Source organism: Ammospiza caudacuta, chromosome Z (genome assembly GCF_027887145.1).
Source record: "Ammospiza caudacuta isolate bAmmCau1 chromosome Z, bAmmCau1.pri, whole genome shotgun sequence".
Classification (NCBI taxonomy): Eukaryota; Metazoa; Chordata; class Aves; order Passeriformes; family Passerellidae; genus Ammospiza; species Ammospiza caudacuta.
Genome location: NC_080632.1, coordinates 8,547,172 through 8,691,350, shown reverse-complemented (window position 1 = coordinate 8,691,350; position 144,179 = coordinate 8,547,172). Strand labels below are relative to the sequence as shown.

Genomic DNA, 144,179 nt, shown 5'->3' with positions numbered 1-144,179 from the left:
ACACAGATGGCTCAGTTGAATCCTTACTAAGAAGGTTCTCTTTTGCTTTAATGACTTTGTCTCCATTTAAATGTATCTAGGGGTTTGGTTATTTCTAACACCTCTCTCCCAGCAGCTCAGAGCTGCATTGCACAGCGCTTGCTGTGGGCCAGAGAGCACAAAGCAGGCTGGCCTGGTGGGCCTGAATATTCCTGCCAAACACTCTGCATCTCACACCTTTGCTCTGGCTCAGTGCAGAACTGCAGGATTGCGGGCGCTTCCTCCCAGAGCTGCGTGAGGCGCTGGCTCCTGCAGATGTGCCCTGCCAAGCTGTCCCTGCCTCACGCTGGCCTCGCTTCCCCTGGCACAAGAGCCGGGCCTGAAGGAGGCTGCCCTGTGCCCCAGCCTGCCAGCAGCCCGGCTCCCTGCCCCAGTGCCCAGAGTGCTGCACACACTGCTGACCTTTGCCAGGAGTTGCAGGGCAGCCGGCAGAAGAGGAGGAGTCCTCAGGCAGCCCAGCAACCCTCGGCTGCCCTGGGCCTTTCTCTGCTCCTGGGCACACTCCAGACGGCCAATGCCTCCAGGCTGGGCTGTGCCCAGCACGGCTGCGCTTCTCCTCGGCAGCAGCCAGCTGCCACCTGGGCTCTGAGAGCGGAGGATTCGCCCACTGCCGGGAACAGGCACCCAGGGCCCGGCTGCTGCCTCTTGCAGCTTCAAGGGTCTCCTTCCAGCCTGCCTCTGCCAGGGCTCAGCCTGCTCCGGCCTCTGCTGGCCAAGGCCGGGCCCGCTCTCTCCTCACAGGCGCTGACAGCTCTGCACCGCAGGAGACCTTCCCGAGCACCCTCTCTGACCTTTCTGCTTTCTCCCTGGAGCAAGGCTCTCCTCCAGCCAAAGAGATTGCATTTCGGGATACAAATCCTTGAAAATGCCATTGTCTCAAGTAGAGCACCTAGCACCTACCACCTACCCAAAACGGGCCAGTGGGCCGTATTCCAAAGGCAGTGTGGTCTGGAGAGGATGAATGAAGAAGAACCTTCTCCACTTGCAAACCATACCAAGGAAGCCATAAACATATCTTAGCACCAATAAAAAACCACTGGCAATTTAGAAGAAAATGCTGAACTTTCTGAAGGGGTCAGAAGGAGGGGAATCTTCCAAATGAGTTGATGTTTCAGATACTTTATTTAATAACAATCCTACTCTATAAACCTATACTACGAAACTACTCAACAATCCTACTCTAGAGTCCTACTTTACAATCCTTCTCCAATGTACTTAGGGAAATAACATCTTGATTTTTACATTCTTGTCTCCTTCTTCTTCTTCTTCATTAGAGAGTTGATGAGTGGTGCCAATGTGGATGCTGGCTTGGCTGAACGTACAAATGGATGCTGTCCACAGGAAAAAAAAGGTCACAAAGAACAGTGAACCATCACTTTTCAAGCTCAGTGCTTTACAGACTCAATCAGGATTCCTCTAGTTCCAGAAAGACCCAGAAAGAGGAGCAATGGGATCACATCCTCCCCCAATAGTCATGTGCAGGACCTTGCCATCGCAGGCAAACCTGGCGCAGAATCCCATTCATCCATTGATTCTGGTTTATTTATCTTGTTGGGATTTTTGCCCTGCCAGTGCTCTAGAAATGGTGCTTTCTGTCCCTGGGAATTCTTCCTTTCAGGAAACTCCAATGACTCACATAGGTGCCTGCCTATGCAAGACAGGCACTGTGTTGATTTCCACAGGGAGACAGAGCAGTGTCTACCTTTCCATGCCCTGCCCCTCGTGTGCTGGATGGCACCTTCCTTCCCAGCAGGGCCAGCCCAGTGGCACTGGGCCCTGCAGTTCCCTCTCTGCCACACAACCTGGCAGTAACCCTGGCACAGTTCCCATCTGCTTGAGCGTGCCAGGCAGCAGATGGGGCTGGGACAAGTCCCTCCCAGCTGTCCCTGTTTGCGTGGCAGAAACCTCTAAGGGTGGGCTGGGGGGCAACAACCAGGGCCCCTCAGAGGCTCACAGTGAGCACCCCACGACCCCTCCTGCCCACAGCCAAATCTCTGACCCCTAGGCTGGGACTGGCTTCCTTGGGTCCCTGCACCACCATTTCATGTCTCTGTACCCTGCATTGCTCTACTTCAATTCTTTTGCCATTAGATAAAACTGAGCACCCCACCAAATGACAAAAGAGGGTGACAGAAACAGTCAGAGGAGCTCTCTGACTCAGGAAATGCGGAGAGAGGTAGAGTTATTCAGTTTTATGAAGAACAGGTCCCAGGGAGACTTTATTGCCACTTTCCAAGACATCAGAGTGGCTTTGAAGAAAGTAGGGGACATCTTTTTTTACAGGGCCAGTTACAATAGGATGTGGGTGAATATTTTTAAAAATGGGGATCTAATCAGCTTCTTTATGTTTTTGCAACATTTTGCATCTCTGCCTTGCACTAAAGACAGCGCCCCCCACAAAGGGCACTTACTCTCTTGGGAAGATGAGCAGGCTTTGGTGTGACCATGACTGGATGCTTGCGGTGGTCATCTGGCTCATTTTCCTCCTCTCTGTCTTCTTCTGGAATAGGAGAAAGAGCCAGGGGAAAAATGGCTCTTGCTCTTGTCACCTGTGCGAAGACAGAATGATAGGGACAGGCCGTTACCTAGTGCTTAGAACCTTATTTCTCCTCACATCCACAGACACATCTTCAAAGGAGAACTCATGAACTTTGTGTAGCAATGGCATTTGAAGTCACTCCAACCAGACTGAAATGGGCACATTCAACAGAACAGTATAAGGCTATGAATTTGATATTCCTCCTTGTCTGCTCTTTGCAGGCAAGGTTGTCTCTGCAAAAGGCAGCTTTTAGATCTTGTAAACTCTGAAATGGAAAAGTAGGAAAGAGCCAGCAAGGCCTTTGCTACTGCTGCTGAAGACATGGAAAACCAGAAAGGGTTCAGAATCCCTTTCAGTGATTAAAGGAGCAGAAAAGGTTGTGCAGAAGCCTCCTTGCTTGCTGGAAAAAGAGAAAAGGAACAGGCTTTCTCCTCCTTGGAAACCCATAAAGCACAAGACGGAAGTGACAGTGACTCCAGTGTCTGAAGACCTTGGATGTAGTGAGGTGATGTTTCAGAGAGGAAAGGCCCTTGTGCTGAGCACAGTTATGCGGGGATTGATGGAAGCCTCGTGAAGGTCCCTCAAGAGCCTCCCATTGTCCAGGCTAAAGCTGCCTTGGCACCTCCTCCCTGGCCTTGTGCTGCACCCCCTTACCCTGCTGCCCTGTCCTTCTGTGCACACGCTGCAGCCCCTCCATGATTTTCTACTCCCCAGGGCCCACAAGTGCACACAGAACTCCAGCTGTGGCCACAGTACTGCCCAGCACAGGGCCACGCTCACTGCCCTGCTCCTGCTGCCCCACTGCTGCTGGCACAGCCACCATGCCCTTGGCCTTCTTGGTCCCCTGGCCACACGCTGCCTCATCCTCAGCTGCTCAAGGCCGCCAGCACCCCTGACTCCGTTTGGTCCATGCAGCTCCTCAGCCACAAAGGTGCCCATTTCACTCCTGATAAAGCAGGCCCCATTGCAAGATGGCCTTCCTCTTCCGAGCAACACAACACAGCAGTCAAGCACTTGGAGATTCACCCCCACTCCAAGCTCCAAGGAACTTGCCAAAGCTGCAGACTGCACCAAAATATGCATCAGAAGAAACTGGCCGCTTCTGATTTTTGCCTCGGAAGAAGGCTTTGCAACTCCGCACTTTGTTTATTTGGCCACATGGGACAGGAATGGCCCCAACAGCTGCATGGACCACACAATCCTCCCCTTGCAGCTTATCAAAAGCCAAAAGACAGCTGGTCCAAAAGAGACTGTACAAGTGAAGAACCACTCAAGGAAAGTGCAGACCGCTTTCCCAAGCCAAACATACCTTTCCAAAAAAGGAAAACCAACAAAACAAGGCCTGGCACCTCCAGCATTACCGCCTTTGCCCTTGGCCATAGCACTGCAGAAGCCAAGAGATAGAGCTTCCCTGAGCCAAGCAGCCAGATGCTCTCCCAGAGGCACCAGCCCTTTGCTGCCCCAACATGACAGCTCAAGGGCCAGGATCTGTGGTTGCTGGCTGGAGGAAATCCCAAGCTCCTGGCAGGACTCCAGCACCCAGCATCCTCAGCCTGCAACAGCAAAGTGCTGGCTGCTCCAAATCTTGCAGCTCAGCCTTGCACTAAAGACAGCACCACACACAACTGGCACTTACAGCTTCAGAATATCCCGGCCCTGGTGTGAGCACTGATGGAGGCTGGCGCTCATCCACCTCAATTTGCTCCACTTTGGCTTCTTCTCCAGGAGCAGCGGGAGCCAGGGGAGAGACGGCTCTTGGTTCTGTCATCTGTGAGAAGAGAGGAGCGTGAGGGAGAGGCCATTTCCTATCATGTAGAACCTCATTTCTTTACACATCTACCACCACATTTCGAAGGAGAAATCGAAATATTTCATAGTGACAGAGGGGTTCTAAGTCACAGCCACCAAATTAAAATGGGCCAATTCAACAGCACTCTAGATGGATATGAAGCTGATTTTCCTCCCTGGCTGCTATCAGCAAGCAAGGTTGTTTTGGCAAAACCGAATTTTAGTGCTTGAAAGCACTGAAATGGAAAAGTAGGAAAGCGACAGCAATGCCATTGCTACTGCTGCTGCAGACGTAGAAAACTCAAACTGGATCACAATCCCATCCAGGGCTGCAAAATGGCAGAAAACGTTGTGCAGAAGCATCTTTGCTTGCTGGAAAAAGAGGAAAATGAACAGGCCTTCTCTTCCTAACAAAACAACAAGCCAACAAGCCACAAGATGGAAGAATCAGCCACTCCACTGTGTAAAGGCTTTGGATGCAGTGAGGGCATGTTTGGTGGTGAAACAACCCTTGTGCTGAGCACTGTCACGCAGGGATTGATGAAAGTCTGCCGCAACGTCCCCCAAGAGCCTCCCACTGTCGAGGCTAAAGCTCCCTCGGCATCTCCTCCCTGGCCTTGTGCTGCACCCCCTTACCCAGCTGCCCTGTCCTTCTGTGCACACGCTGCAGCCCCTCCATGACTTTCTGCTCCCCAGGGCCCACAAGTGCACACAGCACCCCAGCTGTGGCCGCAGCGCTGCCCAGCACAGGGCCACGCTCACTGCCCTGCTCCTGCTGCCCCACTGCTGCTGGCACAGCCACCAAGCCCTTGGCCTTCTTGGCCCCCTGGCCACACGCTGCCGCATCTTCAGCTGCTCAAGGCCGCCAGCCTGCCATCCTTCTTGCCCACACAGCTTCACAGCCACAAAGGTGCCTATTTCACTTCAGATACAGCAGGCACCATTGCAAGATGGCCTTCCTGTTCTACCACCTCATGTTCCAAGTAGATATCAGCCACTGCCCCTTCTCACCAGCGAGGGCTCCTTGCTGAGCTCCACGTGGCCTCTGAGCTCTGGGTGCAGCCTGTCCCCGCACTCGCTCAGCAGGTGCCTGGACACAACCGACAGGGCACTGGCACTGTGCTTGCTCAAGTGCAGACCCTGCAGGGCCATGACAGCCTCTGGCCTGCCCTCAGCCACTGCCCTGACCGAGTCTGCTGCACACTCCGGGGAGGCTGAGGTGACATCAGCCTCTGCCTGCAGCTCAGCCGTGCCCTCGGTTGTTGCGTCGCTGGTGTTTCTGCGCCCAAGGCCCAGGAACCTCCGCAGTATCTGGAACAGAAGGAATGGCAGGAAGAGAGGGACGTTCCATGGCCTGCTCCAAGAGCGGCGCTGGGCCGAGCAGTGCCAGCAGGCCCAGCCCAGGTGTGGATGGCCGAAGGTACCTGCACTGGTCTGTGGAAGCAGCCGTGAGTGGGGTCCTGCTCCAGTGTCCCATCCTTGCCCGCATCTGGCAAAGAGCGAGTGCAGCCAGAGCTGAGGGGCTGCGGGAAAGGCCGGAGAACACGGCCCAGCCCTGCACGGCCCAGGCAGGGACAGCCCCCGGGTGCCCAGGGGACGGAGCATAGCCAGCAAGGGCAGCCCCATCCCTCTTACGTCCTGTCTGTGGGCACATCCATAGGGGTGGGGATGGGATGGGGCCAGGCCGGCCGCAGGCACCAGTCCTGCGGCCCTGCTCTGCCACTCACCGTCCTGCACTGGCTGCAACTTCTCCGGCTCTGCAGGCTGCTGCTCTGGGGAGGCTGCAGGCCCTTTCTTTTTCCTCCCCCGAAGCAGGCTGAAGAGCATGAGCACTCTGCCTGCCATCCTGCTTTCTGGCCTCTAGGACACCTTTGAGACAGATGCCTGGGAAAAGCTCGGACGTACCAAGTCCCGCAGTCTGGCTGCAAGGCCAGCTGCTGGAAAAACGCCTTGGAATCGCTGTGGGTCAGTGACGAAAGAGCCGGCTGTGTGGGGCTCCTCACAGCACAGCTCTGGCACGTCCTGTCCTGTCACGTGCACCGAGCACTGTGGCGTTACTTCGTCACCGCCAGCAGCCACTTCACCACGTGTCACAAAGGGCCCTGTTCCATTCCGTTCCATGGTAACCATGCTGCGTCGTGTCAGCAAGGGCCCTTGGACACGCTGCCAAGTGGGCTGCACCAACCCTGCCCCAAATGCCTCTGATTGGAACAAATCCATTGCCCCAAGTGTGTAAGACATCCTGGGACACACCAAGCCCAGCCAAGTGCTCAGGGGAGGACTCTCCACAGTGCCAGGCCAGCACAGCCCAGCTCCCTGGTGGCTCTGGAGCAGAGCAGCTTCCAGCAAGCACGGGGCAAACACATCTTGCCAAGAGTTAAAACTCACCAGATAGGGGAGGTGGCATGAATGTGTGCATCAAGGCCTTTGAATTCACAGCTCCCCAAGAGAGCTTTGGGGCACTCGGCTGGACAAACAGGATCCGGCTCAGACCTGTGCTCAAAGGTGGGCAACAAACCCTGCCACAGGTGCTTGGCTTGGTCTCTGCAGGCCCAGGCAGATGCTAAAGCTGCTCTTCACATCCTTCGCCTGCCCCTCAGCCAAGTGCAAGGACTGAAGGAAACACAGGAAGTCAAATGGAGACACTTCCACCTGTCTCTTTAGGGGCTCCTGGGGAAGCAGTTTCCTTGGCAATCAAGCCCCTCTCTTCCAAAGGCACTTCCCCAAATGTGTACATTTTCTGGGCAACACCAACCCACCCTTAAGTGCGGGGTGCGGAGGTTCATGGGCATCACACCATAACCAATATGATCCAGTGAAGCAAAATTTATTATTCCTAAAAAGACTATCTATAATAAATCTCTACTGTCCACACGTCTCTAGCTAATACATGATTGGTTAATCCTAGCTGTTCACACATCTAAAATAGAATGCTGCTTGGATTATCTAAGTTTTCACGCATCTTGCTGGGTTTGTATGGCCCACCCATGGCTCACTTTGTCAAGCTTGCTGACAAACTTGCTGAGTCCTGATGACTCTTTTTCTTGCATCTTCTTCAAGGATATACCGACCCCACTGAACATGTTCAGTGTCCATTATTACAAGCAGCCTGGACTGTGCATCGGCTGAATACGGCTGTTGTCTTGCAAAAACTCCTCCACCTGCAAAATATCTTCAACAGTTCTCCGCTTTTGTTTTTGCAAAAGCCAGACTAATTTAAAAGCACGGTCAATTTCTTTTTGCACACAGCGTAGTGAGCAAGGCACTATTAGCAGAACTGATAAAAGAATGAAATACAAAGCCAATAATATATAAAATTATTTATTCATTACATAGCCAAGAATACCTAATACCAAAGCATACTAAGTCCTTGAGCCAGCCTCTTATTCCCCAGGATTTTATCCCCTCATCAAAAGAATTCTAAACAACTGTCAGCTTTATCATGTTCTCCTTAAGCAATGACACTTGCTTGTCCATAGATTCAGAGTGCTCAGAGAGATTCATGCAACACATCCCTTCAAAATCTTCACACCCATCTCTCTGTGCTAGCAACAAAAACACTATTGCAGCCCTATCCTGTAATACAGCATGGTGTATGCTACCTACATCAGTGGTAAGCTCATTCAGTATGGCAGATGTAATGTTAATTTGTTTGTTTGTCCAACAAGCCAATCGTTTGAATTGTGTAAGGGCCTGTGATGAAGCTACTCCTGGTGTAAAAAGTGATGCCAGTAGAACCAAAGGCATATTCTACAATTCTACATTATCCTTACAGTCTGAGCCTAATAGATGCACACTACGTTTTGGACATTGGAATTTGTGCCTGATGTCAAGCATCTGTTGCATGCTAGGGGCAAACAGTGTCAGTTTCCCAAAATAGCACAGTCCTCCTCATGCTTTCTCAGGAGTCTCAGGCTAAGCTTTATCTCCACAAATGAGAAAAACTCCAGGAGGTGACATCCTTGCAGATTTTGGTTTTAGAGATACAACCATGTCCAATTGGCACAGTATGCCATGGTATGGTAATACCAGGAAGAAACAGGAAATATCCAAGTGCCGTCATCGCCGAGTTTTTCTGATTTCTCCCTAATCAGCTCTTTAACCCGGTGGTACTCATAGAACAAACAGTAATTTCCTGGCACTGATCCCAAAATATCCAATTCCTGTGGTCACTGACTTGTAGTATTTAAACCTTGAACGATTGTAAATGCCTGAATTCCTAACGGATTTCTAGAGATGCTTTGTTTTTCACACCAAATTTTTGTGATCATCCCATTTTGATTAGTGCACCAATTTGAACAGGCCTTACTTAAGTTGCCATAAATTTGAGCTCTGGTCCAATTTCCCAATTCTTCCATTGAGTCTGAAGGAATGCCAATTAAACAGGTGCCAAATGGATCCGAAGGTGGAGCTAGTGATAGGCAGAGAGATTCTTGCCTTGTTCTGTTAGCCTATGTAACCCTCATGTTAGCTCGCTGCTCTATCTTGTATACCCCCTGCATTTCATTAATCACTCCACTAAGCAACATGGTTAATATTTTCCAGACTGGTGCCATTGTCGCCCTTGTGGTCCATCACGCCTGCGCTTTGCCCAAACTGCTTTAGATGTGTTTGTGGTATTGCTATTCTTACTCTACATTCTGTAGCTATTATCTTGCTCTCTAGCACAATTTGATTTACTACAGCAATTAAAGCAAGTCTAAACTGCAATTGCAGTAACAATCTTTGCTTATATATTTCTATCAAAGATACATCTTAGAGAAAACTCTGATATCTTCTTGAGTTATGCCTTAAAATTTAGCTAATGCCATTCTCGGGGTACTAGTGTTAAGTGTGTAAGAGCAGTTATTGCATATTAGGTTGATAGGCTGAAATTTTTACTTTTCCCTCGGACCACTGCTCAATTATGTTCTTGACAAACTCGTCGCCAAGTTTTTTAGTTACACTTGATACAATGAACTTTAAGGCATGGCTTACATGCACAACTATGCAGATATCAAGCATTTTCTATCTGATTTACAACTTGTGAGGGAAGTGAAGGTCCACGTGGCTGGAATCCAACGAACGCCTTTATCTGTAAGTAAACCCATAGAACTTCTTCCTCTTCATTTGACTGTAGCTGGTCCTTGCCACACCCCTGTTCCTGGACTTGTGAACATGACCTGAATGCCGTCAGGCAATTCCTCCCTTGGATTATCTGTGAGGGCATGATGCACAAGAATAGGTGCATCTTCCCTATCTCCTGTTGTTCTGAGCTAATTAGGCACAAAATTGGCTTTAGCTGTTTTTTCCTCAGGGGATAACTCTGAAGTTCCCCCTTTTTGTTTTTGCAGCATGTCCTTGAACATCTGATGGGCACGCTCAATAATTGCCTGTCCAGTAGGATTGTGAGAAATACCAGTGTCACGTCAAATACCCCATAAATTACAGAAAATTGAATGTTAAGGAACATGAAGCAGGACTATTGTCAGTCTTAATTGCTAAGGGGATACCTAATATAGGAAAGCAATTGTACAAATGTTTCTCAACATGACGTCTCACCGGTTAAGAGAGTACCCTATAAAACACAAGCATAGGTATCAATGCAAACATGTACAAATTTTTCCTGACCAAATTCTTCTACATGAGTTACATCCATTTGCCATAACCGCAAGGGCTGAGTACCCGTAGGGCTAACACCATGCCTAAACCAATGCCATCTCGTTGACCGGGCAGGACAGGATCACGCAATACTAGAAGCATCAGTAAAGGGAATAGCAAATTGTTTACCCAACATTTCTGCAGATTGATGAAGAAATGCATGGGAAGTTTTGGTCTGTCAGCCTGTGCCACTTCCCTGTCACCTCAGTGCCACCATGGCCCTCGGCTGCCCCACAGCCCTCAGCCCCAGCAGCAGCTCAGGGTCAGCGTCCCTTCGGCGCCACCGCCCCCTCAGCCCCCTCAGCCCCCTCTGTCTCACCGTCCTTCAGCAGCTCCTCAGGGGACAGTGCCTGGGGCCAGCGGCAGCTCCCACCGCTCCAGGGACAGCCGGGGCTGGAAGTGCTGCTCCGCCCGCACCGGCCGCCAGCTCGGACCCAGCACAGGGACAGGGGACACAGGGGGCACAGGGGCAAAAGCAAGAGGTGAAAAAGCAGCCGAGGGGGGAAAGAGGTAAAAATGCAGCCTAGGCTTACACAGCTCAATCTATGCATCTAAACTTCCACATACCTCTAACTAAATAACTCAGCATATTTCTAGATCTATATCTAAGCATCTAAATTTAAGCATCTAAATGTAGGTGTCTAAATGTAGGCATCTAAATGTAACTCTATTAATTGTATAAATGTAGATCACAAAATCTAGAAATGTAACTAATTCAATCCCATCTAGAACAATAGAGATCAATTTAACTATATAGATGTATATATATGCACATATAAACACACCTCTGTAAATCTATAAATGCAACTATATGGATATAGAAAGAGAATTGTAGAAATCTATAAATCTATGTGTACACTAAGGGATTCCACCCGTCTGATGCTCACAGGCTCTGCCTCTGGTCCTTCTTCCCATGCAGGGCAGCCCTCCTGGCAAGGCAGATTAGCTGGAAATCTGGGAAGCAAAGGGAACACTGGGTCAATATTGGCCTCTCTGCATCATTTGTCCTCTTGGAAGTAACTGTCCTTCTATCAAAGTCTGTAAAAGATGAGCCGAAAGGCAAAATCTCACTGGCAATTTGAAGCCTGCTCTTCAAAGAGCCAGACTCCTTCCAAGAGTTTATAACTTCTGAAGTTTTGAAGTATCCCAATACACTGAAAGCCCTCAGTGCACTGGGATACTTTCACAGGGCCAAGGCCCCCATGAGAGCTTGAAACACAGACAGACCCAGCTGCCACAAAGAAGCCCAGCCTGGTTCTTTCTCTGTGCTGACAGAGAGACCTCAGTCCTCACTGAAATGGCTGAAGCTGAAGGTGCTGGGAGCTGAGTTATCAACTAGCACCATTCCCTGCCATCTACAGCCTGCCCTCTGCAGTGAGCCACAGCTCCTCCAAAACAACCGCCAGCTCTGGGATGAACAGCTCCGTGACAAATGACCAGGTAATTTTGGCTTAGGCATTTATGTATTAGCTTATGGGCATTGTTAGTGATTATAAGTATTTAGAAATAGCATCAGTTAGAACTCTTGTAGCTGCTTGTAATATAATAGAATCTATCAGCACTGTGTTGCTCATAGAAACAGTAGCATAATGAATATAATATCTATGCATCACTTATGGAAACAATTGTGTGATGAATGTATTGTGTTATAGACCCTAGCAAAACTTAACGGGAAAAAAGGCTTGTGTGTAACTAAAATCAGTGTAAGGCTGTCCACTGACCAACCTGTCCAAGTGATAAAATAACCGTGACACAAACCATAGCACCAGAGGACAATTAGAGAATACCATGTGAAATTTAGGGAGAACCTACTAAAGCCTTATCAGAGGGTGTGAAACATCAGGAGACACAAGCAGAAATAATACATGTTGACCTGGTGCAAAGGATGTCATGCAGTAAAACTGAGTGCGAAGCAATCAAACTAAGGAGTTCCCAAAACATCAGAAAATTCCCAAGAATGCTTGAAAAATTCATGAAACACATGAATATACTTGCCTCTCAGCAATGTAACACCATAAAGCTAACACTGTCACTTAGCACCAGGTGTTGTTTGGGTGTTAGCCCTGAGCACCACAGTGCTGCAAATATTGTCTTTTTTTATCCTATTAGTATTATACATTTTATAATTCTAAGCAGTGAATTCTGTTTCTCACAGCTGTGAAGGAAAGAGCTCCCTAACAGGACTGCAGGCAGCACCAGCTTTGCTCAAGGATGCAGACCCAAAGTGCTCTCTCTCTCCTTTAGTTCTCACTAATTTTAAGGGGTGATTTCAGATTTTCCTTGAGCTCCTGGATCTGTGACTAATGATTTCCTTGGCCTCAGAGCTTCTGCTGCTTGTATTTTTAATGTATCTCACTACAGCTATCGGCAGACTGGCCACTACATGGATTTAATGCTTGGAGACAAAAAGCTCAGACTTCTACACTGACCTTTTGCTGCGCTTTTCCTCTCTTGCTTCAAGAGTCACTCAGGGTTGCCTCCAGAGCACTGACATCCTGCAGCAAACTTATCCACGGACATCAGCACAAAACTGGGACACCTGGCTTGGTGACACAACTGCCACAAGGTCAGGTTTATTCCCTGCTCTCTTGCCCCAGCAGAGGACTCAGTGTCAGAGCCTCTGGAGAAGCGTGGAGGGCAGGGCTCAGGCAGGTTGTGCCCGTGCAGGATTTGAACTCAAGGCACCAGGAAGCACCAAGCCTGCAGACAGGAACTCAACCCTTCTCATCTCCCTCACTGCCAGAGGCAGGCTCAGAGCAGCCATCTCACCCCTCTCTAAACCAGTGGGGGCTCTGTCCCTACCAAGCTCCTCGGGCTCCTGGGAATTGTTCCTGCGGCTCTCGGTGCCAGGCAAAGCTCCCTCTGCTGCAGCTCTGCCCACAGGCTCCCCTCCTGAAGACTCAGGGGCAACAATAATATTGCCCTTGAAAGAGAAACAGAAAGGAAGAAACCCTTCTCACCACTTACACAAAACACCTGGTCCAACAACTCCATGGCTCACACACTTAATCCCTTCTTCCTAACAACAACTCTGGGACCCAAAGCCCTTCAACAGTCAGAAAAATTGACTTCTCAAACACAGTCCAAAAGCTGTCAGAGCTGACAGTGTTGAACATGGGGGTGACACTGAACACATGGAATGGCTGCTAAGCAGGAGTCCTGCCAGCTCCTGGCAAAGGGATGTGCTCCTTCCTCCACAGCCCTGAGCACAGAAGTCTCATCCAGGCTGCAGCACACATCTCTTCCCACAGAGATGCCCAAGAGCAAGGGGAAAGAGCTCTGCAACATGGACAGCAAGACTGGCCAGTTTGCCCAGCTGAGGATTCCGCAGATGGAAACTGGACTGCAGGCAGCAGCTTACTGAGAGGACAAGAAAGCTGCAGCTGCAGCCCAGCCCCTGCCATGGCTCTGGGAACACCCACACGCACGGCAGGGCTCACACAGCAGCAGCAGCAGCCCAGCCCTTGCTTTGCCTTGGCCTTCCCACCCAAAAGAGGCACAGCCCACATCTGCTGCTGCAACAGAGGCACCTCTGGCATGCCCCTCCCTGCACGGGACACTGGGCCTTCAGTGCCACTTCTCCAAACACTCTTCTCTTCTTTCCCATCAAACAAAGCCTCTTAGAACCTACAAAGCTTCCACTTCCTCACCACAAATGCTCCTGCATCAGGGGTTCTTCCCAGGAAAAGGAGCACCCAAACTTGGCCAACACAGGCTCACACCTTTCCATCCTTACTCATGGATGACATATTCATTCCCTCTTCTTTAGGAAGTCATGCTTTACCAGGCAAATACTTCCTTGTACATTCACAGCTGAACTCAAGAAGCTTTTCCTTCTCAGCCATGCAACAACATTCACAAGTTCTCAGTCCAGCCCCTTTCTTCCCTGCCCAATGCAGTTGCCCAAGCAGAGGGAGAAAACATCTCCTCCAGTGTCTCAAACACCATGTCCAGATCCAGCGGTGGCAATTCCTCTTTCCCAGGAGTATTCCACAGCCAGCTGTGGCTGTCCATGCTGCAGAATCTACACTGGTGGCTTGAGTGCTGGGGGCTGAAGTGTCTGGCCTGGCTGCAAGAATCCAAACACATTGGTCAGGCTCCAAAATGTGTCTCTGGGACGCAGAGCTCTAGTCCTGCCTTGGATCAAACATCACAGGAAGCACACAGCAACCTCCGTTCCAGAAATGTATTCAGACTTCCCAGGGGATTGAAGGAGTGATTTCTTCCTCTTAAAAATATTTATCCAAATTGACATGTACATAGATTAAAGCATGAACTGGAAATCTGATATAGACACACACAGAGACACACACACACACAAACACCCTAGAATCACAGCATTGTGTTTCTTCCCAGCAGCTTTGGGATTTGGCTACATTTGGTTTCTCATCACAAAAGACCACAGAAAATGGATTCACCCAGGAAGAGCCCAGATCTGTAGACATGCATGCTAAACTTGTACTGTGAGTTTATTCTATAAACAGCCTTGAGGGTGAGGCCATATTCTTCAGCTGCAGCTGTTGTTGGGCACACAGAGCTCATTTCAATGGCACGGCTTGATTTGCAGGGCAGACAGTCTTAAACATCTGCAATGTCCTATCAGAGTCCCAGTTTGGCTTCATTCAAAGAAAGAGGAGAGTGCACCTAACACTGACCACTTGTTAGGCAATATCTTTCACCATGCCCTTGTACCCCTAAAGAGAGTCTGTCTAAAAAATATCCAGAACATCCTCCAAATCTGCAGTGAGGACAGGAAAATGAGGCAGAGAATCTGTCTGTTTTCAAGGTCCCCCTTCCTAGGCGACTTGACACTTTCTGCCTGCTTCTCACTTGAGATCTACCCATGATAGAGCACTGCAGGAAAACACTTGAAAGGGTCATTTAGCAGGAGCTGCTTGGAAAGCAAGGGCAGAAGCTCTTTCCCTCCCTGATGGGCTGCGGGCTGGCAAGTGCTGCTCTGAAGATGTGCAGCTGCTCCTCTCTGGAGAGGCCATGGAAGGGTTGTGATGGTCTATGGGTACCAGAGGAACAATGAGCTCAGGTTGGCATTTAAGCTCCATGGGAACAAGCAGAATGAAGAGCTCACAGTGGAGATGAAATTTGCCTGTTCCTGGCTCCTCTGATGAAACGCCAAGAAGTCCAGATGAAGCAAACACCTTCTCCCAAGAAGCTAGGAAAACCTCAGAATCATGAGCACCTGCACTTCACCTGGAATGGCGTGGAGGCAGCTCTAAATGCTCGGGTGAGGCAGCACTGAGGTCGTGGTATGAGAGCACTGTGTAGCAGTGAGGGAAGGAAAAGGGAAGCAAAGGGAAGGCTGGGTCACTACTGGTCTTTGGGTGTGCTTCCCTTGGCAGCAACTGTGCTTCTGTCAGGGAAAACAAAAGCTCCCTGAATTGTTAAAACTGAAAATCATGGACAAAGGCTCTCTAACTAGTCAAAGTTAGAAAGTGCTATGTTCATTACGCTGACGGCCAGCAGAGTGGAGGGTCATTCCTGAAATACGCGACCGCTGGCCAGGCTCGGCTCGGCACGGCACAGCACAGCACAGCAGGTTCCAGCAGGACAGGGAAGGGCAAGGCAGGCAGGGAAGGGCAGGGCAGGGCACTGGGAGCAGTGACAGGCTCTGTCCACATGCTGCATCCCATGCCTGGGTAACCATCGGGGACAGAGAGGAAGGACATTGCTCTGGCTTGGCTGCAGAAAGGGTGAAAAGAGGGTGTTTTAAAACATTAATTAGGACTCCTTTTTGCAGACTAGCTGGTTTCATCTCAGCATGTCCTCCTGTCTTTGGCAGAGTTGGCACATTTCTCGTGATTTGGAGTCAGCTGCAGCAGCAGGAAGGGGCAGCAATTTTGTCAGCATGGATATCAAAGCCAAAGTGCTGCCCCATGGATGGATGTTGCTTTCTCCAAAGCATTTCTGGCCTAGAGTTGTAGCAAACTCACACTGGTGTCTTCCCAAACAGCGTTGCCCTTTTCTTTCCTCATGAATCACCTTTTCCTTTTCTTCCCCCCATCTGGGGAGAGCTCCAATGCAAATGCCTCCTGCAGCCAACTCCTGTCACTGTAGACTGACAAAGGAGATCTTGCAATGGAGAGAGATTCCCTAGAGCTGCTGTAGGGAGCTGAAGGGGGAAGCTTTGTCCCTTAGTCTTGTTGGGGAGCTGCTTATGCTCTGGGGGACAGACACTGATAGTGAAGCCCTGGAAAATGTAAAAGATTGAATCTGAAAATTTTAGGCTTTGTGTTTTCCCAGATCAACTGCACCTGCATAAGCAGTAAGAAAAATTATATAATTGTTAGATGTGATGATTGTTTAGTAATTAAATATAATTATTATATAGTCATGGGAAGAATCATGAAAAATTATATTGGAAATTTAGGGAGGGCTATGCTTGGCTGAAGTCTATGTATACAATAGAACAATAGAAGTGTAATAATTAACATGGAAGTTATGTAACGATAGAACATAAAAGCATGATCATCTCAAATATATGGTTGGAGTCAGATTTGAATTGAATACTCCTGAAACCCAGAGGTCTTAATAAAAGCACCTGCAGATAATTGCTTATGGGATTATGTGTTTCTTAAGGCTAACAACACCAATGATGTTTATCCAAGCCTTGCAGTTCATTCCTGAGCTTCTTGACACACCACAGAGACTTTGGGGTTGTCGTACTGGCAAATAAATTTCAGTCTGGGCACTTTGAAATGCTTCAATTATCCTTTTTTCCGCTTTTCTGCAGAAATATTGTCATCATCTATTCCTTCCAGAGGATCTTTTCCTGCTTTTTGGAGAGCTCCTTTATTTGCCCTCCCAGATCAGGCTAATTCCCAGGGCTCCTTCCCAAAGTGAGGTGTAGCCCATGGCCTCCACTCTCCAGCTGGAACAGAAGGAAGCACAGAGTTTACTGTTGTGGGAGAGGAGCTTCTCATTCCTGCCTGCTTTCCCATTGGGACAGGTTGGTGTGTTCTCAATTGATAAAGGCAGGTTTAAACTCTGAAGCAGTTGTGTTTCAATCTGCTCCCTTCTCCAGCTCTTCTGTGGGTATCCTTGGACAAAAGGCCTCTTGGTGGGAGCTCCCTGTGGCAGCTTAAGGAAGGAGGTTGATATTTCAGGGTTGTGACTGCTGAAAGCAGCTGGTTTTTGGAGGTGTGCAGAATTGGGAGTGGCTCCTTTTCTCACTTGCCTGCAGAAAAGGAAGTTGCAAAGTGGGAATTTCATTTGTGGAGATGGCCGCCAGGGGTGTTTGCCAAGAGATGGGCTGGCAGAGAGGCAGGTCTCGTGCTAAACTGGCTGTGTGTTTGTTTTGATATTGGGGAGGGTCAGAGATGCAGACACAGACACCATCTGAAGGAACAGTGTAATTTTCTGTAATGCAAAAGAGCAAAAAAGAGTCAGGAAAGAATAAGCTAAGCAAAGCACCTCAGCATTATTACAAAAGGGTGCCTCTGGTTATTAAGGAAGATACATCACCAGGTACCACAATGCTTTCCCCTTCATCCAGAGCTGCACATCAGCTGGGGGAAGCTGTCCCAGCCAAGCCCTGCAGAGCCACGGCCGGGAACGGGGAAATGCTGCGGTGCCTCCACCTTTGCCGGCCACGAGGCTCCCGAGTGCGCTGTGAGAGTAGCCCGGCTCTGACAGTGCTGGACGAGCAATGTGCCAGAGCTTCTGCTGGGGCACAGCTGATTTCATTCTCCTCTTGGTTTTCTCCTTGAGCCTGCCCAGGGCTCAATGAAGAACCAAGACCAGGTGTGGCCTTGTCCATTTTCCTCATGCAGAAAGATGCAGACATGCTTCACCAGTGAATGGAGGCAACAATATATTTGACAGTAATACTTGGTTAAGGAGGAGATACATAGAACATTGGGTTGGAAAGATCATCTAGAGAGCAGCTTTGGCTCAGGTCCTGTTGTGGAGGCTTCAGTCAGGGTCTGTTGTTCAGGCCTTAGTCCTTTGGTATTTTGCAGTGCACATCAATGCTGTGAAGAGCTGGAAACAAACAAGTCTGTCTGTAGCACATTTGAGACAGGGAACAGGATTAGCCCTGCAAGGCCAGGCTAGGGCCAAGAGCAGAAGGCCAGCACCCTGCTTTTGCCCACAGGCAGCCCTGCAGGGCAAGCAGCCACTCCTGCCCAGGGGCTGAGGTGCCCGAAGCTGCCTCCCCGCTGTGCAGCTCTGCAGAGCCCGCGGGGCGCAGGGTCCTGGGCAGCCAGGGCAGCCCGGCTGCCTTGGAGCGCAAGGAGGGGCCCAGAGAGAAGCTGCTGCCCTTTGCTTTGGAACTGTTCCTCAGAGTCTTGTCATTAATCCACAGTATCTGATGTGTTTTCTTTTCCTCTCCCAAATTTAACAGAGCTTTTTGAGAAAATTGACTGAAGTAGCTTCTGCTGCTGGTGGTGGTGCTTTTGTCTGCAGGTGAGGGCAGGTGATTTGAACCAAGGACGGAGTCCATTGTTAACACCCCAGCTTTGCCAAGTCAAGAAAACCATTCACAATTGGGCAGCCAGTGCTGAGCAATTTTCCTAGTTTTTGGAAAGCTCCCACCTTAAGAAATTCAAGAGATTATCCTTCATGAGGATACCAGCAGTACCATGATGCCAGTGTTTTCCACCCCGTTTTCTGTGTCTTTGGCACTTTTAAGATGTCCTCAGTGCCCAGCAGGAATGAAATGACCTGTGATCATGTGATTTGAGAGCTCTGTGTTGTTCGTTGCCACATGAGTGTTCATGACAAGCTGGACACACCAGCCGTGGCTCTGTTGAGTTAAATTCATCCCAATTTTGTGCAAACAGCAGCCCTGAGATGCTGAGAAGAGCAAGCGCAGTGGGTAGGTGTGCATGCACACGCCCGGGGGCTGACTGCTGTGTGGGCAGAAGGTTTTGCACTGTTGTAATTCTTCGCTCTCCCAAGCTGGAGGAAGAAATCAAATCTTTATTAAATTAAAATATATAAATCTATATGAAATTCAAAAGTATCAAAATGAATGAAACAATACCTATTAATTTATCATGGATGTAATTTAACATCTATACACTATTGCCAGCCGGGGGTCCCTGTACAAATCACGAACGGGACGGGACTGCTGAGGAACGCGCCTCGAGCTGTTTGTTTTCCAGCATCAGTCTCATTACTTGGGTCTGACTATGGGAAGATGCCAGCGGCTCACATCTGTGGCAGCAGGCAAAGAACTTAATGGCACAGCTTACTTGAAAAATTTTTTGACCAATCACACAAAGCAGAAGCATACTGACAGTAGTTCTATCCAACCACTATAAGCACACGTACCTTTTGTTAAAACAGTGCTTGCTTCTTTTGAATACTATACCTGCTTGTAAGCCTTAAAACACAATGCACTGAGCTCCATTATTAAGCTGAGAAGTTCCTAATATCTTGCTAGAGATACTTTTTTGAAGGCTAACGAGTTATTCTAGGCAAGCACTAACACACAGGCCATTTTGCTATTTCTCCTTACTTTTCTACTTCTATAACTCTTGTGCTGACAAATCCTATGGCTGCTGCTTAGCTCCAACCGCTTTCTCTGAGCTCTGCCTTTTGTAGCTTTCCCAAAACCCCCTGATTTGAAGGATTCCCACAATTCCCCCTCTCAGTACAACTAAAAAGAAACCTTTGTATCCATGTCGTTTATTAACTACCTTGCATTTCATAGCTTTACTGTAGTATACCTGCTTATTACTTGCTTAAATCATCCTTTTTGCTCGCATTAAGCATTGCTACATTCCAACACAGCAATTTTAATGCTGTGAAAGTCCAGTCAGTTCAAAGGGCAAAAGTCATGTCTGATAGCAATTACAAGTCATTGTTCCAAAAAAGTCTCGCCTGTTCCAAGGTCTTAATTCAAAACCTCCCTCCATGTCCATACCTTCATCCACCATCTGAGTGAGATTTCAAGAACTCTCTGTGAAACCATTCCCTACCTCTCTCTCTTGTGTGATAAAAACTTCTTTGATCATTTTGTCCATCATTTGTCACACACACCAATGTATGCAAGGTATTACTACTAGTACCACTACCAAAACACCCAATCCATAGAGACCTGTTCTACAAAGTTCCCCTTAGCCAAGGTTCAAAGCTCCATCCTTGGAACAAATCATCTAACCATGACCCACTGTCTTCCTTTTTTGGAGCTGTCAAATCTTTCAGCTTTTGTATGCTTTTCTGCATGGATTCAGAGTGATCAGACAGGTTCATGCAACACAATCCTTCAAATTCCTCACAACCATGTCCATGTGCCAGTAAAAGAAAATCAATTGCTGCTCTGTTCTGTAAGGTTGCATGTCTGACAACACTAACATCAGTCATCACGTCACTAATTGCAACGCAAGTAGCACTGTCTTCTTTCTCCAGCCAACACCCCAATTGCTATAATGGTCTCAATGCCTCACCCGAGGCAAGTGGATGCAGAAATAAATTTGATGTAACTCATTTAGCAGGGCCCTAGGTCTGAAATTGCTATTACACTTTTCTTTATAATGATGGGCAAATCTTTTTTCTCTGTGTTTTCTCTTGATGGCTTTTTTAACGATAGGTGCTATCCCAGTGAGTTGTCTGATGCTAGATGGGCCACCTTTAATTTTTGAGGAATTCCCTGTCAGGCTTCATCTCCACCAATGAGCCAATATTCTGTTACTAATTGTCGTGGGGATTCATCTAGGTCATCTGCTTGTCAGCAGTTTCACCCTTAGGGGACACTGGGGTAGTACAATTGCACCACAAACTTGAGTATCTGTCCACAGGATGATGGGGAGTAACATTTAACTGTGGATCTCCCTGGTACTGAAAGGCAGCACAAATTTCCATTAGAAATGAACAGAGAATTCCAATTCTTGAGGTTCAGAAGGTGCTCTAAGCAGATCAGGGGCCCAATGATGCCAGCTGGTTATGGGATTGGTCTCGTTGGCAGCCTCACACCAATATTTGTCACGATTGGCTATTGGCCATTCCTTGGCTGGCACTGGCACACTGACCAAACAGGTCACCAAGGGTTTGTCTGGGCTCAAATTGGTCATCAGTTGGGAGGTCAGCAATCCCATATGTGTTTCCAAGGGCTTGGGCAGGATTGTCTGGGAAACAGGGGCTCAGACCTGCAGTGATTTCCTGTGCCAAGCTTTGGTTCTGTGTTGCTGTTGTGCTATGGGCAAGAAAAAGCATCTCAAGTGAAAGGCCTGCCAGTGCCCCTGCACTCCCTGTACTCGGTGCCAGTACTCTTCTCTCCTGCTGTTGTATTCTCGCTCTGGCTCATGTATTTGTATTTGCTGTTCTCCACCTTGCCTCTCTAAATGTTTGCCTGGAGTCTGTCTTCACTGCATTCCTTGCCTGTGAAAGCAAAGGTGCTGGTGGCAGGATTGGAAATGATCAGCAAAGAAAAAAGAGAGAGACTCGTTTCTCTCAGGCCTCAGCATACAAGGACAGGAGTGCAGCCAAAAGGCTCTTTGCTTCTGAGCGCATGCACTGCAGCAGCAGTCATCTTGGCTGGTTTGCAGGGCACAGTTTATAACAGCAGGTGCTGTTGCTCTTTCAGAAGCTGACATGCCTTTCCTCAGAAAGGTCCTGCTCTTCAAGTGCTGGAGCAGCAAGCTCTTCCTCTCAGTGGCACTGTGTTCTGCCATTACTGCCCATTCCCCTGCAGAGGGAATCTTTTAGATTCTTTGTTGCCTTTCTTGTGGGATGAAATCACATCACTCATTTTTGCCCTCCTCTTTCTGTTTTCTCTCTCAGTGCCTGGAAGGACTGCATTTTCTTCACTCAAACCATGTGATCCATCGAGATGTGAAGAGTGACAACATCCTTCTGAGAACCGACGGTTCTGTCAAGCTGGGTCAGTGTATTCTTGGTCAGGAGCAGCATTCCAGGGATGTGGGTGTGGGGCTGCTTGGAGTGACAGCCAGCTCCCCTAAATGGGGCTGGTGGCAGCTCAGGGACACCCGCTGTGAGCTGAGGGCACAGTTGCAACGTGCACAGAGGTAGGACAAGGAACAAGCAGTCAAGAGTGGCCTTGCTCTGTGTGTGTCCCTTCCAGAGGGAGGGAGTTACAAGTCTAAAGCTTCCAAAGAACAAAAGACACTACTGGCGACAGTGTAAAAAATGGGGGGAGTTTAAAAGTCGCCAATGCCAGGAGATTCAACAGCACATTTTCCAACTTCTACTGGGCAATTCTTTGGCTTGCTTTCCTAATTGCACAGAATTCAAATAGAAACAGAGTTTTGCTTTCTCCTCAGGTGATTTTGGCCTCTCTACTCAGCTCAGCCCTGAGCAGAGCAGACGGTGCTCGGTAGTCGGGACTCCTTGGTGGCTGGCGCCAGAAGTGCTGACAAGTCAACCATATGGTCCCAAAGTGGACATATGGTGTTTTGGAATCGTGGGGATTGAAATGATCGAACAAGAACCTCCCTACTGGAACCAAAGTCCCATCACGGTAAGGAGCAAATACTCACTGATCCCACTGTCTTTCTCACCTGTCCCTTGTCCTGCGTGCCATTGGACAAAAGCCCATTGCCATCTGCCTGAACTACTTCCACCAAGGTCCCCTCCTAAAAATGTGCCTGCAACACATCAGCATCTGCTGTAGTTTTGGTTTCAGCAGTGGGGGAACTCAAGCCTTACCACATGCAAACAAACTCCAAACAAACTCTCTTCTCAGGCAACACTTTCCTTTGGCTTTTAAGTGGTTCCAGTCCTTTGGCTGTGGAGATGGCCTTAATAGCAGAAAAGAAGCATCTGACAACTGCTGTTATCTTTCCAGAAATGAAGGAAGGCAACACAAACCCAACAAAGTTTCTAAAACTGTGGTCTTTAGAGATGAACCTAACTCCCTGTACAGTTTCTTCTCACTGGGAAACATGCCTGAAACCTGGGCATGAGAGTGTAAAGGCCACTGAGTCTCTTCTGCTTCCTGTACAGTGCTGCTGAAACACTCAGTCACTGTGTTTCTCTCCTAGCCAAAGGCACATTCTCTGTGTCACCAAGCCAGAGCCTGGTGATGCGGAGAGCCTGCCAAAACCTCCTATTTCTTTCCAGGCCCTTTCTGGCATGGGCCTATCATTAATGCATTGACTTGAGTAGCCAAGTGAGCAGAGGGTGGCCATAGGGATGGCACCTCTCCTTCTTCTGACAATGACAATTTTTCTTTTGCTGCAAAATGGGAAGCTGCAATTTTCAGACTGCCGAGAGACAGAGCTGCAGGTGGCTCCTTTGTGCCCAAGCAGCAATTTTCATCCCAATACATTTGTGCAGGCATCTAAATGTGTCTCTGTTGAAGATGAGATTGCAAATGTTTATTTCCTTACCTGGGGATTAATTGATGGATTCCCTTTCTTTCCTTCCAATTACCATTGTTTTCAAAAAAAGCACAAAAGGTATGATGAGTTTTGTTCTTGGGCACGTGCGCTTAAAGGACCAACAAGCACTGCAGACATGCCTTTCATGTAGTAACCCTTGAAATTAGTTTGTATAGCACAGTCCCTCTTCCAAAAAGCCTCTCAAGCTGGTGTGAATCCTTATGGAAGCAAATGTGCGTTTTCTGATGTAGTTCCCATTAACTAGCACAGTCAATGAAATCAGCTGCCAAGGCAAGATCTGTGGGATGGTGGAAAAGCTGTGGCTGCATCGGGTTTGGGTTTTCTGGTTGGTAAAGGAAAATGATCTCTGGGTCTCTGCCAGGGCAGAAACTGCCACTGAAGAACAGAGGTTAAACAAAGGGAGGTGGGAGAGCACTTAGAGATGTGAAAGCAGCAAGTGGAGCCTGGTGTCTCCTTTTTCTCCAGGCTACACAACTGATAGCCACAGTAGGGACCCCACGGCTGCAGCAGCCCAACCGATTCTCGCCTTGCCTGCGTGACTTCCTGAGCTGCTGCCTGCAGAGAGACGAGGAGCAGCGCTGGTCTGCCAGGGAGCTCCTGCAGGTAAAATGGGAAGGGGCTGCAGGTGAAACAGGTTCTGAGGCATGGGCTCCTCCTCCACTCAAGTCCAAGGCATCAGATGAGCCCCCTTCCTCCTCACCTCCATTCTTGGTGCTCTTCAAATGAAAATGATGAGGAATCCTAGACTGGGCTGGGCTGCCAGGGCCCTGTAAAGGTCCTCTGGTGAAAGTATCCTGCAATGAGCAGGGACATCTTCAAAGAGATCAGGCTTCTCAGAGCCCTTTCCCACTGGAGCCGGAATGGTTGCAGGGATGGGGCACCTGTAAGCTCTTGCGGGCAACCAGTGCCAGAGTCACACCATGCTCCGAGTAAACAAGTTCTGATTAGATCCTGTTTGTGTTTAAAAATATTCACCCACATCCTATTGTAACTGGCCCTGTTAAAAAATATGTCCCTCATTTTCTTCAAAGCCACTCTGAAGTCTTGGAAAGTGGCAATAAAGTCTCCCTGGGGCCTGTTCTTCACAAAACTGAGTAACTCCACCTCTCTCTGCATTTCCTGAGTCAGAGAGCTCCTCTGGCTGTTTTGGTCGCCCTCTTTTGTCATTTGGTGGTGTGCTCAGTTTTATCTAATGGCAAAAGAATTGAAGTAGAGCAATGCAGGCTGCAGAGACGTGAAATGGTGGTGCAGGAACCCAAGGAAGCCAGTCCCAGCCCAGGGGTCAGAGATTTGGCTGTTGGCAGGAGGGGTCCTGGGGTGCTCACTGTGAGCCTCCCGGGGGCCCTGGTTTGTGCCCCCCAGCCCACCCTTAGAGGTTTCTGCCACGCAAACAGGGACAGCTGGGAGGGACTTGTACCAGCCCCATCTGCTGCCTGGCACGCTCAAGCAGACAGGAACTGTGCCAGGGTTACTGCCAGGTTGTGTGGCAGAGAGGGAACTGCAGGGCCCAGTGCCACTGGGCTGGCCCTGCTGGGAAGGAAGGTGCCATCCAGCACATGAGGGGCAGGGCATGGAAAGGTAGACACTGCTCTGTCTCCCTGTGGGAATCAGCACAGTGCCTGTCTTTCAAAGAGAGGGACCAGTGTGAGGCTTTAGAGATACCTGAAAAGAAGAAACTCCAAGGACAGAAAGCACCATTTCTAGAGCACTGGCAGGGCAAAAATCCTAGCAAGATGAAGACACCTGGATAAATGGATGAGTGGGATTCTGGGCCACATTTGCCTGTGATGGCTAAGTCCGGCGCATAAAGATGGAGGTCTAGATGGTCCCATTGGTCCTCTTCCTGCATCCTTCTATAAGACAGAGGAATCCTATGAAGCACTGAGCTTGGAAAGTCATGGTCCATTATTTTTTTATTTGTTTTTTTTCCCTTTGGGCAGCATCCATTTGTAACATTTGCTGAGCCTGCGTCCAGCCTGGTGCCGCTGATTGTTTCAGTGAAGAAGAGGAGGGAGACAAGAATGTGACAATCACATCAGGACCATTTATTTGTCAACCACTTTAGAGTAGGATTGTAGGTTAGGATTAGGATTAGGATTAGGATTAGGATTAGGATTAGGATTAGGATTAGGATTAGGATTAGGATTAATATTAGGGTTAGGGTTAGAGTAGGATTGTCTAATAGGAGTGCAGAGTAGGATTGGAAATGAATACAGTTTCTGAAACCACAAGTCACCTTGAAGATTCCCTTCCTTCTCACTCTGCGAATACGCTCAAGAATTTCTTCTGAATTGTCTGTTGTTTCTTAAAGGTGGAAAGTGACACAATGTCTTTGACATGGTGTGAAAGTGGGGAAGAAGGATGTTCTTCATTCATCCTCTCCAGACCACACTGCCTTTGGAATCTGGCCCACTGGTCTGTTTTTGGCCAGCTTTGGTATTTCTATTTGAGGCAGAAAGGGCAATGGCATTTGAAGTCAAAACCAAAAGAAGAATGAGGCAGCCCAACACCCTGTGCAGATGCAGGCCTTCAGCTGTGACTGGAGAACATTGGGGCTCCTGCCACTTGGATTTGTATCCCGAAATGCAATAATCTCTTTGGCTGCAGGAGAGCCTTGCTCAACTGAGAAAGCAGAAAGATCAGAGAGGGTGCTCGGGAAGGTCTCCTGTGGTGCAGAGCTGTCAGCGCCTGTGAGGTGAGAGCGGGCCCAGCCTTGGCTGGGGTGGAGCCCCAGCAGAGCCCCGGCACAGGCCGGAGCAGGCTGAGCCCCGGCAGAGGCAGGCTGGAAGGAGGCCCTTGGAGCTGCAAGAGGCAGCAGCCGGGCCCTGGGTGCCTGTTCCCGGCAGTGGGCGAATCCTCCGCTCTCAGAGCCCAGGTGGCAGCTGGCTGCTGCCGAGGGGAAGCGCAGCCGTGCTGGGCACAGCCCAGCCTGGAGGCATTGGCTGTCTGGAGTGTGCCCAGGAGCAGAGAAAGATCAAGGGCAGCCAAGGGTTGCTGGGCTGCCTGAGGATTCCTCCTCTTCTGCCGGCTGCCCTCCAACTCCTGGCAAAGGTCAGCAGTGTGTGCAGCACTCTGGGCACCGGGGCAGGGAGCCGGGCTGCTCGGCAGGCTGGAGCACAGGGCAGCCTCCTTCAGGCCCGGCTCTTGTGCCAGGGGAAGCGAGGCCAGCGTGAGGCAGGGACAGCTTGGCAGGGCACATCTGCAGGAGCCAGCGCCTCACGCAGCTCTGGGAGGAAGCGCCCGCAATCCTGCAGTTCTGCACTGAGCCCGAGCAAAGGTGTGAGATGCAGAGTGTTTGGCAGGAATATTCAGGCCCACCAGGCCAGCCTGCTTTGTGCTCTCTGGCCCACAGCAAGCGCTGTTCAATGCAGCTCACACCTCTATTGCAGGGCTGTTCTTCTCAGTAATCGTCGCTCAGCTGTCTCTCACTGACATATTGCTGGCTGAAGACCTGTCTCTTCCATATCCCCTATAAAAAGACCTTACCTTAGATTCTCAAATTTAGCATGCATGCATGCCTGTGTTAAAAACAACCCCCACAAATCTTTAGGAAAATCAAGACATTAAAGCAGATTTCATTTATCAAACCCCCAGCAACTGCCTTGAAATGTGGGTGTATGAGCCTTTCTTCAAAATTTTCTTAAGAATATCTCTAGAGTAATTTTTGAGAGATAAGTATGCTGCCCCTAAAAAGTCCAGATTACTTGGCAAGGGGTAATTAGTCATCCATTAAGCATTCCAGCAGTTGTGTAGCATTTTCTTCTGATAACTGATCCCTGGATATTGCAACCAGCTTCTGATTTGTGTCTGCCCACTTCTTTTCCATGTTATGAGCCAAGAGCAATAGTATCCTTGTGAGTGCATCTGAACACACTGGACACTGACACCTCATCCTATTGCCTATGTTCTCCCATGGAAGATTCCTTGCTCTTTTTTCTCTGCCACCAAAGGGGATCTGCAGTCCCTGCCGGGCACTGCTCGCTGTGGGTTGTCCAGGCAGAGGCGATGCTCTGGTGCACCTGGCGCAGGTGAGCCTCGGGCGCGGGCAGGGAGCGATGCTCCGAGCTGCCGCGGATCCGGCGGCGAAGCCGAGCGGTGCTGTGGCCTGGCTGGGAAGCCGAGCGGCGCCCGTGGCGCTGCCTCCCCGGGCAGGGCTGTGCTCTCAGCGCCGCCGGGGCTGCCGAGCAGCGCTTTCCACGCGCCTCCGCCTCTGGAGCCAGCCCCGCAGCCGCGCTCTCCCGAACCGCACTGACCCGCGCCCGTTCTCGGCCTGGCTGCAGGACTCCGTGATTCCGGGCTCTCCGGGTTCCCAGTCCACCTGCAGGAGCCTCCGCTCCTGGACCCCCGCCCTGGGCTTTCTTCTCCTACGTCTTTCCCAGGCCCGGTCCACTCTACTCCGGATCTCCCCCCCTTCACAGATTGTCCTCTGTCTCCTGGGTTCTCCCTCCTCTCTCGGGTTTTCCCCAGTCCTAAGCTACCCCTTGTCCCAAGCTCCCTCCTTTCCCTAGCTGTAGCCAGTGGTTTTATTTGTCTCCCTGGATCTCCCCTTCTCCCGATTAGTCCGCCCTCTTCCAGGATCTCCCCCCTCTCCCAGGGCTCTCTACTGTCTTGGAAGGCTACCCACCCTTTCCCAGGGACCTCAACCCCTTGTCCCGTGATCTCCCCTACTCCCGGGCTCGACCCCCTCTCCTGGGATTTTCTCCTTCCTCCCAGCATCTCTCCCCTCTCCCGCTCACTCCTCCCTCTGCCAGGTCTCTCTCCCCTCTGCCGGGATGTCCGCCCGTTCCCGGAGCGCCCCATGCCCCCGGCCCCTCGCCGCCCGTCCCTCGCCGCCTCGGCCGGGCCGCTCCGGGGCCGCGCTCGGAGCGCAGCGGGGCCGGGCCGGGGCCGCCGGGGCCGCGTCAGCTCCGCCCCGCGGGAGGAGCCGCGACAGCGCCCCGGCAGCGGCCCCGCACAGTCGGAGCGGCCCCGGCTGCGCCCGGAGCTGGGCCTGGGAGGGGCTGCGGCCTGTGAGAGCTGCTCCGGGCTCGCTCCGGACACGAGGAGCTGCGACCTGTGCTCGCTTTGTACCCTCAAGGCTGCCGGATGCCTTGCACTAAAGCTGGACTGCCCGGGCTATTCTGGTCTCTTCTGGTCCTCAGCTGAGTATTGCTGGGCGCGGGTCTCTGTACGAATCACGAAAGGGACGGGACTGCTGAGGAAGGCGCCTGGAGCTGTTTGTTTTCCAGCATCAGTCTCGTTACATGGTTGTTACAGTGGGAAGATGCCAGCAGCTCACATCCCTGGCAGCAGGCAATCAACTTACTTGAAAAGTTTTTTGACCACTCACACAAAGCAAGAGCATATTGACAGTAGTTCTGTGCAACCACTATAAGCACACATAGCTTTTGTTAAAACACTGCTTGCTTATTTCAAACACTGTACCTGCTTTTGAGCCTTAAAACACAATGCACAGAGCTCCATTATTGTGATAAATAGGTATCATTCATGCTGATAAAATTTGAAAGAGTAATTGATACTGATACAGTAATTAATATTTGAGAATAATAAATAGTTAAAAAGTTGTAATGCCAAAGAAGAGAGGGAGAGGAGGGGCTCCACCCCCCTTCCCAGCAGCTGTTCTCAAGGACCACAGGAAAGAAGCTGAAGATACAGTTGCTAAAAATGAGCAAGAACCTGGTTTGGTCCCAACAAATCCTAATTATAAGGGATTTATTGCCTTGATATGTAGATGGAGTGATACGTTAGTCTTGGCTTACATTGGCTGTACTGGCTACGTGCTGGCTTGATGCACATGTGTAACCCAAAGGTGAATTAAAGGACAACAAAGAAGACTACAGGGCCTTCATCAGTGACGACCCCCAAAGACTTGTGCGACCACCAAACCGAGTGGTGGCGCATGCGTGGTAAAGGTGGTGAGGAAGGCGGAGACAGAAAAGTGACGAACCGAAAATAGGAGGAGATGGTATTGACATATGACATACAAGGGGTGATTTTCACTTGGCAAGCTTGTACGTGAAGTGGCAAGGGTCAAGAACTCTGCCCTCCGTACCTCGCGGTATCTTTTGCTTATGTGCTATTATTTGAACCAAATAATCCCTTATTTATATATTTTCTAAACTATTCAATTAAAATTACTGCTACCTAAATATTGTTTGGTTTTTTGGTTTTTTTGATGGGATAATTGGGCAAATATAACAATTATTAAGCTTAGAAGTTCCTAATATCTTGCTAGAGATACTTTTCTGTAGCTTAGGGAGTCATTCCAGCCAAGCGTTAATACACTGGTGGGTCAGTATCAATCAAATTAGAATGAGGAGCCCAATTCAGCTCCACGGAGCAGCCTCTGGACTGACTGACAGAAGTTCCCAGGCAATGGGAGCTCTCCTAAGATACAGACATTGCATTGGTTCAGAGTCTGGGGGCACAGAGATAGACCAATGAGATGTCTCGGCCTGGGAGTTTTGACTGGGCTAAATGGACTGTGGGTGCTGAAGGCAATAAACGAAGCTGTTTGCTGATGACCAAAGGGAGTTCTGTTTTGTGTTACATCTCAGACATATGAATGTCCTGCATTCTACAGTAATAGACACAAACCATTGTTCTATTTGTCCTTACTTTTCTACTACTTATATAAATTTTCTGCTGACAAATCTACCGCTTAGCTCTAACCAAAGTTCTGCTTTCTCTGAGGTCTGCCTTTTGCAGCTGTCCCAGAACCCTCTGATTTCACATATTCCCACAATTCCCCCTCACGGTTCGGCTAAATAGAAGCCTTTGTAACCGTGTCGTTTATTAACTACCTTGCATTTCATAGCTTCACTGTAGTATACCTGCTTGTTACTTGCATAAAGCATCCTTCTTGCTCGCATTCAGCCTTGCTATATTCCAACACAGCAATTTTAATGCTGTGAAAGTCCAGTCAGTTCAAAGGACAAAAGTCATGTCTGATAGCAATTACAAGTGATTGTTCCAAAAAAGTCTCGCCTGTTCTAAGGTCTTAATTCAAAACCTTCCTCCATGTCCATACCTTCATCCACCATCTGTGTGAGATTTTGAGAATTCTGTGTGAATCCATTTCCTGCCTCTCTCTCTTGTGTGATAAAAACTTCTTAGATTGTTTTGTCCATCATTTGTCACACACACCGACGTATGCAAGGTATTACTACCAGTATCACTGCCAAAACACCCAACATATGGAGACCTATTCTACAAGGTCCCCTTAGCCAAGGTGCAAACCTCCATCCTTGGAACAAATCATCTAACCAGGAGCCACCATCTTCTTTAATTGGAGCTGTCAAATCTTTCAGCTTTTCTATGCTTTTGAGGATAAATACAGAGTGATCAGACAGGTTCATACAACACAATCCTTCAAATTCCTCACAGCCATGTCCTTGTGCCAGTAAAAGAAAATCAATTGCTGCTCTATTTGGAAGGGCAGCATGTCTAACACTATTAACATCGGTCAACATGTCACTGATTGCAGTGGATGTGCCATTAGTTTGTTTACTCAGCCAATATGCAACCCGATCTAATTGTTTCAATGCCATTGCTGAAGGCAGCCGGGGTAAAAACAAACCTGCGGAAACCCTTTTTGCAGCCTTCCAAGGCGTGAAATCACTTCTACAATTTTCACAATAATGACGAGCAGATCTTGTTCCCTTTTGTTTCTTCTTAATGACCGCTTTGGCAGTAGGCGCAATTACAGTGAGCATCCCATTGCTACATGGGCCACCTTCATGGGATGCCCTGCCAGGGCCTATCTACACAGGTGAACCAACATCCTTTTGGTAACTGTCGTGGATATTGGTCAGCTTTAGAAAGCAACTCTCAACATTCCTAATAATTACACCAAAACCTTGAGTTTCTGTATGCAAAACAATGGAGAGTAACATTGTGCTTTGGAGGATCACTTTCTCACTAATCATTAACTGTAAATGTAAGGCAAAAATCCATTGTTAAAGGACCAAGGATTTCTAATTCTTGGGGTGCAGGTACTGCTTTGGGAAGTTCTTTTTCCCAAATGTTACAATCCTATACAGAGCTCCTGCCATTGTCAATTTCACCAGGCTTACTATTGAATTGCTTTTTGACCAAGGGCAAATTCTTTACTGGCACACTGATGAGTCAGGTTGAGAAAGGCTTTTCTGTTCTGAATTAGACAAACACATGGTATCCGAGCCTGCTGCCTTGGCTAAGGTTGCCCAGACATTTGGTTTTGGTTGTTCCACAGACAAATCTACACTACAAATTGACTAAAACTCTGCACTAGAAGAAGCAATCAATACTGACATTGTAGTAACATTTGATTTTGCAGCATCCTTTTTATAAGTTAATTGTTGGCTTAAGCTCCTCCCATATCCTTCTCAATTCAAAAACATGACTTTTGACCTTTAATAAAAATGAACCAAACAAAACCTACGCTTTCTCCACTAGAGCTCTATGAAACCAACAAGTGACACATTTATAAACCACATAAAATCAGAGTTTGCAGGTTCCACCGATGCACAAGGAACGTCAGGTGTGACCTGTGATCCCTCTGTTTGGCTCACACCTGTGTACTTGCTTCTACGGTCTTGAACTCGTCAAGTGTCCTGGGGTGCGTGTGGTAGATAGGGAAAAGGCTCTGCGGAAGATCACGCGATGTCACGGAAAGCCAGGACCCTTTGTTCCTCTAAGATAAGAGATTACCCTAGGAATGTGGCCCCACTAACAGTACTGCCAGTAACTTTCCATTCCTTACCCAGTACTTTTCCATTCCCTACTAACCATAGATAAGAAGGACAAACCCCCTTTTGACGTAGAGACCCCTTAGACTATAAGGCCCCATGAGAAGAAGTAATAAACGCCTTTTGACCGTCCACCATATTGGTGTCTGCGTGTGTCATTGGCCCGAGCGGCCCTGGAGAGTGGGCCGCCGTGCTGATCCTTAGAACCAGGTCGCCTGCCTTGATCCAGAAGGCAACATTTGGTGCCCGAAACCCGGGAAGCGACTTGCGCCCGGGGAACGGGGATTCTCCTGCAAAGAGGACGGCGGCTGTGGCAGCAGGTCTGACCACAGCGGGAGGGACGCCTCCGGACCAGCGTGGACCATGGAAGCCATAGCGAAGGTCGTAACAGAGATGCATGCACAATGGGGTATAGAATGTAAACTTAGAGATTTAACTCTCGCATTGCCGAGATTGATTAAGCTTGGGGCTATTGAAAGCCCTGTGGACGTCCTACATTCGGACGTGTGGGATAATTGTACAAAAGCTCTGGTGGAGGACACTATGTCCTCGGGCTCAGGGAAAGCCCTAAAATCGTGGGGCAGAGTTGTTCAGGCTCTGCAAAAAGCTCGACAAGAGCAAGAAACCTGGATAGCCTCGCGAACTTGTTTATTAGCCGTGCCGCAGTTGGGGGTGGGCGCGGCGACACAAACCGCGGAGGTGCTTGACCCAGGCGGGCGCACGGAGGCGCGAGCGCCGGATCCCCCTCAACGAGCGGACTCACCATCGGAGGGGGGGGGAACACGCGCGGGCGTTCTGGCGGGGGCTCGCGGAGGAGGCGCGGAATGCGGCCGGATTGTCGGACCCCATAGGGATCGATAAAAACTCACCCCCACCATATGCGTTTGAAAATGGCGCCGGACCGCGTGGTCAGGGCGGAAAGGAGGAGGCGGGGGGCGGAAACGCAGTCAGCCCGCTTAACAACGCATGCGCAGGCGAGCGGGGTAACGGGGCAGACCCCGCGGAGGTGCGTAAGACCAATCAGAGCGCTTTATTCAAATTAAGTCCTTGTAGGGCAAGGACCTCCCCCAGCAGGAGGCGGGGGGACCCCAGGGGGAGGGAACGGCCCGACCCCCGCAGGAAGGGGCGGGGTCGGAGCCCGAGGAAAAGGCAGAGGAGCCCGGAAGCGTCTAGCTACTCGACTTCCGGCTCGGACTCGGACTCGAGCTCTGAGCCCGAGATAGGGTCGGAGGATTCCGACTCAGATTCTAGCTTTTACAGAGAGAGAGCAGCGGCACGTAAGGTCACTAGCCACAGCGCTCCCGCATGGGTGAAGGGGTTACCAGAGAAAAACCGAACCCCGCTTACAAACTGGCGGAAAATAAAAATGGCTTGCATGGAATGGGCTCCGTCTGCCACTCTGGTGTTCCCGGTCCGTGTGGGGGGGGCAGGCGGAAACCAAAGGACTTATTCACCAGTCAATCTGAAAGATGTGCAGGCATTTGTTAAAGCAATTGCGGAAAAGGGAATTAATTCTGCCATGGTTTGCACATTCATTGACGGCCTTTTCGGTGGGGACAATATGCTTCCCTTTGATGTTAAGCAGACGTGTGGAATGATATTTGATGGTGCAGGGATGATCGTTTTTAAACAAGAATGGGAGGACAGTTGCATCAAACAGCTAGCCTTGGTAACAGGGGCAGACCATCCACTGCACGGCTCCACCATACAGAGGCTAATGGGCACAGACCCCACTATGATCATCCCCCAGCTACAGGCTGAGGGCTTGCAGGCCCGTGAGGTTATGACAACAACCCGTGCTGCCCGAGAAGCCATCCGTAATGCTTCCAAAGTGGTAGCCAGACCATCGCCGTGGTCTTCCATAAAGCAGGGTGAGAGTGAGAGCTTCACTCAGTTTGCGGACAGGCTTCAGGCAGCATTAGATTCCTCTGCGTTACCCTCAGAGGCGAAGGGTCCCGTGCTGGCAGAGTGCCTACGCCAGCAATGCAACTCAGCCACCAAGGACATTTTAAGGTCACTGCCACAGGGGTCTAATATAGCTGCCATGATCAGACACGTTGCAAAGGAGGAACATCTAGCTCCCATTCAAGCAGCAGTTCACACTGCAATAACCAGCGTGATGGCGTGCCTTAAGTGTGGCCAGGCAGGCCACTTGGCAGTAAACTGCCCCCAGCCAAGGCGCCTATCAGCAGCTGCTCCACCACGCCAAGGGGGAGGTAGGGGGCCATGCTGGGTGTGTGGAAGGAAGGGGCATTTAGCTAAGGAATGCAGATCCAAGCCCCAGGGAAACGGGAAAGGGAGGGGGCACCTGGGCCGCATCCAGCCCCCTCCCACCTGGAATATGCAGCGGCCCAGCTACAGCAACCCCCAGTGGGGCAGGGGACCCTCATACCCTATGCCCCCACAGGGAGCAGTCACCTTTGCATCCCCCCCAGCAATACAATGGCAGAGTTGTGCAGCACCCTCAATACCTTTGCACCCCCCACCGCCACAAGCCGCGCCGGAGTCACAGGAACAGCAGGAGACGCCCCAGAGCGGGATCCCTGGGTGGCCTTGGTCATGAAAATAGGGAAGGAGCCCCTGATGGTGTGGGGGACATGCCGCCTTTACGGCGGCCAGGATCCCCACGTCATAGGGTTTCAGTTCTGGGCGGACACGGGATCAGACTGCACGATTTTTCCCCAAGCACATTGGCCCGGACATTGGCAATTCAAAGAAGTCCTCCCAGTGAACGGAGTGGGGGGGCAGTCCCGGGCATGGAAAAGCACCCAGCTGGTGGCTATAACACTTCACACGATAAAGGGACCAGAACAGACAGTAGCAACCTACCCCTACATTTTGCAAAATTCTCCACCGCTGTTAGGAAGGGACGTCCTTTCCATGCTCGGATTTCGGATTACAAATTTATCATGAGGGCCACTGCTGTACACCCCCCGCTGCCAATCAAATTGACTTGGAAGTCATCAGACCCTGTATGGGTTGAGCAGTAGCCCTTGACAGAGCCTTGAATGGCAGCCTTGCTGGAACTGGTCGACTGCGAACTGCAAAAGGGTCACATAGAACCCTCCACCAGCCCATGGAACACCCCTGTATTCGTGATCCCCAAAAGGTCCGGTCAAGGCTATCGTCTTGTCCACAACCTCAGAGAAGTGAACAAGATGATCCGACCCATGGGTCCAGTCCAGACACTGCTACCCGCGAACTCAGCCATCCCTGCAGGGCAGCCGTGCGCAGTACTGGATATCAAGGACTGTTTCTTTTCAATACCCCTGCACCCTGAGGACAAAGAACGATTTGCCTTTTCCGTGGCGTTTCGGAACGGCGAGCGGCCCAACCTTCGCTTCCAATGGAGAGTACTTCCACAAGGCCTGGTCGACAGCCCGACCATATGCCAAATCACCGTGGACAAAGCACTGATGCCGGTCCAACACTCCAATCCCACCGCAACCATCATCCAGTACATGGACGACATCCTGGTTACAGCACCATTGACAAGCCAAGTAGATCACCTGGTGTCCACAATCACGGAGACCCTTCAGGCCAACGGCTTCGAGATCGCGAGCACAAAGATCAAGAGAGGACTCTGCGTGACCTTCCTGGGAGTAGGGATTACAAGCTCCTACGTGACACCCCCCGAGATGAAGGTCAACCGAGACGTCGAGACGCTCCACGACGTGCAACGCCTGGTGGGATCGCTGCAGTGGCTTTGCAACATCGTCTTGATTCCTCCCAAGGTCATGGACCCTCTGTACGACCTCCTGAAAGGAAAGAACCCCTGGGAACCCAAGGAGCTGACGCCGCAAGCAACGAGCTCCCTCGACTTCATCGAAAACCAGATGTCTACTGGCACGCTTGCCAGGTGGAACCCAGCCATGCCACTGGACCTGTACGTCCACTTTACACCGAAGGGGGAGTGGGAGCACTGGCCCAAGGACTCGCTGAAAAGGCCTGACCGATCCAATGGGTGGTCCTCGGAAGACCCGCTCGTGCATTCTCCCCAGGAATCGAATGCATCACCAGCCTCATCATGAAAGGCAGGAGACTCGCCTTGAAACACCTAGGGACCCAGCCGACAAGCATCCACCTTCCGTTTCACAAGCAGCCGACCACAGAGTCAGCCACAATATTGGAGTGTCTGGCCCTTGCTCTCTCCGGCTTCGGAGGAGAAATCTCCTACTCCTCCAAGCCACCCTGGACTAAGCTGCTGACCGTAGTCGACACGGACATGCCACGGAAGGTCAAGGACAGACCGCAGCCAGGACCAACGGTCTTCACAGACGCTTCCTCCATGACTTCAACCGCAGCAGCAGTGTGGCAGGCAGGAGAGCAATGGCACTGCGTCAAAGCGTGTGACCCCACACTGTCAGTGCAACAATTGGAGGCAGCAGCAGTGGTTTTGGCGTGCAGATTCTTCCAAGACGAACACCTCAACATCGTAACGGACTCTATATTCGTGGCAAGGCTCTGCCTAGCAATGGCAGGACCAGGAGTGTCAACATCAGCAGCAGCCCTAATGCTGGAAGAAGCACTCTACTCGCGACAGGGCACCATGTCAGTCATCCACATCAACAGCCATGACCCAGTCAAAGGTTACTTCCAAATCGGCAACGACAAAGCGGACGCCGCAGCAAAAGGCGTTTGGACCTTGCAAAGAGCTCGTCAGCTGCATGAGTCACTCCACATCGGAGTCAAAGCACTGGCGAAGAGATGCGAAATCTCGACAGCGGACGCAAAACATGTGGTAGCCACCTGCCCTCATTGCCAGAAGTCACCCCTTTGGACCTACGGGGTCAACCCGAGAGGTCTCAAGATCTCAGAAATCTGGCAGTCGGACTTCACCTGTGCGAACTGCTGAAGCCCCGAGCATGGCTTGCAGTGACAGTGGACACTTATAGCGGAACAATCATAGCCACACAGCACCCCAAAGCTAACTCCAAAACCACAATTCAGCTCTGGCTGACAGCCATGGCTTGGCTTGGTATCCCCAAGCAGATCAAAATGGACAATGGCTCCAATTTCACCTCCAAACAAGTACAGGAATTCGCCTCGAAATGGGGCATCACGTTAGTGCAAGGCATCCCATATAACAGTACCGGACAGGCCATAGTTGAGAGAGCAAACCAGACCCTGAAAACCAAGATAGAAGTGTTGGCAAAAGCAGAGGGCTTTGCCAATGCCATTCCCCCAGGAGATCAGGCACGTGTGCTGGCAACCGCTTTGCTGGCACTGAATCAATTCCCTAGGGGAGATGAAACAAACAGTCCCGTTCAAAAACACTGGGCCACTCGAACGCTAGAAGAGGGCCCACAGGTAGTAATTAGAAACGAGCTAGGTGAGTGGGAACAGGGTTGGAGGCTGATGCTCACGGGGCGAGGGTACGCAGCTGTCAAAAAGGACGGCAAAATCAGGTGGTGTCGGCTTAAGTCGATTAAACCGGACCTTCATAGCGAGCAGAATGAGACTGACGAGAATTGCGAGTCTTTGTTTACAGGACCTGCTCGTGGGACGTCCTCGTGACGCGTACATCCCGGTTCCAGACGAAAGTGACAGACCACCAAGCCGTCAGGCAGAACCCGAGAGACCCGCACGGGTGAGACCCAAGCACCAAGGGTGTTTCTGTGTGATTTTGCTGTTGGGGCTTGTTGCCAGAGGGAAAGCCAGCCCAGACCACTACCCCCATCGGCCCTTCAGGTGGGTCATGCGACACCTTAGTAGTGGCAAAGTACTCAGAGAAATCACCACACCAAACACCCCATCCTTCGTGCTCCGCATCACCGACCTGTTTCCAGGACAGCCAAGGGTAAACCCCTATTCCCCACACGTCACACACTCGTACCTATCCTACTGGTGCCCAGCTTCAAACCCTGGGAAAAGCTACTGCAATCACCCGGGATGGGGATACTGTGGGCACTGGGGCTGCGAAACCATAGTTACAGATGCCAGACCGTCGGGGCCTGGGTGGGATCCACAAGAACCAGAAAAATTCTTACAGTTCACCTGGGCACCCATCGTCTGCAAAACACCCTTCTTCTCTCATGGAAACTTCCATCGAAACCAACATAAAATCCCTAGATTTTGGGCATGCACTGATTACAACATGACGGTCTTGCAGCCAGATCACCCTAGCTGGGCCACAGGCAAATCGTGGACAGTGGTCTTTCAAGGGTCAAAAGAGAGGGTGAACGTGCAAATTATCAGGCTCCAGCCGTCGGCACCCCGAGCGGTCGGACCCAACAAAGCGATTAAAAGCGTGCCGAAAGGGAGAAACATAACCTACCCCAAAACCTGACCCACAGGGGTCAGCAATGTCCCGACCGGTCAAGCAGAAACCTTTCAGATGAGCCGCTTAACCGAGTCAGACTCAGACCCAATCCTTCGTATGTTAGAAGCTACCTTTGTATCCCTGAACGAATCCAACCCTAACCTAACCGAGTCCTGCTGGCTTTGTTACGATGTCAAACCCCCCTTTTACGAAGGAGTCGCTCTAAACACTCCCTTCAGTTATTCCTCAGCTGACGCCCCTCACCAGTGCAGATGGGATACCCCTCGCAAAGGAATCCCCCTGAGTCAAGTCACAGGCCGAGGCAGATGCTTTGGCAATGCAGCCCTATCTAGGCGGAAAGGCAACGTCTGCACCAAAATTGTCAAGCCTAACAGGAGAAACAATAAGTGGGCAGTCCCATCCGCATCGGGGATGTGGGTTTGCCAGCGATCCGGAGTGAGTCCTTGTGTGTTCCTTCCCAAATTCAATGACTCTAACGACTTCTGTGTCCAAGTTCTGATTGTTCCTAGAGTCCTGTACCACTCAGATGAAGAGATGTACCATCTTCTTGAGGGACCCAGCCAGATCCACAAAAGAGAAATAATGACAGGTATAACAATCGCAATGCTGCTCGGCCTGGGAGCAGCCGGAACGGCCACGGGTGTCTCAGCCCTAGCGACCCAGCACCAAGGACTGTCCCAGCTGCAAGAGACCATTGATGGGACCTGCAAAGGATCGAGAAATCCATCTCCTTTCTAGAGAAGTCGGTCTCCTCACTCTCAGAAGTGGTCTTGCAGAACAGGCGAGGCCTGGACCTCCTGTTAATGCAGCAAGGAGGCCTGTGTGCCGCCTTGAAAGAGGAGTGTTGTTTCTATGCAGACCCCACGGGAGTAGTGAGAGACTCCATGGCAGAACTCCGGAACCGACTGGCTCAGAGACAGAAAGACAGGGAAGCCCAACAGGGCTGGTACGAGTCCTGGTTCAATCAATCACCTTGGCTAAGCACTCTGATTTCTGCCCTGATAGGTCCATTGGCAATGCTGTTTCTAACAGTTACCTTCGGACCATGCCTGCTGAACAAGCTGGTCTCGTTCGTTCAGAGCCGCCTGGAACGGACCAACATCCTGTTCATAGGCCGATGACAGTTGCTGTGAATTCAACCAGGGAACACTGCCAGTCACAAGATTTTCTGAACTTGTCTGGCAAAAGCTTACTCAGGTTTTCCAAAACCCCTTTCCCTTGTCAAGTTACAACCTTATACCTCATTTTAGTACCTATGTATATGACTACCTCATTCATTTGTGAAAAAGGGGGGGGAGATGTGGTAGATAGGGAACAGGCGCTGCGGAAGATCACGCGATGTCACGGAAAGCCAGGACCCTTTGTTCCTCTAAGATAAGAGATTACCGTAGGAATGTGGCCCCACTAACAGTAGGAATGTGGCCCCACTAACAGTAATGCCAGTAACTTTCCATTCCTTACCCAGTACTTTTTCATTCCCTACTAACCATAGATAAGAAGGACAAACCCCCTTTTGACGTAGAGACCCCTTAGACTATAAGGCCCCATGAGAAGAAGTAATAAACGCCTTTTGACCATCCACCATATTTGTGTCTGCGTGTGTCATTGGCCCGAGCGGCCCTGGAGAGTGGGCCACCGTGCTGATCCTTAGAACCAGGTCGCCTGCCTTGATCCAGAAGGCAAAAGGTGCGATATGGTTTGACGTTTTTTGCTGGGACCCACTTAATTCCTGCACCTGTAGAGACAGAAGCAAACCCTTTGTCCAAAGTGATAAATCAGAATGGACCTTCAATTGGTCCTGTCCCAGGGTATCTAATTAAAACAGAGGGATTTTCTTTCACTTTTGCCTGTGTGTTATTGTAAAAATGCCTAGAAATCGGTGGATCAGGTTCTGCAACAGAGCTGTTGAAGAAATTAAAACATGGAAATCTTTGTATAACCTCATCTGTGGTGTGACCTCGACTCCCCCCTCTCTTGATCAAGAATGCGTTTTAATGTCTGATGTGTCCTCTCAGCAAATGCTTGGTTGTGGGAGAATGTGGAATACCAAGGATATGACGAACACCCCAATCTTTAAAAATGTGGCCAATTTTTGAGATATATATGTGGGATCATTGTCAGTTTTTTTCTTCTTGGGGCACACCCAGTGAAGCAAAAGCTCTGCTAAAAATGTTGACAGGCATGATTAACTGCTTCCCCTGTGTGAAGAGAAGCAAAAACTCCACCAGAGAATGTGTCCACTGAAACATGAGTATTGGTAAATTTACCAAGGGAAGGCTATTTATTTAGTGACATCCATTTGCCATAAGTGCAGGCTTTGCAAACCCTGTGGGTTGAACAACTCTTTCTAGAAACAGGAGGCTGCACAAGCTGACAGTCAGGGCAAGTACTAATGATAGCTTTAGCTTGACTTTTGGAAATTTGAAACATTTGCACAAGTGCTTGTGCATTTTGGTGAAAAAAGGCCTGACTCAGTTTTGCTTGTTCCAAAATGTTTGGCAAAGTGTTGGAAATAAGCACTGTCAGTTTGTCCGCTCTCGCGTTTCCTTCCACTAAAAATCTAGGAAGCGAAGAATGAGCCCTGATGTGAGAAGCAAACTGTGGATTAGCTGGTTATTGTAAAGTTGTAAAAAGCCGTGAAAGCCAATGATATCAACTGTCATTACTAGGATTCTTTAGAACTGATCCTTCTATTCTTTTAACCACATTAGCAACAAACGCAGAATGTGTGAATAAATTAAAAGGTTGTGGGAAGAACTGAGAAGCCTGAACCACAGCAGCAAGCTCAACAATCTGACCAGATCCCTCTTCTATTTGAATATCTGATTCCCAAGTTTTAGTTGGGAACTTGGTTTGGTTCAACCAAGTAATGACTGATTTGTGACCTCTGCCAGATTCCATCAGTGAAGAGAGTTATTGTGTTTAAAGGTTCTTTACTTAACGAAGGTTTCTCTCTAAAACTCAATTTTGCTGCAATAATTTGTGAGCTGGGTAATGAAGAGAAGCAATATCTGCAAAATTAAATAATTCTCGTTGCAAATCATCAGAATTTGCAGAATATTGCATTGCCCAATCAAGATAGTTTTTTTCAGTGGTAAATAGAGAACTGCAAATTCTTCACCTGCTAAACTTAATAACCTTGTTCTGGCCTTAATCAGAATTTGTGTTATCCTCTCTAAGACTGTAAAAATAGTCTTTGGAAACCTTGAGGGAAGAAAACCCCATTCTATTATCAACAAAGGATCTCTCTCAGAAGTGTCTGATTGAAAAATGACAGAACAAAGTTGCATCTTTCCTCCTAAAATTGCAGAAAAGAATGGCTTTTCTGGAATACATCAATGAGCTTGTTGTCTTTGGAGAGCCTCCATGACCTTGTCATGCGCTGCACGAGCTTCAGGTATTCGAGTTCAGGAGAGTCGATGGCGCAGCTTCCTCTCAACAAATTAAAAAGTGGACCCAATTCATCGTTGCTGATTCCCAAAACAGGTCTGACCCAATTGATTTCTTCTAGAAGCTGTTGTAAGTCTTGCAGGGTGTTGACACTGGTCCGGAGCTGTATCTTCTGCAGTGTAATTGTTTTTTCAGTCATCTTCCATCCCAGATACTTCCAAGGTGGAACTTCTTGAATTTTGGCTATGGAAATTTTAAGTCCAGCATTTTGGATTTCAGTAACAACACTAGGACAAGCTTGCTCCATCTCTGGCTTTGTTGGAGCTGCGATGAGCAAATCATCCCTGTAGTGTGAAATCACGGATCTTGGATACTTCTGTTGAACTGGAGACAAAACTTGTGTGAAAAAATATTGTCAAATTATAGGCGAATTCTTCATTTATAGAGGCAATGTTTTCCAGTGCTATCTCTGCATGGGTTCTCTTTGATTGATGACTAGAACTGAAAAGGCAAATCTTGGAGCATCATTGGGATGAAGTGGGATGTGGAAAAAACAATCCTTTAAATGAATGACAATGAGAGGCCAGTGTTTTGGGATCATTGATAAAGAAGGAAGTCCAGGTTGAAGACGTCTCATGTCTTCAGTCACTACATTGATCTTCATGTCATGAAACAACCTCCAGGAGTCCAATGTCTTCCTGTGGATGACGAATACTGGTGAATTTCAGGGACTCTTTGTGGGTGTGATGTGACTTTCTTGTAATTGCTCCTTTACCAATCATTTAAGGCTATTTATTATTTTCTCTGTTAAAGGCCATTGATCAATCCGTATAGGAGGATCAGTTTTCCAGTTCAGCTTTCAAGTGGCAGGTTTTGACGTGGTTTACATCGCAGGCCCACCTCCAGTTCCGTTCCACATTGGGACAGGACATCTCTCCCCCAGACAGTGAGAAGCTTCTGAACAAGGAAAGGATGCACTATTGCTGTCTTTCCTTCAGGACCTGTAATGTTAATCATGGATGCACTTTGCAAACACACGGTAGCATCTCCAGTCCCTGTTAGGGAACCTGCACAAGCTACTAAATCCCAATCTCTGGGACAAAACATGTGAGAGATTACAGTGACATCTGCACCAGTATCCGGCATGCCTGTAATGTAAATTGCTTTACTACAGTGAGTCCGGCAGCAAGTCAATTTTGCTTGCTTGCGGTCCAAAAATTGCATCCAAAAGACCTCAGGACCTTAGCTTCCAAATGGCACAGACAGCATTGAATTCTCTGGAAAGTTGTTTTGCTTGGCTGTACTCATGGGTAGAAGAAATGCAATACCTATAGGTGTTTTTGGTGGAGTCGCTATAGGAACGTTACATGCAAGATTTAAATATATTGGTTTATTGTTAAAATCTATGGAAACAGCTGCTGGAAGGACTGCAAGTCTGAAAATTTGGTGCTAGCTCTGCCTAGAATCAAAAGCTCTTGTCTTTGCTGAAAAAACCTGATAATTCCAGTAGAAATACTTTCATACCAGAAATTATTTAAAAGGTGTATCAATTTTTGAGGGGGCCAATTCAAACCTTGTATGTGAGGGTATTGACCTGGGACCATTTGAGGGATGGTTGACTGAGGGATAAATGACTGAGGTACCAATGCCATTTGACTGGGTACTTGACTGTAAGGAGGTCACTACTTGTGTCCAGGTGCGGTGATAATCCGCGCTCTTTTTCCAGTTTAATGACAAAGCTTTGCCATCGATGTCCAATTGAGAACGACAGTACTTAGCAAGATGCTTCCCTTTCCTACACTGAGGGCAAATAGGATGTGGTTTGATTGTTGTTGTAGGACAATCTCTTTTCATGTGTCCTGCTTTACCACAAGCAAAGCCACAAGCGTTTTTATCAGAGTCCAACTGTACAGTACCAACAGATTTTTAGAAAATGTTTCTTTGTGCTTCAAGGGCCTTTTCAAGCTTTTCCATTTTTTGTCCCAAATTTTCTCCCAAAGCCTTTCCCAAATTATCTCCCATTGGATTCCTAACTTTTCTTAAGAATCTGCAATCAGCTTTCCAAAAGCACTGACTTGCACATTAGCAAGATATTTTGAAGACATGAGCTTACTGCAAGCTGTTAGCATCTCTGTTACACTTGGAGGCTGATCAGGTAAAGTTATAATAGTTTTTTTTAGATTCTTCCTATAAGTTTTTTGATCTCATGGTGAGAAGGAATTATGTATTGTGCATTCACATCGTTATGAGCATATCTTACAGGTAAGGCAAGGAAGTGTTTATTTGAATCCAAATTTTTTCTAAATTTTGAATAATATTTGAATAATATCTAAGACCACTTAGGTAGTTGCAATGGAAGGTCTACTGTCAATTTAGACCGTGTTTTTTTTCCTTTTCATCACTCCTGTATCTGATCCAGAAGAACAGGTAGTGTTGTCACAGCAATCAGCTGTTCCATGAACCCTGCCAAAAAGCTCCAAGTTCCAAGGTTTGTTTTTACCCCAGCTGGCTTCAGCAATGGCATTGAAACAATTAGATAGGTTTGGATATTGGCTGAGTAAACAAACTAATGGCACATCCACAGCAATCAGTGACATGTTGACCGATGTTAATAATGTTAGACATTCTACCCTTCCAAATAGAGCAGCAATTGATTTTTTTTAACTGGCACAAGGACAAGGTTGTGAGGAATTTGAAGGATTGTGTTGCATGAACCTGTCTGATCACTCTGAATCCATCCTCAAAAGCACACAAAAACTGAAATTAAAGAAGATGGTGGGTCCTGGTCGGATAATTTGTCCTAAGAATGGAGCTTTGCACCTTGGCTAAGGGAACTTTGCAAAATCGGTCTCAGTGTATTGGGTGTTTTGGTAGTGATATTAATAGTAATACCTTGCATCCTTCAGTGTGTGCAACGAGAGATGAACAAAACTGTCCAAGAAGTTTTTATCGCACAAGAGAGAGAGGTAGGAAATGGATTCACAGACTGTGCTCAAAATGTCACGGAGATGGTGGATGAAGGTATAGAAATGGAGGAAGGTTTTGAGTTAAGACCCTGGAATCAACAAGAGATTTTTGAACAATGACTTGTAACTATTGTCAGGCATAATTTATGGCCTTTCCACTGACTGGACCTTCACAGCATTAAATTGCTGTGTTGTAATACAGCAATTTAATGCTTAGTGCCAACAAAAATATGCTTTAGGCAGATAAGAAACAAAAATATTATAGTAAGGCCACAAAACGCAAGTAATAAATGACACAATTGGTAAGGTTTCTTTTTGGGTGAAGAGAGAGGGCGGAATTGAGGGAATCCATAAAATTAGAGGGTTTTGGGAAAGCTGCAAAAGGCAGGCCTCAGACACAGCAGAATTGTGAGTAGATCTAAAGCAACAGTCATGAGATAGGTCAGCAGAAAAAATTATTTAAACTGTAGAAAAAGCAAGGGCAAATAAAACAATAAGCCTGTGTATTAATGCTTGTCTGAATAGCTCTCTAAGCTGCACAAAGTTTATCTAGCAAGATATTAGGAAGGTTGACGTTTAATAGTGGAGCTCTGTGCATTGTGTTTTAAGGCTTACAAACAGGTACTGTATTCGAAATAAGCAAGCATTGTTTTAACCAAAGCTACGTGTGCTTATGGTGATTGGATAGAACTAGTGTCAATATGTTTTGCTTAGTGTGATTTGTTAAGAAGATTATATAGTAAGTTGTAACCTTCTGATTTTTGGCCTGCTGCCTGGATTGTGAGCTGCTAGCATCTTCCCATTATCATAATCATGTAATGAGACTGATGCTGAAAAATAAACAGCTCTAGGCACTTTCCATAGCAGCCCTGTCTTGTTTGAAGTCTGTAAATAGCCCCCGGGCGGCGTCACTTGGCAGTAGTGTTGCCGCAGCAACTTTCCTGGGAACCCTGCTAGGAAGGGCTGGGGAGGAGAGCTCCAAGTTCTTGGTGACAGGAAGAAAGCCAGAGCCTGCTAACTCACATCTGGATTCACTAAATTGGATCTTTTTAGATTCATACAAATCGGGCTGCTCTCCAGCTGTAGACCCTGACTTTGTATTTGTGATGCTTTCCAATGGACTGTGAGAGGTTCCACACTGTATCCCTGCCCGCAGGAATACAGCTGGAAAACTCTCAGGTCCAAGAGCAATCTCAGCATGCCTTCCCCCATGACCCCAGCAGCCAATGAGACAGGCTTCAAGGCTTCTGAATGAACTGTCTGTGCCTTCACAGCAACTTTCCTGAGCTCTCCCACCTCCACCCCATCCACCTCTCTGGGCAGAGCCATCCCTGCCCTGCTCAAGCCCTGGCTGCCCCTGCCACCTCTGTCCTCTCCCCTGCCCGCTCCCCTGCAGGCAGAGCCAAATCCAAAGCCCCACCACCCACTGTAACCGGAGGCTTGGGAGCCAAAAGTGGTGAAAATCCCGGAAAGTTTTGGCAGAGGAATCTGTATGAAAAGAGTCCTCGGAGCTCCAAAGCCAACTGCCAGCCTGAGCCCGATCCGAGGGGGTGACTTCCTGGGAAGGGCAAGCAGTGACAGGAGTGACCCTGCAGCCCCTCGGCCAGGCAGAGCGGGTCCAGAGCCCCCCCTTGGCTGACCCCACCTGCACAACTTCAGAATAAGATCCGGCCGCATCTTTTTCAGAAGAGCAGCAGAGCACAGAAACAGCAGCTCCTCTTTTGCAAAGCCTCCCCAAACATTAATCTCCTGGACCAATTTGATTCCCAGCCTACCTACAACATGTCCCATGACCACTCAATCTCTTGGAATGCAAGAAAAATCCCAAACACTCTCTGGGAATTCTGGGGTTGGATGATTTCCCGCAGGAGTTGGGGCAATGCCTGGTTGCAGTGTCGATGACTCAGGGAATCCTGGAAAAAGCAGAGAACATGACCAAAGCTGGAAGCTGATCTGATTCCCCTTTTCCGGGCTTCGGGGTGCTGTCCACACTGCCTGGAGAAACCCTGGACATGCCAGAACACCCTGAACAAAATCTGAGATCCCCCCAGAGAAGGATGAAGGTCCAGCACCACTGAGAATTAAAGACTCAGAGCCAGGTGTTCTGTTCTGATGTTTGAGAAAGTCTCTGTTACAATCATTCTGACCAAAGCTCTCCATTAAAGCTCTGGAGACCGGCATAAGTTTGACCAAAGACTCTTCCTTTTTGAGAGAGACTAGATTGTGAATTTTCCACTTTATCTGGTCCCAGAAATCAAAGGTAAAATCAGACTTCAAGTCTGTATTTTGAGTATTCACTTTTACCCAGATTAATTATCTTTTAGTTCATGTTTTGACATGTCCGAATGTCCTTGACCCTGTAAAATTGCCTCAAGCTATTAAACGACATCCCATTCTGGTTTAGAGAGATGGTTTCCCATCTCGTTGCCCCCGAGGTTGCTACTTATTACTGACAGGGGTATCAGCTACAGGCGGCGAAGGGGACGATCCATTCCTCCTTTGAACAGCCTGGGCCTCTGGCAATGGCACTGTCCATGGCCTTCTTTTTATTTTTATATTCCTCTAGCCTAGAAATCCTCCTCACTGAGGAGCAGCTTTCCCAAAACCCTCGGATTTAAAGGGTTCCTACAATACACCACATAATATATATTTTAATATATGTACTGTAATAAATAGAATCTATGAAATGTATCCCTGATCTTTTTCTCAGCCAGCAGGCCTTTGCAGCGAATTCTGAGCACACGTGGGGCTCTGATGCCAGCCCAAATCTGCGCTTCCCTTGCCCAGCCTGAGTGCAGGTGGGGCACGTGCTGGGCATGGCTGGAGATTTGCATGGCCAAAATCCTCCAGCATTTACATCTTCCCATGGCTTTGGGTAGCACAAATTACAACACATCCATCTCACTTGACAAATGGCATTTCTTACCAGCGCTGACCATTTCTTACACCAGCGCTGACAAAACAGAACCATACAGATCTTTGTTAAATTTTAAAAAAGTAATTTATGTATTTGTTACAACACACTATTTAAAAACATACAAATAACAACTTCTGGTAACAAAAACTAATTTATTGCAAACCTCTAAAAACACTCATTATACACAGAGATCAAGGGAAAATTAACAACTTAATTTATTGCATGTTATGGCAAACATACAGCCCATATACAAATACGAAAATATCACTATTTGCCTGTAATACCAAGTACTCTACAAATAGAATTCCACCACTATACCACTCCAGACACATTTAAATAGAACTGAATACATAAATAACCACTACAATATACAGATGTGAATACAAAATAAATGTTACCTATTACATTCAAGAAGCAGATACATAAAACAAACCTATCTATAAATAGACAAACAGCAGTACCAACCTAAATATCTGTACAACTGCATCAATACAAATATACAGCAATATATCTGGATATATATGTAAATATAATATATATAGAAATACATCAATGCACATCTAAAAAAATATAAAAATACATATATACCAAAACAAATACCAATATAGCTATTTAAAAAGACCAAAACTACATCAATACATCAATAGAAATAGATACCTACACAACCGTATACATACGGAAATCTAAACACAGATATTACAATACACATAACGAACTGGATACATATACACACAAAGATGTGACTGAAAACCTGTATCTATACAGGTACCTATACGTACACAGATACACAGTACATTCATAAATCTGATACCATATGTACAGAAATAGGCCTGAACAAATAGCTGGCTACTTATGTACAAGTCCATATAATAATCCCTGTTCACATGCAAGTCCGTGTATCTTTAAACAGAGCTCCAAGCAGAGGGATCCCAGCTGCCCCATCTTCAAAGCCTCTCCCTCGGGCTCCTCCTCCCGTGCAGAGCAGCTCTCCTGGACAGCGACAGCAGATGGGGCATCTGGCAAGCAAAGGGAACACTGAGTGAGTATGGGGACCTTTCCCTTGGCAGCAGCTGCACTTCCATCAGGGAAGAGGAAATGTCAGAGCCTCCCCAGGAGGGTCAGAAGGAAAAGCAGCCGAGCGGGCCGGGCTGTGGTGAGCTGTTCACTTCTTTCAGGCATCCCAGTTGCTCTGAGGGAACTCCCTCATGTCACCTTACTGAACCACCTCTGCATTTACCAAGACTGTGGCTCCCAAATCAATCAGTATTTATGTCTCCAGCTGCTTGCACCAATGACAGGCAACGTCCTCTAACAGAGCTGGGGCACAAAGTTACCTTCCACAGGTCATCTGACGGGGCCTTGTGCTTCCTGTGCTGCCTGTCTTTCTCCTCACCTTCCACTTGGAATTTTTACAGCATTTCTCTTTCTTTCCCCTTGATCAGCACTAAAATGCACGTTTCTCTCCCAAGTTTGACTTTCTTCAGTGATCCTGTCAAACCTTTTCCCAGAAGCTTTTATCGTGGAATTGAGTGTCAATTTCAGCAATTTTGGTGATTTTATGTGAGATTTATGCAAGTCTCCTGTTCATCAGGGCACCATTTAGGAAGGTACCAAGGGAAAAAGGATGTTTCTATATGTCAGTTCACTAGTGGAATATTCATGGATAGAGAGAGTGATTAGCTGAATTTTACATCTACTTGTAACCTGAGAGTGCAACAGGTGATTTGGGGAGAAATTAAAGCCAGATCTCTCCTTCTACCAGCCTCTTTTCAAATGTAAAGTAAATAGAGCAGGGTGAAGAACTTTAGAGTTCAGTTCCTGAAGTGCCTTATTAAGGTGCTCTTAAAGTAACCGAGATAAAATCTGGGCAGGCATTCCTAATTTCCAGACACTCATTGTCAATTTCATTGACTCTGAAAAGAGCAGAGATGTGCCCATCATACCTGATCAATCCATGTGGGGATGTTTTAGGTTCAGATTCTTTGAGGCTTTAGATTTTTAGGTCTCTAGACAATGCTTCCAGGAATCTAAATAGCTTTCAGAAACTAAACTTTTCTCCTTTTTTCCTCAGTCTTTGCACTCATGTGCACCAGAAACATTCAGTGAATGAGTTCCACTCTAATCCATCTCCAAGATGAATCTCCCAGCTGTGTTCACACTGGTGGCTTGTATGTCTCTTCTGCACAGTGCACTTTTAAAATCTTCATTCCTTATTATCTCTGCCCTTCTTTTTCTGTTTTAGCTTACAAATGCAAGTTTCTGAGTTGCCAGCACTTGCTGTGTCTGGCTGAGGATGCTGAGTGCTGGAGTCCTGCAGGATGGAGCCTTTGCTGCAGGCAGTGACAGCTAGAAATTGGCCTATGACCTGTCATGTTGGGTTCCTGTCTCTCCCGCAGCCAAAGAGATTGCATTTAGGGATCCAAATCCAAGTGCTCTTGAGTCACAGCTGCAGGCTTGAATCCACACAGGATGTCAGGGCTGCCCCACTCCTCTTTTGGTTTTTCCTGCAAACGCCACTGCCTTTTCTGCCTCAACTAGAAATACCGCAGCTGTGCCAAAACCAGCTAGTGGGTGGTATTCCAAAGGCAGTGTGCTCTGGGTAGGATGAATGAAGAAGAACCTTCCCCACTTTTGAACCGTTCAAAAGAAATCATAAGTGTGTCTTAGCACCAATAGAAAAACAACTGCTAACTGAGGAGGAAATGTTGAGTTTTCGGAGGGAGTCAGAAAGGGATCTTTCAAACCATCTTCCAAATCAGTTGATATTTCAGAAACTTTAATTACTTTATTTAATTAATCCTAGTCTAGAACCATATCCTACAAAACTCTACAACAATCCTACTCTAGAATCTGACTCTACAATTCTACTCAAAATTGGCTATGGAGGTAACATCTTGACATGATATGTTCTTGTCTCTTACTTCTTCTGGACTGAGTTGATGAGTGGTGCCAGGATGGATGCTGGCTTTGCTGTTGTTACAAATGGATGCTGTCCACAGGGAAAAAAAAAACAAAACAAGAGCAATGAACCATGACTTTGCAAGCTAAGTGCTTCACAGGCTCCATGAGGATTCCTCTAGTTGCTAGAAAGACCCAGAAAGTAGCACAGTGGGACCATCTGTTCCCCAATTGTCAGGTGCAGGACCTGGCCATCCCAGGCAAATGTGGCCCAGAGTCCCAGGCATCTGTTGATTGTTATGTCTTCATCTTGCTGGGATTTTTGCCCTGCCAGTGCTGTAGAAATGGTGCTTTCTGTCCCTGGGGTTTCTTCCTTTCAGGAAAATCCAAGGATTCACATAGGTCCCTGCCTTTGAAAGACACCTTGAGCAGCTGGTGGCAATGGACAACAGTGGACATGGAGCGAGTGATTTTGCAATGGCACAGCTGAGCTGTGCCAAACTGCCTTGTGATTAGGCACTGCAGTAATTAAGAACTGACATTCCAACAGCTCGTTTCTCTGCTGCCTTGGGGGCCAGTTACAGGACACGTGTAGCCACTGAAATTTTGCCTTGTCCACTTGGTAACAGTGGTGTCTCAACTATCACCCACAAACCTCTGACCACAGTCTCTGCTGCTCTTTCTAGGAATCAGAAGAAGTAATCCATGCCTTAATATTCTGTGGATCCATCTTGGGCTATGGGCTGGGCTTAGGGCTTTTAGGGCACCTTGCAGATCTCTCCCTATGTGCAGTTCCCAAGTGCAGCACTGCAGGTGGCTAAGGAACTACCAGTAACTTTCCAATGGATTTGCTGGCAGCCAGAATCGAGAATTCAGGACTCTGAAGCTGTAGCCCCAAAGAGCAGGGAGGTGCTCTACGGCACCACCTTTGTTTTAGCAATGGAGAGCGAGTGAGCGCGTCCTTGTCTGAAAGGAAGCGCTGCCCTGCGTGCCTTCCTTCCGGCAGCTGAGGAGGACAAAGTGCCAAATGTATTTTGCAGGCTGGAACCAGTCTGTGCTTCTTGTGCTTTTTCAGCACGGCTCTAGCCAAAGCTCCAGCCACAGCTCACACCAGAGGGGAGCTGTGGGGAAAGCCCCTCAAGAGCAGCAGAGTCTGCAGGGGCTGTTGACATTTACCTCTCCTCCTGTGGCAGTGTCGAGTGCTTTAAAAACATCTCCAAAACTCCTAGAAACAAAAGAGAAGCAGAGAAAGGAGAAGCCATTTAGATCTTGCAGTGAAAGCCAGCCCACACAGGAGATCTCTGCTGTAAATGTGTAAAATTTTAAAGGTATATTGAACATTAACAAAGGAATGAATAAGGAAAAAATGCAACATTGAGAGTCTCCATGACTAGCAGCCATGTCATCATCTACAAAAAGGACGCTCGGCCTTTCATACCCTTAGCCCCTCCAAAAGTTTTGTCAGTCAACTCTTTCTCTGCTGTCCATTGGTGGAGATTACTTTCTTGCACCTTGACTGGAGGTCAGGTGTTGTTTCCCCCTGCCTGCTGGTCACAAGCCAGCCCTCCCCAAATGCCCTGACTACCAAGACGATTACAAAGGGGAGGGGAAAGAGGACTGTGGGAGGATATATAACAATATCATCACTACACATTTGAACATCCACATAACATCTACTTCTTAACTGACAGCGCCAACCATGGCACTACTCATCTAGAACACACTGAACCAGGAGAGAAGGCACTGTTGGCATCACAGCTGAAATCTTTCCTAACAAATCTCCCCACCTATTTGCCCCTTTCTTGGACATGCCCAGGGCTCCAGTGCATGTACATCTGTGCCTTTCTTGCCCTTTGGAAGCAGTGGAACTGGCAGCATCTGCCCGCCAGCAGCAGCTGCTCCAAGCTGGGAACGCTGCTGGCGGTGCTGATTTCCAGAGGCTTCTGTGTGCCACGGGAAGCCAAGGCAGGAGCAGGCTGAACGGTGCTGGCGCTGCTGCTGCTCTGTGCCAGAGAGCCCCGGCTGGGCAGGGCACGGTGCCCACTGCGCTGCGGGCTCTTTCTCCTGCCAGAGCTGGGCACACCTGGCAACAAGGCATGACAACTGGTGGGCAAGCCAAGGGCTTTCTGGGGCTGCTCTGCTCTGCACACACCCAGGACACCTGCAGCACAGAATCTTAACCCTCAAACAGGTGAACCAAAGGGAAACAGCTGGAAAAGTTTTCATTTGGTCCATTCTTACCTGCTGAACAGAAGTCTTCAAAATGAACGTTACCAAGCAGGGCCTGATCCCTGCTGCCTGCTCAGGGTTAGAAGAGAGGCAATACTTGATCTCAGCACTGGGTATGTGGGGAATCACTTCCCTGATACGTGCACACCCAGCAATCTCACTTACTTGTTTGTATCCATGGATCTAAGACATTTTCAATACTTTTCTGAAACTCACAGGCTTAATATTCCCCCAAATTATTTGATTTACTGATTGATATCTTTTGACTTTCTGATACCTAAAGCACTTCTCAGAATTTACTGACATGAGTATAGGAGTGTTGTGTAGGTCCCTGCTGGCTTTTGTCACAGGTTCAAGAGGAGCCCCATGCACAAAAGAACCCAGGACAAAACGGGGCTTGCAAAGCAAAGTCATTCTATTAGTTGCAATAGCAAATAATGCACAGCAACCCCTGGATTCCTAAAAATCTGCGGAGCAGGAGAAGGAGGTGGAGCATGGTGCTCGGCAGCAGAGGAAGGTAGGCAGTGCACATTCAGGACATCCCCTGGATGAAAATGGTGTGCATCTCATCCTTCTCACCCTTCCAGCTCAGAACCAGGCCCTGTATCTCCTGCTCAGGAGTGGAATTTCCCAGTTACGGCATTGGCTCACACATGGTTGGCGTGTGAGATGAGGCCAATGAATCAAGGCTTTGAAAGAACTGGAAGAGTTAAAATTTTAGCAAGATTTAGTTAGGGGGAAAGAGTATAGCAAGAAGAGTAGAAATAATAAGGGATAGTTAATTTTTTTCAGGTAAAGTAGTTAGGGCTAGGGTAATATATCCCTTGCCTGTCTTTACTATGTTTAAAGAAGCAGGATGGGATGCGGATTTCTTTGTGACAAAGAAGAGGACCAGAGCCTGCACCTGGGCCTTGAAACTTCGGCTATAGGCAAGAAGTGCAAAAGCCTGCCAACAGGTCATAAGTAAAGAGATCAACTTGAGGAAGACGTCTTGGCCTTCATCAGAAGGACACCATTCCCCACTTTAAAACCCACCAACCCATTTGAAGTAAAAGACTGCAGAAATGTGAAGGAGCTTTGGACTGAATTATAATACATTTTAGTACAGAGGGGGGTACGCAGTGTTACCTAATGAATACGTGTTAGGTTTTTTGGGAATTATATGAATGTGTACTCATTTTAGATGAGTAGAGAGCCAGTGATTCTTCACACATGTCTTTAAGAGACAACTCCTCCTGTGCCTGGCACTGTAATAAACACACCACCTTCTAACTTCAGCTGTGGTGAGTTCTATTCCACACCTCATTTGGTGACCGTGGCAGGAACGCTTCTCTGCTCCAGCAAGAATAACCGCGCTGTGGACGTCTCTGGGCACTGCCAGGACATTCCTTTCCTGGAGGCACCTCCGCTCTGGGCTGTTCCTTGTGGGGGACAGACAAGACTGCTGGGACTGTGGAGAAAGGGAGTGTTTAACTCTGTATAAAGTAACCTGTAAGGAGAACGCAGGGGAAGGGCTGTTCCTAAGTCACACAGAGATGTCCTGCGCACAACGTACGCCTGTACAGTTTGGGTTTGGGTCTGGCTGCTGGCAGAAAGGATTTGCTGTGTCAGTAAGGACCTGCTAGCAATTCTGGGTTTGAATTGAGTAAATGCTGTTTTATTGGTGCAAATTTTCCTGTGCGATATAATTGTGGTTGTGTTTTCAGTGTGTGAATGTTTGAGGGAGATGATGATGTGGGTGGATGCTGTTGTGATTTATGGTGTGTGTTGTGTTGAGAAAAGCGAGCACTCTGTCCCCTCATAAAGAGAGACTCCTTTCCCGGTGAGCTTGTGTGTGTGGACTTTGTAATTGCAGGGGTTGGTACTCCCTGTGACACCTGGTGCCTGGGTATACAGGGGGGTTGAGTGGTTTTTCTCCCTCATTGTGATCATTTGGGCCTGAATGGTTGTTTTTGGGGAGATTTTAGAATTTGGTTTGTAACAAGTGCAGCAATTTAGGCAGAAAACTACAGTGTGGTGATTTACGTATGTTGACCTATGGTAGTTCCTTTATACCACCCCCCCTCCTCCAGGGTTACAAATCTCCTGCCAGAAGGTGGACACTCTCTTTCCTCTCCTGGACATCTTCGTTCCTCTCCTGGATGCTCCCTCTCTCTCCTGGAGTTTTTCTCCATTAAAGCTGTGCGATTTGGTCCCGAGAAGAAAGAGCGCCTCTCGTCTTTTGCTTTGTCCTTGTCAGTGTCACTGGGGTCCAGAGCTCGCCAAACTGATCCCCCACGAGGCAAAAACCGACAAATGGCCCCACATGCAGAGCTCAAAAATTGGCGACATTTCTGATGGACAGGAGTGTTTGCCACACTTTTGGAATTCCCTATTCCCACACATGTCAGGCAGTTGTTGAAAGGATGCAGCACACTCTAAAACCCTTAAATGGTCAAAAAAGGGGGAGTGGCCCAAGCAACACCTCTGATAAGTTAGGGCAAAGCTTTAGATGTCTTTATCTTTTGAATAGATCATTTGTAGGACCTAATCCTCCAATTTTTAGGCACTTTTCAAACAGCACACAGGCAAAACTGAAAGAAAATGCTCCCGTTTTGATTAGAAACCTTGAGTTTGGACAAATTGAAGGACCATTTGCACTAATCACTTGTGGCAAAAGGTATGCTTGTATTTATTTGCACAGGTGCCAGACCTAAGTGGGTCCCTGCGAAGAACATGAAACCATCTCATACACAAGAGCGCACCGACAATTCCACCAGCAGGGAAATGAGCACGCAGACGTGAGCCACACGGAGAAACTACAGTTCATGCCAGGCATTCCCTGTTCAACCTGTGAAACCTACAAATCTAGAGTTTGATTGCTGCTCTTTAGGCTGTGAAAATTGTTTGTATCACAGAGCTCTTTCAGCAAAAGCATGGTGTCCGTTTTGTTCAAAAGAATTCTAAGATACCCAAATTTATAAAAACTGAAGGTCTGAGGGACAGTTTAGTGCCCTGAACAAGTGCTAAAAGATTTGCTTGAGAGCTGAAAGAGATGGGGAAGCTTTTGCTGAAAAGCAGCTGAACAGAAACATGGAGTTTGATCAAATGCTATACTGGCATTTGTTGGTTTTGCTTGCTTGCTTTTGCAGTGCATATATGCCTGTAGATCAACCAAAAATGAATGTTTACCTTGCTTTAGCCAAGTCAGCAGGCTCAGACACCATATGTTTGACCAATTTGAGCCCATACAAACCCTTGGTGACCTGTTTGGTCAGTGTGCCAGTGCCAGCCAAGGAATGGCCAATAGCCAATCGTGACAAATATTGGTGTGAGGCTGCCAACGAGACCAATCCCATAACCAGCTGGCATCATTGGGCCCCTGATCTGCTTAGAGCACCTTCTGAACCTCAAGAATTGGAATTCTTGGTTCATTTCTAATGGAAATTTGTGCTGCCTTTCAGTACCAGGGAGATCCACAGTTAAATGTTACTCCCCATCATCCTGTGGACAGATACTCAAGTTTGTGGTGCAATTGTACTACCCCAGTGTCCCCTAAGGGTGAAACTGCTGACAAGCAGATGACCTAGATGAATCCCCACGACAATTAGTAACAGAATATTGGCTCATTTGTGGAGATGAAGCCTGACAGAGAATTCCTCAAAAATTAAATGTGGCCCATCTAGCATCAGACAACTCACTGGGATAGCACCTATCATTAAAAAAGCCATCAAGAGAAAACACAGAGAAAAAAGATTTGCCCATCATTATAAAGAAAAGTGTAATAGCAATTTCAGACCTAGGGCCCTGCTAAATGAGTTACATCAAATTTATTTCTGCATCCACTTGCCTCGGGTGAGGCATTGAGACCATTATAGCAATTGGGGTGTTGGCTGGAGAAAGAAGACAGTGCTACTTGTGTTGCAATTAGTGACGTGATGACTGGTGTTAGTGTTGTCAGACATGCAACCTTACAGAACAGAGCAGCAATTGATTTTCTTTTACTGGCACATGGACATGGTTGTGAGGAATTTGAAGGATTGTGTTGCATGAACCTGTCTGATCACTCTGAATCCATGCAGAAAAGCATACGAAAGCTGAAAGATTTGACAGCTCCAAAAAAGGAAGACAGTGGGTCATGGTTAGATGATTTGTTCCAAGGATGGAGCTTTGCACCTTGGCTAAGGGGAACTTTGTAGAATAGGTCTCTATGGATTGGGTGTTTTGGTAGTGGTACTAGTAGTAATACCTTGCATACATTGGTGTGTGTGACAAATGATGGACAAAATGATCAAAGAAGTTTTTATCACACAAGAGAGAGAGGTAGGGAATGGTTTCACAGAGAGTTCTTGAAATCTCACTCAGATGGTGGATGAAGGTATGGACATGGAGGGAGGTTTTGAATTAAGACCTTGGAACAGGCGAGACTTTTTTGGAACAATGACTTGTAATTGCTATCAGACATGACTTTTGCCCTTTGAACTGACTGGACTTTCACAGCATTAAAATTGCTGTGTTGGAATGTAGCAATGCTTAATGCGAGCAAAAAGGATGATTTAAGCAAGTAATAAGCAGGTATGCTGCAGTAAAGCTATGAAATGCAAGGTAGTTAATAAACGACATGGATACAAAGGTTTCTTTTTAGTTGTACTGAGAGGGGGAATTGTGGGAATCCTTCAAATCAGGGGGTTTTGGGAAAGCTACAAAAGGCAGAGCTCAGAGAAACCGGTTGGAGCTAAGCAGCAGCCATAGGATTTGTCAGCACAAGTGTTATAGAAGTAGAAAAGTAAGGAGAAATAGCAAAATGGCCTGTGTGTTAGTGCTTGCCTAGAATAACTCGTTAGCCTTCAAAAAAGTATCTCTAGCAAGATTTTAGGAACTTCTCAGCTTAATAATGGAGCTCAGTGCATTGTGTTTTAAGGCTTACAAGCAGGTATAGTATTCAAAAGAAGCAAGCACTGTTTTAACAAAAGGTACGTGTGCTTATAGTGGTTGGATAGAACTACTGTCAGTATGCTTCTGCTTTGTGTGATTGGTCAAAAAATTTTTCAAGTAAGCTGTGCCATTAAGTTCTTTGCCTGCTGCCACAGATGTGAGCCGCTGGCATCTTCCCATAGTCAGACCCAAGTAATGAGACTGATGCTGGAAAACAAACAGCTCGAGGCGCGTTCCTCAGCAGTCCCGTCCCGTTCGTGATTTGTAGAGGGACTCCCGGCCGGAAATAGTGTATAGATGTTAAATTACATCCATGATAAATTAATAGGTATTGTTTCATTAATTTTGATACATTTTCATTTCATATAGATTTATATATTTTAATTTAATAAAGATTTGATTTCTTCCTCCAGCTTGGGAGAGCGAAGAATTACAACAGTGCAAAACCTTCTGCCCACACAGCAGTCAGCCCCCAGGCGTGTGCATGCACACCTACCCACTGCGCTTGCTCTTCTCAGCATCTCAGGGCTGCTGTTTGCACAAAATTGGGATGAATTTAACTCAACAGAGCCACGGCTGGTGTGTCCAGCTTGTCATGAACACTCATGTGGCAACGAACAACACAGAGCTCTCAAATCACATGATCACAGGTCATTTCATTCCTGCTGGGCACTGAGGACATCTTAAAAGTGCCAAAGACACAGAAAACGGGGTGGAAAACACTGGCATCATGGTACTGCTGGTATCCTCATGAAGGATAATCTCTTGAATTTCTTAAGGTGGGAGCTTTCCAAAAACTAGGAAAATTGCTCAGCACTGACAGCCCCATTGTGAATGGTTTTCTTGACTTGGCAAAGCTGGGGTGTTAACAATGGACTCCGTCCTTGGTTCAAATCACCTGCCCTCACTGCAGACAAAAGCACCACCACCAGCAGCAGAAGCTACTTCAGTCAATTTTCTCAAAAAGCTCTGTTAAATTTGGGAGAGGAAAAGAAAACAGATCAGACACTGTGGATTAATGACAAGACTCTGAGGAACAGTTCCAAAGCAAAGGGCAGCAGCTTCTCTCTGGGCCACTCCTTGTGCTCCAAGGCAGCCGGGCTGCCCTGGCTGCCCAGGACCCTGCGCCCCGCGGGCTCTGCAGAGCTGCACAGCGGGGAGGCAGCTTCGGGCACCTCAGCCCTGGGCAGGAGTGGCTGCTTGCTTTGCAGGGCTGCCTGTGGGCAAAAGCAGGGTGCTGGCCTTCTGCTCTTGGCCCTAGCCTGGCCTTGCAGGGTAATCCTGTTCCCTGTCTCAAATGTGCTAAAGACAGACTTGTTTGTTTCCAGCTCTGCACAGCATTGATGTGCACTGCAAAATACCAAAGGACTAAGGCCTGAACAACAGACCCTGACTGAAGCCTCCACAACAGGACCCGAGCCAAAGCTGTTCTCTAGATGATCTTTCCAACCCAATGTTCTATGTATCTGCTCCTTAACCAAGTATTACTGTCAAATATATTGTTGCCTCCATTCACTGGTGAAGCATGTCTGCATCTTTCTGCATGAGGAAAATGGACAAGGCCACACCTGGTCTTGGTTCTTCCTTGAGCCCTGGGCAGGCTCAAGGAGAAAACCAAGAGGAGAATGAAATCAGCTGTGCCCCAGCAGAAGCTCTGGCACATTGCTCGTCCAGCACTGTCAGAGCCGGGCTACTCTCACAGCGCACTCGGGAGCCTCGTGGCCAGCAAAGGTGGAGGCACCGCAGCATTTCCCCGTTCCCAGCCGTGGCTCTGCAGGGCTTGGCTGGGACAGCTTCCCCCAGCTGATGTGCAGCTCTGGATGAAGGGGAAAGCATTGTGGTACCTGGTGATGTATCTTCCTTAATAACCAGAGGCACCCTTTTGTAATAATGCTGAGGTGCATTGCTTAGCTTATTCTTTCCTGACTCTTTTTTGCACTTTTGCATTACAGAAAATTACACTGTTCCTTCAGATGGTGTCTGTGTCTGCATGTCTGACCCTCCCCAATATCAAAACAAACACACAGCCAGTTTAGCACGAGACCTGCCTCTCTGCCAGCCCATCTCTTGGCAAACACCCCTGGCAGCCATCTCCACAAATGAAATTCCCACGTTGCAACTTCCTTTTCTGCAGGCAAGTGAGAAAAGAAGCCGCTCCCAATTCTGGACACCTCCGAAAACCAGCTGCTTTCAGCAGTCACAACCCTGAAATATCAACCTCCTTCCTTAAGCTGCCACAGGGAGCTCCCACCAAGAGGCCTTTTGTCCAAGGATACCCACAGAAGAGCTGGAGAAGGGAGCAGATTGAAACACAACTGCTTCAGAGTTTAAACCTGCCTTTATCAAATGAGAACACACCAACCTGTCCCAAAGGGAAAGCAGGCAGGAATGAGAAGCTCCTCTCCCACAACAGCAAACTCTGTGCTTCCTTCTGTTCCAGCTGAAGAGTGGAGGCCATGGGCTACACCTCACTTTGGGAAGGAGCCCTGGGAATTAGCCTGATCTGGGAGGGCAAAAAAAGGAGCTCTCCAAAAAGCAGGAAAAGATCCTCTGGAAGGAATAGATGATGACAATATTTCTGCAGAAAAGCGAAAAAAAGGATAATTGAAGCATTTCAAAGTGCCCAGACTGAAATTTATTTGCCAGTACGACAACCCCAAAGTCTCTGTGGTGTGTCAAGAAGCTCAGGAATGAACTGCAAGGCTTGGATAAACATCATTGCTGTTGTTAGCCTTAAGAAACACAAAATCCCATAAGCGATTATATGCAGGTGCTTTTATTAAGACCTCTGGGTTTCAGGAGTATTCAATTCAAATCTGACTCCAACCATATATTTGAGATGATCATGCTTTTATGTTCTATCGTTACATAACTTCCATGTTAATTATTACACTTCTATTGTTCTATTGTATACATAGACTTCAGCCAAGCATAGCCCTCCCTAAATTTCCAATATAATTGTTCATGATTCTTCTCATGACTACATAATAATTATATTTAATTACTAAACAATCATCACATCTAACAATTATATAATTTTTCATACTGCTTATGCAGGTTGATCTGGGAAAACACAAAGCCTAAAATTGTCAGATTCAATCTTTTACATTTTCCAGGGCTCCACTATCAGTGTCTGTCCCCCAGAGCACAAGCAGCTCCCCAACAAGACTAAGGGACAAAGCTTCGCCCTTCAGCTCCCTACAGCAGCTCTAGGGAATCTCTCTCCATTGCAAGATCTCCTTTGTCAGTCTACAGTGACAGGAGTTGGCTGCAGGAGGCATTTGCATTGGAGCTCTCCCCAGATGGGGGGAAGAAAAGGAAAAGGTGATTCATGAGGAAAGAAAAGGGCAATGCTGTTTGGGAAGACACCAGTGTGAGTTTGCTACAACTCTAGGCCAGAAATGCTTTGAAGAAAGCAACATCCATCCATGGGGCAGAACTTTGGCTTTGATATCCATGCTGACAAAATTGCTGCCCCTTCCTGCTGCTGTAGCTGACTCCAAATCATGAGAAATGCGCCAACTCTGCCAAACACAGGAGGACATGCTGAGATGAAACCAGCCAGTCTGCTAAAATGGAGTCCAAATTAATGTTTTCTAAGTCCCACTTTTCATCCTTTCTGCAGCCAAGCCAGAGCAATGTCCTTCCTCTCTGTCCCCGATGGTTATCCAGGCATGGGATGCAGCATGTAGACAGAGCCTGTCACTGCTCCCAGTGCCCTGCCCTGCCCTTCCCTGCCTGCCTTGCCCTTCCCTGTCCTGCTGGAACCTGCTGTGCTGTGCCGTGCCGAGCCGAGCCGAGCCTGGCCAGCGGTCGCATATTTCGGGAATGACCCTCCCCTCTGCTGGCCGTCAGCGTAATGAACATAGCATTTTCTAACTTTGACTAGTTAGAGAGTCTTTGTCGGTGATTTTCAGTTTTAACAATGCAGGGAGCTTTTGTTTTCCCTGACAGAAGCACAGTTGCTGCCAAGGGAAGCACACCCAAAGACCAGTAGTGACCCAGCCTTCCCTTTGCTTCCCTTTTCCTTCCCTCACTGCTACACAGTGCTCTCATACCACGACCTCAGTGCTGCCTCACCCGAGCATTTAGAGCTGCCTCCACGCCATTCCAGGTGAAGTGCAGGTGCTCACGATTCTGAGGTATTCCTAGCTTCTTGGGAGAAGGTGTTTGCTTCATCTGGACTTCTTGGCGTTTCATCAGAGGAGCCAGGAACAGGCAAATTTCATCTCCACTGTGAGCTCTTCATTCTGCTTGTTCCCATGGAGCTTAAATGCCAACCTGAGCTCATCGTTCCTCTGGTACCCATAGACCATCACAACCCTTCCCTGGCCTCTCTAGAGAGGAGCAGCTGCACATCTTCAGAGCAGCACTTGCCAGCCCGCAGCCCATCAGGGAGGGAAAGAGCTTCTGCCCTTGCTTTCCAAGCAGCTCCTGGTTAATGACCCTTTCAAGTGTTTTCCTGCAGTGCTCTATCATGGGTAGATCTCAAGTGAGAAGCAGGTAGAAAGTGTCAAGTTGCCTAGGAAGGGGGACCTTGAAAACAGACAGATTCTCTGCCTCATTTTCCTGTCCTCGCTGCAGATTTGGAGGGTGTTCTGGACATTTTATAGACAGACTCTCTGTAGGGGTACAAGGGCACGGTGAAAGATATTGCCTAACAAGTGGTCAGTGTTAGGTGCACTCTCCTCTTTCTTTGAATGAAGCCAAACTGGGACTCTGATAGGACATTGCAGACGTTTAAGACTGCCTGCCCTGCAAATCAAGCCGTGCCATTGAAATGAGCTCTGTGTGCCCAACAACAGCTGCAGCTGAAGAATATGGCCTCACCCTCAAGGCTGTTTATAGAATAAACTCACAGTACAAGTTTAGCATGTATGTCTATAGATCTGGGCTCTTCCTGGGTGAATCCATTTTCTGTGGTCTTTTGTGATGAGAAACCAAATGTAGCCAAATCCCAAAGCTGCTGGTAAGAAACACAATGCTGTGATTCTAGGGTGTTTGTGTGTGTGTGTGTGTGTCTCTGTGCGTGTCTATATCAGATTTCCGGTCCATGCTTTAATCTATGTACATGTCAATTTGGATAAATATTTTTAAGAGGAAGAACTCACTCCTTCAATCCTCTGGGAAGTCTGAATACATTTCTGGAACGGAGGTTGCTGTGTGCTTCCTGTGATGTTTGATCCAAGGCAGCACTAGAGCTCTGCGTCCCAAAGACACATTTTGGAGCCTGACCAATGTGTTTGGATTCTTGCAGCCAGGCCAGACACTTCAAGCCCCCAGCACTCAAGCCACCAGTGTAGGTTCTGCAGCATGGACAGCTACAGCTGGCTGTGGAATACTCCTGGGAAAGAGGAATTGCCACCGCCGGTTCTGGACATGGTGCTTAAAACACTGGAGGAGATGTTTTCTCCCTCTGCTTGGGCAACTGCATTGGGCAGGGAAGAAAGGGGCTGGACTGAGAACTTGTGAATGTTGTTGCATGGCTGAGAAGGAAAAGCTTCTTGAGTTCAGCTGTGAATGGACAAGGAAGTATTTGCCTGGTAAAGCATGACTTCTTAAAGAAGAGGGAATGAATATGTCATCTATGAGTAAGGATGGAAAGGTGTGAGCCTGTGTTGGCCAAGTTTGGGTGCTCCTTTTCCTGGGAAGAACCCCTGATGCAGGAGCATTTGTGGTGAGGAAGTGGAAGCTTTGTAGGTTCTAAGAGGCTTTGTTTGATGGGAAAGAAGAGAAGAGTGTTTGGAGAAGTGGCACTGAAGGCCCAGTGTCCCGTGCAGGGAGGGGCATGCCAGAGGTGCCTCTGTTGCAGCAGCAGATGTGGGCTGTGCCTCTTTTGGGTGGGAAGGCCAAGGCAAAGCAAGGGCTGGGCTGCTGCTGCTGCTGTGTGAGCCCTGCCATGCATGTGGGCGCTCCCAGAGCCGTGGCTGGGGCTGGGCTGCAGCTGCAGCTTTCTTGTCCTCTCAGTAAGCTGCTGCCTGCAGTCCAGTTTCCATCTGGGAAATCCTCAGCTGGGCAAACTGGCCAGTCTTGCTGTCCATGTTGCAGAGCTCTTTCCCCTTGCTCTTGGGCATCTCTGTGGGAAGAGATGTGTGCTGCAGCCTGGATGAGACTTCTGTGCTCAGGGCTGTGGAGGAAGGAGCACATCCCTTTGCCAGGAGCTGGCAGGACTCCTGCTTAGCAGCCATTCCATGTGTTCAGTGTCACCCCCATGTTCAACACTGTCAGCTCTGACAGCTTTTGGACTGTGTTTGAGAAGTCAATTTTTCTGACTGTTGAAGGGCTTTGGGTCCCAGAGTTGTTGTTAGGAAGAAGGGATTAAGTGTGTGAGCCATGGAGTTGTTGGACCAGGTGTTTTGTGTAAGTGGTGAGAAGGGTTTCTTCCTTTCTGTTTCTCTTTCAAGGGCAATATTATTGTTGCCCCTGAGTCTTCAGGAGGGGAGCCTGTGGGCAGAGCTGCAGCAGAGGGAGCTTTGCCTGGCACCGAGAGCCGCAGGAACAATTCCCAGGAGCCCGAGGAGCTTGGTAGTGACAGAGCCCCCACTGGTTTAGAGAGGGGTGAGATGGCTGCTCTGAGCCTGCCTCTGGCAGTGAGGGAGATGAGAAGGGTTGAGTTCCTGTCTGCAGGCTTGGTGCTTCCTGGTGCCTTGAGTTCAAATCCTGCACGGGCACAACCTGCCTGAGCCCTGCCCTCCACGCTTCTCCAGAGGCTCTGACACTGAGTCCTCTGCTGGGGCAAGAGAGCAGGGAATAAACCTGACCTTGTGGCAGTTGTGTCACCAAGCCAGGTGTCCCAGTTTTGTGCTGATGTCCGTGGATAAGTTTGCTGCAGGATGTCAGTGCTCTGGAGGCAACCCTGAGTGACTCTTGAAGCAAGAGAGGAAAAGCCCAGCAAAAGGTCAGTGTAGAAGTCTGAGCTTTTTGTCTCCAAGCATTAAATCCATGTAGTGCCAGTCTGCCGATAGCTGTAGTGAGATACATTAAAAATACAAGCAGCAGAAGCTCTGAGGCAAAGAAATCATTAGTCACAGATCCAGGAGCTCAAGGAAAATCTGAAATCACCCCTTAAAGTTAGTGAGAACTAAAGGAGAGAGAGAGCACTTGGGGTCTGCATCCTTGAGCAAAGCTGGTGCTGCCTGCAGTCCTGTTAGGGAGCTCTTTCCTTCACAGCTGTGAGAAACAGAATTCACTGCTTAGAATTATAAAATGTATAATACTAATAGGATAAAAAAAGACAATATTTGCAGCACTGTGGTGCTCGGGGCTAACACCCAAACAACACCTGGTGCTAAGTGACAGTGTTAGCTTTATGGTGTTACATTGCTGAGAGGCAAGTATATTCATGTGTTTCATGAATTTTTCAAGCATTCTTGGGAATTTTCTGATGTTTTGGGAACTCCTTAGTTTGATTGCTTCGCACTCAGTTTTACTGCATGACATCCTTTGCACCAGGTCAACATGTATTATTTCTGCTTGTGTCTCCTGATGTTTCACACCCTCTGATAAGGCTTTAGTAGGTTCTCCCTAAATTTCACATGGTATTCTCTAATTGTCCTCTGGTGCTATGGTTTGTGTCACGGTTATTTTATCACTTGGACAGGTTGGTCAGTGGACAGCCTTACACTGATTTTAGTTACACACAAGCCTTTTTTCCCGTTATGTTTTGCTAGGGTCTATAACACAATACATTCATCACACAATTGTTTCCATAAGTGATGCATAGATATTATATTCATTATGCTACTGTTTCTATGAGCAACACAGTGCTGATAGATTCTATTATATTACAAGCAGCTACAAGAATTCTAACTGATGCTATTTCTAAATACTTATAATTGTCGCAGACATTTCTCTACAGAAATCCTTCTTTTTGGATTTCTGCATCTTCGGGAGGCCAGGGGCCCCCGAAGAGAAGGTAAACAATTATTATCAGCTGCTGTGGAATGCAATAGGATTCACCTTGATTGGCTCATTTTCTATGTTTATAATTAAGGGCCAATCATCAGTTCAAGCCAGGGGACTGAGTCCTTGGCCACAACTTTGTTGTGGATTCTTTTCTATCTATTCTTAGCTTAGCTAGCTGCTCTGCAAACCTCTCTCTATATTCTATTAGTATAGTAATAATGTATTATATATCATATATTAATAAATTCAGCCTTCTGATCAAGATACAAGATTCACCGTCTCTCTCTCACCAGCAGCGACCCACTCAGGCCGCTGTAATATCTGGTGACCCCTCGTGTCAGAGCAAAAATTAATCTGATAAGACCAGAGGAGCAAAATTGCTGCACTGGGTAAAAATCCTGTATGTGTGGCATTTGATGGTTGCTTTGAAGTGACCTCAGAAAGTGGATTCAAGCCAGGAGCTGAAGAACCAAAGATCCTGATTTGGACAGAGTTCACAGCCAAGGCTGACCACAAAGAGAATCTTTCTTCTGGAAAACCATCAGGAAAGATGATGGAAAAGAGCAGCAGACCTGTGGAGCTGGCCAGAGCAAGCTGGACTCTTTCAGAAGGTACTGTTCACTTTTCTATCCCTGATGAACCAGCCCTTCGTAGCTTGTGGCTGTTTGTATGGCAGACCCATGCCTTGCCAGAAGAGATTCAATTCTCCCCTTCAGAGGAGAAAAAATTAGCCCTCTGGAAACATTGGTGCAGGGAAGACGGTTTCTTTTTGTCAAAAACAGATATCTATGAATTCTTTAGATGGGCAAAGCTTTTTGGGTTCTTTACTGATACTCTGTATGCTTTAGATGCTTTTGTCTGGGAGTGCATGGACTCGATTATCCAGTGCATCTACCTGGAGGGACGCGTGTTGCCTTCTATCTACCCAGCATTTATAAAGCTTTTCCCTGTCCTGAAACGCAGAGCAGCTTGTTTTCAGTGGATCTCTAATTGTTATGGCCAAGCTCCGTTTCCACCACCTTTGGCAGAAGACGCGGTGGGGGAGGACATTTTTCTTCCCAGCCCCCCCTGCTTCACGGCGGGGGGGGGCGAAACTTCGCGGCGCGAAGAAGTTTTTTTTACTCTTGCTCCGGAGCATGCTCAGATGGAGCCTCCTCCTTCCCCCCCTTCTCTCTCTCCGGGGGGATGGGAGCGGCCGCTCAAGCCAGCGCCGGCCTCTCAGACTCCGCCTTCAGACATAGGGGCGGCACCGGTCTCCGAGGTCTCCTCCATGGCCCTGCTAGAGCCGTCACTCCAGGAGATCCCGTCTCCGCCTCTCCAGGAGGTCCCGCCCGCGGTGGCACCGGCCTCCCTGCCCCCGCAAGAGCCTGCGTCGGAGAAGGCGGAAGAGGCAGCACTTCCAGCAATTGACCTGTTGCTAAGCAACAGCGACGCTCTGCCGCTGTCTCTCCCAGCTCCGATGCTGCCCGTGTCGTGTCTGCCGCCGCCTCCAGCCGAGACAGTTCCTGTTCAGGATGGGGCTGAAAACGCCGTTGAACCCGCGGGACCCTCGGAGCAGCCCGCGGCGGATCCCACGCTCAGCGCGGTTCCCCCCCCCCCGGTTCCGGCTCCCTCCCCGCTGCTTCCACCGGATGTCCCAGCAGTCGCCCCGGCAGGGGGTCTCTCCTTCCGTGGAGCAGGGGCTGCCCGCCAACTCACTCTTGCGGCAGTCCGGCTGCCGGCTTTCAAGCTCGGCGGTTTGGAGGGTGGTTTTTTGGGGATTGTCCCATGGAGGCCGCCGCCTCTCTTGTGCCCTAGTGGCGAGGGGGAGGGGGCTCCCGAAGGTTTTGCCTTGGGTCCCCAGCCCAGTGGGGGTGGTGCTGTGATGCTGTGGGAAACAAACATTCCCAGACCCGAGATGAAGATTCTCGGGGCAGCTTCTATTTCCCTGCTGCTGGCATGCCTCAGTGGTTTAGGGGAAAGGAAGCGTCTCACTGCCCGTGCTGCCATTGTGCTAGCAGCAAAGTTCAGGCCTGCGGGAAAGCACAGCCTCCCTCATGAGTTTGGCCTGGGATGCTGGGCTCAGGAAATTCCTGGGCCGGGCCCGCTGCGAGGCCTCTTGATGTTTCTAGGGATTCTGGTTTGTCCTACCGGTCCGGGTCCCCCTGTGTGAGCCAGTTTTGGGGTTCCTGGTCCAGTATGGGCCAGGGCCCCCAGGGCCTTTCCTAATCTGGCATTGCTCTGCTCGGCTGCTGCTCTTTTGCTTTTCGATCAAAAAAAGAAAAAAAAAAAAAAAAAAAAAAAAAAATTTTAAATTAAATAAAAAAGACTGAAAATACTGGGCAGAAGCTCTGAAGCGCTGAAGCACTGAAAGGCCAGCAGAAAGGACATTTCAAAATTGTACAAATTATTTAAAATTGTGTTATGCTGTTTCAGGACCAAAAAGGACTCTCAGATGTCCAAAAGAAACAACTTCAGCTGATGGACTGTTCCTGAAACTCAGCTGCATGGACTCAAATTCTCTTTACATTGTTTCTTGCAATTTTCTTATATTGTAGGATTGTTTTAGTGAATTATTAGTATTTTATATTTTATAGGTGAAGGAATTTCCTGTTCATTCCACATCAGCATTTTTCTTCTATTTTTATACAATTTAGAAAGGTGAGATGTCGCAGACATTTCTCTACAGAAATCCTTCCTTTTGGATTTCTGCATCTTCGGGAGGCCAGGGGCCCCCGAAGAGAAGGTAAACAATTATTATCAGCTGCTGTGGAATGCAATAGGATTCACCTTGATTGGCTCATTTTCTATGTTTATAATTAAGGGCCAATCATCAGTTCAAGCCAGGGGACTGAGTCCTTGGCCACAACTTTGTTGTGGATTCTTTTCTATCTATCCTTAGCTTAGCTAGCTGCTCTGCAAACCTCTCTCTATATTCTATTAGTATAGTAATAATGTATTATATATCATATATTAATAAATTCAGCCTTCTGATCAAGATACAAGATTCACCGTCTCTCTCTCACCAGCAGCGACCCACTCAGGCCGCTGTAATATATAATCACTAACAATGCCCATAAGCTAATACATAAATGCCTAAGCCAAAATTACCTGGTCATTTGTCACCCAGCTGTTCATCCCAGAGCTGGCGGTTGTTTTGGAGGAGCTGTGGCTCACTGCAGAGGGCAGGTTGTAGATGGCAGGGAACGGTGCTAGTTGATAACTCAGCTCCCAGCACCTTCAGCTTCAGCCATTTCAGTGAGGACTGAGGTCTCTCTGTCAGCACAGAGAAAGAACCAGGCTGGGCTTCTTTGTGGCAGCTGGGTCTGTCTGTGTTTCAAGCTCTCATGGGGGCCTTGGCCCTGTGAAAGTATCCCAGTGCACTGAGGGCTTTCAGTGTATTGGGATACTTCAAAACTTCAGAAGTTATAAACTCTTGGAAGGAGTCTGGCTCTTTGAAGAGCAGGCTTCAAATTGCCAGTGAGATTTTGCCTTTCGGCTCATCTTTTACAGACTTTGATAGAAGGACAGTTACTTCCAAGAGGACAAATGATGCAGAGAGGCCAATATTGACCCAGTGTTCCCTTTGCTTCCCAGATTTCCAGCTAATCTGCCTTGCCAGGAGGGCTGCCCTGCATGGGAAGAAGGACCAGAGGCAGAGCCTGTGAGCATCAGACGGGTGGAATCCCTTAGTGTACACATAGATTTATAGATTTCTACAATTCTCTTTCTATATCCATATAGTTGCATTTATAGATTTACAGAGGTGTGTTTATATGTGCATATATATACATCTATATAGTTAAATTGATCTCTATTGTTCTAGATGGGATTGAATTAGTTACATTTCTAGATTTTGTGATCTACATTTATACAATTAATAGAGTTACATTTAGATGCCTACATTTAGACACCTACATTTAGATGCTTAAATTTAGATGCTTAGATATAGATCTAGAAATATGCTGAGTTATTTAGTTAGAGGTATGTGGAAGTTTAAATGCATAGATTGAGCTGTGTAAGCCTAGGCTGCATTTTTACCTCTTTCCCCCCTCGGCTGCTTTTTCACCTCTTGCTTTTGCCCCTGTGCCCCCTGTGTCCCCTGTCCCTGTGCTGGGTCCAAGCTGGCGGCCGGTGCGGGCGGAGCAGCACTTCCAGCCCCGGCTGTCCCTGGAGCGGTGGGAGCTGCCGCTGGCCCCAGGCACTGTCCCCTGAGGAGCTGCTGAAGGACGGTGAGACAGAGGGGGCTGAGGGGGCTGAGGGGGCGGTGGCGCCGAAGGGACGCTGACCCTGAGCTGCTGCTGGGGCTGAGGGCTGTGGGGCAGCCGAGGGCCATGGTGGCACTGAGGTGACAGGGAAGTGGCACAGGCTGACAGACCAAAACTTCTCATGCATTTCTTCATCAATCTGCAGAAATGTTGGGTAAACAATTTGCTATTCCCTTTACTGATGCTTCTAGTATTGCGTGATCCTGTCCTGCCCGGTCAATGAGATGGCATTGGTTTAGGCATGGTGTTAGCCCTAGGGGTACTCAGCCCTTGCGGTAATGGCAAATGGATGTAACTCATGTAGAAGAATTTGGTCAGGAAAAATTTGTACATGTTTGCATTGATACCTATGCTTGTGTTTTATAGGGTACTCTCTTAACCGGTGAGACGTCACGTTGAGAAACATTTGTACAATTGCTTTCCTATATTAGGTATCCCCTTAGATATTAAGACTGACAATAATCCTGCTTTGTGTTCCTTAACATTCAATTTTCTGTAATTTATGGGGTATTTGACGTGACACTGGTATTTCTCACAATCCTACTGGACAGGCAATTATTGAGCGTGCCCATCAGATGTTCAAGGACATGCTGCAAAAACAAAAAGTGGGAACTCCAGGGTTATCCCTTGAGGAAAAAACAGCTAAAGCCAATTTTGTGCCTAATTAGCTCAGAACAACAGGAGATAGGGAAGATGCACCTATTCTTGTGCATCATGCCCTCACAGATAATCCAAGGGAGGAATTGCCTGACGGCATTCAGGTCATGTTCACAAGTCCAGGAACAGGGGTGTGGCAAGGACCAGCTACAGTCAAATGAAGAGGAAGAAGTTCTATGTGCTTGCTTACAGATAAAGGCGTTCGTTGGATTCCAGCCACGTCGACCTTCACTTCCCTCACAAGTTGTAAATCAGATAGAAAATGCTTGATATCTGCATAGTTGTGCATGTAAGCCATGGCTTAAAGTTCATTGTATCAAGTGTAACTAAAAAACTTGGTGATGAGTTTGTCAAGAACATAATTGAGCAGTGGTCCGAGGGAAAAGCAGAAATTTCAGCCTATCAACCTAATATGCAATAACTGCTCTTACACACTTAACACTAGTACCCCAAGAATGGCATTAGCTAAATTTTTAAGGCATAACTCAAGAAGATATCAGAGTTTTCTCTAAGATGTATCTTTGATAGAAATATATAAGCAAAGATTGTTACTGCAATTGCAGTTTAGACTTGCTTTAATTGCTGTAGTAAATCAAATTGTGCTAGAGAGCAAGATAATAGCTACAGAATGTAGAGTAAGAATAGCAATAGCACAAACACATCTAAAGCAGTTTGGGCAAAGCGCAGGTGTGATGGACCACAAGGGCGACAATGGCACCAGTCTGGAAAATATTAACCATGTTGCTTAGTGGAGTGATTAAGGAAACGCAGGGGGTATACAAGATAGAGCAGCGAGCTAACATGAGGGTTACATAGGCTAACAGAACAAGGCAAGAATCTCTCTGCCTATCACTAGCTCCACCTTCGGATCCATTTGGCACCTGTTTAATTGGCATTCCTTCAGACTCAATGGAAGAATTGGGAAATTGGACCAGAGCTCAAATTTATGGCAACTTAAGTAAGGCCTGTTCAAATTGGTGCACTAATCAAAATGGGATGATCACAGAAATTTGGTGTGAAAAACAAAGCATCTCTAGAAATCCGTTAGGAATTCAGGCATTTACAATCATTCAAGGTTTAAATACTACAAGTCAGTGACCACAGGAATTGGATATTTTGGGATCAGTGCCAGGAAATTACTGTTTGTTCTATGAGTACCACCGGGTTAAAGAGCTGATTAGGGAGAAATCAGAAAGACTCGGCGATGACGGCACTTGGATATTTCCTGTTTCTTCCTGGTATTACAATACCATGGCATACTGAGCCAATTGGACATGGTTGTATCCCTAAAACCAAAATCTGCAAGGATGTCACCTCCTGGAGTTTTTCTCATTTGTGGAGATAAAGCTTAGCCTGAGACTCCTGAGAAAGCATGAGGAGGACTGTGCTATTTTGGGAAACTGACACTGTTTGCCCCTAGCATGCAACAGATGCTTGACATCAGGCACAAATTAAATGTTCAAAACGTACTGTGCATCTATTAGGTTCAGACTGTAAGGATAATGTAGAATTGTAGAATATGCCTTTGGTTCTACTGGCATCACTTTTTACACCAGGAGTAGCTTCATCACAGGCCCTTACACAATTCAAACGATTGGCTTGTTGGACAAACAAACAAATTAACATTACATCTGCCATACTGAATGAACTTACCACTGATGTAGGTAGCATACACCATGCTGTATTACAGGATAGGGCTGCAATAGTGTTTTTGTTGCTAGCACAGAGAGATGGGTGTGAAGATTTTGAAGGGATGAGTTGCATGAATCTCTCTGAGCACTCTGAATCTATGGACAAGCAAGTGTCATTGCTTAAGGAGAACATGATAAAAGATGACAGTTGTTTAGAATTCTTTTGATGAGTGGCTAAAATCCTGGGGAATAAGAGGCTGGCTCAAGGACTTAGTATGCTTTGGTATTAGGTATTCTTGGCTATGTAATGAATAAATAATTTTACGTATTATAGGCTTTGTATTTCATTCTTTTATCAGTTCTGCTAATAGTGCCTTGCTCACTACGCTGTGTGCAAAAGGAAATTGACCGTGCTTTTAAATCAGTCTGGCTTCTGCAAAAACAAAAGCGGGGAACTGTTGAAGATATTTTGCAGGTGGAGGAGTTTTTGCAAGACAACGGCCGTATTCAGCCGATGCAGAATCCAGCCTGCTTGTAATAATGGACACTGAACACGTTCAGTGGGGTCGATATATCCTTGAAGAAGATGAAAGAAAAAGAGTCATCAGGACTCAGCAAGTTTGTCAGCAAGCTTGAGAAAGTGAGCCATGGGTGGGCCATACAAACCCAGCAAGATGCGTGAAAACTTAGATAATCCAAGCAGCATTCTATTTTAGATGTGTGAACAGCTAGGATTAACCAATCATGTATTAGCTAGAGACGTGTGGACAGTAGAGATTTATTATAGATAGTCTTTTTAGGAACAATAAATTTTTCTTCACTGGATCATATTGGTTATGGTGTGATGCCCATGAACCTCCGCACCCCGCACTTAAGGGTGGGTTGGTGTTGCCCAGAAAATGTACACATTTGGGGAAGTGCCCTTGGAAGAGAGGGGCTTGATTGCCAAGGAAACTGCTTCCCCAGGAGCCCCCAAAGAGACAGGTGCAAGTGTCTCCATTTGACTTCCTGTGTTTCCTTCAGTCCTTGCACTTGGCTGAGAGGCAGGGGAAGGATGTGAAGAGCGGCTTTGGCATCTACCTAAGCATGCAGAGACCAAGCCAAGCACCTGTGGCAGGGTTTGTTGCCCACCTTTAAGCACAGGTCTGAGCCGGATCCTGTTTGTCCAGCCGAGTGCCCCAAAGCTCTCTTGGGGAGCTGTGAATTCAAAGGCCTGATGCACACATTCATGCCACCTCCCCTATCTGGTGAGTTTTAACTCTTGGCAAGATGTGTTTGCCCCGTGCTTGCTGGAAGCTGCTCTGCTCCAGAGCCACCAGGGAGCTGGGCTGTGCTGGCCTGGCACTGTGGAGAGTCCTCCCCTGAGCACTTGGCTGGGCTTGGTGTGTCCCAGGATGTCTTACACACTTGAGGCAATGGATTTGTTCCAATCAGAGGCATTTGGGGCAGGGTTGGTGCAGCCCACTTGGCAGCGTGTCCAAGGGCCCTTGCTGACATGGCGCAGCACGGTTACCATGGAACGGAATGGAACAGGGCCCTTTGTGACACGTGGTGAAGTGGCTGCTGGCGGTGACGAAGCAACGCCACAGTGCTCGGTGCACTAGACAGGACAGGACGTGCCAGAGCTGTGCTGTGAGGAGCCCCACACAGCCGGCTCTTTCGTCACAGCGATTCCAAGGCGTTTTTCCTGCAGCTGGCCTTGCAGCCAGACTGCGGGACTTGCTACCTCCGAGATTTCCCAGGCATCTGTCTCAAAGGTGTCCTAGAGGCCAGAAAGCAGGATGGCAGGCGGAGTGCTCAGGCTCTTCAGCCTGCTTCGGGGGAAGAAAAAGAAATGGCCTGCAGCCTCCCCAGCGCAGCAGCCTGCAGAGCCGGAGAAGTTGCAGCCAGTGCAGGACGGTGAGTGGCAGAGCTGGGCCGCAGGACTGGTGACTGCGGCCAGCCTGGCCCCATCCCATCCCCGCCCCTATGGATGTCCCCACAGACAGGACGTAAGAGGGGCTGGGGCTGCCCCTGCTGGCCGTGCTCCGTCCCCTGGGCACCCGGGGGCTGTCCCTGCCTGGGCCGTGCAGGGCTGTGCCGTGTTCTCCGGCCTTTCCCGCAGCCCCTCAGCTCTGGCTGCACTCGCTCTTTGCCAGATGCGGGCAAGGATGGGACACTGGAGCAGGACCCCACTCACGGCTGCTTCCACAGACCAGTGCAGGTACCTGCGGCCATCCCCACTTGGGCTGGGCCTGCTGGCACTGCTCGGCCCAGCGCCGCTCTTGGAGCAGGCCACCGAACGTCCCTCTCTTCCTGCCCTTCCTTCTGTTGCAGATACTGCGGAGGTTCCTGGGCCTTGGGCACAGAAAGACCAGCGCCGCAACAACCGAGGGCACGGCTGAGCTGCAGGCAGAGGCTGATGTCACTTCAGCCTCCCCGGAACGTGCAGCAGACTCTGTCAGGGCAGTGGCTGAGGGCAGGCCAGAGGCTGTCATGGCCCTGCAGGGTCTGCACTTGAACAAGCACAGTGCCAGTGCCCTGTTGGTTGTGTCCAGTCACCTGCTGAGCGAGTGCGGAGACAGGCTGCACCCAGAGCTCAGATGCCACATGGAGCTCAGCAAGGAGCCCTCGCTGGTGAGAAGGGGCAGTGGCTGATATCTACTTGGAACAGGAGGTAGTAGAACAGGAAGGGCATCTTGCAATGGTGCCTGCTGTTTCTGAAGTGAAATAGGCACTTTTGTGGCTGTGAAGCTGTGTGGGCAAGAAGGATGGCAGGCTGGCGGCCTTGAGCAGCTGAAGATGCGGCAGCGTGTGGCCAGGGGGCCAAGAAGGCCAAGGGCTTGGTGGCTGTGCCAGCAGCAGTAGGGCAGCAGGAGCAGGGCAGTGAGCGTGGCCCTGTGCTGGGCAGCGCTGCGGCCACAGCTGGAGTGCTGTGTGCACTTGTGGGCCCTGGGGAGCAGAAAGTCATGGAGGGGCTGCAGCGTGTGCACAGAAGGACAGGGGAGCTGGGCAAGGGGGTGCAGCACAAGGCCAGGGAGGAGGTGCCGAGGGAGCTTTAGCCTGGACAATGGGGGGGCTCATGAGGCACCTTCAGGCGGACTTCCATAGATTACTGCCTTAGATCCATAGATCCAAAGCTCAGCACAAGGGCTGTTTCCCTTCCAGACATCCCCTCACTGCATCCAAGTGCTTTAGACACTGGTGTGAGTAACACTTTCTTAAAAACAAATAAATTTTGTTCATTTGTTGGTTTGATAGAAAGAAAACCCTTGTGCAATTTCTCCTTCTCCAGGGAGCAAGGGAGCTTTGTCTCAACCTTCCTGCCCTTTTACAGCACTGGCAGAAATTCTGCTAGAATTTTAGTTTGCAAAGAGGCAGTTCTGGATAATGCAGTATTTATGCACAGGAATACATAGTTTGGGGCAGGGATGTTTGTGCAGAACAAGCTGTTCTGGTGCCCGACCAGCCAGTAGGGCTTGCCCATCATTTTCAAGTTAATGGCTCCCGTGTTTTTCGGCAGCCCAGGGAATCAGTGTGTTTTGTGTTTGGGACTTGATCAGGAAATCAATGCGCTTGCATTCCAGCTGGCCCTCAGAGATTAGAGAAGGTGGGAGGGGCTGGGCTGCATTTCTGATTCCAGCCACTTTAGCACCATCATTGTGGTCAAGTGCAAGAGAAGAACTTGCCCGAGCACAGATGCACAAAGAGTGCTGTTCCCTGTGCAGCGCTCTGGGTCTGATTGCATTCCATAAGGACCCACATGCTCCAGAGACCCCAAGAGTGTGGGTTACTGAAGCAACAGGAGAGCAAGTTCAGGATGGCTTCTGATTGGGGCACTGCTACCAAGTGATGATGTGTGTAGCGACAGAAAGAACATTATTGATCCCGGGTGACACCCACGTGGCGAAAAATGTGCTTTGACTCTGTGGTTTAGAAGTTTAAACAAATTCTTTATTAAGCTATGTTATATTACACTAGTACTATGTTAAAACTATACTATGGAAATACTATACTAAAAAGATACTAAAGCAAAACTAGTGACTGTCTCCACACAGTCTTTTATCTAATTAGCTAATCAATCCAAACAACTGTCACTAAAATGCAATAACAAATCACTTACAGTAAACAATCGCTATAACACATTCTTCATGGACTAAACAACAAGAAGAGCAAGTAGAGATAATAATTGTTTTCTCTTCTTCTCTAAGTTTCTCACTACACTTCCTTAAAAAAAAGCCTAGGAGAGAGAATTATATCTCTCTCCATTCAAAGAATGTAAATCCCACAGTACAGTAAAGAGAGATTATAAAAGTGAGATCTGTCTATCTATCTATCTATTTGAATCTTCCTGGCTCTGCTCCAAAGCAGTGGAAGATGCAATGCTCACCTAAACGCATCCCTTCAGGAGAGACAAACAGGACATGGTAGAAGCAGAGGGAGGCCCTCCCCAGACCCTTGAAAATGCCACACCTTCCCTGTCAGCTGCCTGAGAGGCTCTTGCAGCTTCAGTCCCAGTTGGCCCCTGATTGTAGAGCCAGGGTCACTTTGGAATCTGTGCCTCCCCTCAAACAGAGAATGACCCAGCAGAGCAGCAGCACAGTGCTTTGGGAACGTGTGAGCCCAGCAGTCTTGGAGTCTTGGCCCACAAAGGTCATATGGGGAGCTGAAACCCATCTTCTCTCGCTTTCTGTGCAGGTGCTTCTAGAGAGAGAGCAGGAGCAGACTGCTTCATCAGAGATGCCATGCCAGACTCAGGGAGAGCTGTTCCCAGCCCGAGAGCAGGAAGAGCAGCTTGGGCAGCAGGTGGAAGAGCCACAGGAGAAAGGCCAGGTAAGCCTGACTGGCCAGGGCACAGAGGGAAGGGCAGGAAGAAGGGCATAAACCACAGCTCTTGGGACTGAGGAGGCCAGGAATCCCACAGGCACTGGAAGCACAGAGCCTTGGAATCTGCACAGATCAGCCCTGGGACAGGAGGGTTACAGTGGAAGCAGATGTGGGTAGGGAAGCAGAAAGAAGTGGCTGAATCCATGTGATTTTGAGGCAAAAAGAGGGAAAAGCTGAGCCTGATGACAGCTTCCAGTCACTTGCTCTGCTTTTGTGTGCACAGAACATCAAGGTAGAACCACAAGCAGAGCTGCCTGAATCTCAGAGTGACATGGCAGTGAAGAGGAGGAATGAAGACATCCAAGAGGAGAAGAATCTCCCTATGCAGAGGGACAGTCAACAAAAACAGGTGAATGAAAGAATGGCAGCCGCTCCACTCATGAAAGAGAGTCCTTTCCGTTGTTGTTTACAGATCATGGACAAACAGGTGCCGGCACAACTGCAGGAAACTGAGGCTAGGATCAAGGCAAGGAAGAAGAGGCCAGACAAAAAAATTGAAATCATCAAAGAGAAAATTAATCGCCTCCTTCAGGAGTAAAAGGATTTAGAAAAGCAAGTGAAATAGCAACAGGCACTGCAGTCACCCAAGGGGTGGTTTCTGCCCTCCTTGCCTTTGCAGTGCAGAGCAGCAGGGGGGTGGGGTGTTGCCTCTGAGTGCCATCCTGATGAGGCCTCTGTCAGAGCTGCTCTCAAGGACACTTCCTGCTCTGCTGAATCGCAGCTGATGCTCTAGACAGTGGCATTACTCCCTTGGCCATTTAGCCAGCAGTCATCCCAATGAACTCCTGCTGGCTTCTTCCGGGTGACCTTGTTTCTTGAGGTGTTTTTGCAGGTGAACACGGTCACTCACATAGATTTGGAATACAGGCTACAAGCTGTCTGTAACCCTTGTGAATCTGCTCCTGTCCTTTACTTCTTCCCAGTCGATGACTCCTGGCTGACGGGGACAAGCTGTAGTCTCTGACTGCTTTGTTCTGTTTGACTTGAGGTGGAAGGTTCGCCATCCTACCTGGCAGCCTGCAGCGAGTTCCAGCAAGTGATGGGCAACCAAGAGCCCCGAGGCTGGCATGAGGCCCAGGAACTGTACCATCCAGAGATGCTGCAGGATAAGCACGTCCTGAGGAAGGTGCAGTAAAAGAGAATTTCATGGCAGGAGGTAGAACATTAGAATGAGGAGCTGCAAATGTATCTGCAGACCTAGGAGGGGGAAAGGAGTCTTTGAGAGGAAGTGGAGCGGTCGTTGCTGCAGTCATCCTTTAGAACAAGAAAGTGGCTATGAACTTGAGTAAAATCAGTCTTTGGTTTTGACCATTTGGTTTCACAAGTGGACATCCAAAGCAATCCAGTTGAAGAGCTCTGCATGTGGCAGACAGCAGCTTCCTAAGGGCTTGCATTTCAAATGGCAATCTCTCTTGCATTTCAGGGCAATCTCTGCCACACCTTCCTGACATCAACTCATTTCTTCTCTCAGATCTACACCAACTCTGACACTGAAGCTGCTGCAGCAATGCCGCCCCAAGGAGCCTTTGCTCCCCAGCCAAAGACGTGGAGCCTGAGCACTTGGTTCACCTCCCATGCTGACCCAGCTGCTGCTCTGCAACAGGAGATGGCGGGTGACTCCCTGGAGCAACACAGTACGTCTGCTGTCTTTCTTATCTGAGGGACAGTGTATTGTGTGCACATGTCAGCACAGCTGTACCAAAGGGCTCTCCTCACTTCAGGGTCACAGAAGTGCTGGCATTGCTCCAAGGCAGCAAGAGAGAGCTCTGGGTGTTCCTGCTGCCTCAGAGGGCAGCTTAGGCTGGCTGGAGTTTGCCTGGGCTTCCCTCTCTGCCAAAGGCAGAAGCAGGAATTGTTCCTGCATCAGCAGAAGGCTGTGACTGCTTGACTTCTAGCCACTGGTAGAAGCCCTGCTGAGATCAGTCTCTAGAAGAACAAATCAAGCCCTTTGTGATTCTGCAGCACAACCCAATGAATCTGCTTCTTGCCTGTAACAGCTGCCAGTGCTGTTCTCTCAGATAAGACCTGGTAGAGTTGAGAAGAGAGCCCAGTGGATTCTGTTTCTACCATCACCTGTTGGGACAAAAAGGGCACTGATCCACACCTCGATGGGGCTGATCTCAAAGCCCATCCTGTTGTGTCCTGAATGGGGGCAAAAGCTTGTACAGGGCTCAGGCTCACTCTGGCTTCTTCCCATCATTACCTGTCAGTGCTCATGCTTGGCCTTTGCCAGCCTGGTTGTGCTCGCTGCCCTGGCCCTGAGGGCTGCAGGGACTGCAGAGGCTGGAGCCTTCTTTAGCTGGGAGGGTCCCGCTGCTGCCCGGCTGCTGCAGCGCGGAGCTGCCTGAGGCAGCAGCCCCTTCTCTGGACCGGCTTCTGCCTCGCATGGCCTGGACTCACAAGAGGGTCAGCATCTCCTCTGGGCAGCTCTCTGTGTCACAGGGGTGCCTGAGGAGCACTGCTGTCCCTCTGTGCCCGTGCCCGCCGTGCTGAGTTGGGAAGATGGGGAGGTGTGCGGTGCCGAGAGGGCGAGTGCAATGGGAGCGACTGATCCGCGCTGTCAGGGTGAAGAGAAGCGGCGTGGTTCTTCACGCGGGGCACGGGCAAGGGCGTCTTTGAGCTCAGCCTGCTCATAAAGGGTGAGGGTCCTGATGCTGAAAGCCCCGTCACGATTGGTTCTGGCATGAGCTGCTCTGGTTTACAACTGGGAAGGCATTCTATTGGCAAACTGCGGCAAGGTGGAAAAGATGGGAACACTTGGCAATATTCCTCCTGTTCTGAACTTGACATCTGTTCAGAGGAATTGATTCGGGATGTGCAGGTGCATTTAATCTTAGCAAGTGGGAAACCTTTTCTAAATCTCGCAGTGTTTATTCCCAACAAAACAAGGGCACTCTTAGTTCCAGCTCTCCTCAATGTTTCTAGAGGAAAAACTTACTTGCTTTGGTATGTATTCTCTTCTGGTCTCAGTGTAGTCTGAATCCATCTCCCTGTGCTTCCCTGTGTGTCTGCTGCCAAGAGGTCTCTCACTTCAAAGGATGCAAGAAATCAGTCTCTGTGCCAGCCAGACTTGTGCTGTGGACGTGCTGTTCTTTTCTTGTTGTTCCAGTTCCTGTTCCTGTTGTTGTTAGCCACCTCAGAGCTGGCTAACAAAGGGAGGGCTCAGAGCCCCAGACAGTGGGGCTGCCATTTGTATCTCCGAGAAGGTGGGATCTCTGCTTTAAAGTGAACATCTTGCATTTTGTTTCCCTCAGGCAGAATGGTGAAGACGGAAAATCCTATCATCAAATACATTGAACTGGAAAGTATTGGCAGTGGGTGAGTCCAAGCAATGCTAATTTTACAAAACTATGCATCAGGTGTTTTGCTGATGGAATAGGTATCAAGCGTGAAGTCAGACAAGCTGCAAATGTGTTCAGGCACTGGGCTTAGATTTTTATGCAGCTTTTAGGCATTTACAGTAGAGATCTCCTGTGTGGGCTGGCTTTCAGTTCAAGATCTAAATGGCTTCTCCTTACTCTGCTTCTCTTTTGTTTCTAGGAGTTTTGGAGATGTTTTTAAAGCACTCGACACTGCCACAGGAGGAGAGGTAAATGTCAACAGCCCCTGCAGACTCTGCTGCTCTTGAGGGGCTTTCCCCACAGCTCCCCTCTGGTGTGAGCTGTGGCTGGAGCTTTGGCTAGAGCCGTGCTGAAAAGGCACAAGAAGCACAGACTGGTGCCAGCCTGCAAAATACATTTGGCACTTTGTCCTCCTCAGCTGCCGGAAGGAAGGCACGCAGGGCAGCGCTTCCTTTCAGACAAGGACGCGCTCACTCGCTCTCCATTGCTAAAACAAAGGTGGTGCCGTAGAGCACCTCCCTGCTCTTTGGGGCTACAGCTTCAGAGTCCTGAATTCTCAATTCTGGCTGCCAGCAAATCCATCGGAAAGTTACTGGTAGTTCCTTAGCCACCTGCAGTGCTGCACTTGGCAATTGCACATAGGGAGAGATCTGCAAGTGCCCTAAAAGCCCTAAGCCCTGCCCATTGCCCAAGATGGATCCACAGAGTATTAAGGCATGGATTACTTCTTCTGAATCCTAGAAAGAGCAGCAGAGAGTGTGGTCAGAGGTTTGTGGGTGATAGTTGAGACACAACTGTTACCAAGTGGACAAGGCAAAATGTCAGCGGCCCCACATGTTCTGTAACTGGCTCCCAAGGGAGCAGAGAAATTGGCTGTTGGAATGTCAGTTCCTAATTACTGCAGTGCCTAATCACAAGGCAGTTTGGCACAGTTCAGCTGTGTCATTGCAAAATCACTCGCTTCATGTGCGTTGTTGTCTCCTGCCACCAACTGCTCAAGTTACTGATTTTCAATGTCATTTTAGGTGGCCATAAAGAAAATAAATCTTCAAGGACCGAGAAGGTACAGGAGTCCCAATGTTGTGAATTTTTTAGACAGGTGAGTGGTTCTGGTCTTATCCCATGTGTGCATTTACATACAGCAAACATAAGAGGTTAAAAACCCACTTTGGTCCCAGGCAGATAGTAGAGCTGTTAATTTTTATTTATCATCTCTAATGGATGAGAAGAGAGTGCATCCCTTCTGCATGAGTCTTCCCTGGCACACCTAGTTTGAAAATTATTCCAAAATTATTCAAAATCTGGATCAGCTGTATCTTCCTTAGTCATCAGCCTCAAAGTTTACTGCCTCCACATATTTTTGGGATTGATTTTTTCAAGTTTCTGAAGTGCTGATGAACCGTCCTAAAATGGATTTCCCTTGGATTGTTTGGAGGATTCCCTCCAAACAAACTCTCTTCTCAGGCAACACTTTCCTTTGGCTTTTAAGTGGTTCCAGTCCTTTGGCTGTGGAGATGGCCTTAATAGCAGAAAAGAAGCATCTGACAACTGCTGTTATCTTTCCAGAAATGAAGGAAGGCAACACAAACCCAACAAAGTTTCTTAAACTGTGGTCTTTAGAGATGAACCTAACTCCCTGTACAGTTTCTTCTCACTGGGAAACATGCCTGAAACCTGGGCATGAGAGTGTAAAGGCCACTGAGTCTTTTCTGCTTCTTGTACAGTGCTGCTGAAACACTCAGTCACTGTGTTTCTCTCCTAGCCAAAGGCACATTCTCTGTGTCACCAAGCCAGAGCCTGGTGATGCAGAGAGCCTGCCAAAACCTCCCATTTCTTTCCAGGCCCTTTCTGGCATGGGCCTATCATTAATGCATTGACTTGAGTAGCCAAATGAGCAGAGGGTGGCCATAGGGATGGCACCTCTCCTTCTTCTGACCATGACAATTTTTCTTTTGCTGCAAAATGGGAAGCTGCAATTTTCAGACTGCCGAGAGACAGAGCTGCAGGTGGCTCCTTTGTGCCCAAGCAGCAATTTTCATCCCAATACATTTGTGCAGGCATCTAAATGTGTCTCTGTTGAAGATGAGATTGCAAATGTTTATTTCCTTACCTGGGGAAAGTGTTCTTGGGCACGTGGGCTTAAAGGACCAACAAGCACTGCAGACATGCCTTTCATGTACTAACCCTTGAAATTAGTTTGTATAGCACAGTCCCTCTTCCAAAAAGCCTCTCAAGCTGGTGTGAATCCTTATGGAAGCAAATGTGTGTTTTCTGATGTAGTTCCCATTAACTAGCACAGTCAATGAAATCAGCTGCCAAGGCAAGATCTGTGGGATGGTGGAAAAGCTGTGGCTGCATCGGGTTTGGGTTTTCTGGTTGGTAAAGGAAAATGATCTCTGGGTCTCTGCCAGGGCAGAAACTGTCACTGAAGAACAGAGGTTAAACAAAGGGAGGTGGGAGAGCACTTAGAGATGTGAAAGCAGCAAGTGGAGCCTGGTGTCTCCTTTTTCTCCAGGCTACACAACTGATAGCCACAGTAGGGACCCCACGGCTGCAGCAGCCCAACCGATTCTCGCCTTGCCTGCGTGACTTCCTGAGCTGCTGCCTGCAGACAGACGAGGAGCAGCGCTGGTCTGCCAGGGAGCTCCTGCAGGTAAAATGGGAAGGGGCTGCAGGTGAAACAGGTTCTGAGGCATGGGCTCCTCCTCCACTCAAGTCCAAGGCATCAGATGAGCCCCCTTCCTCCTCACCTCCATTCTTGGTGCTCTTCAAATGAAAATGATGAGGAATCCTAGACTGGGCTGGGCTGCCAGGGCCCTGTAAAGGTCCTCTGGTGAAAGTGTCCTGCAATGAGCAGGGACATCTTCAAAGAGATCAGGTTTCTCAGAGCCCTTTCCCACTGGGCAACCAGTGCCAGAGTCACACCATGCTCCGAGTAAACAAGTTCTGATTAGATCCTGTTTGTGTTTAAAAATATTCACCCACATCCTATTGTAACTGGCCCTGTTAAAAAAAATGTCCCTCACTTTCTTCAAAGCCACTCTGAAGTCTTGGAAAGTGGCAATAAAGTCTCCCTCCCGCAATCCTGCAGTTCTGCACTGAGCCCGAGCAAAGGGGTGAGATGCAGAGTGTTTGGCAGGAATATTCAGGCCCACCAGGCCAGCCTGCTTTGTGCTCTCTGGCCCACAGCAAGCACTGTTCAATGCAGCTCACACCTCTATTGCAGCCCCGCAGCCGCGCTCTCCCGAACCGCACTGACCCGCGCCCGTTCTCGGCCTGGCTGCAGGACTCCGTGATTCCGGGCTTTCTTCTCCTACGTCTTTCCCAGGCCCTGTCCACTCTACTCCGGATCTCCCCCCCTTCACAGATTGTCCTCTGTCTCCTGGGTTCTCCCTCCTCTCTCGGGTAAGGTCACTAGCCACAGCGCTTACAAACTGGCGGAAAATAAAAATGGCTTGCATGGAATGGGCTCCGTCTGCCACTCTGGTGTTCCCGGTCCGTGTGGGGGGGGCAGGCGGAAACCAAAGGACTTATTCACCAGTCAATCTGAAAGATGTGCAGGCAATTGTTAAAGCGATTGCGGAAAAGGGAATTAATTCTGCCATGGTTTGCACATTCATTGACGGCCTTTTCGGTGGGGACGATATGCTTCCCTTTGATGTTAAGCAGACGTGTGGAATGATATTTGATGGTGCAGGGATGATCGTTTTTAAACAAGAATGGGAGGACAATTGCATCAAACAGCTAGCCTTGGTAACAGGGGCAGACCATCCACTGCACGGCTCCAGCATACAGAGGCTAATGGGCACAGACCCCACTATGATCATCCCCCAGCTACAGGCTGAGGGCTTGCAGGCCCATGAGGTTATGACAACAACCCATGCTGCCCGAGAAGCCATCCGTAATGCTTCCAAAGTGGTAGCCAGACCATCGCCGTGGTCTTCCATAAAGCAGGGTGAGAGTGAGAGCTTCACTCAGTTTGCGGACAGGCTTCAGGCAGCATTAGATTCCTCTGCGTTACCCTCAGAGGCGAAGGGTCCCGTGCTGGCAGAGTGCCTACGCCAGCAATGCAACTAAGCAACCAAGGACATTTAAAGGTCACTGCCACAGGGGTCTAATATAGCTGCCATGATCAGACATGTTGCAAAGGAGGAACATCTAGCTCCCATTCAAGCAGCAGTTCACACTGCAATATCCAGCGTGATGGCATGCCTTAAGTTTGGCCAGGCAGGCCACTTGGCAGTAAACTGCCCCCAGCCAAGGCGCCTATCAGCAGCTGCTCCACCACGCCAAGGGGGAGGTAGGGGGCCATGCTGGGTGTGTGGAAGGAAGGGGCATTTAGCTAAGGAATGCAGATCCAAGCCCCAGGGAAACGGGAAAGGGAGGGGGCACCTGGGCCGCATCCAGCCCCCTCCCACCTGGAATATGCAGCGGCCCAGCTACAGCAACCCCCAGTGGGGCAGGGGACCCTCGAACCCTATGCCCCCACAGGGAGCAGCCACCTTTGCATCCCCCCCAGCACCCCCCACCGCCACAAGCCGCGCCGGAGTCACAGGAACAGCAGGAGACGCCCCAGAGCGGGATCCCTGGGTGGCCTTGGTCATGAAAATAGGGAAGGAGCCCCTGATGGTGTGGGGGACATGCCGCCTTTACGGCGGCCAGGATCCCCACGTCATAGGGTTTCAGTTCTGGGCGGACACGGGATCAGACTGCACGATTTTTCCCCAGGCACATTGGCCCGGACATTGGCAATTCAAAGAAGTCCCCCCAGTGAACGGAGTGGGGGGGCAGTCCCGGGCATGGAAAAGCACCCAGCTGGTGGCTATAACACTTCACACGAAAAAGGGACCAGAACAGACAGTAGCAACCTACCCCTACATTTTGCAAAATTCTCCACCGCTGTTAGGAAGGGACGTCCTTTCCATGCTCGGATTTCGGATTACAAATTTATCATGAGGGCCACTGCTGTACACCCCCCGCTGCCAATCAAATTGACCTGGAAGTCATCAGACCCTGTATGGGTTGAGCAGTAGCCCTTGACAGAGCCTTGAATGGCAGCCTTGCTGGAACTGGTCGACCGCGAACTGCAAAAGGGTCACATAGAACCCTCCACCAGCCCATGGAACACCCCTGTATTCGTGATCCCCAAAAGGTCCGGACAAGGCTATCGTCTTGTCCACAACCTCAGAGAAGTGAACAAGATGATCCGACCCATGGGTCCAGTCCAGACACTGCTACCCGCGAACTCAGCCATCCCTGCAGGGCAGCCGTGCGCAGTACTGGATATCAAGGACTGTTTCTTTTCAATACCCCTGCACCCTGAGGACAAAGAACGATTTGCCTTTTCCGTGGCGTTTCGGAACGGCGAGCGGCCCAACCTTCGCTTCCAATGGAGAGTACTTCCACAAGGCCTGGTCGACAGCCCGACCATATGCCAAATCACCGTGGACAAAGCACTGATGCCGGTCCGACACTCCAATCCCACCGCAACCATCATCCAGTACATGGACGACATCCTGGTTGCAGCACCATTGACAAGCCAAGTAGATCACCTGGTGTCCACAATCACGGAGACCCTTCAGGCCAACGGCTTCGAGATCGCGAGCACAAAGATCAAGATCAAGAGAGGACCCTGCGTGACCTTCCTGGGAGTAGGGATTACAAGCTCCTACGTGACACCCCCCGAGATGAAGGTAAACCGAGACGTCGAGACGCTCCACGACGTGCAACGCCTGGTGGGATCGCTGCAGTGGCTTTGCAACATCATCTTGATTCCTCCCAAGGTCATGGACCCTCTGTACGACCTCCTGAAAGGAAAGAACCCCTGGGAACCCAAGGAGCTGACACTGCAAGAAACGAGCTCCCTCGACTTCATCAAAAACCAGATGTCTACTGGCACGCTTGCCAGGTGGAACCCAACCATTCCACTGGACCTGTACGTCCACTTTACACCGAAGGGGGAGTGGGAGCACTGGCCCAAGGACTCGCTGAAAAGGCCCGACTGATCCAATGGGAGAAAAAGGAGACACCACCTCCCTTTGTTTAACCTCTGTTCTTCAGTGACAGTTTCTGCCCTGGCAGAGACCCAGAGATCATTTTCCTTTACCAACCAGAAAACCCAAACCCGATGCAGCCACAGCTAGTTAATGGGAACTACATCAGAAAACGCACATTTGCTTCTATAAGGATTCACACCAGCTTGAGAGGCTTTTTGGAAGAGGGACTGTGCTATACAAACTAATTTCAAGGGTTAGTACATGAAAGGCATGTCTGCAGTGCTTGTTGGTCCTTTAAGCCCACGTGCCCAAGAACAAAACTCATCATACCTTTTGTGCTTTTTTTTGAAAACAATGGTAATTGGAAGGAAAGAAAGGGAATCCATCAATTAATCCCCAGGTAAGGAAATAAACATTTGCAATCTCATCTTCAACAGAGACACATTTAGATGCCTGCACAAATGTATTGGGATGAAAATTGCTGCTTGGGCACAAAGGAGCCACCTGCAGCTCTGTCTCTCGGCAGTCTGAAAATTGCAGCTTCCCATTTTGCAGCAAAAGAAAAATTGTCATGGTCAGAAGAAGGAGAGGTGCCATCCCTATGGCCACCCTCTGCTCATTTGGCTACTCAAGTCAATGCATTAATGATAGGCCCATGCCAGAAAGGGCCTGGAAAGAAATGGGAGGTTTTGGCAGGCTCTCCGCATCACCAGGCTCTGGCTTGGTGACACAGAGAATGTGCCTTTGGCTAGGAGAGAAACACAGTGACTGAGTGTTTCAGCAGCACTGTACAGGAAGCAGAAGAGACTCAGTGGCCTTTACACTCTCATGCCCAGGTTTCAGGCATGTTTCCCAGTGAGAAGAAACTGTACAGGGAGTTAGGTTCATCTCTAAAGACCACAGTTTTAGAAACTTTGTTGGGTTTGTGTTGCCTTCCTTCATTTCTGGAAAGATAACAGCAGTTGTCAGATGCTTCTTTTCTGCTATTAAGGCCATCTCCACAGCCAAAGGACTGGAACCACTTAAAAGCCAAAGGAAAGTGTTGCCTGAGAAGAGAGTTTGTTTGGAGTTTGTTTGCATGTGGTAAGGCTTGAGTTCCCCCACTGCTGAAACCAAAACTACAGCAGATGCTGATGTGTTGCAGGCACATTTTTAGGAGGGGACCTTGGTGGAAGTAGTTCAGGCAGATGGCAATGGGCTTTTGTCCAATGGCACGCAGGACAAGGGACAGGTGAGAAAGACAGTGGGATCAGTGAGTATTTGCTCCTTACCGTGATGGGACTTTGGTTCCAATAGGGAGGTTCTTGTTCGATCATTTCAATCCCCACAATTCCAAAAGACCATATGTCCACTTTGGGACCATATGGCTGACTTGTCAGCACTTCTGGCGCCAGCCACCAAGGAGTCCCGACTACCGAGCACCGTCTGCTCTGCTCAGGGCTGAGCTGAGTAGAGAGGCCAAAATCACCTGAGGAGAAAGCAAAACTCTGTTTCTATTTGAATTCTGTGCAATTAGGAAAGCAAGCCAAAGAATTGCCCAGTAGAAGTTGGAAAATGTGCTGTTGAATCTCCTGGCATTGGCGACTTTTAAACTCCCCCCATTTTTTACACTGTCGCCAGTAGTGTCTTTTGTTCTTTGGAAGCTTTAGACTTGTAACTCCCTCCCTCTGGAAGGGACACACACAGAGCAAGGCCACTCTTGACTGCTTGTTCCTTGTCCTACCTCTGTGCACGTTGCAACTGTGCCCTCAGCTCACAGCGGGTGTCCCTGCACTGCCACCAGCCCCATTTAGGGGAGCTGGCTGTCACTCCAAGCAGCCCCACACCCACATCCCTGGAATGCTGCTCCTGACCAAGAATACACTGACCCAGCTTGACAGAACCATCGGTTCTGAGAAGGATGTTGTCACTCTTCACATCTCGATGGATCACATGGTTTGAGTGAAGAAAATGCAGTCCTTCCAGGCACTGAGAGAGAAAACAGAAGAAAGAGGAGGGCCAAAATGAGTGATGTGATTTCATCCCACAAGAAAGGCAACAAAGAATCTAAAAGATTCCCTCTGCAGGGGAATGGGCAGTAATGGCAGAACACAGTGCCACTGAGAGGAAGAGCTTGCTGCTCCAGCACTTGAAGAGCAGGACCTTTCTGAGGAAAGGCATGTCAGCTTCTGAAAGAGCAACAGCACCTGCTGTTATAGACTGTGCCCTGCAAACCAGCCAAGATGACTGCTGCTGCAGTGCATGTGCTCAGAAGCAAAGAGCCTTTTGGCTGCACTCCTGTCCTTGTATGCTGAGGCCTGAGAGAAACGAGTCTCTCTCTTTTTTCTTTGCTGATCATTTCCAATCCTGCCACCAGCACCTTTGCTTTCACAGGCAAGGAATGCAGTGAAGACAGACTCCAGGCAAACATTTAGAGAGGCAAGGTGGAGAACAGCAAATACAAATACATGAGCCAGAGCGAGAATACAACAGCAGGAGAGAAGAGTACTGGCACTGAGTACAGGGAGTGCAGGAGCACTGGCAGGCCTTTCACTTGAGATGCTTTTTCTTGCCCATAGCACACCAGCAAGACAGAACCAAAGCTTGGCACAGGAAATCACTGCAGGTCTGAGCCCCTGTTTCCCAGACAATCCTGCCCAAGCCCTTGAAAACACAGATGGGATTGCTGACCTCCCGACTGATTGCTGCTGCCTCATCTTCATACAGAGCGGTCGTGCTGAGGATATCGTTCAGGGTGCCTCCGTCCATGTACTCCAGCACCAGCCAGAGTTCCTCACCCACAAGGTAGCTGAAAGAAGGAAAGAAGGCCGTGGAGATGAGCATGCATGGCTACGTTGATTTTTGCCTCCAGGTTTCTTACTTCCAAATGCCTTTGTGACAAGGACAGAATCATAGCAATAGATATTCCCTCTTGGCTGTGCATTGTTTGCAATCTTTGCAGTCTCAAGGAGAAAAGCACAGCTGTGAAAAAGGAGATGTCTTAGATGGCTAGTGAGTGAAAAATGCAGTTTAGAAACAGCCCAGGTAAAAAACCTGTCAGGCATGGTGTTTCTGGAAATAAGCACCTAGTCTTCCTGGCATGCCCAGCAATGGCAAAGAGTGGCAACAATCCAAGGGAAATCCATTTTAGGACGGTTCATCAGCACTTCAGAAACTTGAAAAAATCAATCCCAAAAATATGTGGAGGCAGTAAACTTTGAGGCTGATGACTAAGGAAGATACAGCTGATCCAGATTTTGAATAATTTTGGAATAATTTTCAAACTAGGTGTGCCAGGGAAGACTCATGCAGAAGGGATGCACTCTCTTCTCATCCATTGGAGATGAGTAGAGAGATATGAATAAATAAAAATTGACAGCTTTACTATCTGCCACTGACCAAAGTGGGTTTTTAACCTCTTATGTTTGCTGTATGTAAATGCACACATGGGATAAGACCAGAACCACTCACCTGTCTAAAAAATTCACAACATTGGGACTCCTGTACCTCTTCATGATTTGGATTTCATTAATGCTTCGTTCCATCCTTCTCGGTCCTTGAAGATTTATTTTCTTTATGGCCACCTAAAATGACATTGAAAATCAGTAACTTGAGCAGTTGGTGGCAGGAGACAACAACGCACATGAAGCGAGTGATTTTGCAATGACACAGCTGAACTGTGCCAAACTGCCTTGTGATTAGGCACTGCAGTAATTAGGAAATGACATTCCAACAGCCCATTTCTCTGCTCCCTTGGGAGCCAGTTACAGAACATGTGGGGCCGCTGACATTTTGCCTTGTCCACTTGGTAACAGTTGTGTCTCAACTATCACCCACAAACCTCTGACCACACTCTCTGCTGCTCTTTCTAGGATTCAGAAGAAGTAATCCATGCCTTAATACTCTGTGGATCCATCTTGGGCAATGGGCAGGGCTTAGGGCTTTTAGGGCACTTGCAGATCTCTCCCTATGTGCAATTGCCAAGGGTAACACTGCAGGTGGCTAAGGAACTACCAGTAACTTTCCGATGGATTTGCTGGCAGCCAGAATTGAGAATTCAGGACTCTGAAGCTGTAGCCCCAAAGAGCAGGGAGGTGCTCTACGGCACCACCTTTGTTTTAGCAATGGAGAGTGAGTGAGCGCGTCCTTGTCTAAAAGGAAGCGCTGCCCTGCGTGCCTTCCTTCCGGCAGCTGCGGAGGACAAAGTGCCAAATGTATTTTGCAGGCTGGCACCAGTCTATGCTTCTTGTTCCTTTTCAGCACGGCTCTAGCCAAACTCCAGCCACAGCTCACACCAGAGGGGAGCTGTGGGGAAAGCCCCTCAAGAGCAGCAGAGTCTGCAGGGGCTGTTGACATTTACCTCTCCTCCTGTGGCAGTGTCGAGTGCTTTAAAAACATCTCCAAAACTCCTAGAAACAAAAGAGAAGCAGAGTAAGGAGAAGCCATTTAGATCTTGCACTGAAAGCCAGCCCACACAGGAGATCTCTGCTGTAAATGCCTAAAAGCTGCAGGACTCTGGAAGCATGGAGATGTTCTGGACAATGCCTTCTGAGCACAATTAGAAATTCTGATCAGCATTGACAATCTAAGCCCAGTGCCTGAACACATTTGCAGCTTGTCTGACTTCACGCTTGATACCTATTCCACCAGCAAAACACCTGATGCATAATTTTGTAAAATTAGCATTGCTTGGACTCACCCACTGCCAATACTTTCCAGTTCAATGTATTTGATGATAGGATTTTCCGTCTTCACCATTCTGCCTGAGGGAAACAAAATGCAAGATGTTCACTTTAAAGCAGAGATCCCACCTTCTCGGAGATACAAATGGCAGCCCCACTGTCTGGGGCTCTGAGCCCTCCCTTTGTTAGCCAGCTCTGAGGTGCCTAACAACAACAGGAACAGGAACTGGAACAACAAGAAAAGAACAGCACGTCCACAGCACAAGTCTGGCTGGCACAGAGACTGATTTCTTGCATCCTTTGAAGTGAGAGACCTCTTGGCAGCAGACACACAGGGAAGCACAGGGAGATAGATTCAGACTACACTGAGACCAGAAGAGAATACATACCAAAGCAAGTAAGTTTTTCCTCTAGAAACATTGAGGAGAGCTGGAACTAAGAGTGCCCTTGTTTTGTTGGGAATAAACACTGCGAGATTTAGAAAAGGTTTCCCACTTGCTAAGATTAAATGCACCTGCACATCCCGAATCAATTCCTCTGAACAGATGTCAAGTTCAGAACAGGAGGAATATTGCCAAGTGTTCCCATCTTTTCCACCTTGCCGCAGTTTGCCAATAGAATGCCTTCCCAGTTGTAAACCAGAGCAGCTCATGCCAGAACCAATCGTGATGGGGCTTTCAGCATCAGGACCCTCACCCTTTATGAGCAGGCTGAGCTCAAAGACGCCCTTGCCCGTGCCCCGCGTGAAGAACCACGCCGCTTCTCTTCACCCTGACAGCGCGGATCAGTCGCTCCCATTGCACTCGCCCTCTCGGCACCGCACACCTCCCCATCTTCGCAACTCGGCATGGCGGGCATGGGCACAGAGGGACAGCAGTGCTCCTCAGGCACCCCTGTGACACAGAGAGCTGCCCAGAGGAGATGCTAACCCTCTTGTGAGTCCAGGCCATGCGAGGCAGAAGCCGGCCCAGAGAAGGGGCTGCTGCCTCAGACAGCTCCGTGCTGCAGCAGCCGGGCAGCAGCGGGACCCTCCCAGCTAAAGAAGGCTCCAGCCTCTGCAGTCCCTGCAGCCCTCAGGGCCGGGGCAGCGACCACAACCAGGCTAGCAAAGGCCAAGCATGAGCACTGACAGGCACTGATGGGAAGAAGCCAGAGTGAGCCTGAGCCCTGTACAAGCTTTTGCCCCCATTCAGGACACAACAGGATGGGCTTTGAGATCAGCCCCACCGAGGTGTGGATCAGTGCCCTTTTTGTCCCAACAGGTGATGGTAGACACAGAATCCACTGGGCTCTCTTCTCAACTCTACCAGGTCTTATGTGAGAGCACAGCACTGGCAGCTGTTACGGGCAAGAAGCAGATTCATTGGGTTGTGCTGCAGAATCACAAAGGGCTTGATTTGTTCTTCTAGAGACTGATCTCAGCAGGGCTTCTACCAGTGGCTAGAAGTCAAGCAGTCACAGCCTTCTGCTGATGCAGGAACAATTCCTGCTTCTGCCTTTGGCAGAGAGGGAAGCCCAGGCAAACTCCAGCCAGCCTAAGCTGCCCTCTGAGGCAGCAGGAACACCCAGAGCTCTCTCTTGCTGCCTTGGAGCAATGCCAGCACTTCTGTGACCCTGAAGTGAGGAGAGCCCTTTGGTACAGCTGTGCTGACATGTGCACACAATACACTGTCCCTCAGATAAGAAAGACAGCAGACGTACTGTGTTGCTCCAGGGAGTCACCTGCCATCTCCTGTTGCAGAGCAGCAGCTGGGTCAGCATGGGAGGTGAACCAAGTGCTCAGGCTCCACATCTTTGGCTGGGGAGCAAAGGCTCCTTGGGGGCGGCATTGCTGCAGCAGCTTCAGTGTCAGAGTTGGTGTAGATCTGAGAGAAGAAATGAGTTGATGTCAGGAAGGTGTGGCAGAGATTGCCCTGAAATGCAAGAGAGATTGCCATTTGAAATGCAAGCCCTTAGGAAGCTGCTGTCTGCCACATGCAGAGCTCTTCAACTGGATTGCTTTGGATGTCCACTTGTGAAACCAAATGGTCAAAACCAAAGACTGATTTTACTCATGTTCATAGCCACTTTCTTGTTCTAAAGGATGACTGCAGCAACGACCGCTCCACTTCCTCTCAAAGACTCCTTTCCCCCTCCTAGGTCTGCAGATACATTTGCAGCTCCTCATTCTAATGTTCTACATCCTGCCAAGAAATTCTCTTTTACTGCACCTTCCTCGGGACGTGCTTATCCTGCAGCATCTCTGGATGGTACAGTTCCTGGGCCTCATGCCAGCCTCGGGGCTCTTGGTTGCCCATCACTTGCTGGAACTCGCTGCAGGCTGCCAGGTAGGATGGCGAACCTTCCACCTCAAGTCAAACAGAACAAAGCAGTCAGAGACTACAGCTTGTCCCCATCAGCCAGGAGTCATTGACTGGGAAGAAGTAAAGGACAGGAGCAGATTCACAAGGGTTACAGACAGCTTGTAGCCTGTATTCCAAATCTATGTGAGTGACCGTGTTCACCTGCAAAAACACCTCAAGAAACAAGGTCACCCGGCAGAAGCCAGCAGGAGTTCATTGGGATGACTGCTGGCTAAATGGCCAAGGGAGTAATGCCACTGTCTAGAGCATCAGCTGCGATTCAGCAGAGCAGGAAGTGTCCTTGAGAGCAGCTCTGACAGAGGCCTCATCAGGATGGCACTCAGAGGCAACACCCCACCCCCCTGCTGCTCTGCACTGCAAAGGCAAGGAGGGCAGAAACCACCCCTTGGGTGACTGCAGTGCCTATTGCTATTTCACTTGCTTTTCTAAGTCCTTTTACTCCTGAAGGAGGCGATTAATTTTCTCTTTGATGATTTCAATTTTTTCGTCTGGCCTCTTCTTCCTTGCCTTGATCCTAGCCTCAGTTTCCTGCAGTTGTGCCGGCACCTGTTTGTCCATGTTCTGTAAACAACAACGGAAAGGACTCTCTTTCATGAGTGGAGCAGCTGCCATTCTTTCATTCACCTGTTTTTGTTGACTGTCCCTCTGCATAGGGAGATTCTTCTCTTCTTGGATGTTTTCATTCCTCCTCTTCACTGCCATGTCACTCTGAGATTCAGGCAGCTCTGCTTGTGGTTCTACCTTGATGTTCTGTGCACACAAAAGCAGAGCAAGTGACTGGAAGCTGTCATCAGGCTCAGCTTTTCCCTCTTTTTGCCTCAAAATCACATGGATTCAGCCACTTCTTTCTGCTTCCCTACCCACATCTGCTTCCACTGTAACCCTCCTGTCCCAGGGCTGATCTGTGCAGATTCCAAGGCTCTGTGCTTCCAGTGCCTGTGGGATTCCTGGCCTCCTCAGTCCCAAGAGCTGTGGTTTATGCCCTTCTTCCTGCCCTTCCCTCTGTGCCCTGGCCAGTCAGGCTTACCTGGCCTTTCTCCTGTGGCTCTTCCACCTGCTGCCCAAGCTGCTCTTCCTGCTCTCGGGCTGGGAACAGCTCTCCCTGAGTCTGGCATGGCATCTCTGATGAAGCAGTCTGCTCCTGCTCTCTCTCAAGAAGCACCTGCACAGAAAGCGAGAGAAGATGGGTTTCAGCTCCCCATATGACCTTTGTGGGCCAAGACTCCAAGACTGCTGGGCTCACACGTTCCCAAAGCACTGTGCTGCTGCTCTGCTGGGTCATTCTCTGTTTGAGGGGAGGCACAGATTCCAAAGTGACCCTGGCTCTACAATCAGGGGCCAACTGGGACTGAAGCTGCAAGAGCCTCTCAGGCAGCTGACAGGGAAGGTGTGGCATTTTCAAGGGTCTGGGGAGGGCCTCCCTCTGCTTCTACCATGTCCTGTTTGTCTCTCCTGAAGGGATGCGTTTAGGTGAGCATTGCATCTTCCACTGCTTTGGAGCAGAGCCAGGAAGATTCAAATAGATAGATAGATAGACAGATCTCACTTTTATAATCTCTCTTTACTGTACTGTGGGATTTACATTCTTTGAATGGAGAGAGATATAATTCTCTCTCCTAGGCTTTTTTTTAAGGAAGTGTAGTGAGAAACTTAGAGAAGAAGAGAAAACAATTATTATCTCTACTTGCTCTTCTTGTTGTTTAGTCAATGAAGAATGTGTTATAGCGATTGTTTACTGTAAGTGATTTGTTATTGCATTTTAGTGACAGTTGTTTGGATTGATTAGCTAATTAGATAAAAGACTGTGTGGAGACAGTCACTAGTTTTGCTTTAGTATCTTTTTAGTATAGTATTTCCATAGTATAGTTTTAACATAGTACTAGTGTAATATAACATAGCTTAATAAAGAATTTGTTTAAACTTCTAAACCACAGAGTCAAAGCACATTTTTCGCCACGTGGGTGTCACCCGGGATCAATAATGTTCTTTCTGTCGCTACACACATCATCACTTGGTAGCAGTGCCCCAATCAGAAGCCATCCTGAACTTGCTCTCCTGTTGCTTCAGTAACCCACACTCTTGGGGTCTCTGGAGCATGTGGGTCCTTATGGAATGCAATCAGACCCAGAGCGCTGCACAGGGAACAGCACTCTTTGTGCATCTGTGCTCGGGCAAGTTCTTCTCTTGCACTTGACCACACTGATGGTGCTAAAGTGGCTGGAATCAGAAATGCAGCCCAGCTCCTCCCACCTTCTCTAATCTCTGAGGGCCAGCTGGAATGCAAGCGCATTGATTTCCTGATCAAGTCCCAAACACAAAACACACTGATTCCCTGGGCTGCTGAAAAACACGGGAGCCATTAACTTGAAAATGATAAGCAAGCCCTACTGGCTGGTCGGGCACCAGAACAGCTTGTTCTGCACAAACATCCCTGCCCCAAACTATGTGTTCCTGTGCATAAATACTGCATTATCCAGAACTGCCTCTTTGAAAACTAAAATTCTAGCAGAATTTCTGCCAGTGCTGTAAAAGGGCAGGAAGGTTGAGACAAAGCTCCCTTGCTCCCTGGAGAAGGAGAAATTGCACAAGGGTTTTCTTTCTATCAAACCAACAAATAAACAAAATAAGAAAGTGTTGCTCACACCAGTGTCTAAAGAACTTGGATGCAGTGAGGGGATGTCTGGAAGGGAAACAGCCCTTGTGCTGAGCTTTGGATCTATGGATCTAAGGCAGCAATCTATGGAAGTCCGCCTGAAGGTGCCTCATGAGCCCCCCCATTGTCCAGGCTAAAGCTCCCTCGGCACCTCCTCCCTGGCCTTGTGCTGCACCCCCTTGCCCAGCTCCCCTGTCCTTCTGTGCACACGCTGCAGCCCCTCCATGACTTTCTGCTCCCCAGGGCCCACAAGTGCACACAGCACTCCAGCTGTGGCCGCAGCGCTGCCCAGCACAGGGCCACGCTCACTGCCCTGCTCCTGCTGCCCTACTGCTGCTGGCACAGCCACCATGCCCTTTGCCTTCTTAGGCCCCTAGCCACACGCTGCCTCATCCTCAGCTACTCAAGGCCGCCAGCCTGCCATCCTTCTTGCCCACGCAGCTCACTAGCCACAAAGGTGCCTATTTCACTTCAGATACAGCAGGCACCATTGCAAGATGGCCTTCCTGTTCTACTACCTCCTGTTCCAAGTAGATATCAGCCACTGCCCCTTCTCACCAGCGAGGGCTCCTTGCTGAGCTCCATGTGGCCTCTGAGCTCTGGGTGCAGCCTGTCCCCGCACTCGCTCAGCAGGTGCCTGGACACAACCGACAGGGCACTGGCACTGTGCTTGTTCAAGGGCAGACCCTGCAGGGCCATGACAGCCTCTGGCCTGCCCTCAGCCACTGCCCTGACAGAGTCTGCTGCACGTTCCGGAGAGGCTGAAGTGACATCAGCCTCTGCCTGCAGCTCAGCCGTGCCCTCGGTTGTTGCGGCGCTGGTCTTTCTGCGCCCAAGGCCCAGGAACCTCCGCAGTATCTGCAACAGAAGGAAGGGCAGGAAAGAGGGACGTTCCGTGGCCTGCTCCAAGAGCGGTGCTGGGCCGAGCAGTGCCAGCAGGCCCAGCCCAGGTGGTGATGGCCGCAGGTACCTGCGCTGGTCTGTGGAAGCAGCCGTGAGTGGGGTCCTGCTCCAGTGTCCCATCCTTGCCCGCATCTGGCAAAGAGCGAGTGCAGCCAGAGCTGAGGGGCTGCGGGAAAGGCCGGAGAACACGGCACAGCCCTGCACGGCCCAGGCAGGGACAGCCCCCGACGGAGCACGGCCAGCAGGGGCAGCCCCAGCCCCTCTTACGTCCTGTCTGTGGGGACATCCATAGGGGCGGGGATGGGATGGGGCCTGGCCGGCCGCAGTCACCAGTCCTGCGGCCCAGCTCTGCCACTCACCGTCCTGCACTGGCTGCAACTTCTCCGGCTCTGCAGGCTGCTGCGCTGGGGAGGCTGCAGGCCATTTCTTTTTCTTCCCCCGAAGCAGGCTGAAGAGCCTGAGCACTCTGCCTGCCATCCTGCTTTCTGGCCTCGAGGACACCTTTGAGACAGATGCCTGGGAAAAGCTCGGAGGTAGCAAGTCCCGCAGTCTGGCTGCAAGGCCAGCTGCAGGAAAAACGCCTTGGAATCGCTGTGGGTCAGTGACGAAAGAGCCGGCTGTGTGGGGCTCCTCACAGCACAGCTCTGGCACGTCCTGTCCTGTCTAGTGCACCGAGCACTGTGGCGTTGCTTCGTCACCGCCAGCAGCCACTTCACCACGTGTCACAAAGGGCCCTGTTCCATTCCGTTCCATGGTAACCATGCTGCGCCGTGTCAGCAAGGGCCCTTGGACACGCTGCCAAGTGGGCTGCACCAACCCTGCCCCAAATGCCTCTGATTGGAACAAATCCATTGCCCCAAGTGTCTAAGACATCCTGGGACACACCAAGCCCAGCCAAGTGCTCAGGGGAGGACTCTCCACAGTGCCAGGCCAGCACAGCCCAGCTCCCTGGTGGCTCTGGAGCAGAGCAGCTTCCAGCAAGCACGGGGTAAACACATCTTGCCAAGAGTTAAAACTCACCAGATAGGGGAGGTGGCATGAATGTGTGCATCAGGCCTTTGAATTCACAGCTCCCCAAGAGAGCTTTGGGGCACTCGGCTGGACAAACAGGATCCGGCTCAGACCTGTGCTTAAAGGTGGGCAACAAACCCTGCCACAGGTGCTTGGCTTGGTCTCTGCAGGCCCAGGCAGATGCCTAAGCTGCTCTTCACATCCTTCCCCTGCCCCTCGGCCAAGTGCAAGGACTGAAGGAAACACAGGAAGTCAAATGGAGACACTTCCACCTGTCTCTTTAGCGGCTCCTGGGGAAGCAGTTTCCTTGGCAATCAAGCCCCTCTCTTCCAAGGGCACTTCCCCAAATGTGTACATTTTCTGGGCAACACCAACCCACCCTTAAGTGCAGGGTGCGGAGGTTCATGGGCATCACACCATAACCAATATGATCCAGTGAAGAAAAATTTATTGTTCCTAAAAAGACTATCTATAATAAATCTCTACTGTCCACACGTCTCTAGCTAATACATGATTGGTTAATCCTAGCTGTTCACACATCTAAAATAGAATGCTGCTTGGATTATCTAAGTTTTCACGCATCTTGCTGGGTTTGTATGGCCCACCCATGGCTCACTTTCTCAAGCTTGCTGACAAACTTGCTGAGTCCTGATGACTCTTTTTCTTTCATCTTCTTCAAGGATATATCGACCCCACTGAACATGTTCAGTGTCCATTATTACAAGCAGGCTGGATTCTGCATCGGCTGAATACGGCCGTTGTCTTGCAAAAACTCCTCCACCTGCAAAATATCTTCAACAGTTCCCCGCTTTTGTTTTTGCAGAAGCCAGACTGATTTAAAAGCACGGTCAATTTCCTTTTGCACACAGCGTAGTAAGCAAGGCACTATTAGCAGAACTGATAAAAGAATGAAATACAAAGCCTATAATATGTAAAATTATTTATTCATTACATAGCCAAGAATACCTAATACCAAAGCATACTAAGTCCTTGAGCCAGCCTCTTATTCCCCAGGATTTTAGCCACTCATCAAAAGAATTCTAAACAACTGTCATCTTTTATCATGTTCTCCTTAAGCAATGACACTTGCTTGTCCATAGATTCAGAGTGCTCAGAGAGATTCATGCAACTCATCCCTTCAAAATCTTCACACCCATCTCTCTGTGCTAGCAACAAAAACACTATTGCAGCCCTATCCTGTAATACAGCATGGCGTATGCTACCCACATCAGTGGTAAGCTCATTCAGTATGGCAGATGTAATGTTAATTTGTTTGTTTGTCCAACAAGCCAATCGTTTGAATTGTGTAAGGGCCTGTGATGAAGCTACTCCTGGTGTAAAAAGTGATGCCAGTAGAACCAAAGGCATATTCTACAATTCTACATTATCCTTACAGTCTCAGCCTAATAGATGCACAGTACGTTTTGGACATTTAATTTGTGCCTGATGTCAAGCATCTGTTGCATGCTAGGGGCAAACAGTGTCAGTTTCCCAAAATAGCACAGTCCTCCTCATGCTTTCTCAGGAGTCTCAGGCTAAGCTTTATCTCCACAAATGAGAAAAACTCCAGGAGGTGACATCCTTGCAGATTTTGGTTTTAGGGATATAACCATGTCCAATTGGCTCAGTATGCCATGGTATTGTAATACCAGGAAGAAACAGGAAATATCCAAGTGCCGTCATCGCCGAGTCTTCCTGATTTCTCCATAATCAGCTCTTTAACCCGGTGGTACTCATAGAACAAACAGTAATTTCCTGGCACTGATCCCAAAATATCCAATTCCTGTGGTCACTGACTTGTAGTATTTAAACCTTGAACGATTGTAAATGCCTGAATTCCTAACGGATTTCTAGAGATGCTTTGTTTTTCACACCAAATTTCTGTGATCATCCCATTTTGATTAGTGCACCAATTTGAACAGGCCTTACTTAAGTTGCCATAAATTTGAGCTCTGATCTAATTTCCCAATTCTTCCATTGAGTCTGAAGGAATGCCAATTAAACAGGTGCCAAATGGATCCGAAGGTGGAGCTAGTGATAGGCAGAAAGATTCTTGCCTTGTTCTGTTAGCCTATGTAACCCTCATGTTAGCTCGCTGCTCTATTTTGTATACCCCCTGCGTTTCCTTAATCACTCCACTAAGCAACATGGTTACTATTTTCCAGATTGGGGCCATTGTCGCCCTTGTGGTCCATCATGCCTGTGCTTTGCCCAAACTGCTTTAGATGTGTTTGTGCTATTGCTATTCTTACTCTACATTCTGTAGCTATTATCTTGCTCTCTAGCACAATTTGATTTACTACAGCAATTAAAACAAGTTTAAACTGCAATTGCAGTAACAATCTTTGCTTATATATTTCTATCAAAGATACATCTTAGAGAAAACTCTGATATCTTCTTGAGTTATGCCTTAAAAATTTAGCTAATGCCATTCTTGGGGTACTAGTGTTAAGTGTGTAAGAGCAGTTATTGCATATTAGGTTGATAGGCTGAAATTTTTGCTTTTCCCTCGGACCACTGCTCAATTATGTTCTTGACAAACTCGTTGCCAAGTTTTTTAGTTACACTTGATACAATGAACTTTAAGCCATGGCTTACATGCACAACTATGCAGATATCAAGCATTTTCTATCTGATTTACAACTTGTGAGGGAAGTGAAGGTCCATGTGGCTGGAATCCAACGAACGCCTTTATCTGTAAGTAAGCCCATAGAACTTCTTCCTCTTCATTTGACTGTAGCTGGTCCTTGCCACACCCCTGTCCTGGACTTGTGAACATGACCTGAATGCCGTCAGGCAATTCCTCCCTTGGATTATCTGTGAGGGCATGATGCACAAGAATAGGTGCATCTTCCCTATCTCCTGTTGTTCTGAGCTAATTAGGCACAAAATTGGCTTTAGCTGTTTTTTCCTCAGGGGATAACCCTGGAGTTCCCACTTTTTGTTTTTGCAGCATGTCCTTGAACATCTGATGGGCACGCTCAATAATTGCCTGTCCAGTAGGATTGTGAGAAATACCAGTGTAACATCAAATACCCCATAAATTACAGAAAGTTGAATCTTAAGGAACATGAAGCAGGACTATTGTCAGTCTTAATTGCTAAGGGGATACCTAATATAGGAAAACAATTGTACAAATGTTTCTCAACATGACGTCTCACCAGTTAAGAGAGTACCCTATAAAACACAAGCATAGGTATCAATGCAAACATGTACAAATTTTTCCTGACCAAATTCTTCTACATGAGTTACATCCATTTGCCATTACCGCAAGGGCTGAGTACCCCTAGGGCTAACACCATGCCTAAACCAATGCCATCTCGTTGACCGGGCAGGACAGGATCACGCAATACTAGAAGCATCAGTAAAGGGAATAGCAAATTGTTTACCCAACATTTATGCAGATTGATGAAGAAATGCATGAGAAGTTTTGGTCTGTCAGCCTGTGCCACTTCCCTGTCACCTCAGTGCCACCATGGCCCTCGGCTGCCCCACAGCCCTCAGCCCCAGCAGCAGCTCAGGGTCAGCGTCCCTTCGGCGCCACCGCCCCCTCAGCCCCCTCAGCCCCCTCTGTCTCACCGTCCTTCAGCAGCTCCTCAGGGGACAGTGCCTGGGGCCAGCGGCAGCTCCCACCGCTCCAGGGACAGCCGGGGCTGGAAGTGCTGCTCCGCCCGCACCGGCCGCCAGCTCGGACCCAGCACAGGGACAGGGGACACAGGGGGCACAGGGGCAAAAGCAAGAGGTGAAAAAGCAGCCGAGGGGGGAAAGAGGTAAAAATGCAGCCTAGGATTACACAGCTCAATCTATGCATCTAAACTTCCACATACCTCTAACTAAATAACTCAGCATATTTCTAGATCTATATCTAAGCATCTAAATTTAAGCATCTAAATGTAGGTGTCTAAATGTAGGCATCTAAATGTAACTCTAATAATTGTATAAATGTAGATCTCAAAATCTAGAAATGTAACTAATTCTATCCCATCTAGAACAATAGAGATCAATTTAACTATATAGATGTATATATATGCACATATAAACACACCTCTGTAAATCTATAAATGCAACTATATGGATATAGAAAGAGAATTGTAGAAATCTATAAATCTATGTGTACACTAAGGGATTCCACCCGTCTGATGCTCACAGGCTCTGCCTCTGGTCCTTCTTCCCATGCAGGGCAGCCCTCCTGGCAAGGCAGATTAGCTGGAAGTCTGGGAAGCAAAGGGAACACTGGGTCAATATTGGCCTCTCTGCATCATTTGTCCTCTTGGAAGTAACTGTCCTTCTATCAAAGTCTGTAAAAGATGAGCCGAAAGGCAAAATCTCACTGGCAATTTGAAGCCTGCTCTTCAAAGAGCCAGACTCCTTCCAAGAGTTTATAACTTCTGAAGTTTTGAAGTATCCCAATACACTGAATGCCCTCAGTGTATTAGGATACTTTCGCAGGGCCAAGGGCCCCCATGAGAGCTTGAAACACAGACAGACCCAGCTGCCACAAAGAAGCCCAGCCTGGTTCTTTCTCTGTGCTGACAGAGACACCTCAGTCCTCACTGAAATGGCTGAAGCTGAAGGTGCTGGGAGCTGAGTTATCAACTAGCACCATTCCCTGCCATCTACAACCTGCCCTCTGCAGTGAGCCACAGCTCCTCCAAAACAACCGCCAGCTCTGGGATGAACAGCTCCGTGACAAATGACCAGGTAATTTTGGCTTAGGAATTTATGTATTAGCTTATGGGCATTGTTAGTGATTATAAGTATTTAGAAATAGCATCAGTTAGAACTCTTGTAGCTGCTTGTAATATAATAGAATCTATCAGCTTAAGTTTGCACTGTGTTGCTCATAGAAACAGTAGCGTAATGAATATAATATCTATGCATCACTTATGGAAACAATTGTGTGATGAATGTATTGTGTTATAGACCCTAGCAAAACATAACGGGAAAAAAGGCTTGTGTGTAACTAAAATCAGTGTAAGGCTGTCCACTGACCAACCTGTCCAAGTGATAAAATAACCCTGACACAAACCAGAGCACCAGAGGACAATTAGAGAATACCATGTGAAATTTAGGGACAACCTACTAAAGCCTTATCAGAGGGTGTGAAACATCAGGAGACACAAGCAGAAATAATATATGTTGACCTGATGCAAAGGATGTCATGCAGTAAAACTGAGTGTGAAGCAATCAAACTAAGGAGTTCCCAAAACATCAGAAAATTCCCAAGAATGCTTGAAAAATTCATGAAACACATGAATATACTTGCCTCTCAGCAATGTAACACCATAAAGCTAACACTGTCACTTAGCACCAGGTGTTGTTTGGGTGTTAGCCCCGAGCACCACAGTGCTGCAAATATTGTCTTTTTTTATCCTATTAGTATTATACATTTTATAATTCTAAGCAGTGAATTCTGTTTCTCACAGCTGTGAAGGAAAGAGCTCCCTAACAGGACTGCAGGCAGCACCAGCTTTGCTCAAGGATGCAGACCCCAAGTGCTCTCTCTCTCCTTTAGTTCTCACTAACTTTAAGGGGTGATTTCAGATTTTCCTTGAGCTCCTGGATCTGTGACTAATGATTTCCTTGCCTCAGAGCTTCTGCTGCTTGTATTTTTAATGTATCTCACTACAGCTATCGGCAGACTGGCACTACATGGATTTAATGCTTGGAGACAAAAAGCTCAGACTTCTACACTGACCTTTTGCTGGGCTTTTCCTCTCTTGCTTCAAGAGTCACTCCGGGTTGCCTCCAGAGCACTGACATCCTGCAGCAAACTTATCCACGGACATCAGCACAAAACTGGGACACCTGGCTTGGTGACACAACTGCCACAAGGTCAGGTTTATTCCCTGCTCTCTTGCCCCAGCAGAGGACTCAGTGTCAGAGCCTCTGGAGAAGCGTGGAGGGCAGGGCTCAGGCAGGTTGTGCCCATGCAGGATTTGAACTCAAGGCACCAGGAAGCACCAAGCCTGCAGACAGGAACTCAACCCTTCTCATCTCCCTCACTGCCAGAGGCAGGCTCAGAGCAGCCATCTCACCCCTCTCGAAACCAGTGGGGGCTCTGTCCCTACCAAGCTCCTCGGGCTCCTGGGAATTGTTCCTGCGGCTCTCGGTGCCAGGCAAAGCTCCCTCTGCTGCAGCTCTGCCCACAGGCTCCCCTCCTGAAGACTCAGGGGCAACAATAATATTGCCCTTGAAAGAGAAACAGAAAGGAAGAAACCCTTCCAAACACCCTCACAGCCTCTGGGAACAGGTCCTAAGAAGCGTAGCAGAAAGATACCTGTGTGCGGATGATCTCTATATGCAGCAAACACAGTGGAAGACAATAGAGCAAGGCATCCAATGCCTGAGAGAAATGGCGGTGGCAGAGATTATCTTCTCAGATGATGTAACAACTAGGAACCCAGACTTAGTACCATGCACATCTGTGATGTGGCGAAAATTTGTACGACTTGGGCCACACGAATATGCTTCTGCCTTAGCCATCATGAAGAGGGATGAGAGGGATGAGACTGTGCTTGACATGGCAAGGAAGCTCAGAGCATATGCAGATGCTGTACATGGCCCAACACATGCCCGAATCGCAGCAGTAGAAACACGTCTGCAGAACTTAGAGGATAAGGTAGAGGAGAACCATTAGAAGCTTAGAGAGGAGATTAAAGAAGACCTTCTCCAAATTTCAGCAGTAAAGATCCGAGGTTCTGGTCTCCAAGGCAGACGTTTCCCAGATGGTGACAGAAGGTACACCCCACAAGCTGAGCTGTGGTTTTACCTGCGTGATTGTGGGGAAAACATGAGAAGGTGGGGTAGGAAACCTACTGCTGTTCTGGCACGATGGTTGCGTGAACTGAAGGAAGCCACCAGGAGGAAAGCAGCTCCAGTTGCCCGTAGCCGAATGGCCAGGTATGATGATGATGACATGTCTGATCCCCTCGAAGGAACATCCAAAACATACGCCCAGGGAAAGAAGAATAACCAGGCTTAGAGGGGCCCTGCCTCTAGCCAGGTAGAGGCCAGGGAAAATCGTGTTTTCTGGTCTGTGTGGATTCATTGGCCTGGCACATCAGAGCCACAAGAGTACAAAGCTTTGGTCGATACTGGTGTGCAATGCACCTTAATCCCATCAAGACATGTGGGGACAGAGTCTGTTTCTATTGCTGGTGTGACAGGGGGATCCCAGGATTTCACTTTGGTGGAAGCTGATGTGAGCCTAACGGGAAATGAGTGGAAGAAGCATCCTATTGTGACTGGCCCAGAGGCCCCATGTATTTTGGGCATAGACTACCTTCGGAGTGGGTACTTCAAAGACCCAAAAGGACTCAGATGGGCATTTGGAATAGCTGCTGTAGAGACAGAGGGCATCCAGCAATTGAACACCTTGCCTGGGTTGTCTGAGAATCCATCTGCAGTAGGATGCCTGACGGGAGAAGAGCAACGAGTGCCAATTGCCACTTCCATAGTGCATTGACGGCAGGATAGGACCACTTGAGATGCTGTGATCCCCATCCATAAGATGGGGAGAGCCAAGGGGTGGTCAGCAAGACCCACTCACCCTTCAACAGCCCCATTTGGCCTGTGCAAAAATCTGAAGGAGAATGGAGATTGACTGTGGACTACCATGCATTGAATGAAGTGACTCCACCACTGAGTGCTGCTGTGCCAGACATATTAGAGCTCCAGTATGAGCTTGAGTCCAAGGCAGCAAAGTGGTATGCCACTATAGACATTGCCAATGCATTTTTCTCCATTCCTCTGGCAGCAGGCCTCAGTTTGCCTTCACATGGAGGGGAGTGCAGTACACCTGGAACCGACTGCCCCAGGGGTGGAAGCAGAGCCCCACCATCTGCCATGGACTGATCCAGACTGCACTAGAAAGGGGAGAGGCTCCAGAACATCTGCAGTATATTGATGACATCATTGTGTGGGGGAACACAGCTGCGGAAGTATTTGAGAAAGGGAAGGAAATCATCCAGATCCTCCTGGGAGCTGGTTTCGCCATTAAAAAGAGCAAAGTAAAGGGACCAGCTCGTGAGATTCAATTCCTGGGAGTGAAGTGGCAAGATGGACGGCATCAGATTCCTGCAGATGTCATCAACAAGATCACAGCAATGTCTCCACCCACCAACAAGAAAGAGACACAAGCTTTCTTGGGTGCAATAGGTTTTTGGAGGATGCATATTCCTGAGCACAGTCAGATCGTGAGCCCTCTTTACCTGGTCACCCGCAAGAAGAACAATTTCCAGTGGGGCCCTGAGCAGCAACAAGCCTTTGTCCACATCAAGCAGGAGATTGCCCATGCAGTAGCCCTTGGCCCGGTCAGGACAGGACCAAAGGTAAAGAACATGCTCTACTCTGCAGCCGGGAACCATGGCTTGTCCTGGAGCCTTTGGCAGAAGGTGCCTGAGGAGACTCGGGGTCGACCACTGGGATTTTGGAGTCAAAGCTACAGAGGCTCTGAAGTCAACTACACTCCAACAGAGAAAGAAATCCTGGCTGCATATGAAGGAGTCCAGGCTGCCTCGGAGGTAATAGGCACTGAAGCACAACTCCTCCTGGCACCCCGACTACCAGTGCTGGGGTGGATGTTCAAAGGCAAGGTTCCTTCCACTCACCATGCCACCAGTGCTACATGGAGCAAGTGGATTGCTCTCATCACTCAGTGCACCCATATAGGTAAACTGAATCGCCCTGGGATTTTGGAGGTCATTACAAATTGGCCCCAAGGTGAGAATTTTGGTGTCACAGATGAAGAGGAACAAGAACCAGTGACACGTGCTGAAGAGGCTCCTCCCTATAACCAACTGCCCCCGGAGGAAACACGCTACGCTCTTTTCACTGACGGTTCCTGTCGAATCGTAGGGATGAACCGGAAGTGGAAAGCAGCCGTATGGAGCCCCACACGAGAGGCTGCACAAGCTACCGAAGGAGAAGGTGGATCAAGCCAACTTGCTGAACTCAAAGCTGTTCAACTGGCCCTGGACATTGCTGAGAGAGAGAAGTGGCCAAAGCTCTACCTCTACGCTGACTCATGGATGGTAGCCAATGCTCTGTGGGGATGGCTGGAGAGGTGGAAAAAGGCTAACTGGCAAGGTAGAGGGAAACTAATTTGGGCTGCTGATGAGTGGAAAGACATTGCTACCAGGGTAGGGAGGCTACCTGTGAAAGTCCGCCATGTAGATGCCCATGTACCCAAGAGTAGGGCCAATGAGGAGCACCAGAACAATGAGCAGGAAGACCAAGCTGCAAAGATAGGGGTGTCCAAAATAGACCTAGATTGGGAACATAAGGGAGAGTTATTCCTAGCTCGATGGGCCCATGATGCCTCAGGCCACCAGGGCAGAGATGCCACCTATAAATGGGCACGAGACGGAGGGGTGGATCTAACCATGGACAGTATTTCTCAGGTTATCCATGACTGTGAGACGTGTGCTGCCATCAAGCAGGCCAAGTGAGTGAAGCCCCTGTGGTACGGTGGGCGGTGGTCCAAGTACAAGTATGGGGAGGCCTGGCAGATTGACTACATCACACTGCCCCAGACACGCCAGGGCAAGCGCTACGTGCTGACCATGGTGGAAGCCACCACTGGATGGTTGGAAACCTATCCTGTGTCTCATACTACAGCCCGGAACACCATCCTGAGCCTTGAAAAGCAAGTTCTGTGCAGACATGGCACCCCTGAGAGGATCGAGTCAGACAACGGGACTCATTTCAAGAACAGCCTTATCAACACCTGGGCTAGGGAACATGGCATTGAGTGGGTGTATCATATCCCCTACCATGCACCAGCTGCAGGAAAGGTAGAGGTACAATGGACTACTAAAAACCCAGTTGAAAGCTTTGGGTGGGAGATCTTTCAAAAATTGGGAGCAGCATTTAGCAAAGGCCACCTGGTTAGTTAACACCCGAGGTTCCACCAACCGAGCAGATCCTGCGCAGTCTGAGTCCCTGAATATAATAGTAGGAGACAAAGTCCCAGTGGTACATATCAGAGGTTTGTTAGAGAAGACTGTGTGGATCAATTCTGCCTCGAGTACAGACAAGCCCAGTTGTGGGGTTGTCTTTGCTCAGGGACCAGGTTGCGCATGGTGGATATTGCAGAGATGGAACAACACGATGTGTACCTCAGGGAGATCTGATTGTGGGGTAAGAATGATAGTATAGGGCCTGGATTCAGTGGTCCAATGTGGGGATGTCATGAGGGCATGATGGGTATTGCTTGTAAATTTTGGGGGAACAGATGGAAATTTTGTATGAATAATGCATGATGTGTGGTAGTATGATGATATGATGATAAGGGGACAAGGGGTGGAATGTCCTGGGTTGACATTATGATGCTTGTATCCCCATTCATATGTTCTGTGCCTTTAAGACTGTCTCGGAAGAGTGAAAGTTTTGTTTGGCTTTCTCTTATCAGGGACACAGACACGGGCAGTACATAGGGCTGTTTTGGCTTTTTGCTTTAGGCTTTCTGCTTTGCTCTCTCTCTCTCTCACTGCTCTCGCTTCTGCTTACTTTTGCTTCTGCTCATTAGCTAGTTCTAGCTAAACAGTCCAAATTCCTTCCTGGACTGTTTCTCCTCTCCTTTTTCTTCGACCATCTCAAACCTGCTCTGGACTGGGGCCTGGGAACACCGAGGGTTTGCACCATTTGGCTGCAGCAGCTGCCCCAGCGCCGGAGGGACTAACAGAGCAATCACCCCCGAAAGAGACTTTCTGATTTTGTCATCTTTTTCAGAGTGGTGTCATCTGGTATTTTCCACTTCTTTCCACATCAGGTTCTTTCCACTTCTCTCTGAGGAATTCTTCTCAAACCGGTTGGGGGGAGGGGTCGTGTGGGTTTGCTTTCTGGAGGGGCCCTCCTTTGGAGACTCTCTACGAAATTTGCCCTAAACTAGGACATTAAGGAAGGAGGTTGATATTTCAGGGTTGTGACTGCTGAAAGCAGGTGGTCTCTGGAGGTGTCCAGAACTGGGAGTGGCTCCTTTTCTAACTTGCCTGCAGAAAAGGAAGTTGCAAAGTGGGAATTTCATTTGTGGAGATGGCTGCCAGGGGTGTTTGCCAAGAGACGGGCTGGAAGAGAGGCAGGTCTCGTGCTAAACTGGCTGTGTGTTTGTTTTGATGGTGGGGAGGGTCAGAGATGCAGACACAGACACCATCTGAAAGAACAGTGTAATTTACTGTAATGCCAAAGTGCAAAAAAGAGTCAGGAAAGAATAAGCTAAGAAATGCACCTCAGCATTATTACAAAAGGGTGCCTCTGGTGATTAAGGAAGACACATCACCAGGTACCACAATGCTTTCCCCTTCATCCAGAGCTGCACATCAGCTGGGGGAAGCTGTCCCAGCCAAGCCCTGCAGAGCCACGGCCGGGATCCGGGAAATGCTGCGGTGTCTCCACCTTTGCTGGCCACGAGGCTCCCGAGTGCGCTGTGAGAGTAGCCCGGCTCTGACAGTGCTGGACGAGCAATGTGCCAGAGCTTCTGCTGGGGCACAGCTGGTTTCATTCTCCTCTTGGTTTTCTCCTCGAGCCTGCCCAGGGCTCAAGGAAGAACCAAGGCCAGGTGTGGCCTTGTCTGTTTACCTCATGCTGAAGGGTGAAGGTGTGTTTCACCGTGAATGGATGCAACAATAATTTTGATAGTAACACTTGGCAAAGGAGCAGATACATAGAACATTGGGTTGGAAGGGTCATCTAGAGAACAGCTTTGGCTCAGGTCCTGTTGTGGAGGCTTCAAGTCAGGGTCTGTTGTTCAGGCCTTAGTTCTTTGGTATTTTGCAGTGCACATCAATGCTGTGAAGAGCTGGAAACAAACAAGTCTGTCTGTAGCACATTTGAGACAGGGAACAGGATTAGCCCTGCAAGGCCAGGCTAGGGCCAAGAGCAGAAGGCCAGCACCCTGCTTTTGCCCACAGGCAGCCCTGCAGGGCAAGCAGCCACTCCTGCCCAGGGCTGAGGTGCCCGAAGCTGCCTCCCCGCTGTGCAGCTCTGCAGAGCCCGCGGGGCGCAGGGTCCTGGGCAGCCAGGGCAGCCCGGCTGCCTTGGAGCACAAGGAGGGGCCCAGAGAGAAGCTGCTGCCCTTTGCTTTGGAACTGTTCCTCAGAGTCTTGTCATTAATCCACAGTATCTGATGTGTTTTCTTGTCTTCTCCCAAATTTAACAGAGCTTTTTGAGTGAAATTGACTGAACTAGCTTCTGCTGCTGGTGGTGGTCCTTTATCTGCAGTGAGGGCAGGTGATTTGAACCAAGGATGGAGTCCGTTGTTAACACCCAGCTTTGCCAAGTCAAGAAAACCATTCACAATTGGACTGCCAGTGCTGAGCAATTTTCCTACTTTTTGGAAAGCTATGACCTTTAGAAACCCGAGAGATTTTCCTCCAGGAGGATACCAGCAGTACCTTGATGCCAATGTTTTCCACCCCGTTTTTTGTGTCTTTGGGGCTTTTAAGACTTCCTCAGTGCCCAGCAAAATTGAAATGACCTGTCATAATGTGATCTGAGAGCACTGTGTTGTTCGTTGCCACATGAGTGTTCATGACAAGCTGGACACACCAGCCGTGGCTCTGTTGAGTTAAATTCATCCCAATTTTGTGCAAACAGCAGCCCCGAGATGCTGAGAAGAGCAAGCGCAGTGGGTGGGTGTGCATGCACACGCCTGGGGGCTGACTGCTGTGTGGGCAGAAGGTTTTGCACTGTTGTAATTCTTCACTCTCCCCAGCTGGAGGAAGAAACGAAATCTATATGAAATGAAAAAATATAAATCTCTATGAAATTAAAAGATATGAAAATGTATGAAACAATACCTATTAATTTATCATGGATGTAATTTAACATCTATACACTATTGCCAGCCGGGGGTCCCTGTACAAATCACGAACGGGACGGGACTGCTGAGGAACGCGCCTCGAGCTGTTTGTTTTCCAGCATCAGTCTCATTACTTGGGTCTGACTATGGGAAGATGCCAGCGGCTCACATCTGTGGCAGCAGGCAAAGAACTTAATGGCACAGCTTACTTGAAAAATTTTTTGACCAATCACACAAAGCAGAAGCATACTGACAGTAGTTCTATCCAACCACTATAAGCACACGTACCTTTTGTTAAAACAGTGCTTGCTTCTTTTGAATACAATACCTGCTTGTAAGCCTTAAAACACAATGCACTGAGCTCCATTATTAAGCTGAGAAGTTCCTAATATCTTGCTAGAGATACTTTTTTGAAGGCTAACGAGTTATTCTAGCCAAGCACTAACACACAGGCCATTTTGCTATTTCTCCTTACTTTTCTACTTCTATAACACTTGTGCTGACAAATCCTATGGCTGCTGCTTAGCTCCAACCGCTTTCTCTGAGCTCTGCCTTTTGTAGCTTTCCCAAAACCCTCTGATTTGAAGGATTCCCACATTAGCCCTCTCGGTACAAGTGAAAAGAAACCTTTGTATCTGTGTTGTTTATTAACTACCTTGAATTTCATAGCTTTACTGTAGTATACCTGCTTATTACTTGCTTAAAGCATCCTTTTTGCTCACATTAAGCCTTGCTATATTCCAACATAGCAATTTTAATGCTGTGAAAGTCCAGTCAGTTCAAAGGGCTAAGTCAAGTCTGACAGCAATTACATGTCATTGTTCCAAAAAATTCTCGTCTGTTCCAAGGTCCTAATTCAAAACCTTCCTCCATTTCGATACCTTCTGTGAGATTTCAAGAACTCTCTGTGAATCCATTTCCTACCTCTCTCTCTTGTGTGATAAAAATTTCTTTGATAGTTTTACCCATCATTTGTCACACACACTGATGTATGCAAGGTATTACTACTAGTATCACTGCCAAAACACCCAATGCATAGAGACCTATTCTACAAAGATGTATTCTACAAAGTTGGGTATTGGGCATTCCTTGGCTGGCACTGGCACACTGATCAAACAGGTCAACAAGGGTTTGTCTGGGCTTGAATTGGGCAAACATACAGTGTCTGAGCCTGCTGACTTAGCTAAAGCAAGGTAAACATTCATTTTTGGTTGATCTACAGGCATATATGCACAGCAAAAGCAAGCAAGCAAAACCAACAAACGCCAGTATATCATTTGATCAAGCTTCATGTTCCTGTTCAGCTGCTTTTTGGCAAAAGCTTCCCTATTTCAGTTCTCAAGCAAATCTTTTAGCACTTGTTCAGGGACTGGCCAACTATAGGGCACTAAACTGTCCCTCTAACCTTCAATTTCTACAAATTTGGGTATCTTAGAATTCTTTTGAACACAACGGACACCATGCTTTTGCTGAAAGAGCTCTATGATCTAAACCATTTTCACAGTCCAAAAATCAACAATCAAACTCAAGATTTGTAGCTTTCACAGGTTGAACAGGGAATGTCTGGCATGAACTGTAGTTTCTCCGTGTGGCTCACGTCTGCGTGCTCATTTCCCTGCTGGTGGAATTGTCGGTGTGCTCTTGTGTATGAGACGGTTTCACGTTCTTCGCAGGGACCCACTTAGGTCTGGCACCTGTGCAAATAAATACAAGCATACCCTTTGCCCCAAGTGATTAGTGCAAATGGTCCTTCAATTTGTCCTAACTCAAGGTTTCTGATCAAAACGGCAAAATTTTCTTTCAATTTTGCCTGTGTGCTGTTTGAAAAGTGCCTAAAAATTGGAGGATTAGGTCCTGCAAATGAGCTATTGAAAACATAAAGACATCTAAAGCTTTGCTCTACCTTATCAGAGGTGTTGCTTGGGCCATTCCCCCTTTTGTTGATCTAGAATGGGTTTTAGAGTGTGGTGCGTCCTTTCAAAAATTGCCTGACTCTGTGGGAATAGGGAATTCCAAAAGTGTGGCAAACAGTCCAGTCCATCAAAAATGTGGCCAATTTTTGAGCTCTGCATGTGGGGCCATTTGTCGGTTTTTGCCTCGTGGGGGATCAGTTTGGTGAGCTCTGTGTTTTGTGGAGAAAAGAAGAAACCTCACAACTTCATAAAAGTTGTAAAGCTTGGTATGTTTTTATTATGGCACGCGTCGGACGCATGCAGAGGAAATCCTCCTCAACAGGCCTGCGTACCCCTGAAGACCTCAGATCTCCTTTTATTCATCCTTCCAAATGCATATGCATACAGTTTCACAATAGGTTCATAAATATTCATTCAGCGTGACATTTATCACCAGTTCTTCATTATCAAAGGAATTCCTAGGTCGGGGGCAAATTGACCTCGTGGTCGTTTATGTTTTTCTTTCTCTGTCTCCTCACTGTCTCCGGCATGTGAGTTTTTCCTTCAGCTTTGGCCTCACAGACTTTTCATCTCTCCTAGACACTTCACCTAATTCAGAATGGATCTCTACTCTGTCTCAATCTGGACCCCAGTGACAAGGACAAAGGAAAAGACGAGAGGGGGTCTTTCTTCTCGGGACCAAAGTCCCACAGCTTTAATGGAGAACCACTCCAGGAGAGAAAGGGAGCATCCAGGAGAGAAAAGAGGATTTCCAGGAGAGGAAAGAGAGTGTCCAGCTCGTGGCAGGAGATTTGTAACCCTGGGGAAGGGGGGGTGGTAGAAAGGAACTACCATAGGTCAACATACGTAAATCACCGCACTGTAGTTTTCTGCATAAATTGCTGCACTTGTTGCAAACAAAATCCTAAAATCTCCCCAAACACAACCATTCAGTCCCAAATGATCACAATGTGGGGAAAAAAACACTCAACCCCCCTATATACCCAGGCACCAGGTGTCACAGGGAGTACCAACCCCTGCAATTATAAAGTCCACACACACAAGCTCACCGGGAAAGGAGTCTCTCTTTATGAGGGGACAGAGTGCTCGCTTTTCTCAACACAACTCACCATCTACCACATCAGCATCCACCCACATCATCTTCCTCAAAACACACCCACTGAAAACACAACCACAATTACAACACACAGGAAAAATTGCAGCAATAAAACAGCATTTGCTCAATTCAAACCCAGAATTTCTAGCAGGTCCTTATTGACACAGCAAATCCTTTCTGCCGGTAGCAAGACCCAAACCCAAACTGTACAGGAGTACACTGTGCGCAGGACATCTCTGTGTGACTTAGGAACAGCCCTTCCCCCGTGTTCACCTTACGGGTTACTTTATACAGGGTTATATATATACTTTCTCCACAGTCCCAGCAGTCTTGTCTGTCCCCCACGAGGAACAGCCCAGAGCAGAGGTGCCTCCAGGAAAGGAATGTCCTGGCAGTGCCCAGAGATGTCCACAGCGCGGTTGTTCTTGCTGGAGCAGAGAAGTGTTCCTGCTGCGGTCACCAAATGAAGTGTGGAATAGAACTCACCACAGTTGAAGTTAGAAGGTGGTGTGTTTATTACAGCGCCAGGCACAGGAGGAGTTGTCTCCTAAAGACATGTGTGAAGAATCACTGGCTCTCTACTCATCTAAAATGAGTACACATTCATATAATTCCCAAAAAACCTAACACGTATTCATTAGGTAACACTGTGTGCCCCCCTTTGTATTAAAATGTATTATAATTCAGTCCAAAGTTCTTTCACATTTCTGCAGTCTTTCACTTTAAATGGGCTGGTAGGTTTTAAACTGGGGAATGGTGTCCTTCTGATGAAGGCCAAGACGTCTTCCTCAAGTTGACCTCTTTACTTATGACCTGATGGCAGGCTTTTGCACTTCTTAGCTATAGCTGAAGTTTCGGGGCCCAGGTGCAGGCTCTGGTCCTCTTCTTTGTCACAAAGAAATCCGCATCCCATCCTGCTTCTTTAAACATAGTAAAGACAGTGATAGCAAGTGATATATTACCCTAGCCTTAACTACCTTACCTGCAAAACATTAACTATTCCTCATTATTTCTACTCTTCTTGTTATACTCTTTCCCCCTAACTAAATCTTGCTAAAATTTTAACACTTCCAGTTCTTTTAAATCCTTGATTTATTGGCCTCATATCACATGCCAGCCATGTGTGAGCCGATACTGTAACTCGGAAATTCCACTCCTGAGCAGGAGGTATAAAGCCTGGTTCTGAGCTGGAATGGTGAGAAGGATGAAATGCACATGGTTTTGATCCAGGGGATGTCCTGGAAGTGCACAGCCTACCTGCCACTGCTGCAGAGAACCACGCTCCACCTCCTGCTGCTGCACAGATTTTTAGGAACCTAGGGGTTGCTGTGTATTATTTGCTACCACAACTAATAGAATCAATTTGCTTTGGAAGTTCCATTTTGTCCTGGGTCATTTTGGGCATGGGTCTCCTCCTGAACCTGTGACAAACACTGGAATGGACCTGCAGGACACTCCTATTCTCATGTCAGTAAATTCTGAGAAGTGATTTAGGTATCAATAAGTCAATAAGTATCAGTCAGTAAATCAAATAATTTGGGGGAATATTTAGCCTGTGAGTTTCAGAAAAGTAAGGAGAATGTCTTGGATCCATGGATACACACTACTAAGTGAGATTGCTGGGTGTGCATGTATCAGGGAAGTGATTCCCCACACACCCAGTGCTGAGATCAAGTATTGCCTCTCTTCTAACCCTGAGCAGGCAGCAGGGATCAGGCCCTGCTTGGCAACATTTATTTTGAAGACTTCTGTTCAGCAGGTAAAAATGGACCAAATGAAACCTTTCCAGCTGTTTCCCTTTGGTTCACCTGTTTGAGGGTTAAGATTCTGTGCTGCAGGTGTCCTGGGTGTGTGCAGAGCAGAGCAGCCCCAGAAAGCCCTTGGCTTGCCCACCAGTTGTCATGCCTTGTTGCCAGGTGTGCCCAGCTCTGGCAGGAGAAAGAGCCCGCAGCGCAGTGGGCACCGTGCCCTGCCCAGCCGGGGCTCTCTGGCACAGAGCAGCAGCAGCGCCAGCACCGTTCAGCCCGCTCCTGCCTTGGCTTCCCCTGGCACACAGAAGCCTCTGGAAATCAGCACCGCCAGCAGCGTTCCCAGCTTGGAGCAGCTGCTGCTGGCGGGCAGATGCTGCCAGTTCCACTGCTTCCAAAGGGCAAGAAAGGCACAGATGTACATGCACCGGAGCCCTGGGCATGTCCAAGAAAGGGGCAAATAGGTGGGGAGATTTGTTAGGAAAGATTTCAGCTGTGATGCCAACAGTGCCTTCTCTCCTGGTTCTGTGTGTTCTAGATGAGTAGTGCCGTGGTTGGCGCTGTCAGTTAAGAAGTAGATGTTATGTGGATGTTCAAATGTGTAGTGATGATATTGTAATATATCCTCCCACCCTCTTTCCCCTCCCCTTTGTAATCGCCTTGGTAGTCAGGGCATTTGGGGAGGGCTGGCTTGTGACCAGCAGGCAGGGGGAAACAACACCTGACCTCCAGTCAAGGTGCAAGAAAGTAATTCCACCAATGGACAGCAGAGAAAGAGCTGACTGACAAAACTTCTGGAGGAGGTAAGGGTATAAAAGGCAGAGCATCCTTTCTGTAGATGAGCACATGGCTGCTAGTCACAGAGACTCCCAATGCTGTAAGTTTTCTTATTCAGTTCTTTGTTAAGCTTTGATAAACCTTTAAATTTTGAAAGTTAGAGTAATTTCTTAAATGTGCAATGCTTGGGCCATTTTCTTGGTCTAGTTTCCTTTGCTTGTGTCCCATCTGAGTGCTCAGTTGGGGCACAGGCTGTAGGTGCTTGGGGCACTCCTGGAGTTCCTCTTGGATGCCCTGAACAACAGGGTTTGGCCCATGAGGGGAATTTGTGCTGCTCTGTGACAGAGGAGAACTTCCCCGGCTCTTTTGTGTTTGATGTAGGGAAGGTTGGGTATTGCTTTGCATAAACTCACAGACCAACATGGAGCGTTTGCTTTGTCATGTCCGGGCATGGTTGTCACATTGACATAGTGACATCAGAAGGTTGCCTTGGTGCACAGAAGGCCTGAGTGTCAGAGCAGCCCAAGGCCTTGCTCTGATCAGGAGAATCTTCCTGGTCAGTGCATCTCTCTGTAGGCACCTGCCCACTGACAAGAGTTTTGTAGCTTTTAGAAAAGTTGCAGAAATGCCAATAATGAACCATCTGGCCACTGCAGCTTTTGCTCCATATCGCATTACATATTCCATTTATTACTTTACGAATTTTGCCCATAAGTAGAGGTTTCCCTTCTGCTTAGGTTAGGGTGTATCCTAACCTGGCTTTCGTATGTCTTCCTACTCTTCATTAGTGACTGAGTGCCTGATTTTGAAACAGAAAGAGCATTAGGATGCCATTGCTTTGGTTAAGCTTCTGTCGAGTCCTTAATCTAAAAAGGAACTGAACTGTAGCCACAGGGGCAGCATTTGCAAGGGAACCTGCAGGGGTTCTGTTCCCTCCACGGGAGAGTCTGTGGCAGCAGTCTCTGTCATTTCCTCAGTTTGCTGGGACAAGCAAGACACCTTTGAAAATGTAGAGTGGCAGACCTTCTTGGAAGGCCTTCTTAAAACTCTGCAATTTGCCCCAGAATTCAGGGAAAGCTTCTTTCTTTCAACGGTTTCTCTTGAAAGGATCTGACTGTCTAACTTGACCCTTTACTGAGTGCAAAAATTGTGATCTTCCCAATGCAATGAAATTCAAATTCCAAAGCAGTGAGTGTCTGCTATTGAACCCTGGAGCTGCTGCTCTGCTGTTTCACAAAGAACTGCCACAGCTCAGGGGGATTTTGGGGAAGCTTTTCTGGGCAAGCATTTCCAGCAAGTTAACGAGAACTGGTGCATGCAACTGATTTTTTAAAAAACGTACCAGAAGGAGACGATTTCAGAAGCTGTTAATGTGTTTAGTAGAACAGGAGCATTGAGAGTTAAAGAAAAATCTGCATTTTCTTGGTCATGTTTGTAGTCATTTACTGGCAAAACAGGCCAAAGTGTAGGCAAAACCAAGGATATTGACCTGATCTCTTTCTGGCTGTGTGAATGAAATGTGTCTCCTGGAGGGATGTTATGAAATGGGAAATCATCTCTGCTTGGGTTGACTTCTTCTGTGGGATTCAGCAGCCCAGGCAGTTTTCTCACAGCATCTGATTCATTTTCCCTGCCCACTACAGGTCACCTGAGGCGTGTATTCAGCGGAACTGATCCTGAGGTGAGTGAGAAAAGAACATTTTATGCTCCTGGTGTTTAAGCATTGTAGAGGAAGCTGTGAGCTTGGCCAGTGGCAGTAGAATATAGAGGGCGAGCTAGGAAAGCTGACAGAAAATCCATTTTCATGCAAAAAAAAAATCAAAGGCAGAAATGGTAATTTATTAATTTCCATGCCAGAGCTTTGAAGAACTACAAATCCAGTTTTGCAGAGAGAACGTTGTTTCCTACAGCAATATAGGGTGGAATATTTCCCTAAGGGCATGGTTGCCACGTTGTCTTAACTTGCATTTAACTAAGAGCAAATTCCTATATAGCTGAATTACACCATTGAAGTTTAGTCAGAGTACCATAGAATTCTATTCCTACCAAAACTTTTAATATCTACATAAAAGATGTGGTTGCAGAAAAGGAAGAAGCTCTTGAAATGGTGGATGCTGCAACTGAAGCTGCAACCTTTGTGGCTGAGGAGCTGTGTGGCCAAAAGGACACAGGGCTGGCGGTTTTGAGCAGCTGAAGATGAGGCAGCGTGTGGCCAGGGAGTCAAGAAGGCCAAGGGCTTGGTGGCTGTGCCAGCAGCAGTGGGGCAGCAGGAGCAGGGCAGTGAGCGTGGCCCTGTGCTGGGCAGTGCTGCGGCCACAGCTGGAGTGCTGTGTGCACTTGTGGGCCCTGGGGAGCAGAAAGTCATGGAGGGGCTGCAGCGTGTGCACAGAAGGACAGGGCAGCTGAGCAAGGGGGTGCAGCACAAGGCCAGGGAGGAGGTGCCAAGGGAGCTTTAGCCTCGACAGTGGGAGGCTCTTGAGGCACCTTCAGCATCTCTGCAATGCATTGAAATATTTATCTACTTTTGGACTGGACTTCCTCTCCCTTTTTTGTTGTTATTTTTTGCTTTACTTGGAGGAGAAGACCCAATTCATTTTCTCTTTTTCCCAACGCAGGTTCTTTTTGAAATTATTTCCTGCCCTTACACAGCACTGGGAATGGTTCTGCTTGAAGTTTTTATTCCAAGGTGTCACTTCTGGGGAACGCAGTATTTTTGCATGAGAACACATCATTCTGTTCAGGGACTTTGGTACAGAAGGAGCTGTTGTGTTTCTAGGCCAGCCACTATGGCCTTACAGATCACCTTAAAATTAGCAGTGCCCGTGCCCTTCTGCAGCCCAGGCAATCAGTGTGTGTTGTGTTTGGGAATTGAGCAGGAGATCAATGCTTTGCATTCCAGCTGCTCCTCAGCAATCACAGGAGCTGGGAGGGGCTGGGTTGCAGTTTGGATTCCAGGCACTTTAGCACCATCAGTGTGGTCCTGTCCAAGAGAAGAACTCGGCCGAGCACAGAGGCACAAAGAGTGCAGTTCCCAGTGCAGTGCTCTGGGTCTGATTGCATTCCATAAGGATCTACACGCTCCACATTCTCCAAGAGTGTGGTTCATTGAGCAACAGGAAAGAAATCTCAGGATTGCTGCTGATCATGGCAATGGCCACCAAGTGTTGATGTGGGGCAGCAACAGAGAGAACAATAAAGACAGATCATAGTAGGGACATCTATCTCTCTATCTTTCTTTCCATCTATCTATCTATCTATCTATCTATCTATCTATCTATCTATGTAACATTTACATAATTGAATCTTCCTGGCTCTGGTCCAAGGCAGTTGGAGGTGCAAACCTCACGTAAAGCAGCATCCCTCTCAGGAGAGGATTAGAGACATGTTCCCTCGACCAGTTCTGAGCAGGAAGAGATGTTTCCCCCTTTGTGGTATTTCCCACAGAGTTGTTTCCATCCTCCAGCCTCTTGTGCCCTGAAGTCCCCAGTTAATTCTTTAAATTTCCACCTCTCCTAGAGAGGTGGAACAATTCCATGTTTAGGTGGTGTTTGGTGACTCTGCTCATACGTGCCATGCATTACATGACGCATGGTCTCCTTCACTGGCATCCCCAGGGCTGTGTAAGTGCATTCGTTCATGGGGCCTTAGGGGAGCCTCTGTTTCTGCTGCTCAGAATCCTCAGTTGACAAAAGAGGAAGAAGAAACACCTTGGTCCTCCTCCATTGTGGTGGCCATAGAGGCTCTGTGACCTCCATCAGAAATCTTTACATGCATCCTCATCTCCTGAATGACCAGGTTTTCTAACAAGAGTGTGGATGTCAGAAAGGCAGGAATGCTGGTGCAGGCCTGAAGAGAACTCACAAGGAGTGAGCTCACCCAGGAAGCCACCTGCAAAGCCAGGATGGAGCTGTGGGACAGGGCAGGGTGTCAGTCACTACTGAAAGACAAACAGGACATGGCACAAGCAGAGGGAGGCCCTCACCACACCCTTGAGAAATGCCACACCTTCCCTGTCAGCTGCCTGAGAGGCTCTTGCAGCTTCAGTCCCAGATGGCCCCTGATTGTAGGGCCAGGGTCACTTTGGAATCTGTGCCTCCCCTCAAACAGAGAATGACCCAGCAGAGCAGCAGCACAGTGCTTTGGGAATGTGTGAGCCCAGCAGTCTTGGAGTCTTGGCCCACAAAGGTCCTATGGGAAGCTGAAACCCATCTTCTCTTGCTTTCTGTGCAGGTGCTTCTAGAGAGAGAGCAGGAGCAGACTGCTTCATCAGAGATGCCATGCCAGACTCAGGGACAGCTGTTCCCAGCCCGAGAGCAGGAAGAGCAGCTCGGGCAGCAGGTGGAGAAAGGAGAAAGGCCAGGTAAGCCTGACTGGCCAGGGCACAGAGGGAAGGGCAGGAAGAAGGGCATAAACCACAGCTCTTGGGACTGAGGAGGCCAGGAATCCCACAGGCACTGGAAGCACAGAGCCTTGGAATCTGCAGAGATCAGCCCTGGGACAGGAGGTTTGCAATGGAGGCAGAGGTGGGGAGGGAAGCAGAAAGAAGGAGCTGAATCAATGTGATTCTGAGGCTGCAAGAGGAAAAACGCTGAGCCTGGTGGCAGCTCCCAGTCACTTGCTCTGCATTTGTGTGCACAGAACATCAAGGCAGAGCCACAAGCAGAGCTGCCTGAAGCTCAGAGTGCCATCATGGCACTGAAGAGGAGGAACAAGGAAGACATGGGAAGAATTCAAGAGGAGAATCTCCATCAGCAGAGGGGCGATCAACACAACCAGGTGAGTGAAAGAATGGCAGCCACTCCACTCAAAAGGCGTCCTCTTCCTCCTTGGTTACAGAACATCAAGGAATACCTGCAGGCACAGCTGCAGAAAACTGATGCCAGGATCAAGGCTCTGGAGAAGAGGCTTGAGGAAGACAAGAAAATCATCAGAGAGAAAGCTATCTGCCTCCCTCAGGCTCTAGAAAAGCAAGTGAATGAAAGAGGGATGCAGTCACTGCAGTCACCAAACTGGTGGTTTCTACCCTCCTTTCCTTTCCAGTGCAAAGCAGCAGGGAGTGGGGCCATGCCTCTGAGTGCCATCCTGCTCTAGTGTGTATCACAGTCACTCTGAGGAACATTTTCTGGTGTGCTGAATCTCAACTGCTGCCTTGGACAGTGAAACTTGTCCTTTGGCCTTTGGGCCAGCAGTCATCCAAATTGATTTCTGCTGGCCTGTTCCTGCTCCCCTTGTTTCTGGAGGTGTTTTCACAGTGGAACATGGTGATCCAGATGGAAGACTGAAAGAAGCTGTCTGTATCCCCTGTCAATCTGTTCTTTCCCTTTCCTCACAGTCAATGACTCCTGGCTGACAGGGACAAGCTGTAGTGTCTGACTGCTTTGTTCTGTTTCACTTGAGCTGCAAGTGCTGACTTCTCACCGGGCAGCCTGTGAAGACTTCCAGCGAATGTCTGGCAATGAAGAACCCCAAGGTTGGCATGAGGCACAGGAACAGTGCCCACCAGAAATGTTCCAGGTCCAGCACATCATGGGCTCTGAACCTGCTGCCACAGCAGCGTCACCTCAAGGAAGCTCTCCGTTAAAACCTGGGAACTTGAGCTCGGGCAGTTTGCTCATCTCCCTGGAACAGCAGACTGAGGAGAAGTACCTGGAGATGCTAGGTACGTCTGGGCTGTTTCTTGTCTGAGGGACAGTGTGTTGTGTGCAGCTGCCAGCAGAGCTGTACCAAATGTTCCTTCTGAGTTTGGTGCCACAGGGCCATTTAGGACTCCCCAGAGGAAGCGCTGTGCTCCGAGGCAGCGAGAGAGCGCTCTGGCTGTTCCTGCTGCCTCTGAGGGCACCTCGGACTGGCCTGGGTTTGCCTGAGCTTCCCTCTCTGCTAAAGGCTGAAGCAGGGATTGTTCTTGCATCAGCAGAAGGATGTGACCTTGCAAATGATCTAGGCGAGTCCTGTGTGCTCGTGGCCAAACTGAACAGAATTTATAGCTTCCTAAATTCTTCTTCGACTCCTGACTTCCAACCAGTCATCAGAGAAAAATACCTTCACAGAAATGCACTGGCTTCGGACTTTTGTCTTTTTGGTTGGGGATTTTTCATTGGGTTTTTTTTTTGGTTTCTTTGTTTTGTTTTGGTTTGGGGTTTTTTTACTTTTTTGTGGGGGTTTGTGTTTGGTTTTCTTTTTGCATTTTTTTTTTCTGTTGTTTTGTGGGGTATTTTTGGTGGAGTTTGTTTTTCTCCATCCTGAAGGGAGCCCTTCTGCCTCACATGTCTTGCTGCTGTCATTTTTATGACTGGTCCTGGTACTACTACTACATTTGCAGTTTATTTTCATGAGAATGCTATATTTTGTCAATAAGAGAATGCTATCTTTTTGCCAATAAGAACTCCTTTGAAAGTACATCAGGTTACAGGACAAATAGAGAGCATGAGGTGTTTTTCATGTGCTCCAAAAGAAAAAAGCAGTATCTTTATAACAACTTTTATTTAATCTTCTAGTTTTGTGCATATCAAGATGTGTCCAAGAGACACATCCAAGTGGTGTGGTCAGATAAAACTGTACTGCAGGCGTTTCTCAGGAGAGAGCCTCCAGCCCAGCCATGGTATATTCCTCAGATCCATGGCGCTTTTCCATACCCGATTCCCACTCTTTCCCATGACTGTTAGAATCCTAGCCATTGGGCCAAGCCCTGTGTTGTAATGTGTTTTTAAGTTTCCCTGTTTGCTCCCCCATTTTGTGTATCTTCCCCTATGTTCCTGTAAATGGTTCTTCCCCTCACAGTTTTCCCGCCACTGTTCCCTTGCCCCTTGAGTTTCCATGGTTACCCCCTCCCCCTTAGTTACTAAGCTCTTAGGTCATGTAACTTCTCCTCCCCCTTCTTATCCTTATAAGTCAAGTTTTCCTCCTCCCTGGGCCCAGTCAATCACCCCCACTCCTCCCTCTGTTCTAGAAGCTTCTTCTCTCTGGGGGTTGTGGTTGGCTGTGGTCCCGGGGCCCCTCCTCTACTTTGTATTTATTGGTTGTTCTTGTATGCCCATTAAGTTTTGTACCTCCCTTGTTCTTCTGTTATTGGCTAGCTGGGCGTCCCTCTTTTTTCCACCCCTCTTCTTTAAAACCTTGTTGCTCCCCCTGTTTGTGGCCATTTGCTGGTCGGTGCCCTCCTTGTGGTTGGTTCCGTCCATCTTCAATAAACCAACGTTTTCACCCCAGCAAGTGGTCGCCTCCTTTCCTCAACTCATCGGCGCGCTTCTATCCACGTCCGCAATCCAGCCCAGCCCGAGGCCAGGACGCTGAGGGGGGCTGGTCCTCAGATGCGCAGAGGCGTCGGCCACCTCTCCTAAGCTAGCCGGACCTCAGGGCCACATACGTCCTCGCGCAGACTAGTCTCTAGGAAAACACAAAGTCCTTTGTGATTCTGCAGCACAACCCAATAAATCTGCCTCCTGCCCTTAACAGCTGCCAGTGCTCTCAGATAAGAAGTGGTGGGGCTGAGAGCAGAGCCCAGGGGATTCTGTGTCTACCATCTCCTGTTGGGACAAAAAGGGCACTGATCCGCACCTCGGTGTGGCTGATCTCAAGGCCCATCCTGTTGTGTCCTAAATGGGGGCAACAGCTTTTAAGGGCTCAGGCTGGCTGGGACTTCTTCCCATCAGCGCCTGTCAGTGCTCATGCTTGGCCTTTGCCAGCCTGGTTGTGGTCACTGCCCTGCCCCTGAGGGCTGCAGGGACTGCAGAGGCTGGAGCCTTCCTTAGCTGGGAGAGGGGCATCTTGGAGCTCAGCCGGCTCATAAACAGGTCAGAGTCCTGCTGCTGAAAGCCCCTTTAGGGATTGGTTATAGGCTTGAGTTTCTCTGGTTTACAAATGGAAAAGAATTCTTTTGTCAAACTGCTGAAAGGTGGGGAAGATGTCCTCCTCTCCTGAAATGCATCTCCCTGTGCTTTGTTTCCTGTCAAGAGAACTCTTCAAAGGACTGTACTAAATCAGTCTCTGTACCAGCCATCTGCCCAGCAAAGTAGCCATGCATGTTCATCTCCACACCCTTGTTTCCTTCTTTCAGCTACTTTCGGGGGCAGGAACTCTGGCTGGTGCTGGAGTACATGGACGGAGGCACCCTGAACGATATCCTCAGCACGACCGCTCTGTATGAAGATGAGGCAGCAGCAATCAGTCGGGAGGTCAGCAATCCCATCTGTGTTTCCAAGGGCTTGGGCAGGATTGTCTGGGAAACAGGGGCTCAGACCTGCAGTGATTTCCTGTGCCAAGCTTTGGTTCTGTGCTGCTGGTGTGCTATGGGCAAGAAAAAGCATCTCAAGTGCAAGGCCTGCCAGTGCCCCTGCACTCCCTGTACTCGGTGCCAGTACTCTTCTCTCCTGCTGTTGTATTCTCGCTCTGGCTCATGTATTTGTATTTGCTGTTCTCCACCTTGCCTCTCTAAATGTTTGCCTGGAGTCTGTCTTCACTGCATTCCTTGCCTGTGAAAGCAAAGGTGCTGGTGGCAGGATTGGAAATGATCAGCAAAGAAAAAAGAGAGAGACTCGTTTCTCTCAGGCCTCAGCATACAAGGACAGGAGTGCAGCCAAAAGGCTCTTTGCTTCTGAGCACATGCACTGCAGCAGCAGTCATCCTGGCTGGTTTGCAGGGCACAGTCTATAACAGCAGGTGCTGTTGCTCTTTCAGAAGCTGACATGCCTTTCCTCAGAAAGGTCCTGCTCTGCAAGTGTTGGAGCAGCAAGCTCTTCCTCTCAGTGGCACTGTGTTCTGCCATTACTGCCCATTCCCCTGCAGAGGGAATCTTTTAGATTCTTTGTTGCCTTTCTTGTGGGATTAAATCACATCACTCATTTTTGCCCTCCTCTTTCTGTTTCTTCTCTCAGTGCCTGGAAGGACTGCATTTTCGTCATTCAAACCATGTGATCCATCGAGATGTGAAGAGTGACAACATCCTTCTCAGAACTGACGGTTCTGTCAAGCTGGGTCAGTGTATTCTTGGTCAGGAGCAGCATTCCAGGGATGTGGGTGTGGGGCTGCTTGGAGTGACAGCCAGCTCCCCTAAATGGGGCTGGTGGCAGTGCAGGGACACCCGCTGTGAGCTGAGAGCACAGTTGCAACGTGCACAGAGGTAGGACAAGGAACAAGCAGTCAAGAGTGGCCTTGCTCTGTGTGTGTCCCTTCCAGAGGGAGGGAGTTACAAGTCTAAAGCTTCCAAAGAACAAAAGACACCACGGAGAGAATGCAAAAAATGGGGGGATGTTTTAAGTCACCAATGCCAGGAAATTCAACAGCACATTTTCAAAGTTGTACTGTGGAACTCTTTTGCTTGCTTTCCTAATTGCACAGAATTCAAATAGAAACAGTGTTTTGCTTTCTCTTCAGCTGGTTTTGGCCTCTCTACTCAGCTCAGCCCTGAGCAGAGCAGACGGTGCTCGGTAGTCGGGACTCCTTGGTGGCTGGCGCCAGAAGTGCTGACAGGTCAACCATATGGTTCCAAAGTGGACATATGGTCTTTTGGAATCGTGGGGATTGAAATGATCGAACAAGAACCTCCCTACTGGAACCAAAGTCCCATCACAGTAAGGAGCAAATACTCACTGATCCCACTGTCTTTCTCACCTGTCCCTTGTCCTGCGTGCCATTGGACAAAAGCCCATTGCCATCTGCCTGAACTACTTCCACCAAGGTCCCCTCCTAAAAATGTGCCTGCAGCACATCAGCATCTGCTGTAGTTTTGGTTTCAGCAGTGGGGGAACTCAAGCCTTACCACATGCAAACAAACTCCAAACAAACTCTCTTCTCAGGCAACACTTTCTTTTGGCTTTTAAGTGGTTCCAGTTCTTTTTTCTGTGGAGATGGCCTTAATAGCGGGAAACAAGAATCTGAGAACTGCTGTTATCTTTCCAGAAATGAAGGTTTCTGGAAAGAAACCCAACAAGGTTTCTAAAACTGTGGTCTTTAGAGATGAACCTAACTCCCTGTGCAGTTTCTTCTCACTGGGAAACATGCCTGAAACCTGGGCATGAGGGTGTAAAGGCCACTGAGTCTCTTCTGCTTCTTGCGCAGTGTTGCTGAAACACTCAGTCACCGTATTTCCTTCATAGCCCAAGCCACGTTGTCCATGTGACCAAGCCAGAGCCTGGTGATGCGGAGAGCCTGCCAAAACCTCCCATTGTTTCCTGGCTCTTTCTGGGATGCACCTACCATTAATGCATTGACTTGAGTAGCCAAATGAGCAGAGGGTGACCACAGGGATGGCACCTCTCCTTCTTCTGACCATGACAATAATTCTTTTGCTGCAAAATGGGAAGCTGCAATTTTCAGTCTGCTGAGAGACAGAGCTGCAGGTGGCTCCTGTGTGCCCAAGCAGATATTTTCAACCCTGTACATTTGTGCAGCCATCTTAATGTGTCTGTCTTGAAGCTGAGATTGTAAATGTTTATTTCCTTACCTGGGGATTAACTGATGGATTTCCTTTCCTTCCTTCCAATTACCATTGTTTTCAAGAACAGCAAAAAAACCTTGTTCAGTCTTGTGCTAGGGCACGTGCACTTAAAGAACCAAAAAGCACTGCAGACATGCCTTTCATGTACTAACCCTTGAAATTAGTTTGTATAGCAAAGTCCCTCTTCCAAAAAGCCTCTCAAGCTGGTGTGAACCCTCAGAGAAGCAAATGTGCTTTTCCCGATGTAGCTCCCACTAACTAGGTCAGTCAATCAAATCAGCTGCCAAGGCAAGATCTGTGGGATGGTGGAAAAGCTGTGGCTGCCATCAGGTTTGGGTTTTCTGGTTGGTAAAGGGAAATGATCTCTGGGTCTCTGCCAGGGCCGAAACTGCCACTGAAGAAAAGAGGTTAAACAAAGTGGGAGAGCACTTAGAGATGTGAAAGCAGCAAGTGGAGCCTGGTGTCTCCTTTTTCTCCAGGCTACACAACTGATAGCCACAGTAGGGACCCCACGGCTGCAGCAGCCCAACCGATTCTCGCCTTGCCTGCGTGACTTCCTGAGCTGCTGCCTGCAGAGAGATGAGGAGCAGCGCTGGTCTGCCAGGGAGCTCCTGCAGGTAAAATGTGACGGGAATGCACCAGGGTTACTGCCAAGTTATGTGGCAGAGAGGGAACTGCAGGACCCGGTGCCACTGGGCTGGCCCTGCTGGGAAGGAAGGTGCATCCAGCACACGAGGGGCAGGGCATGGAAAGGCAGACACTGCTCTGTCTCCCTGTAAAAATCAGCACAGTGCTTTTCTTGCAAAGCAGGGACCTATGTGAGTCATTGGAGTTTCCTGAAAGGGAGAAACCCCAGGGACAGAAAGCACCATTTCTACAGCACTGGCAGGGCAAAAATCCCAGCAAGATGAAGACATCACAATCAACAGATGCCTGGGACTCTGGGCCACATTTGCCTGGGATGGCCAGGTCCTGCACATGACAATTGGGGAATAGATGGTCCCACTGTTCTACTTTCTTGGTCTTTCTAGCAACTAGAGGAATCCTCATCAAGCCTGTGAAGCACTGAGCTTGGAAAGTCATGTTTCACTGTTGTTTGTTGTTTTCTTTCCTTTTTTTTCCTGTGGACAGCATCCATTTGTAACAACAGCCAAGCCAGCATCCATCCTGGCACCACTCATCAACTCAGTCCAGAAGAAGTAAGAGACAAGAACATATCATGTCAAGATGTTACCTCCATAGCCAATTTTGAGTAGAATTGTAGAGTCAGATTCTAGAGTAGGATTGTTGTAGAGTTTTGTAGGATATGGTTCTAGACTAGGATTATTAAATAAAGTAATTAAAGTTTCTGAAATATCAACTCATTTGGAAGATGGTTTTAAAGATCCCTTTCTGACTCCCTCCGAAAACTAACATTTCCTCCTCAGTTAGCAGTTGTTTTTCTATTGGTGCTAAGACACACTTATGGTTTCTTTTGAACGGTTCAAAAGTGGGGAAGGTTCTTCTTCATTCATCCTACCCAGAGCACACTGCCTTTGGAATACCACCCACTAGCTGGTTTTGGCACAGCTGTGGTATTTCTAGTTGAGACAGAAAAGGCAGTGGCATTTGCAGGAAAAGCCAAAAGAGGAGTGGGGCAGCCCTGACATCCTGTGTGGATTCAAGCCTGCAGCTGTGACTCAAGAGCATTTGGGTTCCTGCCACTTGGATTTGGATCCCTAAATGCAATCTCTTTGGCTGCAGGAGAGACAGGAACCCAACATGACAGGTCATAGGCCAATTTCCAGCTGTCACTGCCTGCAGGAAAAGGCCACGTCCTGCAGGACTCCAGCACTCAGCATCCTCAGCCAGACACAGCAAGTGCTGGCAACTCAGAAACTTGCACCTCTGCCTTGCACTAAAGACAGCACCAACCACAGCGGGCACTTACAGGTACAGAGTATTGTGGTGTGACCCCTCCATGCAGCTGGTGGACTCACCATCCCTGCAAGCCTTTGAAAAAACACTGAATGTGGTACTGGGTGCCGTACTTTAGTTGAGGAGTTAAGGCATGGGTTGGACTCGATCATCTTAAAAGCATCTGTCTTCCAAGCCACTGATTCTGTGATTCTGTCACTGAGGGAGCTTTTCCTGCAGCCCTGGAAAGGGCTGTGGGGGCCCTTGGCTGAGGATGGGGTGATCAGGGCTCATGGAAAAGAAGCAAAGGGCTCAAGGCGAAGGCCAAGAGGGCAGAGCTGCCCCACCGCGGCCCAGAGAGAGAGCCTCATGTCCTCCTCCTCAACCTGCGACCTCGGCGCTGCCCTTTGCGGCGCCGGCGGCTCCTCTCGCTGCGGGGCTCTAGGCCGTGCTGGGGGGCCGGGCCCATTGTCTTCGGGAAGCGCTGGAGCCTCGGAGGAAAGCGGCTGCTGCTGTGGCCGGCAGGGGAGAGCTGCGGCTGCGGCCCCGGGCACGGCGAGCTGCCGCTATGGCCGGCTCCTGCCGCGGCTCCTGCCTCTGCTCCTGCCCTGTGCGCACAGACACGGCCGAGGGCTGCACGGCAGCTCCGTGCCGCTCCGCAGCGGGCCCGGCCGGGCTGCTGCTCTCTGCGGCCTCTGCCCGCCGCTGCCGGCCCCGCCGCGCTCCCGCCTGCCTCTGCCGCGGCCCACACGGGAGGCAGCACATTGCGGCCGGCTCGGAAAAGCCCTGCCCGCAAAGCGCCCGCCACCGCCTCGGCCTCAGGGCACAGGCTGTCGGCGTCCTCGCAGCTGCGAGCCGGCCTGGGCCGCCCGCCGGCCTCGGCCACAGTTCCCGCCCGTGTCTCCATGGCCGCGGCTGCTCGGCACAGCGGGCTGAGCGCAGCCAGCGCCAGCAGCAGCTCCTCACGGGCCCAGGCTCCTGGCGCTCCGATCCGGCCCAACCCTGAATTCCAGCCCTGAGGGGCTTGGCATCCCAATGCATCCCCTGGGGACAGCAGAGTCGGCCGCTGAGCTCAGCCCATGGTGACACCACCAAGTGACCCATGGAAAATTCACCAAATCCTCATCAGAGACAAGAAAAAACTCCCATGGTGCCTGACAGCCTGAAGCAACTGCCAATTACAGGTAATTCCATCCATGTGGTAGAAAAGCCTTTTGCATTAAAGCAGAAAAGAGTTATCTAAAAGGAGGCCAAGAACCAACAACAAATTTATTTGGACTCATGCTTCTTCTGTTAGAAAAACCAAGAAAACGCAAGCCTTGCTCTTCTGACACACCTCTCTGTTCATGATGTGGCACAGCGAGTGCTGATGTGCAGGAGCTGATGCAAGGAACAGGGACGAAGATGCAGCAGGCACAGTGCCAACCTGACAGAGGAATGATCTCTGGCACTGGAACTGAAGGAGAAGAGTTTGCAGGCAGGAGAGAAAATGCCTCTCTGTTTCACCTCTTCTTTCACTGTTGCTAAGAATGCAGCCTGGAGCAAGCTGGGAACACCAGAGCATGGAGCCCTTTCCAGGCAGGGCTGCATCTGCTGAAGGAACAGAGGGAGCCCAGCAGAGATAAACACAAAGCAGCAGGGAACTGAGGAGCCCCTGTGGTGGCAGTGAGCAGCCTCGGGCTCTGCTCACTGCTGGTGGCATTTTCTATTGAACCATCTCCATGGACTTCTACTGGGCTCTGTATTTTTAATTGTTATACCACTTGGGATTTTTGTTGTGGGTTTTGTTTTTTTCTTGTTGTTGTTTTTGTTTCCTGCACCTTTACTTCTCCAAATTTTCCTACCCTGTCAACAGCAGCCCCTGTTCAGAACTGGCTCTAAAATATCAGCAAAGCAGCTGGCAACAGCAATGGGTAAAATCCTGTGGCTCAGGAATACTTATGCCAGAGCCCTGCCTGTGCCTTATGCTTTGTCAAGATCTCCTTTTCTGGGCAAAAACTGGTGAGCAGTGGAGGTTTTTTGCCTAAGAGCTCCTGAAAAGCAAATATTTTGCTGGGATTTCCATGATTGTACCCGTTAACTTCATTGCAGCAAAAGAGAAAGTAATGCCAGGGCAGCAGAGCAGCTGGGAGCTGGTCACTCCCTGCAAAGGGCTGGTGTAGGATGTGGGAACATCACGTTCCAGAACGGGCCAGAAGGGTAATTGTGCTTAAGGCGCTGCAGGTGAGGTTTGGGCTCACTCAGAGGGCAGCCAGGGCTGGTGAGCACTGGAAGATCCAGCTGCAGTCCCCATCCATGTCCCTTTCAGTGCTGGCTTTAGGGTGTCTGCAGCCTGGATCCAGAGTGCCCTGGGGGGCTCCTGTGGCTGCCTTTGCACCCAGGCTGAGGATGCCCAGGAGCTCCTGAGGCCGGCAGTGGGGACCAGGGCTGGGGCTTGTGGCCTGGCAGGTGTGGCTCTGGGGGCTGTGACATGCCAGAGCGTGGGTCACTGTCACTGCCCTCCGGAGCCCTGGCTAGCTCTGTGATGTTCCAGGGACAGTGGCAGGAATAAGGAGCTGGTTAGGTTGGGATTTTGCCTGAGCCAGAACCTCTAGGTCAGCTGCCCAACAGTAGAGACCCCAGGAGGACCGAGTGAAGGAGGCAGAAACAACTCTTCTATGGTGTAAAGTGCAGCTAATTTATCAAGAGAGGCGGGGGAAAGGTTGGCAGGAAAACTCCCCCAAGGAGGAACAGAGGTTCAAAGAACCCCAAGTACCCTTCTGCTCGGGCATTTAAAATCTTTCAAAACTGGGGTGGACACCATATAGTAACCAATAAGCGACTCTCGGGGTGTGGATTTGAGAGCTACAACAAATCAGAACAAGGGGAGGAGGAAGAGTTGGGATAGGGATTGGATCTTGGGGTGAGGGACAGGGAACTTTCTGGAACAAAGGGTAGGCTTTGGGCTGATGGATGGGCCCAAGGGGCCGGGTTGTCTTGACAGACAGGGAAAAATCCGGTGAGGAGGGAGGGGATTCCTTGAGGGACACTTGGGTAGGAGGGCATAACACAGGGGAGAAACTAATTGCAAGAAGTCGGGGAACACTTGAACATACCGCAAGCTAACAGAACATTTGACTCGGAAACTAACGCACTGCAACACAGAAATTCAGGGTTTCAGCAGCCGAGAGGTGGCACTGTTAGAACCCACAGGAGCTGGTGAAAACCATCTCTGTCCTTCAGGTTCCTGCTGTGTGGGAAGGAGCTGCGAGTTGTGGTGGCTGCACTCCCCCTTTGCTGGGAGGATGATCTGTACCAGGGGAGAGCAGAAAGCTGCCGTGGTGAGCAGAACATGCTCAGAACATTCCAGTTCAGAGAATGGCACTGCTCCTGAAGGGCAAAAAGCTTGAAAGCATAGAATTCTGTGCAGAACCGTTGCACAAATTTTCTCCTCTAGAACGTGCCCATTTTTGTATACTGTAGATGAATACCCTGGGTTTTATAGAATGCATGGTTTTTTTTCTTAAGGCTTTTGGGAGATCTTTCAAGTTTATTTCTATTTGCATTTTACATCCAACAGGTATACAGATTTTTTTTTTTTTTGGACTGTTCTTTTGTAAATACTTAGGGAAAAAATAACTAAGCATTTTTTAATCTTTTGGGATATTGTGATTAATATCCTTAGAAAGAAAACTTTGTTAAACGTGTGAAAACAGAGAGAGGGAAAATAGCATAAAAGTCTTTTAGAACAGGGCGTGTAATAAGGACTGCAGAACTGAGAAATTCCTCCAAGGGCAGAATTAGCAAGATATATCACCAAGAATACCTGCCAAGATACTTCCTTAAATCAAGGGAAAAGTGACCTGCAGCCATACGAAGTACAGGCAAAGCAAATGAAAACCTTTGGAAAAGAGGGAATTTTGCCAGTGAGATCAGTCTGTCTGGATAAATGAGGGATGCCCATCCACCTTGCAGTGCATTCCTCAATATTTGCAGTGTCTTTTCTCCCAATTTCTGTGAAGTGAATAAGCTGCAGTTGTTTAACCATTAATTTAAGCTCATTGGGGAATTACCAAGCACCATGTATGTTCTTTTGTAGCTCAGCAGGACTTGAGTTTCCTAAGTCTTCTACAAAGCAGAAGGGAACCACACAGCTCCTTGTGCTAATGTTAATGAAGGGTTTCATGAAAGCAGGTGAATGAGAGCATTGCATTATAGAACTTCCACATTCAAGAAAACAGGAGTCCACTTAGAATAAAACCTATAAGGCTAGCATAACATCAGAACAGGATGCAATGAAATTACTACACAGGAAATGATGCGTCAGAAATGAAATTATGCATTTCTGATACATCTGCATTCATTTGCAAGTTAAAACAGAAAAAGAAGGGCAGAGATAATAAAGAACGAAGATTTTAAAATTGCACTATGCAGAGGAGACACACGAACCACCAGTGTGAACACAGCTGGGAGATTCATCTTGGAGATGGATTAGAGTGGAACTCATTCACTGAAGATGTCTGGTGCACAGGAGTGCAAAGACTGAGGAAAAAAGGAGAAAAGTTTAATTTCTGAAATCTGTTTGGATTCCTGGAAGCATTGTCTAGAGATGTAAAAATGTAAAGCCTCAAGAATCTGAACCTAAAACTTCCCCAAATGGATTGATCAGGTATAATGGGCGCATCTCTGCTGTTTTCAGGGTCAATGAATTTGAGAATGAGTGTCTGGAAACTAGGAAATCCCACCCATTTTATATATACATATTATATATTCTATTTATTACAGTACATATATTAAAATATATATTATGTAGTGTATTGTAGGAATCCCTAAAATCAGAGGGTATTGGGAAAGCTGCTCCTCAGTGAAGAAAATTTCTAGGCTAGAAGAATATAAAAATAAAAAGAAGATCATGGACAGTGCCATTGCCAGAGGCCCAGGCTGTTCAAAGGAGGAATGGATCGTCCCCTTCGCCACCTGTAGCTGATACCCCTGTCAGTAATCAGTAGCAACTCCAGGGGCAACGAGATGGGAAACCATCTCTCTAAACCAGAATGGGGTGTCTTTTACCAGATTGAGGCAATTTTACAGGGCAAAAGATTTTCAGACATCTCAAAACGTGAACTAAAAGACTTATTAATCTGGGAAAAAGTGAATACTCAAAATATAGACTTGAAGTCTGATTTTACCTTTGATTTCTGGGACCAGATAAAATGGAAAATTCACAATCTAGTCTCTCTCAAAAAGGAAGAGTCTTTGGTCCACCTTATGCCTGTCTCCAGAGCTTTAATGGAGAGCTTTGGTCAGAATGATTGTAACAGAGACTTTCTCAAACATCAGAACAGAACACCTGGCTCTGAGACTTTAATTCTGAGTGGCGCTGGACCTTCATCCTTCTCTGGGGGGATCTCGGATTTTATTCAGGGTGTCCTGGCATGTCCAGGGTTTCTCCAGGCAGTGTGGACAGCACCCCGAAGCCCGGAAAAGGGGAATCAGATCAGCTTCCAGCTTTGGTTGTGTTCTCTGCTTTTTCCAGGATTCCCTGAGTCATTGACGCTGCAACCAGGCATGGTCCAAACTCCTCCGGGAAATCATCCACCCCCAGAATGCCCAAAAAAGTGTTTCTGATTTTTCTTGCATTCCAAGAGTTTGGGGGGGTCATGGGACATGTTCTATGGAGGCTGGGAACCAAACGGGTCCAGGAGATTAATGTTTGGGGAAGTTTTGCAAAAGAGGAGCTGCTGTTTCTGTGCTCTGCTGCTCTTCTGAAAAAGATGCGGCCGGATCTTATTCTGAAGTTGTGCAGGTGGGGTCAGCCAAGGGGGGGCCTGGACCCGCTCTGCCTGGCCGAGGGGCTGCAGGGTCGCTCCTGTCACTGTTTGCCCTTCCCAGGAAGTCACCCCCTCGGATCGGGCTCAGGCTGGCAGTTGGCTTTGGAGCTCTGAGGACTCTTTTCATATAGATTCCTCTGCCAAAACTTTCCGGGATTTTCACCACTTTTGGCTCCCCAGCCTCCGGTTACAGCGGGTGGGTGGGCTTTGGATTTGGCTCTGCCTGCAGGGGAGCGGGCAGGGGAGAGGACAGAGGTGGCAGGGGGGCAGCCAGGGCTTGAGCAGGGCAGGGATGGCTCTGCCCAGAGAGGTGGATGGGGTGGAGGTGGGAGAGCTCAGGAAAGTTGCTGTGGAGGCACAGACAGTTCATTCAGAAGCCTTGAAGCCTGTCTCATTGGCTGCTGGGGTCATGGGGAAAAGCATGCTGAGATTGCTCTTGGACCTGAGAGTTTTCCAGCTGTATCCCTGCAAGCAGGAATATGGTGTGGTACCTGTAAAAATTCATTTGAAAGTGTCGCAAATACAAATTCAGGGTCTGCAGCTGGAGAGCAGCCCAATTTGTATGAATCTAAAAAGATCCAATTTAGTGAATCCAGATGTGAGTTAGCAGGCTCTGGCTTTCTTCCTGTCACCAAGAACTTGGAGCTCTCCTCCCCAGCCCTTCCTAGCAGGGTTCCCAGGAAAGTTGCTGCGGCAACACTACTGCCAAGTGACGCCGGCCGGGGGCTATTTACAGACTTCAAACAAGACAGGGCTGCTATGGAAAGTGCCTAGAGCTGTTTATTTTTCAGCATCAGTCTAATTACATGATTATGATAATGGGAAGATGCTAGCAGCTCACAATCCAGGCAGCAGGCCAAAAATCAGAAGGTTACAACTTACTATATAATCTTCTTAACAAATCACACTAAGCAAAACATATTGACACTAGTTCTATCCAATCACCATAAGCACACGTAGCTTTGGTTAAAACAATGCTTGCTTATTTCAAATACAGTACCTGTTTGTAAGCCTTAAAACACAATGCACAGAGCTCCACTATTAAACGTCAACCTTCCTAATATCTTGCTAGATAAACTTTGTGCAGCTTAGAGAGCTATTCAGACAAGCATTAATACACAGGCTTATTGTTCTATTTGCCCTTGCTTTTTCTACAGTTTAAATAATTTTTTCTGCTGACCTATCTCATGACTGTTGCTTTAGATCTACTCACAATTCTGCTGTCTGAGGCCTGCCTTTTGCAGCTTTCCCAAAACCCTCTAATTTTATGGATTCCCTCAATTCCCCCTCTCTCTTCACCCAAAAAGAAACCTTACCAATTGTGTCATTTATTACTTGCGTTTTGTGGCCTTACTATAATATTTTTGTTTCTTATCTGCCTAAAGCATGTTTTTGTTGGCACTAAGCATTAAATTGCTGTATTACAACACAGCAATTTAATGCTGTGAAGGTCCAGTCAGTGGAAAGGGCATAAATTATGCCTGACAATAGTTACAAGTCATTGTTCAAAAATCTCTTGTCGATTCCAGGGTCTTAACTCAAAACCTTCCTCCATTTCTATACCTTCATCCACCATCTCCATGACATTTTGAGCACTGTCTGTGAATCCATTTCCTACCTCTCTCTCTTGTGCGATAAAAACTTCTTGGACAGTTTTGTTCATCTCTCGTTGCACACACTGAAGGATGCAAGGTATTACTATTAATATCACTACCAAAACACCCAATACACTGAGACCGATTTTGCAAAGTTCCCTTAGCCAAGGTGCAAAGCTCCATTCTTAGGACAAATTATCTGACCAGGACCCACCATCTTCTTTAATTTCAGTTTTTGTGTGCTTTTGAGGATGGATTCAGAGTCATCAGACAGGTTCATGCAACACAATCCTTCAAATTCCTCACAACCTTGTCCTTGTGCCAGTTAAAAAAAATCAATTGCTGCTCTATTTGGAAGGGTAGAATGTCTAACACTATTAACATCGGTCAACATGTCACTGATTGCTGTGGATGTGCCATTAGTTTGTTTACTCAGCCAATATCCAAACCTATCTAATTGTTTCAATGCCATTGCTGAAGCCAGCTAGGGTAAAAACAAACCTTGGAACTTGGAGCTTTTTGGCAGGGTTCATGGAACAGCTGATTGCTGTGACAACACTACCTGTTCTTCTGGATCAGATACAGGAGTGATGAAAAGGAAAAAAAACATGGTCTAAATTGACAGTAGACCTTCCATTGCAACTACCTAAGTGGTCTTACATATTATTCAAATATTATTCAAAATTTAGAAAAAATTTGGATTCAAATAAACACTTCCTTGCCTTACCTGTAAGATATGGTCATAACAATGTAAATGCACAATACATAATTCCTTCTCACCACGATATCAAAGAACTTATAGGAAGAATGCAAAAAAAAACTATTATAACTTTACCTGATCAGCCTCCAAGTGTAACAGAGATGCTAACAGCTTGCAGTAAGCTCATGTCTTCAAAATATCTTGCTAATGTGCAAGTCAGTGCTTTTGGAAAGCTGATTGCAGATTCTTAAGAAAAGTTAGGAATCCAATGGGAGATAATTTGGGAAAGGCTTTGGGAGAAAATTTGGGACAAAATATGGAAAAGCTTGAAAAGGCCCTTGAAGCACAAAGAAACATTTTCTAAAAATCTGTTGGTACTGTACAGTTGGACTCTGATAAAAAGGCTTGTGGCTTTGCTTGTGGTAAAGCAGGACACATGAAAAGAGATTGTCCTACAACAACCATCAAACCTAAACCACATTCTATTTGCCCTCAGTGTAGCAAAGGGAAGCATCTTTCTAAGTACTGTCATTCTCAATTGGACATCGATGGCAAAGCTTTCTTGTTAAACTGGAAAAAGAGCGCGGATTATCACCGCACCTGGACACAAGTAGTGACCTCCTTACAGTCAAGTACCCAGTCAAATGGCATTGGTACCTCAGTCATTTATCCTTCAGGTAACCATCCCTCAAATGGTCCCAGGTCAATACCCTCACGTACAAGGTTTGAATTGGCCCCCTCAAAAATTGATACACCTTTGAAATAATTTCTGGTATGAAAGTATTTCTAGTGGAATTATCAGGTTTTTTCAGCAAAGACAAGAGCTTTTGATTCTAGGCAGAGCTAGCACCAAAATTTTCAGACTTGCAGTCCTTCCAGCAGCTGTTTCCATAGATTTTAACAATAAACCAATATATTTAAATCTTGCATGTAACGTTCCTATAGCGACTCCACCAAAAACACCTATAGGTATTGCATTTCTTCTACCCATGAGTACAGCCAAGCAAAACAACTTTCCAGAGAATTCAATGCTGTCTGTGCCATTTGGAAGCTAAGGTCCTGAGGTCTTTTGGATGCAATTCTTGTACCGCAAGCAAGCAAAATTGACTTGCTGCCGAACTCACTGTAGTAAAACAATTTACATTACAGGCATGCCGGATACTGGTGCAGATGTCACTGTAATCTCTCACATGTTTTGTCCCAGAGATTGGGATTTAGTAGCTCCTGCAGCTTCCCTCACAGGGACTGGAGATGCTACCGTGTGTTTGCAAAGTGCATCCATGATTAACATTACAGGTCCTGAAGGAAAGACAGCAATAGTGCGTCCTTTCCTTGTTCAGAAGCTTCTCACTGTCTGGGGGAGAGACGTCCTGTCCCAATGTGGAACAGAACTGGAGGTGGGCCTGCGATGTAAACCACGTCAAAACCTGCCACTTGAAAGCTGAACTGGAAAACTGATCCTCCTATATGGATTGATCAATGGCCTTTAACAGAGAAAATAATAAATAGCCTTAAATGATTGGTAAAGGAGCAATTACAAGAAAGTCACATCACACCCACAAAGAGTCCCTGAAATTCACCAGTATTCGTCATCCACAGGAAGACATTGGACTCCTGGAGGTTGTTTCATGACATGAAGATCAATGTAGTGACTGAAGACATGAGACGTCTTCAACCTGGACTTCCTTCTTTATCAATGATCCCAAAACACTGGCCTCTCATTGTCATTCATTTAAAGGATTGTTTTTTCCACATCCCACTTCATCCCAATGATGCTCCAAGATTTGCCTTTTCAGTTCTACTCATCAATCAAAGAGAACCCATGCAGAGATAGCACTGGAAAACATTGCCTCTATAAATGAAGAATTCGCCTATAATTTGACAATATTTTTTCACACAAGTTTTGTCTCCAGTTCAACAGAAGTATCCAAGATCCGTGATTTCACACTACAGGGATGATTTGCTCATCGCAGCTCCAACAAAGCCAGAGATGGAGCAAGCTCGTCCTAGTGTTGTTACTGAAATCCAAAATGCTGGACTTAAAATTTCCATAGCCAAAATTCAAGAAGTTCCACCTTGGAAGTATCTGGGATGGAAGATGACTGAAAAAAACAATTACACTGCAGAAGATACAGCTCCGGACCAGTGTCAACACCCTGCAAGACTTACAACAGCTTCTAGAAGAAATCAATTGGGTCAGACCTGTTTTGGGAATCAGCAACGATGAATTGGGTCCACTTTTTAATTTGTTGAGAGGAAGCTGCGCCATCGACTCTCCTGAACTCTAATACCTGAAGCTCGTGCAGCGCATGACAAGGTCATGGAGGCTCTCCAAAGACAACAAGCTCATTGCTGTATTCCAGAAAAGCCATTCTTTTCTGCAATTTTAGGAGGAAAGATGCAACTTTGTTCTGTCATTTTTCAATCAGACCCTTCTGAGAGAGATCCTTTGTTGATAATAGAATGGGGTTTTCTTCCCTCAAGGTTTCCAAAGACTATTTTCACAGTCTTAGAGAGGATAACACAAATTCTGATTAAGGCCAGAACAAGGTTATTAAGTTTAGCAGGTGAAGAATTTGCAGTTCTCTATTTACCACTGAAAAGAATTATCTTGATTGGGCAATGCAAAATTCTGCAAATTCTGATGATTTACAACAAGAATTATTTAATTTTGCAGATATTGCTTCTCTTCATTACCCGGCTCACAAATTATTGCAGGCAAAATTGAGTTTTAGAGAGAAACCTTTTTTTAAGTAAAGAACCATTAAACATAATAACTCTCTTCACTAAAGAGATCTGGCAGAGGTCACAAATCAGTCATTACTTGGTTGAACCAAACCAAGTTCCCAACTAAAACTTGGGAATCAGATATTCAAATAGAAGAGGGATCTGGTCAGATTGTTGAGCTTGCTGCTGTGGTTCAGGCTTCTCAGTTCTTCCCACAACCTTTTAATTTATTCACACATTTTGCGTTTGTTGCTAATGTGGTTAAAAGAATAGAAGGATCAGTTCTAAAGAATCCTAGTAACGACACTTGATATCATTGGCTTTCATGGCTTTTTACAACTTTACAATAACCAGCTAATCCACAGTTTGCTTCTCACATCAGGGCTCATTCTTCGCTTCCTAGATTTTTAGTGGAAGGAAACGCGAGAGCGGACAAACTGACAGTGCTTATTTCCAACACTTTGCCAAACATTTTGGAACAAGCAAAACTGAGTCACGCCTTTGTTCACCAAAACGCAAAAGCACTTGTGCCAATGTTTTGCTACGATGTCAGTTTTGATTGCTTCTTCTAGTGCAGAGTTTTAGTCAATTTGTAGTGTAGATTTGTCTGTGGAACAACCAAAACCAAATGTCTGGGTAACCTTAGCCAAGGCAGCAGGCTCGGATACCATGTGTTTGTCTAATTTGGAACAGAAAAGCCTTTCTCAACCTGATTAGTCAGTGTGCCAGTAAAGAATTTGCCCTTGGTCAAAAAGCAATTCAATAGTAAGCCTGGTGAAATTGACAATGGCAGGAGCTCTGTATAGGATTGTAACATTTGGGAAAAAGAACTTCCCAAAGCAGAACCTGCACCCCAAGAATTAGAAATCCTTGGTCCTTTAACAATGGATTTTTGCCTTACATTTACAGCTAATGATTAGTGAGAAAGTGATCCTCCAAAGCACAATGTTACTCTCCATTGTTTTGCATACAGAAACTCAAGGTTTTGGTGTAATTATTAAGAATGTTGAGAGTTGCTTTCTAAAGCTGACCAATATCCACAACAGTTACCAAAAGGATGTTGGTTCACCTGTGTAGATAGGCCCTGGCAGGGCATCCCATGAAGGTGGCCCATGTAGCAATGGGATGCTCACTGTAATTGCGCCTACTGCCAAAGCGGTCATTAAGAAGAAACAAAGGGGAACAAGATCTGCTCGTCATTATTGTGAAAACTGTAGAAGTGATTTCACGCACTGGAAGGCTGCAAAAAGGGTTTCCGCAGGTTTGTTTTTACCCCGGCTGCCTTCAGCAATGGCATTGAAACAATTAGATCGGGTTGCATATTGGCTGAGTAAACAAACTAATGGCACATCCACTGCAATCAGTGACATGTTGACCGATGTTAATAGTGTTAGACATGCTGCCCTTCCAAATAGAGCAGCAATTGATTTTCTTTTACTGGCACAAGGACATGGTTGTGAGGAATTTGAAGGATTGTGTTGTATGAACCTGTCTGATCACTCTGAATCCATCCAGAAAAGCATAGAAAAGCTGAAAGATTTGACAGCTCCAATTAAAGAAGATGGTGGCTCTTGGTTAGATGATTTGTTCCAAGGATGGAGGTTTGCACCTTGGCTAAGGGGACCTTGTAGAATAGGTCTCCATATGTTGGGTGTTTTGGCAGTGATACTGGTAGTAATACCTTGCATACGTCGGTGTGTGTGACAAATGATGGACAAAACAATCTAAGAAGTTTTTATCACACAAGAGAGAGAGGCAGGAAATGGATTCACACAGAATTCCCAAAATCTCACACAGATGGTGGATGAAGGTATGGACATGGAGGAAGGTTTTGAATTAAGACCTTAGAACAGGCGAGACTTTTTTGGAACAATCACTTGTAATTGCTATCAGACATGACTTTTGTCCTTTGAACTGACTGGACTTTCACAGCATTAAAATTGCTGTGTTGGAATATAGCAAGGCTGAATGCGAGCAAGAAGGATGCTTTATGCAAGTAACAAGCAGGTATACTACAGTGAAGCTATGAAATGCAAGGTAGTTAATAAACGACACGGTTACAAAGGCTTCTATTTAGCCGAACCGTGAGGGGGAATTGTGGGAATCCTTCAAATCAGAGGGTTCTGGGACAGCTGCAAAAGGCAGACCTCAGAGAAAGCAGAACTTTGGTTAGAGCTAAGCGGTAGATTTGTCAGCAGAAAATTTATATAAGAAGTAGAAAAATAAGGACAAATAGAACAATGGTTTGTGTCTATTACTGTAGAATGCAGGACATTCATATGTCTGAGATGTAACACAAAACAGAACTCCCTTTGGTCATCAGCAAACAGCTTCGTTTATTGCCTTCAGCACCCACAGTCCATTTAGCCCAGTCAAAACTCCCAGGCCGAGACATCTCATTGGTCTATCTCTGTGCCCCCAGACTCTGAACCAATGCAATGTCTGTATCTTAGGAGAGCTCCCATTGCCTGGGAACTTCTGTCAGTCAGTCCAGAGGCTGCTCCGTGGAGCTGAATTGGGCTCCTCATTCTAATTTGATTGATACTGACCCACCAGTGTATTAACGCTTGGCTGGAATGACTCCCTAAGCTACAGAAAAGTATCTCTAGCAAGATATTAGGAACTTCTAAGCTTAATAATTGTTATATTTGCCCAATTATCCCATCAAAAAAACCAAAAAACCAAACAATATTTAGGTAGCAGTAATTTTAATTGAATAGTTTAGAAAATATATAAATAAGGGATTATTTGGTTCAAATAATAGCACATAAGCAAAAGATACCGCGAGGTACGGAGGGCAGAGTTCTTGACCCTTGCCACTTCACGTACAAGCTTGCCAAGTGAAAATCACCCCTTGTATGCCATATGTCAATACCATCTCCTCCTATTTTCGGTTCGTCACTTTTCTGTCTCCGCCTTCCTCACCACCTTTACCACGCATGCGCCACCACTCGGTTTGGTGGTCGCACAAGTCTTTGGGGGTCGTCACTGATGAAGGCCCTGTAGTCTTCTTTGTTGTCCTTTAATTCACCTTTGGGTTACACATGCGCATCAAGCCAGCACGTAGCCAGTACAGCCAATGTAAGCCAAGACTAACGTATCACTCCATCTACATATCAAGGCAATAAATCCCTTATAATTAGGATTTGTTGGGACCAAACCAGGTTCTTGCTCATTTTTAGCAACTGTATCTTCAGCTTCTTTCCTGTGGTCCTTGAGAACAGCTGCTGGGAAGGGGGGTGGAGCCCCTCCTCTCCCTCTCTTCTTTGGCATTACAACTTTTTAACTATTTATTATTCTCAAATATTAATTACTGTATCAGTATCAATTACTCTTTCAAATTTTATCAGCATGAATGATACCTATTTATCACAATAATGGAGCTCTGTGCATTGTGTTTTAAGGCTCAAAAGCAGGTACAGTGTTTGAAATAAGCAAGCAGTGTTTTAACAAAAGCTACGTGTGCTTATAGTGGTTGCACAGAACTACTGTCAATATGCTCTTGCTTTGTGTGAGTGGTCAAAAAACTTTTCAAGTAAGTTGATTGCCTGCTGCCAGGGATGTGAGCTGCTGGCATCTTCCCACTGTAACAACCATGTAACGAGACTGATGCTGGAAAACAAACAGCTCCAGGCGCCTTCCTCAGCAGTCCCGTCCCTTTCGTGATTCGTACAGAGACCCGCGGCCAGCAATACTCAGCTGAGGACCAGAAGAGACCGGAATAGCCCGGGCAGTCCAGCTTTAGTGCAAGGCATCCGGCAGCCTTGAGGGTACAAAGCGAGCACAGGTCGCAGCTCCTCGTGTCCGGAGCGAGCCCGGAGCAGCTCTCACAGGCCGCAGCCCCTCCCAGGCCCAGCTCCGGGCGCAGCCGGGGCCGCTCCGACTGTGCGGGGCCGCTGCCGGGGCGCTGTCGCGGCTCCTCCCGCGGGGCGGAGCTGACGCGGCCCCGGCGGCCCCGGCCCGGCCCCGCTGCGCTCCGAGCGCGGCCCCGGAGCGGCCCGGCCGAGGCGGCGAGGGACGGGCGGCGAGGGGCCGGGGGCATGGGGCGCTCCGGGAACGGGCGGACATCCCGGCAGAGGGGAGAGAGACCTGGCAGAGGGAGGAGTGAGCGGGAGAGGGGAGAGATGCTGGGAGGAGGGAGAAAATCCCAGGAGAGGGGGTCGAGCCCGGGAGTAGGGGAGATCACGGGACAGGGGGGATGAGGTCCCTGGGAAAGGGTGGGTAGCCTTCCAAGACAGTAGAGAGCCCTGGGAGAGGGGGGAGGTCTTTTGGATGCAATTTTTGGACCGCAAGCAAGCAAAATTGACTTGCTGCCTGACTCACTGTAGTAAAACAATTTACATTACAGGCATGCTGGATACTGGTGCAGATGTCACTGTAATCTCTCACATGTTTTGTCCCAGAGGTTGAGATTTAGTAGCTCCTGCAGCTTCCCTAACAGGGACTGGAGATGCTACTGTAAAGAGCCCTGGGAGAGGGGGGAGGTCCTGGAAGAGGGAGGAGTAATCGGGAGAACGGGAGATCCAGGGAGACGAATAAAAGCACTGGCTACAGCCCGGGAAGGGAGGGAGCTTAGGACAAGGGGTAGCTTAGGACTGGGGAAAACCCGAGAGAGGAGGGAGAACCCAGGAGACAGGGGACAACCTGTGAAGAGGGGGAGATCCGGAGTAGAGTGGACAAGGCCTGGGAAAGGGGGGAAAGACGTGAGAGAAGAGAGCCCAGTGGTGGGAGTCCAGGAGCGGAGTCTCCTGCAGGCGGACTGGGAACCCGGAGAGCCCGGAATCACGGAGTCCTG

General features: G+C 48.3%; 1 protein-coding gene across 1 annotated transcript; it reads left to right on the top strand.

Moving 5' to 3' along the window:
• Positions 1–39,678: 39,678 nt before the first annotated feature.
• LOC131571582 (uncharacterized) lies at positions 39,679–127,859 on the top strand. The gene is given in 11 exon segments (XM_058824360.1): positions 39,679–39,727; positions 74,233–74,297; positions 74,411–74,620; positions 76,778–76,906; positions 77,184–77,516; positions 81,327–81,400; positions 124,278–124,395; positions 125,095–125,194; positions 125,594–125,790; positions 127,136–127,273; positions 127,788–127,859. Coding segments are annotated over 11 exon segments (1,485 nt in total).
• The last annotated feature ends 16,320 nt before the right edge of the window (positions 127,860–144,179 follow it).